General features: G+C 38.2%; 6 protein-coding genes across 9 annotated transcripts in view; 3 read left to right on the forward strand and 3 right to left on the reverse strand.

The window, feature by feature from the left end:
- The window catches only part of eng (endoglin), a 46,214-nt gene extending 23,796 nt beyond the window's left edge, over nt 1-22,418 (reverse strand). The window contains exons 1-3 of the mRNA XM_088435873.1: nt 22,327-22,418; nt 21,210-21,347; nt 2,323-2,465 (exon numbers count right to left, since the gene is read on the reverse strand). Coding sequence (XP_088291999.1) covers nt 2,323-2,465; nt 21,210-21,255 — 189 coding nt within the window. The 5' untranslated portion in view covers nt 21,256-21,347; nt 22,327-22,418. The remainder of the gene's footprint in view (nt 1-2,322; nt 2,466-21,209; nt 21,348-22,326) is intronic.
- Nucleotides 22,419-26,636: 4,218 nt separating this feature from the next.
- On the reverse strand, nt 26,637-34,251 carry ak1 (adenylate kinase 1). Its single transcript, XM_088435828.1, has 7 exons — nt 34,092-34,251; nt 29,996-30,034; nt 28,767-28,802; nt 28,530-28,693; nt 27,870-27,986; nt 27,615-27,806; nt 26,637-26,804 (listed from the first exon to the last, which is right to left on the reverse strand). Exons 2-7 carry the CDS (start codon nt 30,000-30,002, stop codon nt 26,739-26,741), a joined length of 582 nt encoding a protein of 193 aa, XP_088291954.1. The 5' UTR covers nt 30,003-30,034; nt 34,092-34,251; the 3' UTR covers nt 26,637-26,738.
- A 2,199-nt stretch (nt 34,252-36,450) lies between these two features.
- On the reverse strand, nt 36,451-52,641 carry gpsm1b (G protein signaling modulator 1b). 2 transcript variants are annotated; one of them, XM_088435432.1, is made up of 14 exons: nt 52,464-52,641; nt 48,244-48,465; nt 46,503-46,638; nt 46,292-46,434; nt 45,346-45,469; nt 45,060-45,175; nt 44,505-44,660; nt 44,312-44,420; nt 44,122-44,236; nt 42,875-42,945; nt 42,634-42,804; nt 39,120-39,255; nt 38,846-39,048; nt 36,451-38,144 (listed from the first exon to the last, which is right to left on the reverse strand). In XM_088435432.1, exons 1-14 carry the CDS (start codon nt 52,523-52,525, stop codon nt 37,938-37,940), a joined length of 1,971 nt encoding a protein of 656 aa, XP_088291558.1. In that variant the 5' UTR covers nt 52,526-52,641; the 3' UTR covers nt 36,451-37,937. The 2 variants fall into 2 exon arrangements, with proteins under 2 accessions (XP_088291558.1, XP_088291557.1); XM_088435431.1 differs by lacking the exon at nt 52,464-52,641 and adding an exon at nt 49,559-50,051.
- A 14,053-nt stretch (nt 52,642-66,694) lies between these two features.
- Nucleotides 66,695-76,793, forward strand: lhx3 (LIM homeobox 3). Its single transcript, XM_088435880.1, has 6 exons — nt 66,695-66,910; nt 71,350-71,521; nt 72,382-72,584; nt 73,899-74,050; nt 75,406-75,577; nt 75,660-76,793. Exons 1-6 carry the CDS (start codon nt 66,841-66,843, stop codon nt 76,076-76,078), a joined length of 1,188 nt encoding a protein of 395 aa, XP_088292006.1. The 5' UTR covers nt 66,695-66,840; the 3' UTR covers nt 76,079-76,793.
- Nucleotides 76,794-108,443: 31,650 nt separating this feature from the next.
- On the forward strand, nt 108,444-110,182 carry tmem250 (transmembrane protein 250). 2 transcript variants are annotated; one of them, XM_088435410.1, is made up of 2 exons: nt 108,444-108,622; nt 109,313-110,182. In XM_088435410.1, exon 2 carries the CDS (start codon nt 109,422-109,424, stop codon nt 109,839-109,841), a length of 420 nt encoding a protein of 139 aa, XP_088291536.1. In that variant the 5' UTR covers nt 108,444-108,622; nt 109,313-109,421; the 3' UTR covers nt 109,842-110,182. The 2 variants fall into 2 exon arrangements, with proteins under 2 accessions (XP_088291536.1, XP_088291537.1); XM_088435411.1 differs by having other exon boundaries at nt 109,320-110,182.
- A 6,353-nt stretch (nt 110,183-116,535) lies between these two features.
- The window catches only part of nacc2 (NACC family member 2), a 38,061-nt gene continuing 10,417 nt past the window's right edge, over nt 116,536-144,179 (forward strand). The window contains exon 1 of one of the 2 annotated variants that reach the window (XM_088435195.1): nt 116,536-117,059. The gene's annotated coding sequence lies outside the window, so the exon portion shown is untranslated. Of the gene's footprint in view, nt 117,060-141,157; nt 141,490-144,179 lie in introns of those variants that run through there. The other variant, XM_088435196.1, reaches the window with a different exon arrangement.

Raw genomic sequence — 144,179 nt, forward strand, 5'->3', positions numbered from 1 at the left:
GCAGAAGACAAAAAACTTCAGTTTGACTGGAGAGCTTAGATATAACCTAGCATCAAAAACCAAATTTCCAAACTTACACTTACTCGGATCTACAGTTTTCGAGATATTGAAGGTTGAGTTTATTTTTTTTTCAATTTTCACAAAAATGCACAGGTTTCGGATTGCCTTTTCTCAGCAACGACTGTGTCCTATTTAAAAAATAAATAAAAAAAGAGTACTTTTAAAATAAATTACCTGCCAAAAGAATAAATTCAAAAATAGGTGCCGAATTCTATTTTAAAGATCTTGACACTTTGTAAATTTGTTTTTCCAAACTCTAGCGCTCATGCAGCTGTAATACAAAGTAACTTGTTGATTTACAGAGAAGGATGACATTACAACTGAGAACCAAATAAATCAAAATTGTGCTGTCCTGATTAATGTAGTGGCACATGTTCGATATGAGCGCAACCTCAGAGAGTTTCATTAGTCCACTGTGGCGTGTTGAGAAATTTCATTTGTTAGATGAGATGAGAATATCGGAAAATGCATTAGCGGCATGAAGCTTGTAAAGTAAAAATCCACATAGCGACCACATCACATTTAGCGGAAAACTACAATAATCCAGTATTATTTGCCCATCCAAATGACAGTACGTCGCAAATTGAAAATGAATTATTTTTATTCTGGTGGGGTGAACATTTCTACTTCCACTCGAACAGCCAAAAGGCTTATCAAATGCCTCAAATAAGCAGGCCATATTCATGTCTGCCTGTCCATATGCGAGCATGCAACTGGCTCGCACCAACCTGCCTTGAAGATTAAATCTTGATACAACTTGACTGAATAACTACAAAAAGATGCCTCCGTTATCGTAATGATGAACATGTGAGAAGGATGGAAGAAACAGAGGACGATATAAGAGAGCAGAAAGAAGAGTGAGCATGAGCATGCTGATAAGGTTGTGACAAATGCCAACTGCGTCGGTGAAATATGGAGTCTGGAACAGCGATAAGAAGGTGTTAAAGATTCCCGAGTTCCTTTTCCTGCTTAACGAATCCCACTTCGTCCAAAGACAAACCGCACACTATTTGATTTTGGAGTGCAGTCTCAATGTAGCGCATCAATACAGCACGACAGCATCTCATTAACACCGCTGTTGGATTTATAAGATAGAATTGGTAACACATTACACTTTCAGCGAGCATTTCTATTGGTTATAGCGTATTTATATTTCTGCATTTTTTTTGGGACTCCACACATTTCTGTTGAGACCCATAGTTTTCAGAGGTATTGCTGAATCACACGGCCCAATGTGACATTTACGTAAAAATGTTTTGTTTTAAAGGACTGCATTCACATGCTATAATGTCAAAATACACAATTTCTCCAGTTATAAATACATTTGCTGATATTTGTGAATGGCAGATTCCATTAGAGCGGAAGATATGTTGAAAATGTAATTTGATGATGCCGCACCCTCGCTCATTTAAGGGCAGACGCCTGCCTTGACATACTGTATTGTCCTGTCAGCTGAAGATAATCATCAGGCAGTGATGTCAGACGAGTGACATAGCGCGGCGCAATGGATATAAATATCAAATAAGCAATGTATAACATTTTGACACTTGGCGGTGATGACGGGCATGATTACACAGCTTGGTGCTGCACTTTTACTTGCTAGTAAAGTTTACCTAACTACAATTGAGAATAGTAAGAATGTCAACTGCAAGTGCTAAAACAATACTGAAACCCTAACTCTAAGCAATTTAAAAATTACAATAGTGGCACATAAACCAAGGAAAAATTCTACAGATGTAACACAAACATTTTGAACAAGAGAATCATTTTTTTAAGAGATTTGAGTCCATTGAATGAATCGAATTGAATCGTTCTTCGAAATATATCAAGACACATTTCAAATTTGTCTCTATATGTCTTAGAATGAGATGGCCCATTTGCAGTTCAACATAAGTTAAAAAAACAACAACGAAATAGTCATTGGATCATAATGACTCCTCGTCCCACTGAGTTGAACTGAATCAAATCAATCCGCCTTAAAACTGAATCATTTTACAACTTACATATCACAGATCATTTCGTAACCTCAGAACAGTTAACCTAAAAAAAATCCTTACAATAATATATCCTGCAACCCCTATAGACTAAAACATAATTCTGAATAATCCTGATTTTCTGAAAAACAAATTAAGCATCAAAATCCACCTGTGTTTATCCATCTCAATGCGTGGCCATTAAACCGCTTGTTCTCAGCCAAATATGACCGATTCTACAGTATGCCCTATGCATCTATACATCTTTGCATTAAATTCACATTCTTACCGTGGGAGTAAATTTGAGCTTGAGAATGTGGACCTCGGCCTTGTCCTGGCCCACAAAGCTGGTCCAGCAGCCAAGTTGTAGCTGCCTCACGTAAATCCAGGAATTGTCGCTTACATCCATGGGATCACAAGTCGGACATGAGGCTGCAAGACACCATAAAGCATAAATGGTTGAGCCGTGGCGCGTGGAAAATGGTTGTATGAAACACTAGGCCATTATAGATCAAGAACGGTAGTTTCGTTCCTACGGCAGCAAAAAAAGTAAAATTTGTGCGAATTTCAGAATATGCCAAAGTCTTGCAGTCATTAGTACCAAAAAAAATCTGAAAGAATTCTGGGCCTGTTCATTTGAACACACAGGATTGGGGAGTACCAGAATACATGGATAGGAGTTGCAGATTTAGGATACCTAAAAAATAACTACCATATTTTTCAGACTATAAAGTACACCGGATTATAAACCACACCAAAAAAAATTTAACAGAAAAACCGTTTTTGTCACATATAGGCCGCACCAGACTATAAGACGGAAATTGTAACATCAGATGTTTACACAAAAAGATAGTACATTAATACATTTTTTGTTTTTATTAAAAACATTTTTTCAAACTGCCAGGTGACAGCAACAGCATGCCTTCAACACAGACTGAACATGCTTGCATGTTTAGAAATAAGAGCAGAACCTGCATATTTTCGACACCAGACCAACACACTCGAATAATGCAAAAAAACAACAGTAACATGCCTGTTTACAACTGGGAAGTGCACTCTATTGGCGAGTAAAATATCAGTTAACACTCAAAATCAATACTTCGAAAGAGTCTCTGTTTGTCTTCCTATGTTTACCGGGTGATTGCCCCCTGGTGAATAGTTAAAAAAAAAAAAAAGTAAAATAAGATGCTGGGCTATAAATTGCCAGGTTAAAAGCATGAAAAATGTAGCGGCTCAGAGTACCAAATTTATGGTAGATAAATAAATGTCTATTAAAGGGAAGAAAAAAAAAACGTAGTCACATTATCGTTAGAGTTAATAAAAAAATTGGGATCATTTCACAGGATTACAATTTATACATAAAAGGGAAACTCTCTCTTTTTTTTTTTTTTTTTTTTTTTTTTACACACACCCACACAGGGTTACACCGCCATACTCGATAACTGCATGCTAGCTAACCACGAAACATAATCAAGGCCATCCTAAAACAACAATGCCTGGTAATCATGTTAGTTTTCTTTAAAGGTTCCACTGCATCCACCACTATTTAATTGTTTGGCCTTGGTAGAGGTTTCGACTGAAGGTGCATTCTCCTGTAACTGATAAATTGAGTCCAGGTATGTGCTTCAGAGTCACGGTCCAAAAACATTTGAACTTGTTCCAGATACTGTGGGACCAGCTCTCTAAGTGCAGCTCGTATGACTGTGTTTAAAAACGAATTGTCTGGGATGCGTTTATCGAACGTGTCAGGATAAGCAGTCGTAGTCATCCATCACTCCACTTGTATGGGCCGCTGTTTAACCCCAGGCGGACCCGTGTCTCTGGAGAAGGAATCAATTTGGATCGGCCTGTCTGGTCACGGATGAGGCATGAGGGGGTTAAATAAATGCTGTGACCTGGGCAACATGTGTCCATGCTATTATGTCACACAGGCGGTTACACTGTCAACACGTAGTATGCTCTACTCTGACCAGCAGCAGGAGCGATAAAATATCCCAACTTCCTTGTTTCCATGAATAGCATTGAGAGAAAGCAGTGAGGAGGTCACATGACTTTCCAAGCCAATCAGGATCAGTAATTCTTTTCTGACCCAGGTCAGGTTCTCCAGCTTTCGTCACTTTTCAACATAAAGACTTTTACTTCTCTAATTTCTTGTCATTTCTGCTTCTGGGTTCAGGTAATGCTCCTTGTTCAGTAAAGCTGAATTCTTACCATTGACAAACGAACAGTACAGCACTTGTATTATGAAAGATGCTTTTCATGTTTTTGTAAAATAATTGCCAAAACAAGGTTCTTGGATTTAAAACGTTGCCTTCGTATTGCAAGGTTGTAACCTGTATTTGTATGCAAGCCGAAAATGTGCCGTAGCATAATCTCTTCACCCATTTTTGGGTGGCTCGACACAAGGGCAGCTACGATGGAACTTGTATTGCTATAAAAAATGTGACTCAATGATTGTTGCATTCTGTTGACTGCTTTATGTTGACTACAATGAGATCCTGGTACTTGTGTAGATGCTTACAAGTTTTAAGCTAGGCTCCGCATAAATTACAATAGCCAAGTCTAGATAAAACCGCTATTTACGCAATTTGATTGGAACTGAAAGAGGCATGAAGGGCAGTAGTGTCATTCGTGAAACAACTTCACGCTTTCCCGATCTGTACTGCAGCTTGTCTTTGTACATCCACATCATGTCGGAGGTCAAGGCCGACTTCCTGTTATTCTGCTTCTGTGCGTTCATGTCTCTAGCTCAATAGCCACCACGAACATAAAAGCATTTTTCTCTTGTTCTGCTGTGACGGAATCAACTTTCCATGACAGTCACCCCCAAGAGGTCTCACTCATAAATCGTGTTGATTGCAGATTGCATCCGTAAGTCTGTGTGTGTGTGTGTGTGCGGGCATGTGTCACATTTTTACAAGGCACCATAGGATATGAACAACATTGATTTTGCCCTTGTGACCCAGGAAATGCCAATGGCCTCGCTAAGCGGTTTGCTGGTAAATGAGGTATGGAGGACTCTTCCATTCCATGTCCTCTTTATCCACTTATATCAGCCGCTTCCATTTCCCATTTCATGAGAGGGGGAAATGTTTACGGCAGCTTGCTGATTTCCATTTTGATGTTTGGCGGGGAGCAAAGATGTGGTAAGAAAAGACGGTAGATTAACCAAACGACACCAATTGATGCCTGTGCGCATCAGCGATACGGACAAGTGGCCCAACGCATTGAGGAGTGATTGCTGTGTTTTTAAAAATAGGTCCACAAAACCGTGATTAAGTAACCCTATGGGACATCTGTCTATATCAGAACTATCAAGATAAAAGGAATGTCAAGATCCAGAGATAAACCTTTTTGTTCATGCCGTACTTCTTTAATAAACAAGTCTATGTAAATGACTAGGAGAGCGGTTGTTTGATAAGGACATGATAACCTTTAACTAATGACGTTGGCTCAGCTCTCCTAACTCCTCAAGAAATAATCGTTTTCAAAAAGATTCGATCCAAAAAGTACCATGTTTTGTTGCCACAAGCAAACAAGTATTTGCAAATGAACTTTTTAACAAAAATTGAACACAATACTGTACTTTTATTAACTATTAACCCCGCTAGCAATATACTGATTATTGGCACAGATTTTTGGCATTTTCACTTGAACAAACCCTAGCGAGATCAAATAAATGACTAACTTCACAGCCACTCCCCAATGCTGGCTCCTCAGTGGGATAGGAACCTTTTGGAAACTCCATTAGCTAACCACAACGCTTTTGTGGAGATAAAAATTTGTGCTCTTGGCACACTTGGCAAACTGACTCCATAATCCAAGAGAGGAAAAACGGTTTTATGCAGATCTCCAGACATGAAACTTCATTTTCATGTCATACTTTTCTCAGCTTTGCTGCTTTTATGACAACAACATATACCTTCGGCTAACCACATTATCTTCACTCAAAAACCCCTCTCAGAATATATATATATATATATATATATATATATATATATATATATGCATATATTCATATATATAAAATGTTTATTCTGCACCTCGCTCAAGCTCACACTCATTTTCTACACTTCCTGCAACATCTCACCTCCCACCAGATTTCACAGTGCAACTTCTCCTTGAGCGAGGCTTTCCATTTGACAGATTTATTCGGGAAAGAATCCCTGCGGAGACAGGCTTGCATCTGACAAGATAAAACATCAGTGTGTGTCGGCGGGGAAAAAAAAAAAAAAAAAACAACCGCTGTTCCCGATTGCAGACAAATGCCCCCGTTGCAGCGCTTGCCAGTATTTTGCACACCATGTCGGACTTACGTGGCCCCACGGTGGTTTTAAAAGACAGGAATTGGTTCATTTGCTAAACTTGCTGCAAGGTATCATTGGTTAATCATTACTTATCATTGACTCTCTTTCAGCTGATTTCTCAGCTCGGTTGAACCATTTGTATGCTGTGATGGGAAGTCAAAGCTAGCAACTGAAGTGCAAAAGTGCTTAACAGCCGCAAGGTATACGACATGACTTATCACACTTTAGATTGTTGCAGTTCCACTTATGACCTGTAGGTGTCTGTCGCTTATTTAAATATCTATAAACTGCTGAGTCTCCATAGTATATAACCTGTACTTAACATCACCATCGTTCAAATGGGGGTAGGAGTATCCCTGGGGATGCATGGAATTTTTAACAAGCTTTTCACATTATATTAGCAAATATAATTGAGTCATCTTTAATGGTGTGACAGGAAAAGCAGATTTTATTTTCAAATTAAGAACAAATTAATTGGAACATGAGGAGATATATTGCTAAATTGTGTTATCATAACTATTTTGCAAAACATTGAATGTCTTTATCTTTGTAATGTTTACGTGGATGTATATTTTAATTAGTGATGCAATTTTGTAGCAAACGAGTCAAAAATAAAATAAATGAAGTTACACAACAGATCTTCAGGAGTTGCTGAATAAAACACACCTAAAGATAGCACTGCAACTTCAGCTCCAAATTTTAAGTTTTTTTTCTTCCGCCTTTAAAATTGTTCTGTACTGGTTAGGGGGTAGTTGGCTGAAAAAAAAAAAAAAAAATCACAGGAGGTAGATGGAAAATAGGTTGAGAAGCCCTGCTTCACACAGTGAATGATGCCCAACTAGAACCAAAATTGGTTGTGGTCTAAAGTGCAACAGTTCTCATCAGACTATAAATGCGCATAACCCGTTTAATCTCAAAGCCCCATTTCAACGTCTGACAGTCCAAACATTCAATCCCAGGTACTTTATTTAGTTTATTTTTTGTTTTTTAAGTAAGCATTGTAGTGAAGGAAGATCTGACAATAGATGGCAATGAGGGAACTCATTTACAAAGAGCTGACCGTTATAACCCTAGTGAATGAAAAGGAGGGAAGAAAAACATCTAAATCACAATAACACACTCAATAACATCTGAATATAATCCAGGTCCAAATTGCAAGAGTTGTAATCGGAACTGAATCCAAACATTCAATCCCTTTCTTTTTTTTTTTTTTTTTAAGCATTTGAAAATTTAGGGTAAAGTAGGGTCTGAAAATAGCTGGCATTGAAGGAGTCATTTTGCAAATGCCTTTAAAGACAAGGAAGGTGCTGAAATAGAGTCTTAAAACCACATTATCTCTTGCGATACAGCATTGATCCATAATCTTCGATTTTTTTTTCCCCTCCCTGGCAAAGCATGCACAATAACTACACCTCAAAAATGAAACGAACATTACCTGGATTCAATGAAGGAAACCTTTTATTTTTCAAAATAAAATCACTTCTAACAAAAACGTGCTCATACCCAAATGGCAACTGTGTAACACCGATGTCCAGTTCAACGAGTACATCTTTTAACAATGTAAGGACCAACAAGCCAGCATAATCATCTTCTCAGTAATGGACTGTCCATGGGAGTCTATTTCCCTCAGGTAGTATTCCTCTCATTTGTTTCCAGGATTAAATGAAAACACGCTTATTATTCCGAAGGCCGAGCCGGGCCTCTTTAAATGAAAAGCTCACCGTCCGCGTAGGACCAATATAATTATGCGGAGTGCACTCGAGCTGCACTAAGGGCGACCGGTGACTGCGTTTGGGCGTTCCTGGAGACTGTGAGGTGATTTATCTTCTTCAGGGATCAATGCAGCCCAACGCAGAGCTAGTTCTCTGGCTGCCATCCTGTATTCCAACTTCTTCCCTTTTGTTTCACAGAAGCAGCTAAATCCCTGACAGCAAGCGTCTTGACTTGTTTGCACTGGTTTAGCAAACATGCGCCTCGCACCGTGTCTAAAATGTGAATATCAGCAAGATGGAGGCAATTATGCAATGCTTTAAGGAAAAGAGATATAAAACAGCACTGTTGAAACCGGTGATGCATCACAGGGTGTACTGTATTTGTGCACTGCATTATTCTAACTGCCCATAATCCTCCCTTCAGAGGAACACATTTCTCCATGCTCTGTTAAACATCAGGGCGATAAGGAAAATTATCTGTCGAGGTTCAATGTGAATAAAGGCAACTGAAGGGAGATTTTATATTCGTGGGAGAGAAGTGAAAGTGATGGGCCCCATGTTAGAAATACTAGAGGAGTTCTTCCACTAAATTTGAATGGCACTGAAAAGTGCAATTCACCAAGAAGCTATTAACCTTTGAAACCGAAGGCACTATTTGAATTTGGTGTGTAACTGTATAGCGTTGTAAAGGAAACATTATTTGTTTTGCAAGTCACTAGTTTGCACTAGTTAGCATGTATGGATGGGAATCTCATGATTTAATTCTATTCCGATTTTGGGGTCTACAATACGATTCACGATTGATTTTCAATTCAATTAAAATGACGTTTCAGTTAAAATGTTTTCCTGCTTCAATGTATAGCTGTGCTAAGAATCATAATACTACAATCTGCTTTGCAAGACAGAACACATGAAGGAGATTTACGAAGTTTTTATTTGTGAGGAACATGCCTTTTTGCACAAAATTAGCTTGTGGCTAATTGCTACTCTGTGAAGCTAGCTATAAATTGTATAGTTTTGGTAGTAGAGTATAAAATAAAATGCAACAAAACATTGTCATTTCAAAGGAAATTGTAGTACCAAAATATGTTCTTTTTTAAACGGTTGCCCAAACAAAAAATAGTAATATTTTTCAGTACATTTATGACAAGATGTAATTAAAATAATAGTTTTCTAGTGAGCAGTATGGGCATGAAACGTGCCAATTTGTTCATCTCTGAGCATACCGGTTGCATTATCAGTGACAATTGTAACACATTATTTAGTACAGTATAAACTATTTTGATTCATTTACTTGTGAATAATATGTGTGTGTGAATTTTGAGTTTTTATCAACTGTTTTGTATTTTGTTTTGTGGACATGCAGACGTTTTGTGTTGTGTTGATTACGGACCGTTTGCTTTCTGTTCTGTATGAATATTTGTTCCAAGTTAGCTCGTTTAATTCACAGTCCCGGGCGAGAGAAAGGATAGCCGTGTTGTTGTTGATCTATTAAGTAAATCAACATTGACAGCTGCCTTCCAACTAAATAGATTGTATTAGGTAGGAACGTGGAAAACATATTTATCATGGCTTCAACGTGATTGGGACGTGTGATAGGAAAAAGACACGTTTCATGTTTACATAATAGGCCAAAGCAAAAGCAAGCTTCCTAAGGTTTTTTGTTTTTTTTTTTCATTGAGAGTTACCAAAATCAGAATATTTACCGTTAATAGAATGAGATTCTAAGAATCTGGACATTTTTAAATTAAAACACAGGTAACTTAATAATTAACCTATTAGCAAAAGTAATTGTCACATAATTTGGTATTTGATTAGCTGTGGATTCACCATTGCATCTCTATTATTAAAATCAATAATATGTATTTATGTTCTTTTCAAATAATGTGCATTAAATTGATATTTTATCCTAGGCCAGTCCAATGAGTTAATCCCAGATGTACTAAAAGATTAATTGCTCCTGTCCCATTGTAAAAGTGAGTAAAGTGTTTGTGTCTGGAGAGGAACAAGAGAGGGGAGGGGCTAGAATTTCTTTAGTATTTAACTATGGCGGGAAAAGGAGAGTGTCAAGGCCACCATACACCACAAACACACGTGGGGCATGCACACACACACATACACACACAAAACGTTTATACGGTTCTACTTGTGAGGACATCATTGACAAAACGCATTTCCTAGCCCCTAAGTTTAACCATCAGAAATGATTGCCTAACCCAATTACCATAACCCAATACCAACCTGTTCTCTAAAAGCAAGTCTTGACCCTTAAAAAGAGGTCTGAACAAGCGAGGACCGGACTAAATGTCCCTACATATCCAAAATATCCTCACTAAGTCGATAGAAAACTCAAAACGGTTCTCACAAGTATAGCGGTACAGGAACACACGAGACACACACAGCCACACACACACTCACACACCTATTGTCCCGAGGTTTCCGCAGCTGCAGATTGAGGCCTGACCATCCACAGGAAGGTAAACAAGCTCTTATCAGTCCTCTGCAGGGGCATGCACTGTCCCTTGGCCTCTCACCCCTGCGCTTGCTACACGCCACCACACAAGCTTCCTGAGCATCTTGCTTCCTCAACCACCTGAAACACTATCCATAAAACACATACGCACACACACTCACAACACGGTGATTAGCGGTGTCAAAGTTTTGACGGCTTGAAAAGGCCGCCAGCCAAACGGATGCTCCGGCCAGGCCGCGCTTGGAAAGGAAGCCAAGACGTAATCGCAGAGCCTGGAGACAGCCTGTCTTCACACTCGCGCTGTTTACACCTCAGGGAGCCATTCGTCCGTCTCCTCATCGTTGTCGGAAGCCGGCGGAACAGCAAGTACGGCAGCGGCGTATGGAAGGTCTATGGCTCACTTCCTCTGTGCTCGCTTTATGCCCGTAATGAGACGTTCCATATACACATAGGCACGTTTGCGTCTATGCTATCTTTTCTCGCGTCATAAACCATAACATATCACTTTTATGTACATTCGCTTACTATATAGTCTATTACCACAAAAAGAGGGCAGGGGCATTTCATTATTCAACTATAAATGTGTGAATGTTTATTTTGAATAATACCCAAAACATTTTGTCAGCAATACATTACTTGACAAGTCAAAGTGGAGGTTAAAATAGGCGTACTCAGATCCCAATAGAAGGGCTGGGCAATAATTCAAATGAATTTGATTAATTTGAGCTAGATTGTGAAATTGATGTTCTGAACGAGTGGTTTATAAGAAATGTTTACAATAGCTGCTAACTGCTTAACTCGTTCAGTGCGAGCCATTTTCCGACTCTCCTTTACCCTAAAATAGTTCTTCTCAAATAGTGGGGCGGGCGAATTGTCATGTTTTTTTACTCAATCACATTAATGAGTAATGTGATTTAGGGAAAAAAGCGGCACAAAGTTTTATACTTTTTTTTTCAGGTTAAAACGTTTAAGATAGGGGTGCCCAAGTCCAGTCCTCGAGAGCCCCTTCCTGCCTGTTTGCCACGCAACCCTCATCCGACACACCTGAGCATGATTGTTATCAGACTTTTGCCAAGCTTGCTTATTAGTTGAACATTTGAATCTGGTGCGTCCTGGATGAAGGTTCCATGGAAAACAAGCTGGATAGGGGCTCTCGAGGACCGGACTTGGGGACTCCTGGTTTAATATATTGGTGAAAGTGTGTTAATGTCAAAAATGTTTCTATTTATTTCTATTTCCCAGCCGTAAGAAAAATCTTTTTTGATTTTTTGATTTTTGTGATTTGGTTAAAGAAAAAAAATATGGATACAGAAAACAATAATTAAAAAAATGTGTTGAACTCAAATCCCAACTGCATGTAGCGACAAACTATTTTATTCCCCAGAAATATTAGTGAGATTTTAGACAATTCTCCCCCCGCAGATTTTGGTGTGAGACAAAATCACAGTAGCAATTTTTGCTTGCTAAAACAGAACATTTGAGGAAGCCCGGTTTATTAAAAAGTGATCAGTAGGAACTAAAACTGTCGGTTGAGTCATTCAGGTCTATTAAACTGCCTTTAAAAAGTAATCTGACTGCTCTCAGCAGTCTCTATGGGGCAGATAATAAACATTATGATAATTTAATACTCTGTAGGGAGCTCATGGGCCAGGACTCCAAACTTTAATTCTCTGGAGAGACTGTTTATGTGTAGGACTGAGCAGTTACTCTACTTTAAGTGAACAATGGAGTCTACAACTGGAGATAATTGTATTGACTACCATACTGCTACCTTTTCCTGGTGGAAAAAGAAGGCATTTGTTAAACAGAGATGTTAACTGGGAGAATTTCAGTTTCTATAGCAGAATTGTAACCTCTCATTTGTCGAAACGGGCAATAGTATATTCACTAAACCACAATAATATGGGATTAAAGTCATAACTACAGTACTTATGTGTTTCAATTTTCCTCAGGATTTTAGTCAGGAGTATGAAGTAGATGCAGACATTTTTCTTAGCAGGCCACATAGAGCACTGCAAAATGAAGTCCTTGAGGTTGACGTCTGTGTTTTAAAGCAATCGTTCTCACAGTGTGCTATGTGGGCTTTAATGGCAGGTGTAGCGTATAAAATATGATTGCTTTCAATATAGCTGGGGAGAAGAAGTGAGCTTGATGTGCTAAACCTCACACCTTTCTAACGGCATTGCAAAAAGCATTACCCAGATGCCGATATTAAGTGTGAAGGCAGAAAGTTGCCAGGGTGACGTCATCACTCGTAGAGTTTTACGGGCGGTGAAACGGGGCTTATGGTTACCATATCTCCTCGAATTAAGTCTAGAGGTATTTATTTAGTCAGCGGCATGGAGTAGCATGCTTTTTATTTCCATTATATGTTTTTTGGAGACAGGCAAACCACAAAATACTACGCATTTTATCAAGGGATGAAAATGACGTTGATTATTTGTACTTATGCAGCTGCTCAGGTTTTTACTTGTTGCATGGTTCAATGTACATGCTCATGTGTACTTTGTATCTCATATAAATTGTCCAAAGAAGAAAGCACAAGTTTTTTCAACTTTTAACTTCATGTTAAGTGGCGTGACCCAAATTTGTACACGGGTCAAACCCACACTGACGTAGAAGTAAAATCACAATTATGGTAAATAGAAATATATAAAGAAATAGTTCATCAATTAAATTACTTCACTTATATCACACATAATTGACAATGTCATATGCCAATAACGTTAAAGGAAAGAAATACAAAAAGAAAACATAAAAAGGTCATTCCAGCTACCTGGTAGCACTACCGGCAATGTGCATATGTAGAGAAGCACTTAACTTTAGTATGGCATCTATTTGAACAAAAATCCAATATTTGAGGTGGTGCGCTACGTTCTCCCTGGTATCACAAAAGATTGATCGTGTAACATAATCATCCATCTGCATGTTAGATGAACACAAAGACTAAATTAAAAAGTTCCATGCTAATTAAGCGTAGCTGAAAGCAGAGACAAATGCCACAGTGCATGTTCCCAGTCGCTGGAGATTGATGTAGCTTTGCAACAAACAATGCATCATCTACAACAAGCCAAGATTAGCTTGTTGTATTTTTGTTTTGTTTTTTTGACTGATTCTTTCCAGCAGATATGGATGACTTCCAAATATGAAGGCGCAACGAAGGCTGTGATATTTGAATAAAGACGCAAGCCAAGTGGAAACAACAAGGGGAAATGCACAGTGCTTATGAGACAGGAGAGGTTATCACTCTCAGATAGCTCGTTTAAAACTCCCGCAACACATTACGAGCTAATTAAAATGTTGCAGCAGTTAGGAGTTTGACTTCCAGTGATGAGGAAAAGTTGGAAATGTTAACGACATCAAGGTTTGGGTATCAGCAGAATCTTAAACGGATTTGTGAGGCAGCTTTTGACTCGGGGAAACTCAAACGTTACAAAGGTTATTTGAGTCTAAACCTGAGAGTTCAAAATGTCGCCATGAGGAATTACGCGAGATGTTAGCTGATGGGACTCGAGTTAGGGCAGTCATTTTAAAGTAACCTCGAGTACTTTTCAACTTCCATAAAATATTTCCATAGCTCCTCTGACGAAACATTGAATTATACCTAGTGGAATGGCACTATTGACGCGGAATCTGTGCAGGTTTTAGTAGCACTAAGCAAGGAGGGTGGCAGGAACCCAACCACACACAAAAAACTACAAAAATGGTGACTGTGATAAAACAACCAAATAAATGAAACTCAAAACACAACCGCTTTAGTCCATATAGTGCTCCAACCATGGCTTGGTAAAGTCACTTGCTAAAGTCATTTTGAATTAGAAGATCCCATTACACTAAATCCCTTATCCTACCCGAGTTGCAAACAATTGCAAGTGTTTTCAAAGGCAGAGAATGTTGCATTAGTCACGGTGAAGGTTGTAAACTTTCACCCAACCTTTTGCTGGTCGCAAAGGCATTTTGACCATGTTCAAAATTTCCTTGTGACAAGTAAAGTCACCAAAACTGTAAGCAAATGTCTAGTGATTGTTTTGCGAATATGTGCAATCATGAATGAACCTTGATAAAGTCTGAATGTGGTTTGCTAGCTTTGCCAACAGTCAAAAAAGTTGGCCCCTCAGTAGAATAAGGGCTTAAAGTATAATTGAGCAATTTGGTGAAATGAGTCCTCCACGAGTGAAAATACATTCTAATCTTTCTGAGTTCTCGCTGTCAGGAGGCCACCATTTTCTGTTTGGATAGCTCGGAGTTTCAACAAGTCTAAAATCATACCACAAAAGTTTAGCTAGATTTGCTGTTAGTCGTTTGAAAAACGGTTGCTTGAGAGGTAAGTATAGCGACAAAATATCTAATTAGGTCCAAATGTGTAGCCCTTGCTTTGTCGCAACAAACTAGAACACCCTGGTCGTCATGGTAACGAAAGATGTACTTTGCATTTGAATTAGACAAAACAACAGAGATTTAAACTTTAGTGTCACAAGTGTATATTGAGAATGATGTAATTCTTTATCCTTTGCGCATTTTGACTGAACAAGATCCAAGACATTTAATTAAGACACCTGGGAACCCGCTTTTTTTTTTTCGTACTGCTTTACAAGCATGATTTAGTCTGATTATAAAAATCCCATCAATGGCTTCCTGGGACGTCAGTAAAGCACCATTTGTTTTAATCCACTCAGGATTTTCTTATTGCGTCAACACATACACACACACATTGTCAAACACAGCTATGAAGATGCGATAGAGATCTCAGGTCTATTAATACATATTGAGTGGCGTGGCACCTGAATCAACAGGAAATCTACCCGCCCAGTGCTCGAATCAAGAGGCCTGCAAACACCTCGTTGGGAATGAGCCTGTTCCAAATATCTCACGAGGACATTTCTTGTTGTTTTCCTCTAGGGTTGTAAACAAAAAGTCACCAAACTAGATTTCGGTACATATTTGACGATGGTTACTACTGGTTTGTGAAGGTATCATAGGCTGTAGGTATCATACGCTATTGGTGATTTCAAAACCACTTATTGAAGGTCTTGGTCTGGTCTCATACTTGACTCTCAGAAATCTTAGTCCTAGATCAATTTTTGACTAGATAGATTCAGGATTTTCCACTGAAGCCGTTGAAGACCAGCACTGATCTGCTAAATCTTATGGGACCCAAACACATCAGCCACATCCCCACTTCCCACCATCAAATTCTAAACTATCAACTTTCCAAAGACATCAATTTATTCAATCAGGATACCACTAGAGCTGTCAAAAATGATTTGAGTAATGGAAATCGATTTTCTAGTTAACATCTGCTTTAATAATCAAGTAATCAATTAGTGTGACTGTTTAGTGTTTATTTAAACTGGTCCAAATCTTCTGATTTGAGAATCTCAGCAGTATTTCCTCTGCTTTCTGTAGTTTTTCATGAAAGCAGATTGTCTTTTGTGTTTTGTTCAAAATAAGACATTTTCAAACATCCGCTTTTGCTTTGGAATATAATGACCAAACCAGTACCACAATCAGTTTCCAAAACCTAAACAGCGCCTCTGCTGGTTTCAGCTGTGTAGTGCATTTCATTTTGTCTTAGTTGCTTTAAGTCACAATCAAAAATCAGTGTTCCTAAAGAACAATCAAAGGGATTATTAATGTGCTTGTGTCTATCATAAAAGGAATTTCTTTGGCAGTTTGCATCACTGGTGATCTGGAGGTTGATTCTAATTTAATGCGTTTTGATGCCATGAATAGTACAGTGCAGTTCTCTTTTCAAATTTAGAACAAATTAATTGCAACGTGGAGGAACTTATTGTGTTTTTTTTTTTACACCAGCTGTAAAATTTCGGGGTATGAGTACACCTAGGGAGTATGTGAAAGCACTTCAGTAAGTGTGTGACTTTTTCAGTGAATCTAATTTACTGCCACTTAATGCCATGACAGGAAAAGTAGATTGTTTTCAAATTAAGAGTAAATTCATTGAAATGTGAAAAAATGCACTGCTAAACTGTGTTGTGATGACTTTGCACGCTTTTCTTTTTGTTAAATTTGTACTTTAAGAAGATTAAGTGATTTAAGAGCAGATACAAACATGCTAATTCGTCTAATATTTATTTGGAGAAGTCTGCAATGCTAAAAGGTTTAGAGGATGCATATCAAAACAGTACAGTGCATTTTTTTTGTGACTAATCTGTCGGGCACAATTAAAGGGCTTACGTTGCCTCGCATATCGTTATCCTCATTAATTCATGTCTCGAGTGAATGACTGAGTGAAATTAAGATAAGACTGATGGCAAATGAACTCGTCTGGAATACGTTAGGTCATCGGTCGGTCAAGACGTCCATGCACTTTGCACCGTCACAGATCCATCCAAAATGTAGATGCTTCCTGCGAGAGCCTTTGGGTCCGCCCGTGGGCACAAACGGTCAAGAGATAACGCCGCACATAATGCCAGGTCTTATCAGCGCAGACAGCAGGCATGTTGACATGGGCACAAGTGGTCGCCATGCTGACGAGGCATTTATCTCGACCACTGCTAATGAGCCGTTCAGGGCAAACTGCGGAATAAGAGCACTGGGCCAGACATCGCAATGAAAGCCAACGTTAGTATTATTTGCAATAGTCCTTGTCGTGCGCATGTGTGTGTGGTGGAATGCGGTTGTTTTATGTTTACATTAAAAAAAAAAAAAAGGCTTCATTCGCACAAAGTCTTGTTCTTGTGAGTGTTTTGCATGGGGCCCGACACATATGGATTTTTTGGGGCCAGTGCCGATTTCTGGCCTGAAAAATACTGATTACCGATTAAAAAATATATAATAAATAACATTGTATACATTTCGATAGGTGTCAATGATATGGAGATTTTCACTATTCATAAGTTGGCCTGGTGCCTATTGCCTGCAAAGAGCAGGGGTAAACATTATTTAATATTGTTTGAGGAGGGGGAGACTAAACAAAACAAACAAACAAACAAAAAGTCCGCCCGTGGGCACAAACGGAATTAATGAAGCTGTAAGGACATTAATTCTCCTCATATATTATTTTGTTACTAGTAGGGCTGGTTCTACCAAAACTTTGTTGAATATATTCTTCTACCGATTATTTAATCAAATCAGATTATATTTCTATGAGTGTTTTTAAACACATTTTTCTCAATTACCATTTATTTATTAAGTATTGTTGTTAATTTGGCATTGTTTAGTCATCGAAAACACCCAAGCAACTAAACGATATCACAGAGAGACAGATTTTGTACTAAACACCCTTTTTGAAAGCGATTCTGTTACTCATGCTATCATTTTTCTTTCCAAAATCGAGAGGATGTTTGCAAATGTCTTATTCTGATTACACATGAAAGATAATTAGTACGGTTTGATGAAGAGCTACAAAAACTATTATAAATGATCAAATTACAGTTGAGATGCTGAAATCATAGGATTGGGACAATTTTAATTTTCAATTTTTTTCAATTTTCTCACTCAGGTCACTCAAGTCAGACGAGGGAGTAAAATGTTCAAATTTTGTTTATAAATAATTTGACAATGGCTAAATAAGATATGTAAGTATCATTTTAAATGTAATTCACAATGTCAAATCGTGTGTGGATGAAACTACGATCAGGCAACCCATCAAGTCTTTTTGGTATGAAATAGAACATCATTCAACTTGGAGGCAACTGAAAATGTTCTTGATGGTGCTGGAAACAAACAGAGGAGCAACTATTGTGTTGACTGATAGAACAAGTGATTCCCTACAATAAAAATGACAAGGTCACTAAACTTCTCATCTTCTTTGTTTAAATAACAAGGTGAAGCGCCTGCAATCACACTGCAGTTACCATATGGGAAAAGTTTGCCTGGTTTCTTCTTTGTATTTCCAGTATTCTTGCATCCATGCCCTGCGGCACTATGCTGCTACACAGAGGTCAGTTCTGGTACTACAACAGAAATGAACTAAAGTTTGAATCTTTTGTATCATCCGGTATCTGTTTCATTTAATAATTCAGTGGGAATACAAAAATAATGCAGTTTGTGCAAAGCTACAAATAATTTTGCCCATGGATCCAGTCAAGAGTTAGCAATTATACGTGAGTAATAAAGGCGATTGGCACTGGAGCCTTCTTTGCAGTGCATGGGGAGTTGAAAGAGAGGAAAAGCAAGGCAGGCAGAAATGGATTGTTATTTGGGAGGGGCATAACAGCGAAGGAGATTGAAATCGGTCTGGGCCAGCGACAAGTGGTCGCGTCTGTCTCCCTGCCACCCAGTCTGACGGCCGCCCGGGGCTGGCTCACGCCGCATTAAAACACAGGAAGTGGTCTGTTTTGACTCGCCACGCCACTTTTTCGCATGACATCGGCCTCCCTTTTGTCTGAGAAAACCCCTCTTGCGTCCCATCGTGGCTTTTTATATTTCCACTTAGTAATAACAGCTTCACATCCAACCGAGTTACATTATACGCTGGAAAAAGGGAACCCTCTACTTCCTGTATGTCTTTTGATTAGCGCTATCTCTCTTTTTGTATGATCTATTTCCCGTTAGAACACCCCTCCCTTTTTCTCCAGGCTCTGGCTAAGCCGCCTTTGTACTTTTTCTCCAGTCCGTGGAGGGACACTCCAGGGTGGGCACAAGCACAGCAGGAGGTCCGCGAGCTCCAAATGGGATGTTAGCTGCAGTACAATAGAATATTCAGCACCATTTCCCTTCTGAAAAAATGCAACTCGGTACTGAATAAATCATATGTTTTTTAATCAATACCTCAGTTAGGAAAATAGACAAGTATGTAAATTTACATTGAAAGTGTCAGTCAGAGCCGCGCGTCATTAGAAAGTAGAAAATGCAGTCAATTGGGAGAGATTGATTGTTGAATCACGTACTGAAGCAATCGATGCAAAATGGAGTGCTGTTTTTGCAAAACCAAGACAATGTTAGTAATGTAGTTTATGTCAAGTTGAAATAAAATAGCGCTGTTTGGAAAGAAGTAGTGAGTGCAAACGAAAAACAGTCCTAATTACACCAATTTTAAACTACTGCATAATTTAAAAAGTCATTACATTGATCAAATCTTTAAAAAATTCTTCGTCATATATACTACTGTCAGCTGTGATTATGACGACTGACAAATTTGGACTGTACTACTTTACAATAATTATCAGAAGTACAGTTGAATCACTTGCTTAATATTTTTTCCAAACAAAAGCTTTGAGAGAAAAACAATCATAAAATTACGTATGAAACCCCAATATTTTAAGAAGGAGCAAAATTGTAACATGAGAATAAAGTTGTATTTTGTTGAGGAAAAACAATACGGATAAGTCTGTTTGTACATTCGAAAAACAGTTTGATTAAAATTATGAGACACAAAATGGAGCAACCCAATATTTGGGTCAATTTGACCTAAGTTTGACCCCAAACATGTCAATTTGTGCAAGACAACTCCAAAAATTGGGTCATTTTAAATCAAAGAAATTGACCCAAAAATTGGCTTGGTCCATTTTTTTAATCCATAATTGGGTTATTTTCAACCCAACTGTTTTTAGAGTATCTTAACAGACTTACCCTCAAAAAAACAAAACTTTACTCTTTATTTATTCTGAGTCACGTCTTGATTCATTAGTGGATGAGTCCAAGTTGAGTTGCAAGTCTCAAAAAATAGGGACTTAAGTCTCTACTTCTCTTATATCTACAGCCGCAGTTATGATGAAAATTTGACCCCAGAATTAAATTTCTATTGCTGTTAGACTTCCAGTCAAAAGTTTGAAAACATGTTCAAATTCAAATCAGGAAAAACACAAACTCTTTACTGCCATTAACAGTTTAGACGGCAAAGATTCATTTTAATGGGCTAGCAGTAAATAAAAAACAAATCTGCTAAATTTGTGAGAGAGCATTTAACTCATTCACTGCCAGTGACGGCAATAGACACCCAAGATCCATTTTTGCTGGGCTGGCAGTAAATGTGTTAAGAAGTCAAGATACTCAAGAATTCCCTCTTGAAATGCACATCTTGCTGATAGTCATTCCTGCTCATAATGCACCATTCACATCATGAAGTTGACTGAGAAATAACAAGAAGTGCAAAACTGTGGCTAAAATATGTAAATTTAGAAAATATATTCTGTTTGGATTAACATATTTTATTGACCAAATATTAAGATCAATGTTTTTTTTAGAATGACTGAAGTATGAATATGATTATTTTTAATAATAAATGACACAAATCCAATGTCTTGTTCATATATTTAAAGGTAAACTCACTATAGAACATCTATGGGTAGATACAGTAAGTGGGACTGATGGAAATCTGAAGTCTTGTTTAAATATTATCTAGTATTCATAATTCAGTGCATTAAATGACAGTACAGTATTAACTCCGGCATAACACTGTTTTTGCATATTTAAATCCACAATAACTCATTACTCCAAAGGGTGAAGGTGAGATTTAAGTTTCAGTTTAAAAATGATGCAGTAGCGAAATTGAAAATCCTTTGCTCTGGGTTGATGGGATTTCGCAAGGTGGTCGTTAAGTATAAAGCAGAATAACACCACATTTTAAAGGTAGTAAAGTATTTAGTCTTTGTTTTTGTTTTTTTTAAGATACAGTCACTCACTGACTGTTATGGGTTAATGGATGGGATAGTGCAGGTTTGTGGTTTAAGTATGTTGGGTAAATTCTGACGAAGGTAGGGTATTGAATCAAGTGACTCACCCGAGACAACCACAACGAGGCAAAGAAGACAACAGAGCAACTCCATGATGTACCCCAGCTGATTTTTAGAGGGATTTGAATGCAGAATTTTTGGGGTTGCTTGGAGCTTGATGCGTCAGCTAATTCAACTCTCAGGGCCTGGAAAAGATGAGGTAGGATGGGAATTTTGATGGGCATTATAAAAACAAGTGGATGTACTTCACAATGCACTAGCAATTCAAGGACAAGGAACTTCATAATTATATTACTAAGTGAGTTGATTACATAAGACAGCTGCACAAAAAAGTAGATAGCAGTATTTTGCACCTGACATCTTCTCTGGCTTCCTTGATGCACAATTGGAAGATTGCCGGAGGCTTATCCTACTGGGAATGTTTCAGAAAGCGCTTATATAGCAAAGATTTTTGCCTTACAATGTTCTCTTGTTTATCACGGAGGTTACATTCCCAAAAATACCTGCAGTAACTGAAATATGCAAAGTAGAAACTGAACTTTGTCTTTTTGTTTATTTCTTTTGTAAAATAAATAAAATCGAGGGGGGTTTTGTCAGGTCCAAATTAGAATGGAAAAAAATCAAGAAAAATCATGAACTTTATCTACTTATTTAAAAATAAATATCATTCTATTATTTGACTGCTCAGACTAAAAAGGAAGAAAGAATACAAGAAAAACAGCTACATAAAACTGCAAGAGGAAAAGTTATGGCCAGAAATAAAAATCCACGATAGCGTGAAGCCGTAATAACCGAGCAGCGGATGTAACGAGGGAACACAGTAAATAAAATCACAATGCGGGATCAGATAAGGAGCAGGAGGCTGACTCCTGTTATGTGATTCACATTGGAGGGGAAAGGAAGAGTCTATGTAAACTGTTTGCTCAACCAAAACTCATGGAAATACTTTAAAACAATGGCATTCGGGGATATTGTGAACGTATCGTTGGAGGAAACTCAAAATTTTAAGTTCGCAAAGGGAGTAATATTGGAATTAATGAAATGAGGCGAAAGTGCCGTTAGAGTTCGTCTGTTTACAAAAACGACACCCAAAATTGGCGAATATGAAAAACACTCGAATTCGATAAACGTTAATAAAGGTAAAATGGCGCTTTACAAACGTACCTTATCAAATCCGCGGACGGTGAGTTCAAGGCAAGAAAGAAGGGTTTTAGTCCACGCGTGAAGGATGCGGCTTCACTTTGCGGTTGTGAGCGAGACTTGTCAAAAAAGTTTGGCCACACTGCTGGGCGGTGCACTTGGAAGTTCCTACGCCCGCCCCCCGCGGAGCCTCCCCTGCTCGCCTAATTATAAGCTCAAACGTTGCCGTTGTCTGCATGCAATTCCACACCAACCTGACTTATAAAAATGTGACTATTACGTGAATAATGTTTCCTCAAATTTGAATTAAATCTCACGCTCATTCACTCGCTGATAAAAATATCAACATTTGCTTATGACGAATGTATTTTTCCCTAAAGTAACAAAGCTCACATATTAGTTTGTCAAACTTTGACAAATTTTTAGAGATAGCTACTTAGGTTACAATTTTCGTCAGTAAATGCTTAATACATAAGTCTGTAATGAGTATTATAACAAAATTATTTTTCACCCACAATTGAGGTAATGAAAAACACGTTCTGGGTGAGGTCATGTGACATTCGCAAACTGAGTCGTGATTGGCTGTTACCTGAGTCTAATGACAAGTGCTGTGATTTTAAGTCGTTAGCCAGTGGCAAAATTTGTTCGTGTACATCAGAAAATAATTTAGCCAAATTATAGACGAAATACTAAAATTAGGTATCAAATTATCGCGAAAATAACAAAATAATAAATAACAAAATAAGCATCCATTTAACTAACTTCCAGTGACTATAAAAAATGGAAATCAAATTAAAAACTTACTTCACAGTACAGTATTATGTTCTATGCGCCCCATGATTTTTATTCATTTTAGGCAGCAGGCTATTTTGCTGTTTGCTATCAACTGAAAATGACATGACAGGTGTCAAATGGCCAAGTAATAAAAACACTTGATAGCTCAGGTAATCAGTCACGGATCACCTGCTGGTCACGTGACATTTACAAGCCGAGTCCTGATTGGTTGTTGTTATCGTAGTGAATGAGATGCAAGTTGCCGAATGTTTTTTTTAAAGGTTCTCATTGGACATAAAAATAGTTTAGCTATCAAATAAACAATCGACAAAATGCCATTTCAATGTACTCCTTAAAATAGATAAATAATAAATACTAATTTAACAAGATTATATTGATAATTTCAAGAAAAAAATAACAAACTTGTCTCAATATTATGTTCTGCAGTTTAAAGAATGGAACTCTGCTAATTGCTAGTATTGTGATTTTTAGCCATCTCAGGCAACAGCCATTTTGCCACTGTCACTTGAAAATGACATTTAGCAAGTTATCATGACTCAGCTTCAAAATGTCACATGGTCAATACCAGAAAACAGGCAATATCAACAGCAGTTTATTGCAAAGAGAAATTGGCATTGTGTTGTTGAATGTATGTATTTATTTTTATTAGCTTGCAATATTTGCTTCAGCCCCAGTATTCACTTCAGCTGGTTTAAAATTAAAACCAAAAAAAAGTATTGTTTTTTTTCTTTTTGTCAATGGATGTCATGTGCAGTAGGATTACTTGTCTCTTGAAGGAGACCTTATGGTTCTCTGAGGGAACATCTGACGCATGCTGGGCTTGACTGCACATTCTAACGACAGCCAATACAAATGTCTGCCTTGAACAATAAAATATAGCATTTAATAATAGCATTTAATAGCATAGCAAATAAAATTGATGCGGTAGGATTACTAGTCTCCTTCTGTTCAGTCCAGAAAGGATGTTGTGTCTACTTCCATTCTATTTTTTTCCCCTCACCAGTGTGTATTTGTTAAATGGGTAAATGCCATTGTAATGGAAATGTAGCAGAGTGTGCTGCCAAACCTGATCAGATAATAATGTCTTGGTGAAGCAGCATGTTGTTCATTGTTCAGTTATTCCCGTACGCTACGTTCGAAACAATTGTACGTTTGTTATCGTAACATGGCTCCAGAAAAGTGTGTATACTGTATTAATGTGGTACCCGCCTTAATTAAGGTGGAAATCAGCAAGGACTGACTTGGAGACTTTTGTTTGTACGCACATGCGTAGACTTGAGACTGTTTCCAGTCTACCCCCCCAACGCCAATATTTCAATAACAGGAAACGATCGGCCGACATCTTTCATCGCGACTTGACGTCGGTTCCCGCAAGGTGCCAGCGGGTCTCTGCGGTGCCAGCCGGCCCGCCATCACGACACGGGGTGAGTATGAGGCAGCTGACTTGTTTCCTTATGGTCCTCTGAGGGAACATCTGACGCATGCTGGGCTTGACTGCACATTCTAACGACAGCCAATACAAATGTCTGACTTGAACAATAAAATAGAAATAGTATTTACTCCCCATGGCAGGTTTTCAGAAAGCCATGACTTGGACTGGGTGACAGGATATCACTTTTTTTTTTTTTCCAAAAGGATGTAACTTGAGAATTGTGATTTTTCAAAAGCTTTGACGAGCTTGAGATATAAGTTGATTAAACTAAAAGACATGCAGACACACAAACGCCTAGGGAAATGACACGACAAAAAATAGTGTCAAATAAGGGACCGCAAAATATCATACTGTGGCCCACAAATGTCCCTCGAGCCAAGACTTTTAGACCGCTGCCAGAAAAAGTTAGTCACTAAAAATGTCACATATATATATATATATATATATATATATATATATATATATATATATATATATATATATATATATATATATATATATATATATATATATATATATTTTTTTTTTTTTTTAATAGGTGAAAAATGAATATTGTAAACAGATGAAAACAAATTTTAACTTTGCATAATTTATAATAATTCTGTAATAATTACAGGAAGGTGTAAAATATTTTAAAAAATGTTCATAAGTATGTTTTAATTATTGCTTGTATGCGTTTATGCATCTCCCTGAAAACCAAACACAATAAAGCAAATTAGCCTTTTATTCAATAGTATATTGAGAGCAATTTATGTCTTGATCTTGAGAGCAATTTATGTCAATTGATGTCTATGGTTGAAAAAAGGTTTGGAAAGAAAACACTAAGTATGAGCTGCATGGTTGTTTTTATGGCTGGCATTAGTTTAAATGATGTTCTACATCAAGGAGAAAAAATAAGTCAAACTCAATATTTTATAATAAATAAATAAATGTGTCAAGTTTTGCTTCAGATTGTGTATTAATATTAAATTTAAAATTATTCTTTTTAAGTCAAATTGTTTTTTCATCATTTGTTAAATCTGAAAATTAACTTATTTCAATGTAGAAAAATTCATTGTTAGAAATGTCCTTAACTTTCAAAAGTATTGAAAATTATATGGCAAATACAATGTATTCATGTTTTTAATTTGAAAACTAAAACGTATAAGCAGGATGTGCCTATAAATTATCAATTTTACCTTTAATTTTCAAACTTGTATTCTCTCAAATTGTCGTTTTCTCTAGTGCCACAAGGGGGCATTAAACCATTTTAAAGCCTTCTGTATTTCAACATTAACGTTGGATTTAATTTGCATGTGTTTTGAATGCGCCGTGTCATCCACGTGCTACATTTCCTGCCCCATTGTGCTTTTTGGAGGCGTACGTGATATATTGCATGTCCTTCTTGCTTTTAATCTTTTTTTTTATTATTTATTAGCGCATTCCATGCATGCCGTTTGTTGTGGAAGTGCTTACGGACGCCGTTTCTTCAGGACTTTCCGACACGAATGCATCCTGTGCAACGCACACTTCTTCCTCCTCGTCATCCCAACAATCTCCTTGGAGGATAGTCCGGATACCTGCTGGAAGTGTGTGTGTATATGTGTTATGAACTGTCGGCAAAGTTATGGCAACAAATGCCAACTGTGATGTCCGACATCCTGTTGTGTCTGATTTTTCTGAAGAGGAGCACATCCGGTTCCCTTGAGTCACATAAAGCTTCGAGGAATCACAATTGGAATCAAGCGAGAGAAAAAAAAAAAAAAGGTCTATACTTTGGCCTAACACTTTCGTGATTTTTTTTAAATATATGGGATTGATATTCTGTAGCCTTCAAAAACGTAAAAAATAAAAAGTGGGGGTTGAATGAGTTCAATTTTTTTAACTTCTACAGCTATCAATGATTTAATGAGTTAACTTAATCACCGCCGTATTAAATAAATTAAGGGTGAACAAGTCATATTTTTTGTATGTGCCCTTGAAAGAAAATGTTTGACACCCCTGATTTAGTCTTCAATAAACACAACATGTTTTTGGAATGAGGAAGGAAGACTAAAAAACACACACACATAAATAAAACTAAACAAGAAGGCAAGAGCGAAGATTTGAAGCAAAAATTTCTGAATTTGACATCTGTATGGTTTCCTTACACACTGCTGGGTAACAAGAAACAGAAATCAAACAAGAGCCATCTTTTTTTTTTTTTTTAGTTTTTTGTTTGTTTTGTTTACTACAATGCATCAACAGCTTTGACGACTTGAGCGAAGACCTCCTCCACCGGAAGTTCAGAGTCGACCTAAACAGGGCGAGATGATGATGTCATAGACGGAATCATATCATCCCTCTTGGTGTGCGCATGTTAGCCACTAGAGGGTAGTATTATTTACACGCAGTGCTGTACATTACTAATACGTACACATAATTTTGTAATGAAACTCACAAACAAAATGAAATATTACAAATAGTGAGTATTGTATTGTTTGAAAACACCCTCTGATTCAAGTTTTTTTCCATTCACAAAATGCTTAATTGTAGATTAACATCTGCATAATGAAGAAAATATTGATGTTAAAACTGACATGATCATGTTTTTTAAATTAAATATCCTATTGATTATACCGTAATGTATCTTTTGCTGCATTGTTTAAGTTGCATTATTTGTTGTTATAAGGGGAAGTCAATTCATTTTCCTATTTTATTTTACAAAACTATATGCCATTTGTCGAAACACAATTATGTTTGATATTGTATTTATAGAATATGAATTAAGTACCAAAATTCCCCTGTTTTTAACAATTTTAGGGGAGTGCCCATTTTACCACTTATAGTCAAATGAAAATGACATCACAGTTGCTCAACATGTGAATGTCACATGACCAAATTCAGAAAACAGGTAAGCCACGATTGGGTGTTATCTGAACAACTGTGATGTCATTTCTAGTAAGAGACAGAGAGAAAATAGATTAAAAAGTAAAATTAATATGGATCTTGGATCTTTCCTTTTGTTTTTTTTAAAGAACTAATCTTCAGCTGCTTGACATCATCTGCTACATAATTTAAAAAAAAAAGTTGTGTGGTTAGTTGCAGTAACAATGATGTCGCTCACCTTCTTGACGATGCCACGCTTCTCGTAAAAGGCGATGACGGGCTCGGTGGCCTTGTAGTAGAGGTCCAGCCGCTTCTTGATGGTCTCCTCGTTGTCGTCAGAGCGGCCGCTGGTCTCGCCGCGCTTCAGGAGTCTCTTGACCATGGTGTCCGACTTGGCGTCCACGTACAGCAGCAGGCACGGTTTGCCGATCTGAGTGCGCGGAGGGGTTTGCGTGTTGCTGTTTTGAACCGCCAAAGCGTCTGGAGGCTTTACCTTCTTTTCAAACTCCTCGCCCTGCTTCAGCTCGCGGGGGTAGCCGTCGATGAGGAAGCCATTGGACACGTCGGCTTTAGCGATCATGGCTTCCCTGATCATGTCCAGCACTGTGTCCTGAACACGGAAAAGCAGGCTAACATTCTTTGACCCATTCAAGTCATTCTAATTGTATTAATCATGCTATTAATCATGCTATCCCTATAACACAAAATATTCACGTACCAAATATCCAACATCTTAAACATCAATACATGTACAAAAAAAATCTAAATTTGATTTTTTTCCTTGTACAGTATTTTCCATATTTTTTGATTAATTCCTAAAATTACAAAAAAATAGTTTCTCCCCTGTAATCTTTATCATTTTCATCTGATTCAAGCCAATACAACACTATGTTATCTTATTACTACCAATGCCAATTTTCAGTCACCCAAATAGGCAATAAAAAAGTTCTGCTTTTTTCAAAGCAATGCCTAACCACCTCCAAGTGAGATTGCAGTTCTTTAGTATTTAAGAAATAATTATTCAGAATAGGGTGATATCAATACAGTATCAAGCAGTTACTGCATAGCCAGGTATCTGAATTGGTATCTAAATAGTATCGGAGCGACACTAAAAATAAAAAAATAAGTTTGAGTGAGTGTCCGCTCCCCTCACCAATGGAACCAGCTCTCCCCTCTGCATAATGGCGCTAAGCTGCTTGCCCCTCTCGGAGCCCGAGGCCACCTCGGCCCGGAGCAGATCCCCAGACGACAAGTGGGTGAAGCCGTACTTTTTCACCATCATGGCGCACTGGGTGCCCTTGCCGGACCCGGGCCCACCTAGAAATGACGGCGTGTTAAAATGAGCACCTTGGCAGGTCAGCCAAAAATCACACTTGTGCCTTGTACTCACCAACCACAAAGATGATTTTAGAGTTTTTGATCTTGTCTGGAAAAAGAAAAAAAGTTTAATAAAAAAGGCTAATTATAATTTTTTCATTTTCTTTTTCTAATTACTTTAAATCTATTTTTAATTCTACGAGTATCCTCTCAAGATCAAGCTTATTAATTTATGCCCACTGTTGTGTCCATTTTGTCTTAGCAAGACAGCAAAGTTTCACCCACATCCCACCCAAACACACGAGACATCAAGAAGCCAGGATGTCCTCTCCTAAGGACACTAGGAATCAGTAGGGTAGCTTGAATAAGTCAAAAGACAAACAAAAAACAAATTGCAGTGGACACAAATAAATAGACTTGAGTCTAAGGTGGATATTATGTTTTCTATATGTACAAAAAATAATGAAAAGGAAAAACAATGCATTGACTATTACATGAATGCAATCGGTAGGGCTGCTACAATGACAAGGTTGTAAAAAAAACCAAACAGTCGATTTCAACGATTTCAAAAATAAAAATAGAACTAAAAACAACTCTTCATTGCTCAATTATCATTCTAAAAGCAAAAGAAAAATAACAAATCCAGTATTGGCAATTTATGGGTGCACATTAAAAAAATGTTACAACCAATGTCAACAACACACAATTGCAACATAAAAAATATATATAAATCTAAAGACGATTAGTGGATCTTTTATCACATGTAGCTATGTACCAAAACTATAATGGAAGGATGCTACAATAAATTATGCAAAAACTACAACTTTTTTTTAAAACAAAAAATATAAATATAAGACGATTTATTGGTGCTTAAAAAATGTAATAGAGGAATTTCACAAACCATTTCGGAAGGAGTCCTTCCAGGTGCATATATTCCCCATGTCTGCAACACTTGTAGACTCTTATGACTGTTTTGGCTTGGTTACCATGTCAACGACTTGTCAGCATGCGGAATTGAACAATAGTTGTTTTTTTTTTTGCAACCCTTATAAATTGCGGTATGTTTTTACCTATATTTGTAACAAAAAATTATTTATTACAAAAAATGTGAGCTTCTTACGATACTCGCTCGCAGTAGTCTCCTAATTGGCCACAAGATGGCGGCAAATAACCAGAAAACAAGCAAGGGAGCTTGTACGAGGGAGCCTAATCCATTTAAGTACAATCAACACGACCACGAGTAAAAACTATGACGGCAGCAAAACGTTCTCATCGAAGTGTCATGATTAAGACGTCATTTACCTGCCATTACGTTGCGTTCGTTGTCAGCTCCCTTTCAAACTAAAACAAAGAACAAGAGCACCATGGTGACATCAACAACGGGAATAACAACAAAAATTGCCTATTGTGCACTTGAGAACTTTGGAAGAGTTCAGGGCATGCCCCAGAATGCAGATTATAAAAGACAGCCAATGGCAGTTCATAAACTCCAATGACTCAAATCTAAAGAGCCGGCAAGCCCATTGTTTTCCTTCTTCTGCTTTTTTGTTTTCCTCCAGAAGTCTTTAAAAAGAATGAGGAAGGAGGCGGGGCAACTTTGATTGACAAGTCCAATCTTGCCCAATGAGCCTGTTTCTTTTTTTTTAGTGCTGTACAGCGTGTATTAATCATGCAAGCTTTAGACACCAAAAGTTTAAAAATATACCAGTAGTGACTATTACTGTTATGTAAAATCATTTTTTTTAAACTAGGAGAAAAGATATTATTTGTCCATTATCACAGTCATTTTTTTTCTAAAATATGAAATGAAATAATTACATTTTATCACTGGTGGTGACTTTTTTTTAATTACAAAGCAAATAGTACAATTTTTCAGCAGCCATGGCTTTAAATATGAAAAAATAAGCTCAAGTGAAAGGAAACAAAATTCAAAACTTGAGTTTACTTTCAACAAGTTCGATCACATATTTTCTTACCCTCATAACAAAATATTTTTTAATAATAACTTTAATTTTTAAACTTGACCTCCCTCCAAAACACAACATCAATTCAATTACTTCAGCTTTTCACGTGATGGACATCATCCAAACATTGTTACAGTATAAGTTAGTCTTTTTTGTTTGTTTTAACCAAAACTCTTTTTAAATTAAGTTGAACTATTACTCTTTGAGGTCTGACCTTAAAATGGCTCATCATATACACATATATATACACATATATATATATATATATATATATATATATACACATATATATATATATATATATATATATATATATATATATATATATATATATATATATATATATATATATATATATATATATATAAAATTCATGATATTTATGTAATTTATATTTTATGTTATAAATATTAATATGTATAACATATTACACATATGTTATTATTGAAAACTAATGTGTTATTTTCATAATGGCACTCGAAGGAAAACCATAACTACAATAAGGCCCGGGAGGAAAATAAGTTTGACACCCCTCAGATTAAAACGGTGAGCACTGAAAAGTCCAGGGAAAAATTGCAAAGGGTTAGCTTGTCACTAGCTATACTCGTCAACCGTGTATGGTGTCCGTTTTTATGCTCATTGACCCCGCCGCACTGTAAAGGTCACTCCTCGGCGGCCTGCGTGTGAGTCAGCACCGAGCCCATTTGGGAACGGAACATTTTACGACGCCTCGGACATGCACGTCTGCTGCTGAACGCCAAAAAAAAAGATCATTCAATTCAAATCAAAATTGTATGTTAGACTAAATGTAGTCGCAGTTTGAAACAAATCAAGCACCTAATCATATCGTTTTGATTACGTCCAAATACTATTTTTTAACGCGCTAAAAAAAGAGCACGTCGCAGCTGTTTGTGAAAGGATAGTGTGTCGGGCGTTCATTGACTCCCAAGGCGCGTAAAAGGCAAGTGGCGCATTCCACCTTGGGGTTGCTGTGGAGAGGCGCAAGAGTGATTCAACGGGACCAGGCGTTTGCTTGCTGGCCCTTTAAGGCAGGCAGGCAGGCAGGCAGACGAACGGGCGGTGGAGAAGAGCCTTTGACGTCAGCGTAGTGGGCGATGTTCTCTGCTGGAGATCATCAGCCGAGCTTCTACAAAACCTACTCGCGTGGATCAATAGGCCGCCGTTGTCCAATTGCCATTATGGATATGTTTCAATTATACAACAGGTTGCTGCAAAATGGACGCTAATGGACGCAAATGAAAACGTTAATGGTGCATAGCCGATGACATTAGGCTATTCCAACAATACGCTTTGTTATGAAACACGAAGTCAACCTTGCCTTCAATCAGGCGTTTTTATTGTTTGACAGTCAGCCTTGCCTTGACTTTCCTTCTTGCCTTCTTTCTCATGTCTCTACCTCCTAAACAGAAGTTGAAGTCCTATCTGCCTGGTCCTTCCTTGCACCTGCCAATGATAAAAACGTGAAGCTACCACTGACTTCACTTTCATCCTTCCTGGACCTCATTTGAATGACACAAATCCAGGTTCTTACTAGCCAACTTCAATCTCCTGTGAGTAAATCATGAGGCAGAAGTTGAAGTCCTATCGCGCTCCTTCTTGCCTGCACCTCCCGTTGCACAAAATCGGAAATCAAGCCTGCCTTTACTTTTTTGCTGTACTTTGTTTTAAACTAGAGGTTCAGGTGTTTACTAGCCATCTTTTTCATGATCATAACTTCTGAGCAGAAGTCCCATCTGCCTTCTAGCCTGCACCACTCTATGAAAAAGCTCATTGTTGAGTTTACATCCGTCCTTTCTGGAGCTCATTTTGAATGACACATGTGCAGGTTATTAGTAGCCATCTTTCTTACGCCCGTACCTCATGGGCAGAAGGTGAGGTCCCATCTGGCTCCTTCTTGCCTACACCTACAGATGACACAAAATTGAAGACAACCCAGACCTTACTTTTGTCCTTTCTGGACCTTGTTTTAAATAATAGCGTCAAGGTCCAAGCTTCAACCTTTTACGTATACAGTAGATAACTCCAGAGACACCTCCCTATGACACTAAATTAAAATTGAAAAAATGCCTTCACATTTGTCCTCCCTGCACCTCATTTAGAATTTGAGATGTCCAGTTATTTACCAGCCTTCTTTTTCATCTCTCAACTTCATGAGCAAAACTTTAAGTCCGCCCTTCTTGCCTGCTCCTGCCAAAAACACAAAATTTAGATCAAACCTGCCTTGACTTGTGTCCTTCTGGGACATAATTTCAAACAACTGAAGATTAGTCTTTTATTCCTTTTGAATGATAGATGTCCAGTTACTCCTTAATCTTATTTCTCATGTCGCTACCTCATGAGCAAAACGTAAAGTCCAGCCTGCTCACTGCTGTCCTGCACCTCCCAAATACACAAAACTGAAGTCACCCAAGCCTTCTCTTTTGTTAAAACAAACCCTGTTTTCATTTATATTCTTCTGGGATTAATTTTTGAACGACAAGACAAGTTTTCTTTCCCTTTAAAACACTTGATTTATTTGACAGCGTTAAAGTCAACCATGCCTTCAGTATTGTTCTTTCTACACCTCATTTTCAATGACAAATGTCAACATGGTCCCAAAACGTTTTTCTCCTGAGTAGTTGAAGTCACCACTGACTTCATCACCAAAACTGAAGTTGAAATATGTATTTGCTGCCTCCACTTTACATATTTCTTCCTGGAGCTCATCACTAATGATAAGCAATTGAAGCTTATACTTATTTTTTCAAATGGCATGTGATCAAAGTAGAAGTAATCGCTGCCTTTGTATTGCCTGTATTTCTTATCTATAACATAGTTAAAGTCATTCAATGACAAGTAGAAGCATTTTCTAGGGCCTCTTTCTTCAAACTATGCCAATTTTCTGTGACAAGTGTTGGACCATACTGACTGTACCATCATGAAGTAAAGTTGAAGTCAACTAGGACTTTACTTTCTTGGCGAGACATCAAGCAATATAAGTCAAGCCGGATTTCTTCCTCACCGTGCGACTGAGTTCAACTCAATTTTGCCTTCATTTCTTCCTTGTTTCTCATTTAGAGTAACAGACATTGAAGACCACATTTCCTTCTTCACCTCCTCTCTGCGACAAGATGCAGTGAACCTTGCAGTCGTTGACCTGCTTTTATCTTTTCTGACATTAAGATGTGTCAACACTGCCTTCATGTGTTCCACCTGCACCTTAATTCCAGCTTGTCATTTCATGTTTCTTGCTTGCACCATCAGTGCGACCCAAGTGAAAGTCAACTCTGCCTTCGTTTGTCATGCATGCATCTTTTCCCTGTCAAAGATGTCAACCCGGTTACACCTCCTCAGTCATTCTCTCCTTTTTGTTTGATGATGTCACTCCCACTGCCCTCTTATGCAACTTGATTGTACGCATCTTCCGTACTAACCTGTCCTGCGTCTCCTGTCTCTAGATGTCCCAATGCGAGGGGCTAGCCACCGACCCTGTGGATCTCCCCACCGGCGAGCGAGCGGGCGTTTGTGTGCACGGTTCCTACTGAACGGCAGCCCTCCCTCCCCCAAGCAACGCCTTTTTATAGCACGGCTGAGCCTGCGCCGTCTGCCTGCGCTGCATTCTGGGTAAGAGGGTGAGCAGAGCAGATAAGGAGGGGAGGGGGAGTTTGAGGGAATGGTCGGGAGGAGGCAGGGGTGAAATTACAGAGGGGAAGGCTGGCAATTTTGCGCTGCCTGGACAAGATGGCACTGAAGGATTTTGATTATTCATCTACAACAGTAAGGATCAATCTTTATGTAATATATACATGTATAAACATCCTCACTTTTATCTCAGAATGCTAACTTGATTCTTAGAATTCTCACCTTAAAAGTGAGAATTCTCAAATTGCATGCACAGGAGAGAATTTTTCATCTATTGGACATCAGAATTCTGAAAATAGTCAGAATTCTCGCTTACAGAATTCTCCTGTTTGGATCAAAATTCAGAGAAAAGTCACAATTCTCACAAAATTCTCCTTTTATAGTGAGAATTTTGAGAAGTCAGAATCCTCACAATTCCCATTTTAAAGTCAAAATTCTAAAGGATCAGAATTCTCAAGACAGATTTCTGAAAACAGTTCTCACTTTAAAGTGAATTCTGATAATTCTATACTTACTATACAGAACAGTTACTTTAAAGCAGTGCTTCTCAAATAGTGCAAAATACATTGTAATTGAGAAGCACTGCTTTAAAGTAAGAATAATCTCAGAATTCAGTTAGAATTCTGAGACTACGCTTACTTTACACTATAAAATTAAAATACTGAGGTTGTCATACTTCTGAAAGCATTGTGTGTCAACCTGTAAACCTTTTTGTTTTTCACAAGCCCTAATCCTCGTCCATACTGTGCACGAAAACAAGTAAATAAAGAATAATGGTTTGTAGTTTGTGCATCATAATTTGTGCTGCTCTTGAAGTGGACACCTTGGCCACTAGGGAGCAATAAACAGCTCTGCTACTCCTTGTAAATTGGAATGAGGAAGTAACACATATCACTCTGTAACCTGCTAAGCAGCAAATTGCCTCATTACGAGGGTTCCTTTTCGCGCCCCCCCCTCCCCCGTCGATGCACTGAATATAAATAAGATTATTATTGATGAAAATTGTTTAAGTATACCTACACATGTATCCTTTTTAACATTAACGGAAAAACGCAATATAAATCAACTTTCAACTGTTAATTATTTTTATCGTGTTTATACGGGTTATAGCTTAGTCTAAAACGGAAAAAAAAGAAGCAAGTGCACCAAAGTGTCTGAAACTAAGAGAAAATGATGAAAATTATTCATTAATTGCAATTACCGGTACATTCCACATGACAAAAACAAAGCCTTTTTCCTGGGATCACCTCGCGCCCCCCCAGGGGGGCCCGCCCCACTATTTGAGAAGCACTACCTTAAGATGTGTGATACTCACCCATACTTTTGTCATTCCTTCACCATTCACTCAATTTGAATGTCAAGACCCACGACTGAAATCCAGAAGCCAGCGGTTAAATTATAACATTTTTGCTTCGGTCCAAATCCATTTGTGGTGTTAAGAGGCGAAACAGTGAGAATTGTGTCCAAACTTTATGGATCTGACAGGAAAGAGATGAATGATAGTAATAACGGTCTTATTAGTTTTCAATGCAGGTGTGTGAAGATTGACGCACACTGTAAAGGATGAAAGTCACTTTCATGCCCCGGTTGTCACTTTTTATGTATTTTATGTTACTCCAGACACCCATCAACTTTTCGGATCGTGGGATGCTGTGTCACGTGTACACAGTTGTGAAATTGTCCCACTTTGTCAGCCTGAATCTGTGTAAAAGGCAAAGGCAGGTAAATGCTGAGCAATTTTGCAGATCCTCTGCACCAAAGTACCCTTATTGTACTATAGTGGTTTGAATTCTACTAATTGGCTAGAAAACTAGACCATTAGATATTTTTGTAAAGTGAATGGCTACAACTTAATACACCACAATGGATGGTGCCAAGTTATTTGAGAATTTTTGTCTAATTGAAGGGGTGGGTGAGAAGTAACACTGAGTGCCTGTAAACAAAACAATGGGGGTGAATTCAAATCTTTGTTTGCTCGAACGGTTCACATTCCAGCAAAAGGAAGGTTTTGCTCAGAGGCCTTTTGTGCTTCGTTGTTGCAAACATTGTGAAATGGCATCTGTTCAATGCAATGTGATGTTTCTTCTCATTTTGCAATCATATTAGCTGTCGACAGTCACAGTATGTGTACTACAAGCACAGACCCAAAAAAACCTTGGGAACATTTTTATTAAAAGCATAGCGGGCTTATTTGCATCCCCCAAATGGAACATAAATATAAAATATATTTATATACTGTATATATACAAATTATGGCAGTGACAAATGGAAGCGTACCTTGTAAGTTAAATCACAGAAACTGCAGCTCCCAGTTTTTTTTCTCTCTTCAGAGTCTTATTTTGAGGTACAAAAATGAGGTATGCTCCACCTTTTACGTATATATCAAAAAAAAAAAAAAAAAAGAAACCCCTAACAGGTCATATTGAACACGTTCGTACCAATAAACTTATCACATTACTCACCACTTTTAATCGTCTTTAGCTGACTTGTCTGCACATCAAGTAGTTTCCACTGCAAACTTCTCACAGCCCTTCTTTGTGTTTTTATCTACCAAAAACGAAGACTTTCAGCATGGGTTAAGTGCAATATCACGACAGGATTACTTTTACTGTGGACAGGGGGAAACTACCGTTAATTCTGCCAATACACTGAATTGCAGATGTAATACTGGTCTTTGACCACACGGGTGCAGTATATCCTCTGCATTCAATACGGCAGCTTGAATAACACCTTTAAGAATACTGCAGTATTTTTTGCTCAGTTAACTCACTTACTGTATGATGCATTATATGACGATCAAGCATCACATGCTTTCAATTTTTTTCCACTGCATACTACTAACTACAGTAATTCCATCACTGAACATCAGTGATTCCAGTCTTGTATGAATGCTAAAAGCAGCAATAATTCAAGCTTTTTTTTTGCCCGACAAATCATCAACGCAAGATTTGGCATGTAAATTAGCACATGTAGCTGTTTTTTTTCACAAAACAAAATGTCAGTGGCGGGGCTCATGTAGAAAAACTAGCCTTCACATTTACATCCACACAATTTAGAGTCATCAAATGAACCTAATATGCATGTTTTTGGAAGGTGGGAGGAAGCCCACGCAAGAATAGGAGAACATGCAAACCCTACATGGTAACTCCACAAGTGAGATTCAAAAACCGAAACCTCAGAACTGTGAGGCAGATGTGCGAACCCCTCATTCACCACGTTGCCCACAAAATTTAAAAAAAGAAAAAAAACCCTTCATGTAAATAAATTGATCAAAAGTGTTACTAATGTCCAGAAATCAGCTACTAGATTTCAGTGCAAAACCATTGAGCACTAAAGAATTTAAATGAGTCCTAAACAGTTGGTGTGCTTCTACAAGTACAATCTTGAGTCTGGGAAAAGAAAATGCTGATTAAGGCATTAAATCTGAGTTCACACGTTATTAAGAATGATTGCGGTCAAATATTGAGAAATTTCATGATCGTGCAAAAATGCGAATGTTTCCCCAATATATGTACACATATGAATGAAATGGCACCACCTGTTGCACGTGGACATTTTTGCTAGCGGGCGGCCTGTCTTGACGTGCAGTTGCTATCGTTTCGGAGGGGGTGGAGGGAGGCTCCTCTTCGCCCTCATCCCTAGCTGGGGAACCCGCCGGGCGGCTCGGGATCGGGCGACTCGTCTCCCGGGCTGTCCTGCTCGTCGTTGGACAGATGGACGCGCTGCTCGTCCATGCGTTTGGCCTGCACCCGCTGGATTAAACTGAAGAAGTCCTCGTCGGGCACCGTGGGGGCGTGCGGACCCGCCTCGGGCGGGGAACAACGCTGGTCGTCGATCCGAGAGGACTGCAGTCACATACAGAATATTGAATTCATATTGTATATAGAATTCTTTTTGTGACGTAGATCAAAATTATTTTCAGACCTTTTTTTATCATCTCAAATCTAATACAGTCCAGGAACCAAAGGAAGAACTTTGTCAACCAGCAAAAAAGCTCTTCTGCTCAAGATATGGGACTAGACAACAAAAAAATAGACTAGAATTTAAAATTATGATTATTGAATAATGCCATTAGAGAAGCTCATGAAGATGTTATAAGATCTTATAATGTCAGTCAGTCTTAGTTGATCAGATCAATAGAAAGCCTACTAGCTACCCCATGTGAGGAGCAAGAGGCAAACCCTGCCAAGGTGGATGAGATATTTATTCTTTTAACGACAATGGTTTTTTTTCCAGCTGACAATGATTTGGTAATTATGTGTAATCATGGAAATTATTATGCATTAAATATTGGTAGTAAAAAAGGCTGATAAGCAATATTTGAAGCAAATATTTATTTTCAGTAAAAGGGAAAAAAAATATTGGCAAAAGTTTGTGTAAAAAGATCCTAACACTGACTGGAGCATCAACCTTTCGAACTAAAATGTAGATGTAAGTTGATGCTACAGTAGTGAATGAGTGAAAGATTTACTCTCAAGTCCCAGAATCATAGCAGCCAATTCTAAAATATGTATCTAGCATTCTAAAATATGTATCCAGCATTTACCTGGCACTTGATGAGCATGTTGAAGAAGTCGTCGCCGGGCTCCTGCTCTCCCTCCCCCACCAGGTGTCCCAGGTTGTTCTGCGTGATCCTGAGACCTGGAAGGTTTCCCACGTTGACGCGTTGGTCATCCAGGCGGCGACTCTGAGAGCTGGCGATCAAATCAAACAGCTCCTCTGTCTGGGGGGAGGTGGTTACTGTGGGATCTTAGGAGAAGGTAAGGAGGGAGGAGGGTCAGTTTCCTAGTGACTCTTTGAGGGAATACCTAGCAACCAACCGATCATGTCACTCAGGGCGGCGCCGGCCAGGTGTGGTTCATCGAGGCGGCAGCGCTGATCGTCCATGCGGCTGCTTTGGAACTTGCTGAGCAGGTCGAAAAAGCAGTCCTCATCGGAAGGGTCACGGCCAAGTTTCTAACACACACACACAGATGCAAAGTCAGCTATTTTCGGAAGCACCTAAGCTGCCCATGAGACAACACAACAGGATGTCCATTATAATTACGCATAATGAGGATTTTCCCATCAAGTAATATGAGCAAGTAATTTGATGGAATCACAAGAGACCTCCATTAGTGCAATGTGACTGTTTCCCTGATAATGTGTCCAAACGGCTGCATTTCTACTTGACTTTTTCAAACTAAGGATGTTATAATCAGATAGACAAGAGTCTTCTTGTGGCGTTGATAAAATATACTGGAACAAAACAGACTAAAGTTCTTATGGCCCTCCAAAAATTCCAAGCTTGAGGCTAAAATTCCTGCGGTGGAAGTACGCCGTAAGACAGTGATATGCTCACAATAATTTATGCTTTGAAGCATTTTTTTTAACCCAACACATGGAAAATAAATAGTGTGTGAACAAAATAGCAGCATGTGTGGATGTGATCTTTACTAAACCTAACCTCGATTGCTGCATTCCTACTAAATGTCCAAGTCAATGGCAGTGATACTGCTGAAATTAACACATTCAAGTGATGATTTTTTTAAGACAGTAAATAGAAGGACTTCAGTCACAGCTGTTACACATCTGATGCTATCTACGAAGGTAGAAACTTGCCAGGTTGACACTGTCTCCCAATTTCACATTAGTGCTGTTTTTAAAGTGCAGTGTGGTAGAACTTTTTTGAATATGGAAAAGTTCCTGTAGTTTTTGTTTTCAGGAATAGTATTGCAAAAGAGTTTCATATGGATTTGGAAACACAAAAATGACTGCAGGTGGTTGAATTCACACTAACTGAGCCTAATTAAAAGTCTAATCGGGGTGATTTGCCTGCCATCTAGTGGTGAATGCTATTATTACATTCTATGACTGCTCAGCTGTAGTAAATATTTTTATTTTTAAAATTAATTGAGAGCCACGTGCAGAACAAACAATGACCCATCTGTTACCTATTTCAATACTAAATTGTGATTTTTTTGTTTCCACTATATTTGCATTAAAAACATGTTGCCATTCACATCTCATAGGTAGAACATATTTGACCTAGGAAAGTGTGGGACTGTTTCTCCTTGATGGCACATTTCTGAGTGCCATTCTTGACAGTTAAGATTCTCTCCAAGCACAAACACTACTACAAATAGTTTCAAATGATCAAAGCAGATGGAGGTATCTTCTCGTGAAATAATGCAGTATTCAGACTTAGGACTTGAAATAAGTCTTGGTCTCTACACCTCAGGGTATAATGTGAAGTAGGTCAACAGAAGCCTGCTTTGGCATTCAAAGCGACAGACAAAACTACACATTGTTTCATTTTTATTTTAACTTTGAGCCGATGCAGCTAGTTAGAACTATTCCTGAAGATATAGGCGCGAGCGTATGAAGCCGAACTGTGTTCACGAAAACATGAATCAAACTCACCGGCTGCTGTGCTTCCTCTTCTCAACTCGTCATTCCTCTCCCCTTACGTCCCCCCCCAAGCACCTTACATCCCTCAAAGCCCCTCTCCTCTCCAATTGTGTCCTTCTATTGCAGCCAACTCTGCTTTCATGCACACTCCCTCCCTCTCTCTCTCTCTCTCTCTCTCTCTCTCTCTCTTTCTCTCTCTCTCTCTCTCTCTCTCTCTCGCTTCTGCAGCCCGTTTTTGTGCCATTCAGCCACTGTGGGAAAACAAGTCATTATGGGAAGGGTTGGCGGTGGGGAGGGGGTGGGAAGCGCTTCTGTGATCAAGGTCACATTATCAGAGTGCTAGTGGGGGGAGGAAAGGCGGCGGGTGCGAGGGCGCAGTTATGAGTAGATTGCATGCCAACGTTGGCAACACTTTTTCCGACTCGAAACAAATAATGTCAAGCTAGCATTGTTTCAATGCAGACAATAATAGAATGAATTAATTGCGATCAATATTGACATACTTGTTTAGAATTTCATTGCCATTAACTCGGACCTAACTCATCTGTCACCTTAATGGGCTGCCACAGGGGTCTAATCAGAAAACAGACAAAAGTTAGTTATTAACTTGGTGGTATTGTTTTGTCTGCTAAAATAGACGGCATTAAATGAAATTAGTTATTTTTTGTGGCTCTTTTGTGCCTAGAAACACGTTTTTGGTTGTTGTTTTTTTAACTGGACATTTGCAAGGAATTGGAGGTCAATGTCAAGCAGGCAAAATTGCACCTTGCTCTTAAAAGATTTCCATTTTTGAGTTCCATCAAGCCCACACGTGCGACTACTGCACATTTACGAGTATCATTCTCTAATATGAGCAACTTGATTCAGTTTTTGGTCATTTTCCAATTTTATTTCCAGGAATGTTCTTCCACATTTTGGTGTAAGCATTTCATTTTGTGTTACTGTTTGAAGATGCATGAGATGATTTTAAAAAATGACAATTATTAATATAAATATCAAAATGATGACTCTCAAAATAATGCTAAATTGAAAAACACATATGAAATTTAAACTCTGTTAAATATTTATTTAATTATCATCTCAACAAGATACAAATATGTCCATAACTAGGTTGAACTCTCACAGTCCTTGTGTGAAGAATCATCAAGTAAATAATTAATAATATTTAAAGATAAAGGGCAGGAAAAAAGAACATTAAACTAAAAATACCAACACTGTTGGAGAATACTTGCAAGTACTTCTTTGTTGTTGGCAACCGGTTTTTGAACCAGCAAAATGTGATGCCTGTCATGAAGAATTTTGCATATCAAGACCGATGGAAACCTGCAGCATTGCTTTGAGATGGCTATCAAAGGTGCTATGTTGTCACTAAAAGCATCTCACAATACGTTTTGCTTCTTGATAATATTTGTCTGCCAATGAGTCCATTGCACGTTTTTGTAGTTTCATTCGTTTTATGTTTGTGTCACACGATCGCTGCAATTACAGTGCTTCTTATCGGTCAAGACAGATTATTGTAACAACAGCGTCTCGCTCGGGCAGTCATTTTGTAAAACGAAATACAATATTGTACAATAATCTGCAAATTTCCAGAATATAAAAAGCAACGAATTGTTTTCATTTTTCCACTTATTTTTATCATTGGGTCATCAAAGTAAGACAATCGCCTACGAACTATTGCCGAATGCAGAGTATATTCCAGTTTAGTAAGGTAAGTGTGGGCCATCTATGACATCATGTCGGGCAAGCTCACGGGAAATTAAAGGAATCCTCAATTTAATCCGACTAATTGTGTGTTCCATATAATGAAAGAAGACCAGAGGACAACCTGGACAGGGAGTAAAAGTGAAAGCATAATTGAAAGACAACTATAAGATCTTAAGATTAAGCCGCCACCTGAGAAAAGAGATTTTGAGTCATCTACTCGTAATCTTGTCTACTCACTGGCACCGGAGGTGATACTTGCAGATTGATGTCATCGGGATCCACGGGAGAGTCCAACCAGGGTCTTTCATCTGACGACCGGCTGTCAGGATAGCCTTTCCTTTTTCCCGTCTGTGGCGTCTCACTCTTAGACCTTCTGGGCATGTTTTCGGCCTCGTGGCCATCATCGTCCTACGAAAAACAAGTCATTACGCGGCAGCCGAGAGGGACGACTTGACACGTCACGTACAAGCGGTTTCACCTTATATGAGGACAACTTCCACAGCTCCACACTGTCCATGCTGTTCCTCTTAGTGAATTTGGGCCTCGCTCCTGAAGGAACCGATAAGACGACATAATGAGATAACGCGGAGCACGTTACTAGCAGTCACATTGTGGTCAAAGCTTTTATGATATGAATGAATAAGAGTCTGTTTGATTGCTTAAATGCCGTGCAGAAAATGGACAATGTAAATGAGTTTTCAGCAGACAGGAGCGTCACTTCGTAAAACGGCTGTCTATGCATGTGACGATTCCTCTTTTTATCAGTTGGATATGAGTCATGAGAATTTAAGGATATTGGCTACAAGTTAAGGAGTCAGGATTAATATGAAAAGATCACAGGCTATCTGGGTGGAAAAACAATATTATAAAGACCATTCAAGTCAGTGCCATAGATTTAAATGTCAACAATGGGCAAAGGGTCTCAGCAGTTAAATATCAACGTGTAAATTACTGCCACCTTTGTGTAATTTCCTGACAACATAAAATGAGCAGTTCAAACATTTCTCAAACACAAATGTTAACACGAAATTTTGACCTTCCTCAGAGAATCGCTGAATATTTTTTGTTGAATGGAGGATAACATTGAGAATTCATTGCAGTTTACTCATTATTAAGGTGATTTTTCACCAGATTTTCAATCAGCAATCATAAAAGCATTCCCCCAAAATGCCATTTTCCCCCCATATACACGTCTCAATTTCTCCAGGATGCTTTGAAAAAATTGTTTTTGAAAATTTGAAAAATTCTGAGAAATGCAACAAGGTGATTTTAAGTCTCAGCAACTTTTATGCTCTATTTAGTGATTTTACCAGGCCCTTAAATGACTTTTTTTTAAAAAAAGAATGAAACTTAATATGGCTTTTATGTACAGTGTGAATCCATCAATAATAGATCCTCCCTTTGCTTGTGCAAATTAATCATAATTCCACAGATCCAAGTATTTGCATACAAAAAAAAACACTTCCACATAATGTGCCCACTTTAATATCTGTGTGTGAATTATCAGGCCTGAACTAAGGAATTTATAACAATTAATTTATAGGTGTATTTTGAGGGAACCATTTATGTATTCAAGAGTTCAATGTACTAAACAATTGCGACATGGCAATGAGTAGAACCACCATTTGAGAATATGCTATAATTAGAACAGTTTTATACGTAAATCAGGCCTCAAAATCAGACAGGAATTAACAAACGTGAACCCAAGTAAAGTTTATGCGTCACCTTGCATCTCAAACTCTGAACTTGAAGGTGAAAGGTCACTATCACTAACACCCAATGCTTCCATCAGCTGCTCCACATTCATTCTGGCTGTCAGCTCGCCATTGCGATCCCCAATCTGTCAGACAGAAACACAGAGGCACAGATTTTAAAAAATGAATAAAAGTGTTTGTTTTCATGGGAAAAGCCTCACTTCTTTGGAAATCTCCAGATGTTTCCGGACGTAGTGGAGAGCTTGTTTGTGATTGGCTAAAGACACGTAGGCGTTTCCCAGACTCCAGCAGGCTCGGCCTTCGCCAACCCTGATGGAGCATGGACAGTTATTACAATACTTTTTAACTTCCGCACTCGGCTTTGTGTAAATGTGACATCAACCATTGCTTTACCTGTCCGTGAGATCCTGAGCAATATACAGGTGCTTAAGGTGATATTCTATTGCTCTGTCATATTGCTGCAGAAGTGTGTAGGTGTTTCCAAGGCTATAACAGGCCTGGGCTTCCATCACCTGGTCTCTTAACTGACGTGACAGCTGCAGAGTTTTACTACAAGACCAGGATATTGGTTATACTTCTTATCAAATATTGTAACAATGTAACAAATACAACTTCATAAGTCTAAAAGTTGTTTTATTTAAAATTTAAAATTTAGAGACCAAACCAATTGAATACAGTATTGAATATATATATATATATATATATATATATATATATATATATATATATATATATATATATACACATATGTATATATATATATATATATATATATATATATACACATATGTATATATATATATATATATATATGTATATATACACACACACATGCTTTTTTAAAATATCTTGTTTTCTTTACACAATTAGTGAAACCCTTTCATTGCACAACAATCATGTTTCACTTCCTCCAACCACCACTAGATGTCAGCCTGCCTTTTCCATCACCTGTAATAGTCCGTAGCTGTGTTGAACTGGCCCAGGAATATCAGAGCGTTTCCCAAATTACTGTAGGCTCGTCGCTCTGCGGCTTTGTCACCAAACTCCTTCGCAATGGATAATCGCTGTGGACGGCAAGACCCAAAATTGAGCGATTATTATAAAATAATAGAAAACTGCTTACTTGGGCCACGTTTACTTTCAAAGTTTTGTTTTATATTAAAGTCCAATAACCAATCATTCATACATGTGTAAGAGTAGCAAGCAGATGATGAAAATGCTGAGGATGTCTGACCTGCCTGTGGAACTTGATGGCTTCAACAAAGTTTCCCAAAAGGTAGTGTGTGTTGCCCAGGTTGCCGTAGGCTCTGCCCTGGGCAGCGCGATCGCCCAGTTCTTTCACCAAACACAAATTCATCCTGAAGAGATATGAACTGTAATTATGAACTGCAGATAATGTAGCAGAAACAATCAAGCGTTTATGGGTGTTCTTCAAAGTCCCAATACTACCACTTTTATCTTGACAAGGATTGAACAGCAGTCCTTTTTTTTTTTTTTTAATCATTTTTGTTTTTACCTGTTACATGAAAATGTTCAAACACTTTGCAACTATGCTATTGGGCTACTAACATGCAAGTGTACATAATGAATAGAAGTGCACCCATTACATTAGTATATTGTGGGAGATTTAGTCAGGTAATTAATTTTTTTTAATTTATTTCATTTTTAAGTTTTGGGTACTGAAGTAAACGATTAAGTGTTGTAACTGATTTCATTTTATTACTTCAGCACTTGCTTGACTAAAGAAATGGATTACTTCAGAACTTAAGTGATCAATTCCTTAGTTAGCAACTTAAATACTAAAGTAAGCCATTGGCGTTTTTAGATCTGCCTTTAGCCAAATGGTGGGAGAAAATATATAAAGACTTGGGATTTAATTTCTGGAATTAAAATACTAAATATTTGGTTTTCATTGTTTTTTTTTACAGTCTAAAAAAACAGAATTCCCCATTTTGGGGGATACTTCAGTTTTCTAGTCAATTTCCGAGCTAAAAGTTCAGTTACCAACCAATCACGCTTCAGCTCGTGAATGTCACATGATCAACAGATGAGCTGCGATTGGTAATTGAGCCTTGAGCACAAGTGACATAATTTTCAGTTGACTATAAGTAGCATATAAATTAGTTTAATTCTACCATAAAGCAATTTACTGTCATTCAATATGTAGAAGAATAACGGACTCGTAAAAGCTCGTCGCCCGTTGCAGCGTGTCCCTGACGTCAGGGGGGAGGTCTCCAGGCTCCTGCGTGCAGCCCCACAACTGTTGCTTGCCTTTGGCATGGAACACGTTGCCCATGTTGTAAAGCGCCCGGGCCTCGCCCACCTAAGCACAATCAAGTTCAAACAGGATGCACATCTACGATTGCGACATCCAGCGAAGCTTATTGGGACCTTGTCGCCTTGCTCTTGAGAGATGTCCAGATGTCTCTGGCAGCAGACAGCGGCTTCGTCAAAGCGGCATAGCACTTTCAGCGTGTTGCCAAGGTTACCGCTGGCTTTTCCCTCTCCGATTCGATCTCCGATTGTCCTGGGAGAGCAAAATGCGTGCATGTTAGCGCTTGTGCTGATATGTACAGCAATACTTGAGAAAATGAAATACCCCTGGTTTAAATAGCAAAGTGCAGCACTTAGATTTGATTTAATTGAAGTGGCAGTAAAGTGCCTTTTAATGAGGAGCTTCACTGGGACCAGCTCCCGCGGCCATGCCAGGTTTGCAATGTAATGAGGTAAATCCTACCCCCGGGGGTCTTTAAGTCACTCCCCTGCTACCGAAATACCACCTGCATTCACAGTGGGGTGCCAGATTTCACATCAAGCTCCTTAATCATAGTCACTGACAAACAAAAGTCCACTCACTTTTTTTCCATTACATGGTATGTGTAAAAGATGGATAGTATATATCATATTAATTTGATACATTTGTCCTTTTAAAACGTGAGGATCTTAAAGTTAAATCAATTGCGCAATTGAGGTTTTGCTTAAATGAGAGAACGCTGAATGAGTGGGTTAAAATATTTGTTCAGAATAGTTAGAATACACTTTTTTGTCACATTTGACAAGTTAACAGTGGATAGCTTTAAACTTTATTTCATTTTTCAACTAGGAATGTTATTTACTTTACATTAAAACTTTTAAAATGAAGGTACTTGAATAACAATGAACAAATGAATGTTATTGTTGTCAAAATATTTTGCACAATTAATTTTTTTTACTAAATCAATGATTAAAATAAGGGTTTTTGGGGGTTTTTGTTTGATTAAAACTGACTAAAATTGTGTTTGTCAGTGAAGAAAAAAAAAAATCAAGATTTAATTTTGGGCTACATCACTCAGTTTGCTCTACATGCATGTAAAATATTTGCCAATATGTTAAACAATACTCCGAAGAAAAAAATAAAACAACATACATACAAATTTGTGTACACATTAAGCTTTTTTTTTTTTTAAAAAAGGAAAATCTAGGGGAAAAAAACTAAGCAAAAAAAAAAAAAACAACCACACAAGGAAAAAAGATATTTTGCATTGTTTGAATAGCTACTTAATGTTCAATAAATTTTGAAAATAACTATTGTTGAAAGGCACAATCTTTATTTAAAATAATACTTTTTAAATTACAAAGAAAAAAAATAATATTAATACAAAATGAAACAATAATTATGCAAATAAACAACCACACTAGGAGAACATGCATTTTGCATGACTTGAATGCATGAATCACTTAGAGGAACACTGTGTATTAAACAGGAATAAATTAAATGATTATAAATTTTAAAAACTTGCATATAAATGTATTCTAAACGACCAACAGTATGTTTTAATTATAATCATAGGTCTGGTTATCATTAAATTATATTAAATGGTGGGTGGCACTTCTCAGGAGGCTGCCATGTTTGTTATAGCTACGAACAAATGGTAAATGCGGCACCTTCTGCTGTCCATAATGAAAAACTGTCAAATCTTACAGTGTCCCTTTATTGCTAAATCATTTTGAAAAGAACTGATGCTGAAAAGGGAGGCTAATTTAATTAATTACCAGAACTCAGGAAAAAAAGATAATGTGATTTGATTTGGGGGACACAATAAATTCTACAACACAGTTCGAAGCATCACATTGGGTTCAAAAATGTTCTTACCTGGCCAGAGTGAGGTCATGCTTGTGGTACTCGAGGGCTTTCCCATACTCCTTCAGGTAGAAGTATGCGTTGCCCAGCTGGCTGTAGATGGCGCTGAGTGTCTTTAGGTCCTCAGTACCCACCTGCACTGCCGCCTCAAAGAACGCCGTCCCACCTTTGAAGTCGCCCGCCTTGCACAGGCGCTCCCCTTCCAAGGCCAACTCCAAGCAGGACGCCTCCATCCTGGATGATAATAATTCGTTAACACTTTCTGCAACTATTAAAAGAAATCATCTCCATGACAACAAGGGCTGTCTTGTTGCCTTAGCAATCACACCTTTTCATTGCATGACCCCGTGTGCACAAAGACGTACAGTATAAAATGCTTTTCAACAGGAGGCTCTCAAACTCAATACTCTGGTTACCACGGCAACCACCGGATCACATGCACTGTTTGAGGCAATGCACAAGGCATCTTTGTGTTCGTTGACAAGTGCTTAATTGTAAATGAAGTACAGCCTTCCATGAAAAGAGTTTGAATGGAAGCGTCGTAGAGACGTACCAAAGCGGTATCAGCAAAAAGTGGGAGGAGATTCATGGTATAATCCAGAATGGACTAAAGGGCATCATTTTTGGTGGCAAAACCAAATCCAGGATAGAATGTAGAGTTAATCAAGGATTAGCCCTCAATTTAATCTCATCTACTGTACATATGCTGTCCATATAGGAAAGCGTGAAAAGTCTGATGTTACAAAAATCCCATCCTTATATTCATCAGATACATTTATAATACTTCAGACAGACAGTTTGGAATGACAACTTGGAATGAAAATTTGAACAAATTTTCAGGAGCACAGTTTTGCGCAATGATCTTAAATTGCCAAAAACAAAACTGAAAAATCTGGCATAAAAAAATGATGATAATGCAAGTATTTATTGACAAAATTTACTTAAAAATGCGCAAAATGCTCAGAATTTCAGCCTTTCGACTAAAATATTCCCAAACTTCTTAAATCCTTAACGCAGACTGATTAATATTGTGTTTAGTGAGAATAATACATTTGAAAATGTATGCTTTTACTTTGGAAAACAAAGATTTTGGTTTTTTACAGTTTTGCACCCCCTTGGTAAAGAGAAAAACAATTTGCCAAATGGAATGAGTGACTTATTAATCCATTGTATAAATAATTATTAGTAAGAGCTCTACTTCCCATTTTCCAATATCTGCAATCTTAATCAATCTGGACACAATGGAGGAAGTGGATATCAGTAGAGTAAAATATAAAATTCTCTGCTGATTTTCATTAACTCAGGAATCTGCATCTATTTTCAGTACCTGTGCTTTTGCTTGCCTAGTGTCTTGTCTACAAACACCTGTAACTCCAAGTGCAAGGGCTTGAGCATGGCCTGAGGCCGAGGGCCGCGGTGCACCACCCTGCACACGGCCTGCTCGGCCCCTGTGAGGGGACAAGACTCGTATGCCATCAGGGTAGGGCGATATGTGAGACGGACACTCCCATCGTGTCTATCAGGGTTATTCCAGAGGAATCCAAAATGTTCAAATGAAAACAAGGACTGAATTCCAAGGCCCAAGACTCACATCTGCTTCTCAGTTTCTAAAAATGGACAGTCTAGGTCTTCCCAAGAAGAAGCTCCTCCAGCATTAGCTCTTGGCAAAAAGGAAAAAGAAAAGCACATATGAACTTAAAAGTCAGCAGAAGAGGTGTTGACCTAATCCAGGCCGGTAGATTTTTTTCATGTTATTCTCCTCATATCTGGACAATAGTTGCAACAGTTCCAATTCCACAATTCGCCAGAAGAATGGGAGATGGGACAGCTAATACTTAATACTTGTTTTGTCCAACGAGCGCAGTAAGTGGCCCAGGCTAATCCAACTATTTGCTTAGTCCAGCAGGAACCCTATTAGATGATCAGACAACCCAAAGACTTGAAGCACAGAGATGTCAAACGACTCTTATGTCCAGTGTCTAGTTCATTTCTTTAAAAACCAAGCACACAGGTGACAAGCCTTATTGACTGATAAATTCTAAGTCAAGTAAAAATGGGGTAGCGGGGGAAGATATGCCAGGTTTTAAATTCAAGATCCTGTAGTGTCAAATTGGCTTTAGCAACTAACGCCACAGAACTGCTTTTCAAGGCGTCACAGTCAACTGACTAACATTTTATATTTAAAACATCATGAGAAAATGGAAGTGAAAGTGTAAAAAAAAAAAAAAAATCTTACGTTGCCCCACTTGCCAAACGTAACAGTCGCAGGGCATGTCACAAATTCAACGTTTTATGAGGACATTTTGACAATCTCAAATCATCAGTATTTGTTAAGTGACGATTAATTGCAGGGATAGGAATATCATGTGAATAAATTCAACTTCGAAAAGCCCTAGGAATTGTAAAGCAGCCTCAATAGGAATACCAGAGAATTACCTAAATAACAAATGGTTGTCTTTAAGGAGTCAAACCTATGGAAAGAATGTTAAGGAAACAAGAGAAGAAGTAAAAAGGAAGTAACCACACAAGAAAAACAATGATTTGATTTCCATTTCACACAGCGACTTTCATTCTTGAAATCCTTGTGGTTTACTGTGTAATACAGCCCACTATTATCTTTCAAATTGGGGGAAACTGTCATTCCTCCATTAGCCCGCCTGCGGTCTAAAACAGGGCACTGCAGAATTCTGACCTTATTGAAATACTAAAGAACCAAGATGAACGTCAAGACATATTCAAAAAAATACTTCCTGGAACAAAAAGCCACATGAAGCTTAGAAAAGCTTCATCGATAACGCAAAAGACACATGCAGAATTAATCCTCTGATGTGGGCTAAAATGCGGTTGCACTGACAGCTCACATTAAATGAATATGTCAAGTATTATGATAATTTGTTGAACCAAAATTGTGGGGGAATTTCAGGCAAAGTGGATTCTCAGAAAGTGACAGTCAAACAATTTTGTTTGACTTTTAAAGTCACAGTTGCTTAAGTAAGAATCAAGCACATCTCAACTCTGAGCTTGGCCATGGTGAAAGACTACTGTCCAATAATTGGATGTATTTTAAATGTAATTGTGTGCCCCCCCTCCGCCAATTAGCCTTATTCAGAGTGTTTAGTTCACTTATAGCAGTAACGCAAACATCATTGCAAACTGCAGCAGCTAGTTGTTTGACAAATCGGAGGGAAACTCTCTAGGAATGTCCTCCTCCCCTTCCCTCCTGAGTTACGCACTTCCAAGTTTTCATGACTCTTTTGTCTCTTGGAAAATTCTGTTTTTTCACGAGTGAGCTAGCTTTAGCGACAACCTTAGGACAAACAAAAGGAACAGAACAAGTAACCTGCAAGCAGAAAGCATTGTTTGGGAAATAAGTCCAAATGTCAGAACAGTGAGTCATTCGACATATTTACCTCATGTGTGTGTGTCAAATAATCAGACAGACCTTGAAAATGTCACTTCACAACACAGCAGCTAGACATTTATTTTAGCCTCCGATGACTGTGCCACATTGGGTGTCACACTGCAATAACAAACGTTGCAATAACTTTGTTTGAAAGCATTTTCCACTAATGGAAGCAGAAATAGACTGTTCCACAGTGAAACCTTCATAAAACTACTATCCAGCATGCGGGCAATGTTTTCAAGTTGCATTTTTGCACTCGAGAAAATAAATTAACCACTTTAGGACTAAAATAAAACATCTCACGCTGAGTAGCCCAAAATCAGATCCTGATATTACTAATTTGTTGTATAACAATGTGTAGAGTAGGATACAGGCTCACTGGCTGATTTCAGCAAGACAACAATCGGATGTGTTATGTGGCGCAATTCCTCCCGATTCTTTTGTTGTTTGACAAATGCATGACATCCATTTAAGACACCAGCAAACTGTTTGGATGTGTGAAAAGGATGCATAATAATACCCAATTAAAACACAATTGATGTACAGATCCGTAAATTTGATGCATGCAGCGGACACATCACCAAACAGCACAAGTCATGTTCTGCACCTCAAAAGATGACGTGTTTTTTTTTGTTTGTTTTTTTGTTCTTAAAAACTACACTTCTCAAAAGTGTACGTGGAATGCTTTCTGTCTGCACCCAAGTGGAGCCTGGGTTCTTGAGGCTTGGAACTCGGCTCTGGCTGCCAACTGTCCTCGAGAGTCACAAACCTCCGCCTGTCCGGGTTTCTATATAAAGGCATGCCAAACGCAATGTGAAAAACATTTTACCTTGAATGTAGCCGCTTGCTAGCCAGCTCCTGCTCCACACCGTTAGCTAGCGACTGATCCATCTCGCCCCCTCGTACCTGCTCCGCCCGACACCCTCAAAAAAAAGGGGGCCCCGTCACTGAGAATTGGATCTTTGGAAGCCCCCCTCCCCTTTTTCAGCGCTCGCCTTGTTACTCACTCCTCTTTCACCCCCTTTCCCCCCGACTCTTTTTGACCACAGTTATGCCAGAGGGCAGCGGCTATGGAAGGAAGCTACAGCAGTTTGTAGCTCCGCCTACAAGCATACGTCACGTACCAGGAAGTCGAGCGAGAGGGGAAATGACACTTCCTGATGTTTTTTTCACTCGGTCCTTAGAAAGTGTCGATATCGTATTTCTGTATAACCGGTTGATATTATTTACAATAAGAGCCAGTCCAGTAAATCTGTACTTGGGTTGCAAAAGTGACACGAACGCAAAAACACGAACGTCTTTGTGTTGTTTGGATTTACTAATAGGCCTTGCTGTTACTTTGACACCTGTTGTGTATAAATTCAATGAGCAACCGAGACGAAACCAGCGTTTGGGAAGCATACCAATTTAAAAATTCCAACAGCACTCGAACAAAACTGAGTGTAATTCAATTTATTGTGTGGCAAACAAAACTGCAATGTGAATGTTTAAAGTCACGTCGTTATTGTGTTATTGGAAAAAGTGGTGTTACATTATTATTGAAAAGCAATCAACAATAATGTTGTGAGAAATAAAATAGTTAAAGGCGTAAATGTAACGACCATATATTGAAACTGACTCTAAGGGTGAGGGTTAGTTACGTTCTTGCGACCTTAATGTTGAAGCTATGGTTTCCCCCTAGGGATGAAAAATAAAAATAAGAAATAAATAACTTCTTAATATTAGAAGCTGAATGTATCTCAATTTGAAACAAGCGATTTTTTTTGGTCGCTCAAATTTGCAATACTTCCAAAACTCCCCTAGAGGTCAGCAGTGTACAAGATAAACAGTCAATTTCTTGTCAGAACCAAATAGATGTACATGGTACAATAAATCTACCCAATCTGAAGTAAAATAAAAATAACGGGATCGCTACATACTTTATAAGCACATCGTTCGTCCTGATTAAAAAAAAACACCTCATAGTGTAAAGCACTAAATTCTGCATATAAGAGCTGCCTTACACATTTATGTTGCACTGTTTTATATTATTAGTATTGTACAGCATTATGCATTATGAACACTTGTGAAATGTGATCCACCCATCTTCTATCTTTCTTATTCTCATTCAGGTGACGAGTGAGTTGGAGCTTATTCCAGTTGACTTTGAGCAACAAGCGAATTAAACAGGTCACCAACAACTAAACTGGTCACCAGCCAATAGCAGGGCACATATACACAGTAGGTTGTATGTATTCCAAACTCCAGTCCTCAAAAGCTAATATCCTGCAAGTTTTCCGGTTTTCTCTCACCAACACACCTGATACAAATAATTAGCTTATTAAAAAGCTCAGCAGGAGCTTGAAAATGAGCCTAATCATTTGAATCAGGTGTGTTTGAGAGAGAGGGTTTGAAAAAATGCAGGATACGGCCCCGAGAACTGGAGTTCAGCACCTGTGCTGTAATCAAAGTTGTAGGTTGCGGCCTGCAAACGCAGAATGATGTAACAACTTCCGGCCGTGTGCTCTGTCTGTTTGAAAAATGGGATGATTTCAAATCGAATAGATAAAACAAATAATATTTGAATGTTTGATTGACTTACGTGTATTCTTCACATTTAAATTAAAATATTTCCAAGCAGTCTTTGCATCCTTCAATTTTTCTGCACGTGGCTCTGAAATGGACACCTCCGATTTAAAGAATATACTGACCACAATATGAATGTTTCCGGGTTATGGTAGAAACTAGCATTCCTGCACAAATCACATGCAAGCCAGGATTTCAATCCTTGAGCTCTTGGCTGTGAGGCCATGATGCTAACCACTGTGCTGTGTAAGCTTTTATTTATTTATTTATTTATTTATTTATTTAACCGATGCATTGCAGGTAGGAAAACATTTCATATCATATATCATATATCATATCATATCATATCATATCATATCATGAGGTAAAAGTACCCTGGTTAAGATACAGCAACTAAATAATCCCGGGTCACAAACATCTTTGCAATGTTATGGTGTATTATTTTCAGTGAAGCCTCTTAATTTAATGAATTGCCCCCGTGAGTAATACATTTCTTCAAGTCTCCTGCCTTACATTTTTATATTTTTGTCATAATAATAATGATAAGTCCGGTGGGAGGGGGGGGGGGGCACATATCAGCGGCACCAGCTCATTACTGAGAAGTAAGGAGCAGCAAAAGCAAAATGAGATTGGAGGTATAAGCTGATTTCAGATTTAAACTGAGCAACTTAAATTTGCCTCTCGCTGTTTGACAAAAACAAAACCATCTGTTTCCTTGTGTGTGTGTGTGTGTGTGTGTGTGTGTGGGGGGGGGGGGGGGGGGGTTCTATTAAAAAAATGACACTTTTCATTATTATCAAAACCATAAAGGTAACACATGCATGGAAATAAAGTCAAAAGATGAAGGTTTTTTTCCACCACCTTGATAATGTGGCATTTGATTGCAAGATATGAATGTAGAATAACAAAGATTTACGAGTTGTATACTTGCAGGTATATCAGCAGGTTAGAGAGCTTTTAACAAGGTTTCTGCAAGTATCAGCAAATCTAATGTAATACTTTTGATAGACGCCACAGAAACATTACATGTTCTTTTCAAATTAAGAGCACATTAATTGGAATATGAAGTAAATTATTGCTATATTCTCATAAACAATCATTTGCATAAAGCATAGAGATGCATAAAGAATAGTTTCTAATCCCTAAAAAAAAAAATGTCAAATTCAACAAGTACTGCTTATAGTCATTGGGATATGTGCAGGAAACAAGGACAGTTTATTAGTGTGAAGTGCATGATCAAAAGCAGACTATTTGCTTTTGGGCTTTCATTCTTTAAAGGCTAAAGCTGGCGCTCAATAAAACTAATTGATCACAAGGGAGTGAGTGGGGTGGGCAGCAGGGACAAAATAATTTGCATAATGTCAAAGTCAAATGTAATCTTTTGCATAACTCTCCAGCCTGTTTTCCGCAATGACTGGGCTCAGGGGGTGGTGGAAGGAGGGTTATTTTGATGCACATATTTTTACTGTTATCTTTCCATATAAGTACAGAACATTTTCTTGTTAATATTAATGCACATAACAAAGCTAGGAAGAACTATATGGGCTACAGTGAAAAGGAAATAATGTGAAATTGGGTTAAAAAAATCGATAAAGACATGGCAACCTCCAGAGGAGTGCCACACCCCATGTATTATAAATTAATGATAACTAGACCTATGATTATATATAAAACATACTTTTGGTTGTTAAGAACACATTTATTTGAAAGTTTTTTTTTAATTTTATGATAATCGTATTTGTTAATTTTTATGAAAAAATGCCAAAATCGTAAATATTGTCACTTTTTTTTAATCTATAAAATACGCACAAATCTTGGACTAGAACATTTTATTTTAAGTACATGTATTTTTTCAAATTGTATTTAAATGATTAAAATATATTTTGATGTGCAAGTAAAACCCCAAATATTTTACCGGTATTTTATTGCATATCATGATGTATGAAACCCCGCTAGCCTAAATACAGTATTACGATTTAATTATTGTGTTTGTGGATTATGAAAAAAAAAAACATTGTCTTCTGCCCTTGTTATTCGGTCTTGCAAAGATGACCCGCATAGTAGGATGATTGTTTGCACTTCTGTGATTGAAGCAGAAATCACTTTTAAAAAAATAAATCAAATCATTTTTAATCGAAAATCGCTGAAAAACAATAAATTCCTAATCGAATCGGAGACCCCAAAATCGGAATCGAATTGAATCATGAGCCATCCAAAGATCCCCACCCCTACTCAGCACCTAGTCCAACCTGTTGAATCTAGAAGGGGGCTACTTCCACTTGCAGTCCCTTCTGAAGGTTTCATATTTTCCACAGATGGGGTTTTTGAATTTTTTCTTCCCCTTATGAGAGCTTTATTCAGGGGATGCTCTTCTGCATTTAAGATGTACTGTATAATATCTTCTTTATCCGTGAAGCCCTTTGAGACTGTGGTGATTCAGGGCTATACAAATAAACCTGACTTGACTAAGCTCACCACTGTAATGGATAAGCTCATGTTTTAAAATTGAAAGGCTCAGGGATTGGCACTAAAGACTGCCCATCTCATTTTTTACCATCACTAAAATAGAAAATACCACTAAGTTCTACCACAACAATAATAATAATAATAATAATAATAATAATAGTTATTATTGTTATTATTATTATAATACATACATACATACAGAATAGAAAATTACAATCTATATAAGTGGTACACGCGCGCGAAAATGATTTGAACAATTTGTATGTATGGGAGCTTGTTCGCTAGCATCTGGCTGTGCCTATATTTTACTGTATATCAGCTTATACTATATTATCTGTCCGTGTGTGAGTGTGTGTATGTTGTGGCTCCTTGTTCTTGGCCTACTTTGGCAGAGGTGAATTGGGGGCAAGTGGAGTCTATGAGTAAGGGGATTAGGTCTCCAAAACATGCTCCTCTCCAGTTTGGGATTTTGCCCCGATGCCAGACACTTAAAGTCTGCCAGGGATTAAGACACGCAGAGAAGTAAGAGCGTCATGTATTGTGATTGATGTGTGCGAGTGGTTTTGGACAACAAGAAGGAGGGGTCTGTGGTTAATGAAAGAAAAAAAAGTATACATCAGTAATAAGATGATGATATGACCTATTTGCGGCCGGCTCGTGCCATGAAGTCGGTCAGTATGGTTTCAAGGGATGAGGAACAATAATAGAGAAGCTGTTCTTTTGATTTTGTTTGTATTAGTGGATCATCTCATCTTAATTTGTTGCTTTAATTAGGAAATGGCTCAGGTCATCGCTGTCCTCGCAGCTTTCTTATTTAGCAAACAAAGGTGGCCTCATTGTATGAATAACAGGCGCGTGGCAATAACGATAATTGTGTCACCATTGAGCGATTGCACATAGAAGAAAGCTGCAAAATCTAGGATACATCTCATTCTCATTGTTTAAAGTGGAATTTTTGTGAACGTTTGAACAGTATCACTCAACAAAGTATCAAATGCAACTCAAAAAAGGCAAAAAAAACCCAAAAAACCGACAGACAGTCTCATATGTTGAGGTGCTATTGTACTTGTGTGATATCCAGTTGTTTTAGTCAGAATTATACAAAAGTATATTTTCACCAACTTATGACACGTGCATTCATCAGTATACAATTTAACAAAATAAAGGCATACATTTTGCAGAGGAGTCACTATAACACAATTCAGAAATGTGTTGCCACATGTTCCAATTCATTCATTCTTAATTTGAAACGAAAACTTTATTGTTTCTGTCACAGTATTAAATAGCATTTGTTTAGATTTGCTGGGACTTACAGAAACCCTATTAAAATCTCACATACCCCCTGAAGTGTGTACCCTTTGTGTACCCTTTATGTACCCCCGTATGTACATATAGGGACGGGGGTGGGGCTAATAATACTCACCAGTTGATAAAAATCTATATATTTTTTGATATTATTGCACAATATGTTGTAAGAATAAAACTTTCCATTTCTACAATAAAAAATGTGATCTTTTTGCATAAACAGCTCTGTTATATGAACATTGAAAACTATTTTTAATTTTCAATATTTATGTGGAGAACCTTAATGTTTTCAAATAGTGACATTGTGATGATAAAGTCGTCAGACAATATTTGATGGAACGCGACCAAAAAAATAATACATGATGATATCTAGTACCACAAACCAGCAATCTAAATGTTGACAAAAGAACTTTATAAAAAAAAACATATTTTCTCCAAGAATAGTACCATAATATATAAGATGTCGTCTATAAAAACCGGTACTTTGATGTCAGTAGGTACTACTGTTTTAGTCAGCAACATAATTACAATAAAAACATACTTGGGCCACAAAAGCGGTGAAGTAAGGAAATGTCATGATGGCATTGTTCATTTGAGAACATCAGCTGGATGCATTAAGTGCCACCTGACCTCTTATATGCCTTTATGTTGTCTTTTCTTTTGTCTTGTTTGAGTAAGAGGGGGCTGCAAGTGAGTAGCAATGGTGGGGGGGGGGGGGGCCTTCCTACGCCCCACCACGCTGCGTCTGGAGGCTCCTCCTGGGTTAGAGGCTGCGGCTCCTCCATGCCGCTCCTCCGAGAAAAGTGGGTCATGAGTCTGAGAGCAAAGGATTAGGATGGCAGGCGTGTGCCAGGGCACCTCTTACTTAGCCATTCTGTTCAGACGCACCCTCCCCTTCATGGTCAAGAAAAAAAGGAGTGGGGCGGGGGGGTGACTTCCACTCAAACTACTCATGTCCTCAAAGTGTATCATAAAAAGTAAGAACTACTAGCCATTATAGTGACACCTAATAGCTACAAAGCGATGACAAATGCTTTTGACTGGCGATGATAGTGAGGAGAAGCGGCTATAGGAAATGGATGGATGGATAAAGTTTTCCTGACCCCCCAAAAAGTTTAATATTTAAATAAAGTACAAATAATACATTCATTCTTGCAATGAGTTTAGTAAAGTCATAACAATTGAAGTCATATTTTCATGCATCATCTGGTCATCAACGGGTTCTTGTACGTATGAACGTATGACGCTAATGTTCTAAATACAATTTGTTTGGAAAAATTATTGTCAAAAAACACAATCATCTAAAAATGCTGCTGCATGTTACATAATACTTCGGGATAGGGGAGTACCAATGCCAAGTATCGGTATCGCGTCAATACCTGTCCCTTTTATGATATGGGAACTTGTGACAGAAGTCAATACTAATATAAGCCCATATTTTGAAGCAATTTTACACATAGTAGGAATTGCAATTCAGAAAAATAGAAAACGACTATTAAATTTATGAAATTTGCAGCCCCTCGCCAACTGAGGGACGAATGTTAGCAAGTGTTTGCAAATGTTAATCTTGTTAGGTTTCCTTCAAGGTCATAATTGTTCTCAAGATGCTTAAGACATTATGAAACAGTCTTAATTGTTAAAAAAAAACGTTCTAAATGTTTTTTTGTGTTGCAAGGAAGTCTTGAAAGTTCCTTTGTGATATGAAAACTAATGAAAACTTAAAAAAAAAAACCCTAATGAATTGCTGATGCAAATTTGCATTTGTTGCTTTTGCCAAAGTTTTTACGAAAAATGATATATTTGAATATATACTGTTAGTGTTTCTTTAATAATATGTCATCGTTTTTGGAGGGAGATTTCATGTATCAAAAGTATCAGTGCTATTATTACTTGGTATTAGTATTATGGCAGTGGAACAAGATTTTGTTTTATATTATTTATTATATAGATTCCTTTTAACTGCACATTGCCAGTTTTTATCCAAAATTAATTTCAATAAAATACATTACAAAAAAGAGATGACTATATACAGTACTACTTTGCCAGAAGAAATGTAGCTAGGTAACTGTCATTTTCCCACAATTTTGCGGTACTTTTTAGTAAAAAAAATCCTAAAAAAAAAAAAATGCTGCTCCATGTTCCAATGAATTTGGTCTCAATTTGAAAAGAAAATTGTCAAAGTATTAAACAAGATTTACTGATACCTGAAGAAACCCCGATTAAAAAAAAAAAAAAAAACATGTACTCCCTGAAATGCCTTCATGCACCCCCAGGGGTACCCACATTTGAGGACCACCGGTTAAGACCACCACTAAGGTCTCCCCGCACGCACGTCATGGACCTCACAGCAGGCCAGCAACATCTGTAATGACAAACGAGGTCAAGCCTCAGCACTGCCTGAAAGCTTTGAACTTTGACCTCAGTGGCTTTACGCCGGGCCTCTGTGGGCGGCTCACCATCGCCGTCTGAAGCGGATATTTCCCACCCGCCGACAAAGACAACACAAGCAGCCGGGGTCCCCAGACGGGAGCGTTGGACCATCCTGGCACTAAATGGACCGACGCAGTTGTTTGGCCTTTCATTGTGCGAGCGTGAAAGCAGGGACACATGTTGCCTAGTAAAAGTGTCAGCGTCCAACTGAAGAGCCTTTGTATCACTTTCCAGGAGTCACCGTGCGCCTTTTGTCCCCCATGTTGTCTGCCATTAGCATCTCAATATTCAAAGGGGGAAGACGGCGTGCAGAGGTGGCAGCCTTTTTAGCCTGGAGTACACCCTCGTGCTACGACTCTCTGAGGACCAGCTGGTGAGTCAAGATGGCAGCCGATACGATTTGACATAACAGACTTAAAAGTAGCACAGCACATAGGTGGTAATTGCTGATAATTGCCTTAAATTTTGTCTATTTTATGCACCTGCACATGCAACAGAAAAACTGTCAATCACAGAGCTCATCCATAAAGACAATCACAAAGTTTTTGATAGTTTTAGTATTAGTTTGTTGTATATTCAGTGCATGATTTTTCAAAAGTCATTAGGTAGTGTGTAATAATAGTAAAAATTCTCAAACAACTTTTGAGCTTCCCTTTCTCTCAAGGTCCTTCTCAAATAGTGGGGCGGGTCGATGAAATGCCGGGGGGAGGGTGTTTTCCTTTTTTTTTTTTTAGATATCCATCCATTTTCTGTAGCTAGGGTCTCAGGGCACATAAAAGCGAACAACCATTTACGCATCCAATAACAACTTAGGACAATTTAGAGTGTCCACTACACTTATACAGCCCGGAGAGAATCTATGCAGGCACGGGGAGAACATGCAAACTCCACACAGGAGGCCCGAGCAAGCTGGATTTGAACTTGGGTCTCTTAAATGCGAGGTGGACGTGCTAACCACTCTTCCATCGTGCTGTCTTTTTTTTTTTTATAGACATGGCTGGCGACTAGTTCCCTGCCTATTGCCCGGAGCCAGCTGGGATAGGCACCAGCAAGCCTGTGACCCTTGTGAGGATAAGCGGCTCTAGAAAATGGACTGATGAAATTTTGTCCCTTAGTTTTTTTCTTTTAGACACTTCATTAGAATAAATTTGCATGTATAAGCTTGCCTGGTTATAAACTGTCGAAGCATCATGAACACATCAGAGTCAAGGATGGTCGCGTGGACATGGTTCAGTGTGAGGTCCCCCTGTTGGGGGCAAAGGTCAAGCAGAAACACATCAACATCAAGGTGGAAGATTCGGACATTGTGAGACGGTCTCATCAACATTACTCAGAATAGCATATTTAGACATATCATTGTCAAGACTTTTTTTTTTTCTTTTAACTTCCCCTTCTACGTTTGCAATATTTGTGTACTCGTCTGCAGGTCACTGAACTGAAGCCTCATAAAAGCCCTCCGAACGACTCACGTTCTACTTGTCGTCCTGAACGACTGTTTGTCCAAATGACAACCGCAAAGGATCATTAAAACAACAAAGCTTGTGCCCGCTACTGTACTTCTGACCTATTTAATCTCCTCTAGTGAAAAACAAAAGACCCGAGATCCCGACATCACCCCGCCGGGCGCCTTTGCTTGACTCACACCAGATGACCATCCCGGACGTGCCGGGCCGGGCTGAGTCAGGCGGCAGTTAACGCTGCGTATATATGCGCGTGCGTGTGTGTGTGTGTGTGTGTGTTGTTGCAGGAGTGTCGGTTGCTGCGAGGGCCAAGCGGGAAAGCAGTTGGGCAGTTTAGCCAGCTGCCGGGGGAGCGCAGTAGCGCCGCCTGGGCCGGTCAGTGAAACCTCGCCAGATGGAGCCGTTTTCCAAACAATAAGAGCAGGGAGGAACTTCATCTACCGTAGATGACTGCGCGCAATTGATTGCCTGTTTGTTTGGATCGAAACATGTGAGGATTTCCTGGAATCGTCCAGCATCTCTGAAAAAATGCTGTCATTTATGTGGCAAGGTTCCCCCTGCTTTGCAGACAGTAGCTGTTAGCTGGATGTGCAACAGGCCAGGGTGTCTTGGGACCACTTTGCTTGGGAGTAACCAAGCCTGGCTAATGAGGCGTGTGATTGGTCCCCTCCCTCATGGACAAGACCCGTCTTTTTTTTTTCTAGGGTGGGGGACATGATGGATCATGACAGCAGCACAATAGTGGCCTGGTGTCAGGAGGGTGGCATGGGTGCGCTCGGCACCCCCGGGGCAACACTCGCTCACCCCCTCCCGTTTTGCTCTCCGCTCAGCTGTGCTGAAGCTTTTTTTTTTTTTTCATCGTTGTACACACACAAACATTCTTGAGCAGCTTATTGATACATTGGTCACACAAGAAACACTGTGCGTTTCACTCAATATAGATTATATGTACTGTTTAGTACATGATAGCATTAATTTTTTATATTTATATCATCTTACTTTTATTGTTTTTTTTCTCTCTTGCTCACTCAAACTATATGTTTGACTAAAATGATCATTTATATGTATTAGTTCATTTTTATGTTGTATATAAAATGTAGTACTGTAGAACTGGAGAAATGCAACGAAGGAAACAAAAGGATCATATTTAATATAATGTTTTATCAACTTTCATTTGATTGTTTTATTTTGTTTTTCTCTATGAGCAAAATGTATTTCCATTACCTACCTGATTTATTACACATTGGAACTATATTTGGAGTGATGTCTGTAGGCGTATTATACCCTGCAATTGCAAAAGATAGATCATGTAACATCACCTATTTTTTTTTGGCTCATTTGCTGTTTTGTAAAAAATGATAATGTGCATCATATAAAACTTATAAAAATAAACAAATGGTTTTTTTTTGCCCTTTTCTTCACTCCAAAACAATTCTGCAATTAGTAGCTTCATTTTCCAATGAATTTGCTCTTAATTTGACAAGAAAAATGTTCTGTTCCTGTCCGGCATTCAAGCGTTAAATTAAATTTGTTGATATTTGCTGATATTTGTGGAACCCCTGCTAAAATCTCATGTATCCCCTGTATATCCCTGTATGTATTTTCAAATGTGCATTAAATCGCCACCCATCAAATTCAATTTGTTATTCTTAATTCAATAAAAAATGGTTGGATGAATAATGTTATATCTATGTTTTTAATCAATGATTTGCATAAAATCTACAATTAACCTCAAATAATTTTAGCTGTAATGTGTTAATTGGTTTTACCTTAAAATATATTTTTTATATTTATCAGTTATGTTTAGTTATTTGACCCTTGTGCAGTATTTTATCCAATCCTTTGATCTTTACAATAAAGTCATTTCACATCAAAAGAAAAAACATAAAAGAATACACCTGGGAGCTGAAATTTCACCCAGGCGGTGGCAACATGTCAAAGATCAACGTGTCATGACCATTTAATTATCTCACAACCAGGAGTACGTGAGAATGATGTGAAAGAAAATAACCCAAAAATGGTCAATACAAGGGTAAGTCTTAAATGATTAGCTTATAGAGGAAAAATCACTTATGCAGTATAGGGTTATGAAAATAGCTTAAGGCACACTGGGCATTTTTTGGATGACTTTCTTTCACCGTCCCATTAGCTCCTGCTACGCTTACTACAATTCACCACAAACGCAAGCAACAAGTATGAATAAACACCTCAGCGACGTCATCATTTTCAATGCAGACATTTCAATATGAAACCAGAGCGTGGATTTGTGTTGCACCCCAGAGGGGTTCCAATAGTGCCGTTTTTGTTGTTCTTTTGAAGCAGCCCTTGAGGAAAGAGGCTCCATGGTCAAAACACAAGTTGGGGAGTGCTGTGAAGTGCGTCAGAGGACGAGAGCCTCATTGGAGGCAGCTTGAAGCTGCTTTCTTGAGTGGAACCTCAGCTGTGCGGGCATCTTTATCAATTATGCGCGATGATGCTTCAGGTTTGGGCAGAGGGGGAAAAAAGCATCATAATATTCATGAAAAGGCTTGTTTGTAAACAGGAAAGCAGCAGCGGTGGTTGAGTCCACAGAATGCCAAAGGTCAGAAAGAACACAAAATATAGCGTACCTTTAGCCACATGCTATGCAGGGTCCAGCTAATGAACATGTCAATTGTGAAATGTGTCAATATATGGACCAACTACGAAATAGAAATGAAAAGATGTGAATCAATGACTGTGCTCAAAAAGGTTTTTTTTTAAATATATTATTCATAATATAAAAAAAAATAAGATCTCATATAAAAGTTTGGGATGTGTATATTTCGTATACAGTATACACTGTATATGATTGTATATGTATATTTATAATTGTATAAATGGATTATGTGCATGTTTTTGGAGTATAGGAAGAAACCAGTGTGCCTGGAGAGAACCCACGCAGGCTTGGGGAGCACATGCAAACCCCACATAGGAAGGTCGAAAGCGAGCTGAATTTGAACTCGGGACTCTGAAAATTGCTATTCGTTTTGTGAACATTTTGAGGAAATGCTATATTCAAATAGTTTTTTTTAATCATCATTGCCATTGTGGGTTTTTTTGTTTTTTTTTTAGTGGGAGGGGCAAATTTTGTGTATCAAAAGTTTTGGTGGTTGTGGGGGTTCAAAATGCCAGGTTGCAGACCTAACTACATTTAGAAAAGCTCCATTAAAATAAGCCAATATGTGATTTAGTAAAACTGCAAAATATAAAAGTTAAACCGGCTGAGCACATATTTGTGAAGATTTTTTTTTTCATGCACAAAATGTTTTTTTGACCTGCATGTTGGCGCAAGCTTAGAAGATGCTGCCCCCCCCCCCCTCTCTGTTGTTGTGCTATGCTTGTGTTGTGCCTTCTAAGCTCCTTTGACACTGCAGCAGGCTTTAGCCTGCCTGTTACTGTGTGTGCCTCCTTGCAGATTTACAAACCTTAATCTGTGCAGAGATGCACACTGACTTGTTGACTGGAGATTAGCAACAATTCCCCCCAAAATGAAAACACACACAAAAAAAAATCTACCTGCTCTGATTTAAATGAGTGTTGCTAGGAACCAGATTATTTCTTTTAATGATGCAGGCTAATTGGCTCTGAAGGCCATAGGTCTAATTGGGAGTCAAATTGAATCAAAGCTGTATATATTGGCTGGTACGGTGATAATTGGCACATTGTCAATGGGGGACGGTGAAATGGCACCCAGCCAAAAAAGAGGGATCCCGAGTCACGCATGTAGATGACTCAACTAGCTTTGTGCTGCTAAAGGATTACAAATGCATGATATCATTGCCAGTACAAAAAGTAAACAAATAAAATCCAAGACTTAAAACAATGAATGTACACTCACTTAAAATAGGTTTAGGTCCACTTCAAAAGTATATACAAGAACCACTGCCCAGGTACATTTCAGTTGTATTTAACTTTTTGGTACTTTTCTTAAATATTTGTTTGTGTGTTACTGTTCAAAATGTTCATAAGTGACTTCTGATCTTATATTTTTATTACCTCCTATGCTTAATGTTAGTCAAGGGGGTACGAGAATTCGTTTTTTTTTTTTAACACTTATTGGAAAAGGGTTGAATGTCTGGTGTAGAGGCTTCAAAAGCCACAGCCAGAGTTCAAATTCAGAGCTGTGATAAACGCTTGAATACTGAGGCTCAATATTGGAGACAAAAAATCTTACTCTTTGATGGTGTGGACGAAAGAACGGCTTGTAAAACGCAGTCGCCCTCATTGCAATTCATTTTTGGATGAAAAAAAATTAAAACAGAGTGATGAGCCATTTATGTTTAATTTATTGAACTTTGGGATTGCATTTTGTTTTAGGTTTCTCATATTTTATTCTGCAACTCCATATTTCTTGTGTGCCTAGTCTGCCAAAAAATTGCATCATCACCAATGACAATATAAAACACTTAACAAAATAAAAGGAATCATACAATGTGCTGAAAATGAGTCACTAGAATTTGGCAATAAATGACCTCATGTTCCAATCAATTTGCTCTCAATTTGAAGACAACAATACAATTTTCAGGTAAGGACATGAAAAGCACTCCATTAGATTTGTAGAGAAACCCTGTTGAAATCTCACGTGCCCATTTTAATTGGCCTCTACTGTGGGGCCTGAAGAAACAGACACGTGCACCATAGCAAATGTGCGTTTATGTGTGTGTGTGTGTGTGGGGGGGGGGGGGGGTAATATTCAGGACCGTGGACAGTTACCTCCCACTCTGGTTTGTCTGATCAGCTGACCACGAGTAACGCCCCCCCCTACTTCTTCCTTCTGAGCATCATCTACAGCCACACGGAAGCAACACATCCACATTTGCCGACTTCTTCTTTGGATGACAACACGCGGGAGAAATCACCAATTTTGTTTTGTTTATTTTTGTTTTGTCTTGTTCTTTTTGATTTTTTTTCAAGTAATCTAATTTTGGTGGTAGGAGGATACAGCAACAATACTGCAAAATGTTGCTCGAACATCCGGGCTCGAGTTGTCAGAATAACGCCAATTTTTCCCGCTACAGCGCAGGACAAGGTAAGACTGTTAGAATGAATTATGATTGCTAAAATACAATGTTGTTTTTTTTTAAACCTGCACTTACAAAGATGAAAATTCTTTATTCTAATGTCTTCATTGCGCGGATTGACAGTTGATGTAAGTTGTTTCTAAATCTCCCAATTACAGTGCAATAAAAATAATCGAACAATATTATATTTCGTTTTTTTACCGCCATTTGTTTGTTAGTGAGGATGTTTCACGAGACCTTGCGCACAATTTCACGACTCCTTTTAAAAGTGTGAGAGGAACTCTAAAGCAACAACGTGTTGCTTTTCATTTGGGATGCGGATTTGCTTGTACAAACAAATATTTGAGAAATAAATGCTGCTTTAATATTAAATGACTGGTTAAATACAAAGTTCTGTTTTAATTACATTTAATTGCATGCTAGGCCTTTTAGGTCTTCTGCAACATTCAGTTTCACTATGTTTCATGAAAGTATTTCAAGAAGCATACAATGCCTTTTTTTTTTCCTTTTCAAACGAAAATTACACAAACTCTCTTTAGATATATTCTCCACTGCACATGCGCACTTTAGTGCAGTTAGGGTGCGTGCGGGAGACGTTATGAATGCGTAATGAGCACCCATTGTTGCACAAATGGCCCGAACAGATGTTGTGCGCGTTTTGTCATTCCACACCGCCGCCGCCGCCATGTTGTCGTCAAGATAACGGATATGGTGCATGTACCCCTCCATACGCACACACACACACACACACACACACACACACACACACTATGATTCCACCCCCCCCTCCTAGACACACACACACACGTTGCAAACACACACAGAACTGCACTAGAACAACAACAAAAAAAAGTGCTAGGCTCACTGGGGGCAAGGGGACTGCAACAGGTGTCACGTTCCCGCTATCATGCACGACAGGTGGGACACCTGAAGAGTGTTCAATATATATATATATATATATATTATATATATATATATATATATATATATATATATATATATATATATATATATATATATATATATATATATATATATATATATATATATATATATATATATATATTACCACCCATTTTAAACACATCAGTAACCAAAGAATGAAATCGTAAATTGAAAAAAAAGTGTGATAAAAATAAGTAGAACACACACAAGCAACAGGTAGAGCATATATACTTAGCGCATCGTTGGTAATTGAACACAAAATAAAAATAAAACTTTCGAAACAAACAAAAAGTGAGCAACATACAGATAAGTATAACACATTGATATACTCCAAAAATATGAATGAAATGATAGAAGTAATAAAAATATAGCATCCACAAGACAAAATGATGGCCCTAAACCTGACGAAATAATCTCAGATTATATTTTAACATTTTTGGTTTACCACTTGTGAACATTAATTTGTGATAAGATTTTCGCACGCCTGCAGGTTAGGTGCACAAATGCAGTATGAGTCCAATTTTTTTTTTTTTTTTCACAAAATTATCATGAATTTCAAGTTCAAATTTACAGACCATTACAGACCAATCCTAGATACTAATCAATTAACATTAAGTATTTAGTATTTTAATCCATATTCATTTCATAATTGAGGAGTTGCTTTAAGTACAGTAAATGATTAAAAGTAACACACGTGCACGCACACACAGACGAAACAATAGAAAAACATTTCAAACATAAAAAAAATTGTCAAAAATATAAACAGTTTTTTTTACATGTGTTTTGCGGCTATTTTTTCGATATAGTCACAGAGCAAACCAATGATGTTTTACTACGATATTGAAACTTTAATATTAATAATAATATTAGCCAGACGCATAACATCTAAACATTACTTCAAGTACCATTCTTTTATTTAAATAATTTCGTGTTTATTTAGACGTTTTTTCTTCAGTTTTTTTAAGTGTGACATTTTAAGTTAGACATTTTTAGTAAAACTTACATTTAAAATGAAAAAATATGTATCATTAATATTTCAAATTATTAAAATACATTGGTCACGTTGAGTTTCTAAAATAGGACTTAATAACTTTTTCATATCAGTGTGCTTTTTTTTAATAAAAGCCCCATAAAAAATGAATGAAAAGGATCAGATTTAGTAAATTATTATTATTATTATGAACAAATATGGTTTACGTTTGTGGAACTTTAAAGAGCAGCTCTTCCGATATTTTGATGTGATATTCAGAAGCTCCCCAAGATGCAAAAATCATAACAATGATAATCATGATTAATTAATAAATAAAAGTGAACCATTTGTACGCAATTAAATAAAAACTGTACAGAGGTGCAAAATAAGAAAAGAACCATATTTGCCCTCATAGTATATACACTTGCTGAAATGTGGACAAATGGCGCAATTGATTTTCGATTCATCAGCGTGCTTGCACTCGGCCTGATTTCCCCAGGCGCCATTTTGTGCCAAAGATCAGCGTCAATAAAATTCATTGGGGTGCTTGCCGGATCAACACTTGCTATTGAATAGCACGCATCGGCCCTAAATAAACAGCGGTCTCCGAGGAGCACATAGCAAATCGTGGAAAATGACTCTAGTGTGTTAAAACGTGTATTCTGATTCATTTTTTTAAAACTGGAATTGATTGAAAAAATATTTGGGAACATTTTGTACTCTAATCGACAAAGATTATCTTATAAATATGATGCGGTATCAAGCTTGATAATACTCGTTTGGGGGAACAAATTATATATATATATATATATATATATATATATATATATATATATATATATATATATATACACACACACACACACACACACACACACACACACACACACACACACACACACAGTACGTATCGCTTTTAAACTGCGACCAACCAAAGAAAAAAATATTCTAAAATGGTCTGATATTTGTCAAATACCGGCCTCTTGTGAGAACTGCGTAGAAAATCGAACAAGTCCCCAAATTCGCATAGACCATGACAAAGTCGTTTAAATACATTTTTAAAAATTTGTATAAGAATTTAGTGAGCATGAAAAGTATGTCGCATTCTACATCTACAAATTTTACTTCCTCGTAATTCTTCTATATTTGTAGCCTAATTGTTCTACGTTTTAATTCCCACGAATAGGTGTCATTTAAATTGGGTGTGTTGGAGAAAGAAACACCGAAAACATGCAAGATATAAGGCCTTCGAGGACAGGGTTTTTTGATTTGAATAAAGGGGGGAAAAAACGTTAATTTAGGTATACGCATTTTAGACCAAGTGTTTACTTATCGAGTAAGTTAAACCACAAACACACAGGTGACGTTTTTATTTTTTGTTTCCCGACTTCGAGTGGTGCCTCTTTTGTTGTTTTAATATTCAAAGTGGAACTCGAAGCGAGCAAATTACTTAGTTGGGACGTCTTATTGCTTTGCATGGCTGAATGAGCAGCACCTGTCTCGTGACGTCACCGAAACTACAGAAAAGCTTCATGCATGTTGCATGGCCTCGAGAACCATCCACAATGGCCATGATCAGATTCATTGCAGCGTTGTTTTAATAAATAATAAGCCGGTGCTTGATGTCTTTGTGACCTTTCTACGTTCTCCCTTCAAATTGGCCAGATATTACTCAACTAAGCCATTCTAATTTATTGGCAGTTTTGTTAGACCACAAATCAATATTGTATTATTTATTATGTTTACAAGGTTTTTGAAACTATCAAATTACTGTGTGCTTTTTAATTCGTAGATTTGTTAGCCCAATGTGCATTTGAATGTACGTTTGTGTGTGTGTATATATATATATATATATATATATATATATATATATATATATATATATATATATATATATATATATATACACACAAGTGTGTCTGTGTGTGTGTGTGTGTGTATGTCAGCAATAAATAGATTAATCCTGGTCCATTCAAGTCAGGTTATCAATGGATTTCATCTACACCGTAAACACATATGACAACAATTACTTCTGTTGTAATATTTGTCAGAATAATTTCTTATACCAGTGGTTCTCAAATGGGTGTATGTGTACCTCTGGCGTATATAAAGGCACTTGGGGGGATTGTGAGATCTTAAAAGTCTTTTTCTAGGTGTTATTACGTCTAATTTAATGACTTTAAATTCATGATAAGCAGAGCATCTGTCTTTTCAAATTAAGAGCAAATTAAATGCAACAACAATTATGGATAAATTGTGTTATAATGGCTTGTCGACAAAATGCTGTTTTACTTTATTTATGTTAACCACTAGCAGGGAGGACAAGGGTTCGAATGGAAATATCAGCATCTTGAATTTAATACTGTACATTGCGATTTAAGAATCCTGAAAAAAAAAAATTCTAATCCCTATCAATCCTATACAATTTCGCATATTATTTAACAGATAACCATGCATTTCATTTATAGCTGTTTACTATATTTCGATAAATTTGAGACTGATTAGTTTTCGTTCTCCCGTCTCTCTGGGCAGACATCCCAGTGTGCGCAGGCTGCAACCAGCACATTGTGGATCGCTTCATCCTCAAAGTGTTGGAGCGACACTGGCACAGCAAGTGTCTTAAATGCGCTGACTGCCACACTCAGCTGGCTGACAAATGTTTCAGCCGGGGGGACAGTGTCTACTGCAAGGACGACTTCTTCAAGTGAGCACACACACACGCATACACTGCAGGTGCTACACCTGAACAATCCAGTAGTAAAGTAATAGTGCTTAGTTTTGATTGGCCTCATCAGAGATGAGAATTGCAAAAGAAATGTCAATATCAAAATGTCTGATATCAGTGTTGTAAAATTTTAAGACCATTTTCTAATTTATGACAGGTGTAAAGGTTTGCTTAAATCAAACAAAACTGTCCTGAATTATTCAAATAAATGGAAATCATTGCTGAAATTTTACATTATATTAGGACCAATTTCTTAAACCCAGGCATAAATGAGTAAAAATAGGTTAATTTAAGCTACATATTGAAAAAAATATGAAGAATATTTTTAAAATAAGAATAATCTTCTCTAATTTGATTTTATATTGAGAAAATTTTGCTTCAATTTTGATTTGCATCTTGTTTAAATGAACACTTTCTGACTTCTTTTTGCTCTCAGATTGTTCACAAAACCATTGGACAAAAAAGTATTATATTAGATTTTATAGGCCAGGAAAATATTCTTACCTTTTTGGCAGATTTTTTGTGCTTAAAACAAGAAAATGTGGCAAGTTTTATTACATGTTTTCTCTTGTTTTTGGTTTGGCACATTATGCAGTGTATGAGGCAGTTTTTACTTGATGAAATGAATATGCCGTATTTGGGTGGTCAACCTCTGGCTCATAGACCAGATAGTGCCATTTTGAAAGACAAAAATAATTCAAAGAAACACCGCTGTTCACTATTATTTTTGATTTGACTGTCATACTGGCATTGATTGAAATGCAAGCAATAGTTTTAATATCGTGTCTGCACAAGACATTGACTGACGATCCACCTTGTCCACACCCGTGTCCCGAAAGGAGATTTGGCACCAAATGCGCAGCATGTCAGCAGGGCATCCCGCCCACGCAGGTGGTGAGGCGAGCCCAAGATTTCGTTTACCACCTGCACTGCTTCGCCTGCATCGTGTGCAAACGGCAGCTGGCCACGGGCGATGAATACTACCTGATGGAAGACAGCCGGCTGGTGTGCAAGGCCGACTACGAGACGGCCAAGCAGAGAGGTGTGTGTGTGGGTGTGTGTGTGCCGGTGTGGTATTGTTTACTACTGCTTCAATACAATTAAGCTACAAGATGCACACAGCTATAAAAGGCCCGGAAAACCCACATTAATTTGTGGTGCACTCAATTTCAAGTCCTCCTTTCTTTTTTTTTTATCTCCCCTTCTGTTTGACATACATTCAAGTGCTCAGCTCAACTTTTTGCCCCCAAAAACAAACACGCTTATTTTATTGATGAGAGGTTGCGATTAATTAAGGGAAGGGTGGCAGCCATTTGGAGGATGTTTGCCAACAGTGATGCAATACACCAGGTTTTACTTAATGGGCATTTCTGCTGTTAAATTTATTTTAGCCTCATAGTTTGTGTCGACGTTTTGATATCTAAATGTACTGCATTTTTCACTGCATGTTTAGAAATAAGTGCAGCACCAACATAGTTCAATGCAACACCAACACACTCAAATTGTTAGAATACTGCAGCAACACAACAGTAACATGCCAGCTGGGCTAGGAGGTGGTATTTTTCTTATTCCAAAAATTCACAGTATGTCCACTGTTATAAATGTTTCGCCCCAAATTCACCGATTTATTCATCTCAAAAGACCTAATTTCTCTTATTTGTCATTTACCATTCAAAGGAATCTTCATTGCTACATATTTACATTGCTTCAATTCCAAATTCAAATCATTCAGCTCGATCAAACCACTTTGGGAGTGTTTTTCAAATTGCAAAAAAATTACCAAATTTTCACTTTGAAAACTTTCCTTATTATGTCACATTCTACATAATTTAGTCAACATGACTTGAACTCAAATTATTCCAACTTCACAATGTTCAGATCAAGTCATCAAGTCATCTTATTCATTATACAGATACACAAAAATTATAAAAATATCTAACGCCCCCCCAATAAAAAAACAGTCGCCCATATGCAAAGCATTCCATCTTCAACATTCATTCATCCATCCATCCATTTTTTTAAAATGCTCATTCAAATTCATTTTATGAATTCTATATCATTGCATATCGTTCCAGATGCGTCCATGTTTTTTTTTTTTTTCCATTCAGTTTTGAAGTCTTCATATTCCACCACCAGAAATTGCATTGGCTAGTTTTTGATGAATTACAACTTGCTCAATGACATAAATAAATAATAGTAATTTATAAATTTAGCGGTTAATGTTAGGTGTTGGTTGTTGTTGGATTATAGGATCTTCATGTCAGTTTGATTGGTGAATTTTTTTTTAAATGTCCTTTGTCTCATTGTCCTTTGTGCCAGGTATTGAGTCACACGCGTTTCCTTCTTTGCCCTTCAGAAGCTGACTCGACCGCAAAAAGGCCTCGAACGACCATCACGGCCAAGCAGCTAGAGACCCTGAAGAACGCCTACAATAATTCTCCCAAGCCGGCCCGCCATGTTCGAGAGCAGCTCTCCTCGGAAACGGGCCTGGACATGCGGGTGGTGCAGGTAAGCTTTATTATGATCCATTAGGAAGCTGATCCATTAGTGTCCCGAGTTCATTACGGCGGGACAATGGGCGGCTGAACTGGCACCGCAGCACTCCGTACACCCGAACGCGAGGGTGAATTTACGGCCAGATGGAGTAAAATGAAGTCAACATCAAAGTCAGCGTGGTTTAAGTGCAAGCTCGTTAACAATGGCGAGAGCCTGCCCCTCTCCTGTATTGTCGTCCGGGCCCAGGAGCCCCCACGCCGGGGGCCGTATATATTGTTTTATTTGCAAGGACAAACGTGGGGGACGGAAGCCACTAAAATGCTCCTCATTATTCCGTTGAAAGGAAAGGAGGTGAGGAAGGTTCACCCGGGGCGGAATCTCATTAAGGCACATGTAAAAATGCCTTTTTGTGTTTTACGTGTGTGTAGGAGATTAAATGGCCGAAAAATGGAGATATTTAACCCTCATTTTTTACTTTTAAAAGTACTTCCAATTTAGATAGAAATGAGCAATTTTGCTTGTGTACTGAAATGAGGAGAAAAAGTAACAACAGGGAGAAATGTCATCAAGATTTGTCTGCAACAGCAGTCCACAAAAATTTCCCAAGGAGCCTCTAGAGGCGTCTTTATTACATTTTGTCTCTGTGATGTGCGCTAACTCAATGGCTAACTCAATGCAGACAATGAGGCGCTCTAAAATACCTGTCAACAGACTATATATAGGGCTTTAGGTCAGCTGCATCGATGAGGATTGACGGTACAGAAAGTGGATGAATGGCGTCGTTTAATTTGGGGCACCTACAAAATTGTGACATCAGTTTTGCTAACTGCGACACATCGAGCGTCTAATTAAAGGATTAGAGGTGAAAGGTGACACTTTAACACGGGTCCAGACAGACCTCTGTGAAAAAAGTACTCTATCTCCCAATATTTTATTCCAACCTCAGACCTGCTAGTCAATCTTTGGTTAGCTTAGCATTTAACATGGCTTCCCCATTATTTGTCATTTCTTTGCGACAATGATACCTGTCACAAATGTAGCCAATTTACCATCATGGGGTCGATAATTACTGACAGAGTGACTCCACTTTGTGTTCAATTACTAAACAAACCGTTAATTGCTAACTAACTGCTGGGGCTAACTAGCATAGCGGTACTCCCGACCTACGACTACATTATTCAAACACAGATACGTGGAAAAAAATGGTCTGTTTTGAGTTATGCGGGTATAAGTCAACAGCCCCAATATCAAGGTTGAAAATTAGGTAAAAAAAAAAAAGACTTGTACTAGAACTTCAACTCTATTGTAGACCATGGCTTCCCTGTGAAATGAAATGTTATGACAAAAGTCATCTTTTTCCTCTCCAGGTTTGGTTCCAGAACCGTCGGGCCAAAGAAAAGAGGCTAAAGAAGGACGCTGGGCGCCAGAGGTGGGGCCAGTACTTCCGTAACATGAAGAGATCACGCGGAAGCTCCAAATCAGACAAAGACAGCATCCAGGAGGAGGGGATGGACAGCGACGCCGAGGTGTCCTTTACAGGTACAACTCATAAATTCAATAACAATCCGAGAAAGACGGTAGAAGAACCAAACCTTATCTGTCTCTTCGTAACCCGAAACAGACGAACCTCCAATGTCTGAGCTGGGCCACAGCAACGGCATTTACAGCAACAGCTCCCCAGCCATGGGGGCCCGCCAAGGGGGTAACAACCATGCCACCTTCCCTTTGGAGCACGGCGCCCTTCCTTCGCAAGAGCAATTCCACGACATGCGCTCCAACAGCCCTTACGGCCTACCCCAGTCGCCGGGGTCGCACCCGGCGCTACCTCGGCACCAGCCGATCATCACCGGCCTGGTCTACCCAGAGTCGGGGCTGTCCATCATGACCCAAGGTGGCGGGATGAACCCCGCCGTGAGGGTTTCCATCGGTGCCGCCAACGGCCCAAGCTCGGACCTCTCGACCGGCAGCAGTGGCGGATACCCGGACTTTCCCGCGAGTCCCGCCTCCTGGTTGGACGAGGTGGACCACGGACAGTTCTGATCGCATGATTCTAAGGAATTGGACTTACTACGACCATTTTTTCGTTGCTTTGGTCTACTGTTTGGACTATGGACTAAATGAGGCCATGATTGTATGGAAGATTGGTGGAAACTTGGGACCCATCAGTATCTTGTCAGTGGTTTCATTTGGATGAAGGACAAACTCCTTCGCAAAAAGCACTTGATATTGATATTGTGTGTAGTGTTCATTTTCAGGTATTGATGTCTTAAGGACAATATAAAGACCGAGAATCAAGCATCCTCGACTCCTCTTACTGCTTTCTTTGTCGTCTACAGTGTGTTCAGGTGCAGATGTCTTTAAATGTCTGGTTGTTGCCAAATGTCAAAATATATAAATATATACATAATGTTTTATCATTGTGGAGACTTTATTTTTATACTAGGACCATAAAAGGAATATCTAGTGAGGAAAGACTTTGTCAATTCTTCAAACATATGGCTAGATGTCATCATAACGATGGCTCCAAGGTGTCCAGTTACATCTATGCATTTGTGTGTCTTGTTCTACTCGAAAACAAAAAAACCCGAAGAGGTGCTGGCAGGAGCAACCTGGGGCTATGATGTATATGTTTGTTTATGTGGAAAAATGTTTTATGTCTAATTTATTCCTTTACGGTGATGACCACGTCGATTATGATGATGACGATTCCTGATGAATGATGCAGGACTTTAATAAATTAATAAATTTGTCACTCGCTTGGCTCTCTTTGCTTGGATCAAATTAATTTGCGCAACGCGAGATACATTGCCTTCCGAGGGCAGGCTTTTATTTGGACTGCCTTGAAAATTTGTGTGGTTATACAGTTAATATATTGCTGACATCTCAACACGGGGAAACAATTTCAAACGGCAATCCAAAAGATTTGCTAAATAACCATGTATGAGTAATGATGGGACATTCACATATGAACCGCACAGTTCATCCCCATATGTCAAAATATGCCAAAATACATGTCAAAATATGTCACAATTACCAACATACCAAACATTACATTAATTCCATCCAACCGGAGTATCCGAAGACAAACCATGCAGGCACGGGGATAACATGCAAACTCCACACAGGAAGGCCAGAACTGCAACCCACGACTTCCCTATGTGAGTTGGATGTGCTAACCACTCTTCCGCCATGTCGCCTATGTACTACCAATGACATGAATTAAGCCAATTAAAACATAATTAAAAACTTATATTTTAGAAGAAAACAATTTTTAATGTCCCACTATTTCAACACTCAAAGTATGACATGAAGTGTGTTTATTTCATCAGTGAAACATTGATGTTTTAAAATATGCCCCAAAAATCTTTGGAATGGTTCTTTTTATTGAATGGCCTTAAAAGTTCCATCACTATGTCCAATAGTGACAAATCGATGTTCAGGATCTTTTTCTTATAAAACTTGTAATATATTGTGAAAAGTCCCCAATTTCTTCTTATTATACATATTTATTCTTTGCTGAGTTTTTTTCCTCACAAAACATTTTAATTTAGTCTCATAAATGTATTTTAAAATCATTTGACCAAGTATGGTTGTGATACAGCTCCGTAATATTAAGACACATTTTGATATGAATTTTTGCCCCCTCGCCTACATTTTGCTACACTAAACCACACCCTACCCCGAAACGTTCTCATCATATAAGGAACACCGCTTGAGATTAACTCTTCCAAACTACCTTCAATCCTGTCAATCGAGTAACTGTCTTAACAATCGGCACCGGATGGAGCGATTTTCACAGCCCCCTTTTGGAGGGGAAATGTGATGCAGGCAGCGAGTCCGCTCATCCATTGGGAGATTACTCCGACTTGTTTTCGCTCAACTTCCCTTATGGGAAAGGAATCTGCAATCCATTAGCCTGGGAGGGATCAGATACCCCCTGTGAATTCCTTCCCTTTGTTTAGGCATTCAAAGTCAGGTTCAATTAAGTGGATTAAATCTAAAAGGCAGGTGTGTGAATGTGTGTGTGTGGGGGCATAAGGTGACGATACAATTGATATTAAGGTCACTTGCATTTTTTTTTTTTAAATATATACACCATCGTTCGCCGTGGCCCCTCGTTACCATAAATAATTAGCAAGCGTTTCCGCAGCAACCTGACCTGTTTAATTGATAATGAGCCTTTTGAAATATGGAGATCAGATAACCTCCAGAATGGTCGGTTGCCAAGCGTTGAAATGATGTTGAACCGAGCTGCATTTTAAGGGGGGGGACATCATATGTTAATGCTACAATTAAGTTAAAATACTATATGGAATGTTTGTTTATTTACTCGACTGCAAGCCTTTAAATCATAGTCGACAGTTATCCATAAGTGAAACTGGAGTATTACAAAAAAAAAAAAGAGTTGTTATGAAGAAACATAAAATAAGAACATGACACGTATACACAATTTTGCAGAGTGAACCAATCTACTAAAAAGATGATCATCTTTAACTTTTGTCAGATAATGAAAGCTATGTAAATTCGGTAAATACTGCAAAATCCAGTGAATAGCACTTTTGTTTATAAATAAATCAAGGAAACTTCCAAATTATAATCATGTGCCCATTTCACTTTCGTTTTTTGAACCGTGGTGAGCAATGACACTACGTTTTAAATTTATTCACTGCATTGAATCATACGTTTCAGGTATATACATTCCGGACCCTTTTTTGCATTTTTTTGGGGGGGGTTCATTAAAAAAAATTAAAAAAAAACATAATAGTTAGTAGAGTTTAGTACAGGACAGGATTAAGTGAAAAACATGGTTGGCAAAATTCTGACTTTTATCTCAGAATTCTCACTTAAGGGTCAGAATTTTGACCTCAACGATTTCTGAGAGTATTGAAGACATTGGCTATAAAATCATATTTTTCACTTTAAAGTCAGTGCAAGTAAAGTCAAAATCCTTAAACTTTGAACTGAGATTTTTTTCTGAAAATGCTTGAGAATTGGATGCGAAATAAAGCCAGGTAAAAGTCAGAATCCTGCATTATTTTCTCTACTGGCTGTAATCTCTCCCACAGTTTATAAACTGCTGGATATGGGATTGATTTCATGTCATTATTTCACAAAGACAGCGGTTAATATTTTGATTCAACGTCTGTTAACCATGAAGAAGAGTTATAAGATTCTAAATTCAGAATTTCCCATTGCTGGCTCTAGAAATACCGCACATGAAGCAATATGTGAAAAAAAGATGGAATTTTCACTTTTCAAAGTACATGGATGTCAGTGTGCAACTCTTCTTGGCTAAATTTTAAAAGGATTAAAAGAGCAATTTGCTGTGGAGTTCTCTCCCACAACGGCGCAAAGGCCCCTTTGTAACTAAAGGTGTCTATTACAATGCCATAACATGTATTTATTATTTCAAAAACGTTTCTGCTATCTTGTCTGCTAAAGGCTTGACATTATTCACTCGTTCTGCTCAGATTTAGCAACAAAAATTGTGCAAACTTGACACGACACTCTATCTTCTACCTGGGAACATTTTAGAATGCATGAATAAACACGTTGTGGGTGGCCAGCTGCCGTTCCTCAGCCGCTAAGGACCGCCTGCTTCTCCTCTCGGGTTGCCCAGACATGAAAAGATAGGACAGGAAGGATATTGGTTCGAATCCCTTCGGCTGAGCAGGAGGTTAACGAAGCGATGGATGAAAAAGCTGACAATTTTCCGTACGACAGTTGTCAAAAAGTCATACTGGACTCATTTAAGAGGCGGAGTTAGCATGAAACTGTCAAAACAAATATTTTCTCAGCTATGGTATATTTCTGTAATCAAATTAGATAAATGTCATCCCGCTTTTTTTCCCTCACCTCCCTTAACGTCTCAGCAGGTGTGAGATTTTGGTGGCCATGATCTGAACCCTTGTTCAAATAAAGGGGATTATCCCAATCCACTCTTTCGGATTGAGCCGCAAATCCCGACACTTTTTTTCCGAGTAAAGAATTAGATTAAGTCGGGTATGCAATTTGTCGGATGACCTGCGACACAATGGAAGGAAGTCGCAACAGGTGTTGTGCAGGTACAACTTATGGGAAGTTTGAAAAGGGAGAAAATGTGAGAAAGGTTCAACGAATTAAAATGGAGGTTGGTGTTGTTTGTGTTCTACAACTAATTCATACTAATTGATTCAAATGCCTGAAACTCAAATCCAAATAAAAATGTCATTTGACAAAATCATCAACAGTCCTTATTATAACGCAGTAATGCATTCATGCTCATAATATTTTGAGGAAATTACTGAAAATTATCAATTGTTTTAAAAAAATTATCTGGTTTACAATTAAATTGCAGTGTTTTATTCCTTGTAATATACTTTATTTATTTTTGAATGAGTTCTTGCAAAACGATGTTTGTCAATTAAATTAAGGTTCGATGGTCAGAAATATTGTTCTAACAACAGTAAAATAAAATGTTTACTTTTTTAAAATAATGTTTTCACTTTATTCTTTTATTCTTTTTGTCTTAGTCGTGTTGTATGTTATTTTTTCCAGTATAAATATTGTTTCCATAAAGAAGCGTTATTTCAATATTCAACATTTTTATAATATAGACTTGTTACTTAAATTTGATATTGGTGAGAAATAGACCAATACCAATTATTAGCAGTATAGGAGGCCAATAATCAATATTAGGAGCCGATATTTTATTTTCAGTAAAAGTGAATATATTGGCGACAAAATTAAAAACAACAACAAAAATAAACTCCAGCGCTTTGTTGAAATGTCTTTGACCATATGTTACGAGAACACCTTTCAGTTTTCCAACATTTAAAAATGATAGAAATTTAAATTCAAATTCAAATTTAATTTATCATCATTTCAATTTCAGACAAAACCATAACATGCAAACTAGCATGTTCCCACAATTTTTGGTAAAAAGTTAAAGCCATACTGTAGCTTGCAAAAGTCATATGACCAATCCCAGAAAAAGGTGAGCCGTGATTGGTCGATCCTTGAGCATGTGATGTCATTTCCAGTGAACGGGTTAATATTTTGTCCACAGTATAATGAATTTGATATCTGTATTATTTTTCAGGTGCAACTTAAATGTTTTTAAAAAAAATTAATTCGCTTTTTATTGCTGAAAACTGCTATATATGTTTAGTATTCTTTTAACTGAAAATTTAAGTAATAGTTTAACACACTTTTAAAATGATCTTCATGATTTTAAGTAATATTTATCAGTCCCAGTCCATCCCGAGTAGAGGACAGCATGTCTGCCGCACATTGAGGAGATTTTGTGTTCAAAACTTGCACTGTGTTGGTGTATTTTCTCACTTTCATTTTGAAAAGATCAACAAATGCATTTTATTACATTCTTTTACTATAAAAGTTATAATGTGCAAACTTGCGGTATAATTAAGACCCGCGTGACTATAAATTGAAAGATTATGAAGCGCAACTTCATTTCCTCCCGCTGACCAATCTTCTTTATATGAGGCTGCAGTTAAGCATTTAACAACCTTTAATGGTGCTTTCTGTGAAGGACTCTAAGCTCGTTGTCTCGCTCTCTTTCCCTCTCTCTCACTCCTTTCTCTCTCGCTCGCTCTCTCACACGTGCACACACACATCATACCCAAGGCCCCGCGACCCTTGTCAGATGGTGGCGAGTAAATCAGTTGTGACAATAACACCTCCCTCGGGTCCCACACGTCACGGCTACAATTCAGACCTAATGGAGCAGTGGACGGAGGGATGCGTGCGTGTCTATGTGTGTGTGTTAAATAGGGATGTCCCAATTCCGATTACGTGATCGGGCTCGATTTCTTGTAGACGTACGCAGTGTTGCAACGGTAGCAGGGAGGAAAGACTCGACCAAAAAACAAGAGATATCTCAAGTTTGGGATCACTGGCAATTAAATGAAGAGTGACAAAAGTTATGCAAAGACCATCTTGACATAAGGCTCTATTTTTTGTCTTGGTGCATGACCTAGTGGCCTAATGGCTGATGCTATTTGTGTGCTTAACCCCTGGGCTCCGGGGATTTTTCACACATTGTTCAAATGTAATAAAAGCAAAAGTAACTACGTTGTAGATTTTTAGATTTATCAAATTTAAAAAGGAATATTTATTATGTCATAATTACAGTATAATGACTTTTGAATGAGCGTCCAGGCTAAGCCAATCATCGAAGTCGTTGAAAGGCTTGCAAATGTCATAAATTGACTGCTAGCGCAGTTTTGGGGTGTCAATACCATAACATTTGTGCCACGTTTGTGAGTTGCCATTAAAAGGATTAATGCAAATATGGGGGAAATGCACAATAAAAAATCTGGTTTTCAATATTTCTAAAATTGACTATATTTCCAATTTTGAATGGTAGTAAACGAGCCCGACATGGGCTAAATTTGACACATCTAGGGTGTACCTCTCAACCTCCTGTTTGGGATGGCGTAATAAAAGTCATCACATTTTGACAATCTACAGCCACAATGGCAACACTACTGGATTCCCAAATTCCAATTTCAAGACTCCAACTTTCCATATTCCATTTTCATTCCATTTTTTGAAATTTGGGGAGTCGTACTCGAAGTTTTGCACCTGGGGACGGTACACCTTTTCTGGGTATGGAGATTTTGAGTGACAAGAACTGATTTGGACCTACAAGTGTGAATTTATGTTCTCGTACCTGACTTTTTTTATTGTCTGGGTTCTGGCCTTGAATTTTGGAGTAAACATTTTTATATCGATGGGTTTGCTCTTGAGCAGTATTTTGACCTTTTTTGGATCATTTTCTCATAGTGTTTTAGCCAAGAAATGGCACACTCCTGGTAGTGTGATAACTGAGTACTTGTACCATGTTAAACATGGAAGGTCCACTAAAGTTCAAAGGATTGGACAAAATACTGCACAAGGGTTAAAGATAGGCTTGAATTTGGGATAGGGTTGGAGTGGTTAGGGGTTAGGCTGGCACATGGCTTCAATTTATTGTTTATTCCCGAGATTAATGTAGGCGCCATTCACGCAGTCCAACTAATCAACACGGTCATTAGCACGCGTTGTCACTGACAACCTTAATCAAATCCATCACGGCTCCCGCTAGGCCTCGCCATTACACCTCCGTCTGCATAATTATCTCTTCATTCCGCCCCCGAGACGGAAATGCAATATGCGGTAATGTGTCGGCGGCACCTGATTGAAATGCATTCTGGGACATTCATATTAGAAACAGATCAGCCATGTATCATTCTCGTCCTCCTCGACGAGGCGATGCGGTCGTCGGCGTTAAGTCATTTTTTATGCAACACTCACAGTACTTCATATGCAAGTCTGAAGTGTGTTTGTGTGAGCTCCATACTGATTTGCAAATGCTCTCAACTGCTTGATGATAAATGGGATGCTTTATTTTTGTCAAAAGCACCACATTTTGAAACTTACTTAAAATGTATTTTGTAGTAACTAACTTTTGTCCGCTGCATCATGTGGTTATTCAACTAAAAGGCATTTTTGCTGTGATATTATGGATTTGTTCTTACAAATGTGTCCTTTTTAACAACAAATTATAACAAACTATAAATAATAACAAACCTTATGTCATTATAGTACAGTGATGCTCAAACAGTGGGTCGGCCCTCTGGGGTGTGAGGTGTTGCTGGGAGGGGTATCACCCCAGGGCAAACACTTTGTTTTTGTCATGCAAAATGTAATGGTAATAAAATAAGAAGGTTTTTTTTTTTTTTTTATATAAGTTTCGGGCACTTGGTTATTTTTTTTCTGTTTTAGACGAAGCTGTAACTCGTATAAATGCTGTGAAAATAACCAAATGTTGCTGAAAAGTTTATTTATATTGCTTTTTCTTTTGTTAATGTTAAAAAGGATACAGTTTAGTTAAACGTATGCAATTTTTAATGGATAATAATCTTATTTACAGACAGCGCATCGAGTGGAGAGGGGGACGCGAAAAGTTTCCTCTTTCCTTTTTTTGTATTATGGTTCGTCTACAGCATCTGTGAGCATTCATAAGCTTCTGTGAGATCATAAGCAAATGAGGATTGCAATATGCAGTGATGTACATCCTGCTTGGACGTACTAGCATAATTATTTATTCAAATCTTTATTTGACAATTTGGACCTCTAATTTCTTTCTCCAAATCGATTTCGAGTTACAGTATTACTTACAGTAAGTCAGTTACTGTATATTACTTTTGCCAGTACTACCCAATCCTGCGATCTCATGAGTCTTTAACTTTGTTAGCTTGACAACTTGGAATTTTCCACTACATAAAAAAAAAAAAAAAAAAAAATCATGATGCATGATGAAAATGTTAAAATACCAAATTGCTCATTTCAGGCCAAGCAAGCCTTTGATGAATGACCACAACAAATAATTAGTGAATCAGGTTTCAATTAATCCTCTGTGAATAAATTAGTAGTTTTAATGGGTAATAAATCTTCGCTCCACTGTTTCACACTCTTGGAATTTTTAGCTCTGAGTCCTTGTTACTGTTGTCACGATTCATAAGAGCGCACACGCTTAAACTCACAGCGTGATAATCACCAGTTTTCTCATTAGGGCTCTTGGACGTGCAAAGGGCCATCTCGGGGGTGGGGGGCATCTATGAGGTGTTAACTGCTCCCCACGGGAGGTTGTCTGGCTCTCGCATCACCCGCCGGCCCACCCCAGTCCCCGAACACGGGGAGGGGGGGGGGGGGGGGGCCAGGACACTCAACAGAGCACTCAGAATCACAGATGGTTGCAACACAAGCAGCCGGCCTGGCGTGCTTTTCAATTACCGGCGCGAGCCAGAGGGAAGGTCATCGCTCAGCTGTCAGCGGGATGGATGGCGGACGCCGAATTCCTGCATCCGCAACCAATGTTGGAGGAAAGCCAGCAATCGGGCTTTGGTTCGAAGAGCCTCGTTACCACAGTCTGAGAAAGTCACGCTGATTTTCTTGTCGGCTTCAGGAGGTCATCTTTTACTTTCGGGATAGTTTTTGCATTAAAGGCAGGTGATTAATTTTACACAGGGGCCACATGAGAAACTGTGAAATTTGCATAATTTCTTATCTCAAAACATTGAGATTATGCACAAATATAGTCTTCATTGTCATAATTATTTTTTGTGGAAAAGTGGGAAGGATAATATTATTGACATGTGTTGTTATGGACAAATGTGTTCAGTCGTATAAATACAAATATTTGCCCTTTTCTCTTAAGGGTCTCTTTTTGTTAAAAAAAACCTTTTGTGAGGGGGATCAGAAATGTTGCTTAATATAGCGATAATGTCACTAAGTGGACAACACAGCATACCAAAGTCAAATGTACAAATGTCCAAAAATATGCGCATAAAATGCACAACTTTCAAAATAAAAACACCTGTTTGGTAATTTGGGGTTCATAGCAGGGTAATAATCATTTTTGATTTTTCATTATAGTCTTCATGTAGATTGGACTTTTGTTTTTATTCAGTTTTAATTCATTTTTAAAGTGTGTTTGTTAGTTTTTATTACAATTTTTTTTATTATTAGTGTTTTATACATATGGAGTGCAATATTTATTCAAGAAAAAGGTCACACAATATTGTGTAATAAAGCAATAAACTTGATTACAATTCCTAAACAACTGTCTAACATTTTTTCTTCTGGACAGCATGGTCGTATATTAATATAACAATAGACACATTTAAATTCAATCCTGAAAGCCCGTGTCTGTTTTTTAAAGCACACTTTAACCCCTGGGTGTCAATTTTTATACAGACCCCTAATGTAAATTTTACCATCAAATAAATAACATTTGCAAGCATTTTGAACTACTCTATCGTCAATTTTAGTCTCCTACTGTTTTTTTTTTAATGCTTTTAGTTAGATGCGTCTGGCTCAATGGACTAAATCCGATCAAAATTGACACTAAAGGGTTCACCAGTTACATTTGTGTTTTATTTTAGAAAATATAAATATTTTTTTTCGTATTACGTTGAGGTACTTTGTGAATGTACGTTAAACATAACTCATTGATTAGAAGCACAGGAAAAATTCCTTTTTGACGTTTAAATCTGTTAATAGTAGTGAATGAGATATCAACCTAATTTCATAGCAGACTCTTGGACCTGCAAACTTGTGGTTTCCGTCCAGACAGAGCCGCGACTAATCTGGACATCGCTTGGGCCGTTGTGACAACCTCTCTGAGCTATAAATTGAGCGTGTTCCCCAACCTCGCTATTTGTCTTTAGCCGCGACAAGAAGAAGCAATCCAGGCTCAACCTGGAGAGCAATTCCCACAGCCCCGGCCTTTCCTCACAAGGTCACTGTCATCAGTCGCCAAGGGCCAATCCCCTTTGGAACATTTGTTCCAGCTTTTCTTTCTTTCACCTCTATCCGGAGATTGTTGTTTTCTTTCCCTATTTTTTGTCATAATTCATTTCAAAAACATCTCTGGAGAGATGAGTGAGGGTGGCGGATATGTGGTTGGTTTGGAAGAGGAACGTAAGGGGGAGGGGGGGTGCAAGGGGCGGCGAGGGCACACACTTAATCCCTGGGTCAAGATGTATTTATTGAAGATTAATAACCTGAGCAGCAATCTCATCATGCTCTCGATGATTTTATAATTTGGTTTCTGGGGAGTAGGGAGAGGAGGGGACGGTGGCTTTGGAGGGGGGATTCGGGGACAAAAGACACAAGGCAGAACTATTGTTTACTGCGGGAGAGTCATTGTCCAGTGATCTTCCACAAAGAAGTCGCATGTCCCTGTGGGATTCTCTTTTAAACAGTCTATTTTCACCGCGTTTTAAACTTGCCGGGTGTTGGATTTCAACATCACAGATTATCTATTTCCGTTCACGAATCTCTTAAATTTCATTGCAGTTTTTTCTACTACACAGTTGAATGAGATCTGATAAAAGAACTGTGCTAAAACCTTTGCGAACATGTCAGCAATTTCAAAAAGATGTGTTAGAGTCTGAATTATTCTTAAACTGACAGTTCATCAAAGATTTTAAGAATGCCACAAAGCTGTCAAAATGTGCCGGAAAAACAATGTAAATTCATTTCATTTTGTGGAGTGTGGAAAGGGGCGGGACTTGGGTATTTTTATATTTGTAATCAATATAAAAATGTTTCACACAAAATGTCCAAAATGATAAATACACCTTAAATGTTTGTGCTATAAAATTACAGACACTAACCAATGATGAATCTTGAAATTTAATACAAGATAAGACACAAAAACCTCTTTGATTTCAGTTTATTAAGGATGGACGAATAATACTGTATTATTAAGTAATTACATACTTGATATTTATTTTATTTAAAATTATTAAAATTATTAAAATTATTTAAAATCTTTAACTCTTTTCATTTTCAATTTTAGACAAAAAGAGAAGCTGCCAGGCAATTTTGAGCGTTTTAATTGACCACGGTGTTGTTTTTCCATTTTAATGATCAAAACAGAGCTTCATTAAAAAAAAAAAAAAAAAGACATAGTTTGACATTAATTGACGTCAATGGCCCTCCTCGGTAGGAATCCGGTTGACGTCTTTATGCGTCCATGGAATTCAAAGTGTTAACATATTAGCCAAAAATGCAGGTTTCATGTAAACAAATTACCCTTTGGAATTCTACTCTTTTATGTATAAAAAGAACATAAATTAATCCCCCAGATTTTCGGGGTGCTGGGATTCAAATTGGGGTTGCTTGAGCACTCACCAAAATGAGCTCGAAATATGTTGACAATCAAGGTCAGTTGTGTTTAGTGAAATCACCTTAGCTTGTTTGCATGCTTCGAGTGTTCGGCCTTTTAGAAAAAGCCATTTCTTTGAAACACATAATCTCAACACACAGTGCAAACGTATGAGATTGATGTGATCCAAATCAATATTAGTGCACACATACATCAGTATAATTTCAATTATTTCTACCGCATTTCAGAATATTGCATATGTAGAGTGGCAGCATCCATCTCATTCATTTAATGGATGTGTTTGACGATTGGGCCACAACAACCGGCGAGACACACTTTTTTTGGCGGCGGCGTTAGAGAAAAAAAATGAAATACAAAAGATGAATTTGCTCAAAGTGTACAGGTTCAAAGTTCAAGGTGCAGTCTGCCAACCAAATGTGTTTATGTCCCTAATAAGAATGAGTGGATTGAATAGATTGTTCATCCCTGACCTTGGCGATCAGGTGAACCCGGCGCCACTATATCACAGCCGAGGGGACGGGAGGACGCCGTCCGCACCGCTGTTGACGCCTGCCACCGGAGGACCTAAGATGGAGGATGGGGGTGCAGCACAAGTGATGGAAGGTGAAGGGGCAGCGGCGACGTGCGCGCTTTGCATCTTGTTTGGAATGAAGAGCGGTGTTAGAGGGTGTCTGAAGGACGTATGCAAAAGAATCACCTTAGCATGACACTTAGCTTTGCATGTGTGCATTAATGTATGTCTGTATCTTCATATACTTAAATGTTCAGTGGCGCAAATAGCGGCAAGGGTTGTTTATTCACTCAACTGAAGGTGAAGGTGTCTTTTGGAGTCGAGGCCTTGATTTGCAGAAATGGAATTATACTTCACAATGTAAGCCTTATATTATAAATCAATAGTGCTTAAACGCTGGTACGTGCACTCCCTTGGGGGGGCGTGAATGCATTTCAAGTGGGATGTGAAATTTTAACAGCATTTCTGAAGGTATCTGAATGCCAAACAAGACATGTTTATTTTCAAAGTAAGAGCAAATTAAATGGAGCATGAATCTTTTATTTTTTTTCATCAAAAAATCTTTGGATGGTTATGGGGTTACTTGGCTGGAAAAAAAAAAAAAATCATTCATAGGGGGTGCATCCATGATAAGAGTTTGAAAACCAAAGCCACAAGTAATGCAAGGGGTTTTCAAATCTGGCCTGGGGGCCATTTGTGGATCGCTGCTCTTTTGCCATTGGCCGGCTGCATATTCAAATTATAACAAAATTAAAAATATCGAAAGGTCACGAAAATAGACAACAGTATTTTAGTAACATCCAAGAACATTTTTAAAACATATCTTATTAAGAAAAATGTCAAAATTATTCCAATATAAAATTAAGAAATGGTCACAATGTTGTTTTATTTAGAATTGCAGATAAATGTGAACATTACAAGATATTAATATCTTCTCATTAGGATTGTGATGGTGCTGGATCTTATCCCAGCTGACTTCAGGTGAGGATTAGATTCTGGACTAGTCAATTCGCTGCATTACAAGGGGTATACTACCTGCAGTTTTCTCATCAACTTCAATCTGTCCACAAATGGATGACCACATTCCAAAAGACACAAAACTACATGCAGCATACAAGAAATTACATTTGCCATTAATTTCATCAAAACTAAGGAAAATGCTACACTGGAATAGGTAGGTCTTTCTTTAAGATCATCTTTCATTGTTGTGGTCAATTTTGAGTTTCAAAAGTACCAGTGATGTCAGTAGTCGGTATCCGTATCGGTGACTAGTCAATGGTTAAGGTACTGGTACCAGGCCGAAGAGAAGTGCTATTGAACATCTTAAATCTGTGCAGTACTTTGATCAATTTTTGGTCATTTTCTTCCACATAATTGTCGCAGTATTTTAGCCAGTGGTTGGGACACTCCTGGTAGCGTGATAACTTAGTGATAGTCTCATTTTGAACTTGGCATGTTGTCACCATCTGGGTGAAATTTCAGCTCTCCAATGCTTTCTTTCAAAGCTTTCACTTGCTTTTTTCAAATGCTTTTGACGTAAAGATCAAAGGAATGTACAAAATAGTGCAGTATTATGGAGGGATTCTATCATAGGGACTCTGATCTGAGGCTAGTGGTTCCATGTTTTGTTTTTTTGTCTTAAAGGGACAGTGTGTAAGATTTAGACCATTTTTCATTATGGACAGCAGGATGTGCTGCAGGTGCTGCATTTACCATTGTCAGTAGCTATGACAAACATGGCCGCCGCCGGAGAAGCACCACTCCCCATGTAATATCCTTTAACGATAACTAGAGCTATGATTATAGTTAAAACATACTGTTGGTCATTAGGAAACACATTAATTTGCAAGTTTTTGAAATGAACAATCATTTAATTGATTCCTTTTTAATGAAAAACGGTCTTCATCTGACACACTGTCCCTTTAATGTGCCATGAACAAAAAAAGACAATCCGAATCGTGTCAATCGAATCATGCAGAGTAAATATACACCTAAGCGAGCTCAGGACACAATGAGCAAGGAAAACCTCTAAACTTTGAGGATTGGCCATCAAACTGCAATATTCCAAGCCCTTGTCTAATATCTAACAAAGTGCTCCCCTCTTGACTCCATCCCTTCTTTTAAACGACTCAAGAATCAAAACAAGGACGATTAGGAGGGAGGGTGGCTGGGGTGCAGTGGGTGGGGGCTCAAGGGATTTACGGTGACAAAATGCCAGGGTCAGGGAGGGCGAGCCGCGGCGGTATTGATCAGCGAGGCATGCGGCTCGCGCACCGGCCCGAACCCCTGACCCTTAAATAGCGAATGAATCTCAATCCAATAGACTGGAGTGTCTGCCACAGCGCTCGCACAAGAACCGCACAAATGTATGTACTTGGATGCTCTCCCGCACGCTTACAAGAGAGTGCCGACCCGGCGTTTCGCGATCAATAATGGCAGCGCATGATTTCCACATTATAGATTGGCAGGGCCTTAATAAAAGAAAAGGAGCACCTGGGGTGATGCACAGTGAATGAACGCCTGACTATTCCTTCCTAGCGTTTCAGAAATGACCTTTCGCATATTTATCATATATATATATATATATATATATATATATATATATATATATATATATATATATATATATATATATATATATATATATATATATATATATCTATCTATATATATATATATATATATATATATATATATATATAGATAGATAGATAGATAGATAGATAGATAGATAGATAGATAGATAGATAGATAGATAGATAGATAGATAGATAGATAGATAGATAGATAGATAGATAGATAGATAGATATAAACTTGTTTACAGTTTTTGTGCTCTTTCTACAGTAGAATAGTCTTTGACAAATAGAGGTACGTACTTGGACCCCTGGGGGTACATGAAGTCGCTTGAGGGCACAGGTGTCAAACTCAAGTCCCGTGGGCCAGATCCGGCCGGCATCATCATTTTATGTGGCCGGCGAAATGCTGATTTGACTTCAAGTTTCTGGCTAAAATACCATAAATGCAATTTTTTGCCTTTGATTTCAAAACTATTTAAGTGTATGACGAACACGCTTAAAAAAATTTACAGCCCTCTCATAGAAGCTATAACTACAATGTGGCCCATGATAAAAATGTGTTTGATACCCCTACATTAGGGGGTACATGTGATTTTGAAGTTTTCTGAAGGTATCAGTAAAACCTATTTGATGCTTTATCACTAAATCGGATTTGATGCTTTTTTTTAATTCCATGATAGAAACAGCATGGTTTTATTTTCTAATTAAGCGCAAATTAATTGGAACATGAAACAACCTTTTTGACAACTCAATCTTAAGTATTAAAAAAAAGGAAGCTTTTTTTCTTTGTTTACATTCAAAAACTGTGCAGTCAGAGATTGAAAAGACTATGCTAATTACAGTGATTGCACAGAGGGACAGAAGAATTATGGCACAAGCGTGGCCAAAACATATGATAATCACAGAAGAGATTCCTTTATACAAACATTTGTGATATTTATATGAGGGTCAGCGTTGAGGTATCAGCGTGCCAGCAATTTTATTACAACAAATGTTTTAGCCTTTCACTTCTTTTTAAAAGGCACAAAACACAGTTAATTAACGTTAATGGAAAGGGAATTGGCTTATTAATTAGAAACATTTACATATTGTAGGGAGTAACAAAGACAATGCTGAGGAAAAAAAAAAAAAAAAGCAGTACCATGTAAATAATTATCCCAAATAAGGTCATATAGGATATGGGCAAATTGACAAAAATCCAAACACTTAATATTTATCAAAAAGTTTTTGAAAGTTAGTGGCGAGTTATGATTAATATTAGAAACTTCTAATATTCCAGGATACTATAAATAACATGACATATATATATATATATATATATGACAATGATACAATAAATAACAATGACTAACAAATTAGACCATAGAAAGAAACTTGTTAGAACAAATTAGAATATAGAATAATATAAATACATACAATAAAAAACAATGTCTAACATCTGTAAAGAGAGTAATAATAAAAATTAATAATCAACATTTGTAATATTTAATGTCTAAGTTTCATAGATTTCCGAGTGTCTGTTTACATCTACATTCCTGTAACTATGTCTAACATTTGTGAATATCTACATTTTTTTAATATTCTAATATTCTACATTGAATATCAGAAACAATGGCTAATATTTTAGAATATATATGACAAACACAATATTTTATTATTCAATTGACTATACTATTATTTTTTTAGAATATGTTAAACAGAAACAATTTCTAATATTTATTTTTTTAAATACTCAAAATATCTAATGTTTTAGAAAAATGTCTATTATTCTACAACTGTAAGAATATCTAATAGAAAAAATACTTGAAAATACATATAAAAAATGCTAAATGTTTTATATTTCAGAATGCCTATTAGAAACATTTCAGTTTTTTCTTTGTTTGCTTTCATTTCTTTGAGCCAATCCCCAACATGATGCAGTGCAGTTCCAGACCACAGTGAACTCCCATACATGCAATAATAAGCATATTTCTAAACAATAGCACATCATGACAATGTCAATAAAAAAAAAGACATTGTTATCAAAAGAACAAACACAAACATGTTGACAAGTTTTTTATGGCAAATAAAAAAAACTACTTAAAATAATCGGGGCGTTTTCTATTCTTCATTTTGGGGTTTTATCATAAGAGTTGAGATCAGACTGTGTTTTACATCACTTAGGGCTTTACCGATAATCACATCTTCTATCTTCTTAACACACACGTGCACACAAACACACACGCGCACGTCGCTGCTGCTCTCCAACAAACACAAAACCCTTTTACATAATGAAATTACACAGAGTCATATGTTACGTCGTCAACTTGAGTTATGGGGGGTTTTACATAAAATTCGCATCGGGGGTAGGACGGGGCTGGGCTGGGGTGGGAGGGGGCTGCATGTGTGCATACGGATTTACATTTTATTAAAGAAATGAGCGAGATGCGGTAAAATAGGGTAGTGGATGAGGGGTGCGGGGGGAGAAAAAGAAGGGAGGAAAAAAGCGACCCAATTTCCTGTTCTATCAGCTCAAATCCTGGCAGCCATAAATAAAACACACACACACTCTCGCGTGCACGCACACTTATTTCCTTGATAGGCCTTTTTACTTACACACACTGAAATAAATGTAATTTTGGTCAATTCAAAGTCAAGCACCTTAACGCGTACATTTTTTGGATGGAGAATTATAGTGCACTTCACACACTGTTTCGTGTCTCGCTGAAATCGGTCCTGTTCAACCGCAGAAATTCCACACATCCAGTTATTGTCGTATTTATTGTCATTTAGGGCCACTGAAGGTAATAAAAAGGTTGGCACAATTTTAAATTGAGAATTCTGATTTTTCAAGCTTCTTGCCCAAATAACATAAAATAGCCGTTATTACCTACAAGACAGTACAAGGCAACAAAATTTGGCTTAATGTGCTCGAACCATTATGACCGATATAGGACAAAAAGTTGACAGAATTCAATGTATTACCATATACATATATTACAATTTAGGTGAGATTTCTGAATTTTTTGTGACTTTAAAGTGAGGATTCTGATTTCACTCTCTTCTGACAATACTCATAATGCTGATGTCAAAGTGAGAATTCAAACTTCATTCTCAGATTTGTAACAAAAGAAAGAATTCGGACTATTCTGAGAATTCTGACTTCTTAGAATTCTGAATGAAGTCAATTCTGACAAGTCAAAATCCTGACTTTATTCTCAGAATCCTGATTTTGAAATGAGAAATCATGTTTTATTCCCAGCTTTGTGACCAAAATTAGAGTTCTGACTCCTCAGAATTCTGCCATTAAGTCAGATTTCTGAGAGTTATGTCCTGATTCTCATTTTAAAGTCATAGTTTAAAATGAATATTGTCTCAAAAGTGAGGATTCTGACTTTATTCTCAGACTTCGGACTAAAAATAAACTCCTAAAGTGTGAATTCTTAGAATAACTTCAGATTTGTCAGAATAAAATTGGAATTCTCCATTTAAAGCAGTGCTTCTCATTTATATTTTGCAAAGCCCCCCAGGAAAAAGAAAACATTTGGCCCACTTGCCACGCCGAACATAAATAAGATTATCTTCAAAAACTGTATACGTACACCTAAAACTGTATCCTTTTTAACCTTAACAAAAGGAAAAAGCAAAACAAACTTCAAAAAACTGTTCACTACTTTTTTTGCAGCACTCATTCGGGTTAATGATTTGTCTAAGTAGAAAAAAACCCAAGTGCATCAAAGTGCCTGAAGAAAAAAAGACGCCAATCATTATTTTATCACAATTACTCTTCACATAACATAACATAACATAACCCAACTACTTGAGTAGCACGTTTATTCTGAGAACTTTATTCCTAACTCATTCCTAAATCAAGTAGGAATTCATAAACTTTTTTATTTCAACTAGAAACCCAACCCAACTTTGAATTCCAAACGTCTTGTCCAGAACCACAGCTGCACCCAACACTCTTAATCCAGGTCCGACTGGGAAAATCTCATATAATATATGACCATATATTTTTACAACACTGGATTACAGTATTCTTTTATTACTAGAGATGGAGGAAAGTCATGGAGAGGTTAGAGGGGTGAGGCCCGAATGACAGGATTACCAGAAAAATCTCCAGGATTAAAAAATTGAACAAAGAATAATAATGATTTTTTTTTTTTAAATATATACATATCTTCATGTAGAGGATGGCAGAATGGCGAAAACAGGTAAATGTAGGTCTGACAAGATTGATAATCCCAGGATGAGCCGGAAAGCATTCAGAAACATGACACACTTGATTACATGTACTGTACGTAAAATGAACGACAAAGAAATGTGCATGCAGGCTAAGCCAAACAAAAGAAGACAAACAATAAAAAATAGGACACAACATTACATACTTCGATATTCAGAGCTGCAATGATCATTCCTATGACGATAATGCTCAAATTTGATTAAATCTGTCAGAGAGGTAATACTGTATTTTCTCAAATTGTGGCCTCCATTCAAAATGCCTCAACTTAAATTGGGTCATTTTTTTACCATATCATATTTCAGAAGATGCAATAAATTAATAATGGGACTTAAGTGCAAAATTATGATGATTGATGTTCTTGTCATCATGCGACATTATGCCTATGTCGTGTGTTGTGAAGCGTAGGATTTTATGCATATTGATATTATTTCGAATAAGTATCATCATTTATTTGTAGATACTATAGTAAAAAATCTATGATGTTAGTATAAAATGTGCAGTGCTGTATAAGATATATTACAATAAATGTCTGACATTGGAAAAGATAGCTTTTGTTTGTAGGAAATAATAAAAACATATTTACACTAAGTAACACTCAGTGCACTCAGTAATTAGTGAAATTATAAAACTGGAGTCTACAATGTTATCGTCATTAATTTTTTGCAATTCATTATTTACCAGTGAAACCATATTTATGAAAATACTACATACAGTATATAGTTTTTATCTATACAATATTCTATATTATTTTTAGTTTTCTTGTCACATTATTTAATTGAAGAACTTAAATAAATAATACAAGGTAATATAGTCCAGCTTATTGTACAATTATGAAAATATCATTTACACAATCATCTATTATCTTCAAGAAATATTTAAAATGACTATTCATGAAAATTGTATGTTTTTAAAGATGTTCATATTCTATATATATATATATATATATATATATATATATATATATATATATATATATATATATATATATATAATCATAGAATGCACACTAAGTAATGTTAAATTGTCATGTTTTTTGTGAACAAAATGTGAGATATTGGCATAAAAATAAAATGGCACAAAGAAAGGCCTACTGTACCTTGAGACTCAACTTTGTTTCACAATAAACACCTCTCCGTCATGGTTCCCTGCAAATGACAATAATAAATGAACATAATAAATGACAATTTATTTCCAAGCACATTAAAAATCCAGCCAAGCACATTAAAAATCCAGCCCTGTGCCTTTTCTCTACATGTGGATTTAAAAACAACGTAATGCATCAGCGTGACAATGGAAAAAGTGGGTAACGGCGTGGTGGCTGCAAGCGAACGACCTTGTACGGAAATAACAACAGCAAGCTTTAATGTGTTGCATTACAAGATATGTGATAAAACACTTTTATAGGAAGGGCTGTAAATGCCGCAGTGTCACAACACACATCCATGTGCCCACTCAGAGACCCATTTTCTGGGAGTGTCCAGAATCACAGCTCCATACGCGCCTGGGTTCATGGGAGGAGTGGACATCTTAATCGTCTTTGTTGTCACCTTGATCCAGGTTAGTAAATGTCAAACAAACACAGCTGTGATAGCTACAGGAATGATGCAATGCTCATTCCAGTGCAGTATAACTTGTTTATCGACTCAAAATAACAGTAATGGCAAAGGCAGACAAGAAATAGTGCTGTATCTGCAAATTGGATCCATATGAAGAGAAATGTTGAATTTTCAACAAAAAAAAGCAGCGTGAAGTACCAGAAATTCCAAGGCAATTGCAGACAACTATCTACTACATGTAGTTACAGACCACAAATATTGAAACAGGTATCCAAATGATACAAAATGTCAACAATCCTGCACAACTAAATGTATGTATTCAAGATTAACCAAGGCAGCTAAACTAGCATCTTTTTTATAACATTTAACCCTCAAAACAATTGTGCATTGTGAACCTGTGGTTTTAAAGGCATCCAACTGACACATCACTAATATATGATTGAATATTTGCTTACCTGTTAAGACACAAAAAAAAAGGGCAGGAAGCTGCATTACATCAGCTGCATTGACAGGCTGGTTTCTTCTGTGGTTTGGACAACCATGTTTTCAATTGGTTGAACAGTGCGCCCTCTGGTGGGTGGCTGAATTGACAGGAATAAAGTGTTCCCTTGCCACTTCCAGCTTCACTTTTTGCCTACAGTGTTTACAACACTGGCATGGCTTGGTGGTAGAGTGGTCCTCTCCCAGCCGAAAGGCCGTGGGTTTGATCCCCCGACCATCAAGACCATGTCTAAGTGTCCTTGAGCAAGACACTGAACCCCAAGTTGCTCCTGATGCTGCGTCATGAATAGGTAAATGACTAGTTAGTGTAAAGCGCTTTGAGTACCTAAGGTAGAAAAGCGCTATATAAGTGAAAGTCCATTTACCATTTACCATTTACAACACTTGACGTCACTCCTTTACAGCAGCACCCACCCAATGTACTACGTTAACATGTGCAGCATGCTTAGTCTGAACCAGTCTAACACCCTGTTCAGCAGCAAATAAAGGCACTTTTGCTTAAAACTAAACCACTGTTTGCGCTTCTTCATTGGTGGAGTCATGGCATTATATAAGGGTAACAGCAGCAACTCCTCATCACAATTCTTTACAGACAGTGCGCGTATGGCGACAGAGAGTGAGAGAAAGCTGACATGCATGTAGGCGGGGGGTGAACGTGAATAAGGCGAGCGTGCCAAAGGACTGTTCATCGTCAATCTAGCTGGCTATCAGCTAGTGGCCACCGCTCACTGGTTTATATGTAAACCACCAAAGTTGTACGGTATGTTGAATTATCCTGTTACATTGCAATTAAAAATTAATAAAAACTCAAGCAGCTAAACTAGGCAGGTTCAAGAAAAAAAAAACTAAAATTCAAATGATATCCTGTTTAGGCCCCACTGTGAACAAGATACATACATATCATAACCATTTGTGTTTATTCCATGCGTCCTCCAAAAGGTGAAAGCAGTCTTCACACATGTGCATGTGTGCCTTTTATCCTCGCTGTCACTCTTTTAATTCCCTCTTGTTCGCTTTCCCTCCTTGTTTACGGACCCCGACAGCAGTCCCAGCCCTGACATCCTGGCGTTGTGCATGTTAGGCCAGGACTTATTGATCAGCCTATAAATTACCAATGCATCACCCTCGTCGCCTTCCGGGACCTTATAGAGACGAGAAGGGGTAGTCAAGAAGGAGGGAGTGAGAGTCTGCTGCAAATTGTTAATTAAATAGGAATCAATCGCCCGCCATTTATCAGGTCGGGCCTCCAGCTCACCTTCGAGGAAAGGTGGAAGGAGGAGGGGAGAAGGGATAGATGAAGAAATCGATAAAGTAGACTAAGGGGAGGGATAAGTGTTTAATCCACCAATCAAACTATATCACCACTATTATGGACAGACAACTAGACATTACAAGATAATCGTTGCGAGGTTACATCGGATTTTATAACAGCATTGACGCCCTCAGCCACAAAAATCATGGCAGATGCCAGCTAAGACAACTGAACCGTACCTTTTTTTTTAGTCCTGATTGGGGAACTGTTCTCACGTCATCAAAATAGAGAGAAAGAAGACATTAAAACAAATTTACACTTATTAATAAATGTAGATGTTTCCTTTTGGAAACATTAGTGAGATTTCAGGTAAACATCTTCTCATTTGGTTAATGAAATTAAGAGATTTTTGCCTGCTAAAACAGCACATTTGGATAAGCCTGTCTTTGAAAAGTCATCTCGCTTGTCTACATGAGGCAGTTGAGTTTGACTTTGAGTGCTGCTTGCTGCTAACACTGCTAGCGTTTAGTACTGCCTGCTGCTGCTAGCACTGCAAATCACTAACATTGGAGCTCTATAATACAAAGTCAGTGTACCAAGGTGTTGTTTTATTCAAGTGTAGAGAAAGCTTAAAACAACTTGAGGAAATTATTTGTAGAGACAACATGTGTATGGCCATACTGGCCAGGGAAGCAGCCGAAACATGGCCTCGTTGACAGCCATCTTTCCTTCTATTCATCTCCCATACCGTGCATGACAGTTCCTTGGTTTATCAATGTCTGTGTAGCTCCCAATTGTTTGGTTGCATTGTAGCCCAAAAAAAAAAAAAAAATATTTTGCTCCCGATTCTTAACAGCTATAAATAATATGATCAGGCCAGATTTCCCATGACGAAATCAGCGACATCCCTAATATTTACGATTTAGAAACTGAAATTCTGAGCATTTGGACAACTTGCCCAAGTGACACACACTCTTGTCATCTTATGCTTGGGACCCTGGCAGCTTAAGCCCCAGGCAGCATCTGTCTGCATTCCCGGAGAAAGGCAACGGCGCAGATGTCGGGGAGATTGGTCTTATGGGTAGTCGGCTTCTTGGCCCCTTCACTTGTCCAGTTAGCAGATTAAGAGTTACGACATATCCAGGAGCCAAACACAGTACCCCCGCCCTTGTTCAGCACCATCTTTGCTATAAAAAGCTATCGACGAGCGCTTAAATCCAACGAGTGGCCGCGCTGACGGATTGCGGCGATGTCACGGGCATAAAAGACAAATTAACAAGGTGTCCCAGGTAGAAAAACGTCAGGCCGTGGAATAATGAGGCTGATTTATGAAGTGGGCACAGATTAATATTTATTGCTTGTATTTATCATCATCCAAATATTGCTTTTGGCACGTTGCCTCATCCCGGGCATGCTAAATGAGTACGCAGTGTTACGCGTCAGCTGGATTGTCCTTTGTCAGGGTTTGCTTCTCTTTCTCCCGCCTTAATCCCCTTCCACTGGAGCTTTCCTTTTGCCTTCTAATCGCAGGCGCAATCCTCGCTGCAGCTGGCTCGCTCCCTTTAAGCACCGCCAAAGAAGTGAGCTCATCCCCATCTCATCCTTTTCCCGTTATCCCGACGTTATCCGTCAAGTTGACTGCACCCCTTACCCCCAACATTATTCCCTCATTTCTCATCCGGACGATTCAGGTTTTTTATTCCCTTCTTTGCCGGTTTTCTATAATGACACCTATTTCTTTGAATTAAAAATGTCAAATCAAACCGAGTACAACTGGAAGGTATGGAGAGTGATTCATACCAAGAAAAGACAGAGAAGGGCCCCAACTAAACTCCGATATTGGTTGTTCCTCCAGAGCAGCATATTATCGTATGACATATCCGTGTTTCAAAGTAGCACTTGATTGATGTTAGATCATTTTCTATTACATATCATACAGGACATTTTTAAAAACATTTTAAAGAACATCAAATAAATGTGCTGCAAGTAAATCTCTGCTAATTTATAATGAATATAAACAGAATTTGTACTTGTACTGCACAACCTCTTCTAACCGTTCAGTATATTATTGTGATTAGTACAAAAACACAACCATATTTTTACATGTATTTTGAAATTGTTTTTCATACATTTTTAATCATGTCATGTTTTCATACTTTTTTAAATCATTTCACATCAAGTCAAGGGGGTTGTTTAAGATTTCAACAAGGTTTCCGAAGTCTAATTTCATGTTATTGTTTTTTTAAATGCCGTGACAGGAACAGTATAGTATTCTTTTCAAATTAAGAGCAAAGTAATTGGAACATGAAGCAACTTATTGCTAAATTGTGTTATTGTGACTCCTTTGCAAATCATTCTATGCCTTCATTTTGTTTTGCACCGATGTGCATTGTCATCAGTGACACAGCAGAGGAGTCAGAAAAAAAAATCAAGATATTACACAATTTAGCACCTGGAGTTAATCATCAAAATATATCCAAAGGTACCACTACAAATGTAATGACAAAGATTAAATCAAAAACGGATTGCATATTGTGTTTTACAGAATTAAATTTTCACCCAGGTTGGGTGTATAGTACTTGGTTGGAAAGCAATATTTCACATGGTGTACACCATTTGAAAAAACGGTTGAGAACCACTGCTATAGTCAAAAATCAATAGTCCAGTAATGGGTAGTTTTCGCAAAGCAAACACTTAAAAATGAAGAACAAGGGGGTGCAATGAGCAACGGCGGATTTCTATGAAAACAAGGGCACGAGAGGCGGGGTTACAACAAGAGGCCAGGAAGTGATCGAGGTCTGTCGCGAAGGGGAGGTGGTAGGAAAAAGCCAGAGGAGAGATGATGAGGAAGGGAGGTGGGGTGGGAGGTGGAACGGGGAGATGAGAGTCGCAGCACCATTTTTCACAGCAGACAAAAACATTTGCTGGGATATCAATTTGGAACTGCGGCGGCAGTCTCCCCTTCCTGGCCCGCCATCCATCATCTTTTCGGGCACCCAGATGAGCGGGTGACCCATAGGTACCGTGCGTGGGAAGCAAACGCCAAAGCGCTACGGGGCGGCGTGGGTTGCCAGGGTGCCCCCCCGACCACCCGCTTACCCTCCACCCCCAAGTCTTCTCCCATTAGCGCCAGCGGCAGAGACCCCGCCCTCCGCCTGCCCTCTTATTGGCACCTTTGCTTGCACCCCATCACTCATCTCCTGGCCATCATCCATCACCCATCGCGATCAATAGGGGGCCACGCATTCATCAAGCAAGGGAAGGGGGGGGTGCACGGCGGCCGAAAAAAATAAGCAAAAGCGAGTGAAAAAGGAGAAGGACACCAAACGGGCAGCCGTGTTTCGGCAGAGAGGGTGAAAATGGATGCGGCGAACCTTGGCTATTCGCGGCGTTTAGGAACCACGCCCAAGCTCGAATTTGTCAATGTCGCTAACACCCGCTTGGTGATTTTTAAGTTGCCTTTTTTACAGGTTTTAAAATACACAGCATGATCAAGCCCATTTTCATTTGTTTAGGTTCACCTGTTTTCTGGGAGAAATGTCATTTTTAGCAACAAAAAGCTGATATTTTGTTTAGAATAAATTTGATAACTAAATTGTTTATCATTTAATAATCAAATGTATTCTAAAAAAATACACACTTTTTACAGCTGCAAATGACAAAATACTGTTAGTATCCCATTAGGGCAGGAGTGTCAAAGTCATTTTTGCAGCAGCTTTAGTTATAATTTCCCTTAAAGGGCCGTGAAGATGAGAAAACCAAGTAAATGTTTAATCATCTCATAGTATTGTTACTTTACACAACAAACTGGCTTAGTAGTTTTGAAATCAGAAGGAACTCAAGGAAATTCGAGGAGGTTGTCGAGTTATTGTTGAAGTTACACTAACAAAGTTGAAAACAAAATCTTGCAAACATTCATTTAAAACATTGCAATTTAGTTTAACAAGGGTCATGAAAGTTGCCAATTTACTTTCATGCGCCACATGTATGATGTGGTGAGCGACATCTGTTCCCCTGCCTTAATTTGTACTTTAGGAGCATTACTTGTGCATGACATATAATTGTTATCAAATTCAAGACATAAATTTTACTGCTAAAAACGGCAAAAGAAAAGTCCCACCTTGTCAACAGAGCACAAAAATAGGTGTAAATCGGTGAGTTTTGTGCAAAAGACTAGACTGAACACACCATATAGTGAATAGTGAATTGGTGGGTGTTCACTCTACATTGAAATGTAAAAAAAAAAGGGATGAGGCACATTAGGCTGTAATTCGGAGCAGTCACATTTGGCGTTGACAGCGATGGTGCCATCACGCTGACAAGTGACTGTGCCATGCGCATCCTTCCTTTGAGGGGAAGGGAGAAATATTACTGAGTGCAGCTTTAATCAGACACAAGCACACACACACAAGTTGAGAGCGTAATGGCGCAATGTCACTGTCAGTCATTCTGTGCTTGTCAGTTTCCGGCAAGGCTGCGCACTTTGTGTTGACAGCCCATAAGTTGTATGTGACGCAAATACACACGCGCGCGCACACACAAGAGGATTCGGCGTACACACTCTTCCAAGCGGAGCCAGAGCGAAATAGATGGTGTTTTAAGATGATGGATGCCTACTCTGCCCAGAAAGATTAAGCCCAACCGCCGGCGATAAGTTAGCTGCCGATGCGTTCGGGGTACACGGTAATTGTGATTGCTCGACAGGCGAGTGTGCAGTTGTGTGGTGTGTTTGGGTGGTAAATGTGCAGAAAATAAATACATAAAAAGTGCAAGATTGCATAATGTGTGACCTCGTTTGTCAACACGGCACTACTGCAAATGCAAACATTGCTACACTATAGTTCTGCGGGCGTAAGAGGATTGAAACGGGAATTATGCATTATAAATATATACAGTACATAGTGTGATTATATGGATATGCATCATATATATATATATATATATATATATATATATATATATATATATATATATATATATATATATATATATATATATATATATATATATATATATATATATATATATATATATATATATATGTATATATATATATATATATATATGTATATATATATATATATATATATATATATATATATATATATATATATATATATATATATATATATTTTTTTTTTTTTTTTTTTTTTTTCAAAAACAAGGTATAAGATTGTTAGAAAATAAATTCAGCACTGAAGCAACTTATTCATCTATTACTTTAGTTTTTTTTTTGAGTGATTACTTTGAGAAATCAAGTACTACGTATATTCTTTGATACTAGTTTTAAGCATCTGAGGGGGTGGTCATTTTACCACTTTCTGTAGATTGAAAATAACATTGCTGTTGCACAGGTAATGACCAATCGCGTCTCAGTTTATGAGCAACACATAAACAAAAAAATAAGCTGTGATTGGTCGTTAGCTTAGCGATGAGCAACTGCAATGTCATTTTCAGTAGACAAGTGAGAAATTGGGCACTCCTTGAGGTGGATTTTGCCAATCAAACAATATTCCACAAAAAATATATTCCATATTTAGACTAGTAAAACTGCAGAGAACATCATTGTAAAGAAAGTTTTTTGATGTTTATTAAAGCGGTTAATTCAATTACATACTTTCAAATTATTCAACTCTTACAGAAAACATCACACATACTAATTTGTGATGAGGACTTATCAAGAAGAAAGAAAGTGCTATTCCCGGAGGCCGCCGGCCAAAAGTCACCCGGGTCGTGTCTGCACCGGTGTCAGGTGTCCCTCTTGGATTTCAAACTCCAAGGCTCCTCCATCTGCCCGCATCATTAGATTATTCATGAATAGCTTAAATGGTCGACATGCCGAAAAACAGGCTTGTCATCAAAAAAATAAAAAATATGACTTATAACACAGTGTCACCTTGCACACCATGAATATTTCCTCATGATTAGCTCACAAATTAATGTGTTTAGTTTACACACATCGACAAAAAGAGTGTATGGTGAACACCTGCCGGTGTGTTTCCTCAAGGCAAGTGTACACCGCTACTTATTTACAACTGTCAATTATTGCGTAAATATGATGATTGTATTTTCTATTTCAAATAGAAACAAAATATCAGGCCCATGAACGTGGCATTGTGGCTTCCGTCACACCAAAACGCCTTCAATCCTTAGAAATGATATGTTCTTAGCAATGATGTCATGGGATTAACCTGTCTCCATGACCCCTCATTAGCCTTGTCACCCCTGACATCATTTTCTTTGTTTCATCTTCAAGGAGGAGTTTATGGTTAAGAAGGCAGATCTCAGGCTTTGTTGATTTTGTTGAGGACATTATAATAATGGATGGATGGATGGATGGATGGATGGATGGATGGATGGACGGATGGACGGATGGACGGATGGACATTTTTCTCAAATAATGTTATGCTATTGCGGGATTGAAATGTTAGTGAGTTACGATCTGTGGCACTAAGCCAGTGTTTCTCAAATAAAGGGGCGGGCCCCCCTGGGGGGTGCGAGGTGATGGCAGGGGGGGGCGCGGATGATCCCAGGAAAAAGGCTTTGTTTTTGTCATGTGGAATGTAATTGCAATAAAATAATAATTTTCATCATTTTTATTTAGTTTCTGGCACTTTGGTGCACTTGCTTCTTTTTTTTCGTCTTAGACTAAGCTATAACCCGTATAAACACGATAAAAATAATTAACAGTTGTTGAAAGTTGATTAATATAGCGTTTTTCTGTTGTTAATATTAAAAAGATTACATGCGTAGGTATACTTAAACAATTTTCATCAATAATAATGTTATTTATATTCAGTGCATCGACTGGGGGGGGCACGAAAGGTTTTGTCTTTTCTAGGGGGGGGCCTGGCAAAATATAGTTGAGAAACACTGCACTAAGCTAACGAGGATAGTTTCTGGTTGTTGGTTTAGGCCTTTCCTTTTTAGTAATCAATAAAGTAAACCAGCTTTACAGGAAGAGCATCACTTCATAATGCCCTTGTTTTATTATTAATTGACCGGAGAGGCCAAAAAACGCGTTAGGATTTAAAAAGCCATGCGACACAAACATCTCGTGAGGTCTTATTTTTTAACTACCGTGAGGTAATTTGCTGCATAAATCACGCCGCGTTTAAAACATTCCGTCGGAAGCCGGTCAAGAGGGTCACAGCGTAAATCAGCATAAGTGATCAGATAGATTTTTTTTTAACCTCTTTCTGGTAATGCACGCGAGCATTGGAACACTTGCAATCATTCAGGTGAGGGAGAAGGCGAGGCCGGCGGTCCGAGCGTCCGGCCCTGCCAGGTCACGCAATCGACAAGGTGATTGACCCTCCAATTGACCGCCGCTGACTGCTCAGGCCAATCTGGCTAATGTGGCAAGCTGTACGAGCATACAAAAAAAAAATCCAAATTTTTCCACCGCCGGGTTTCTAACCTTGGTTTTAACGACTTGTATTGGCACGTTCCTTCGTGGGACAGTTCCCATTAGTGCTGACTTCTCTCATAGTACTTGAGAGAATAAAAACATAAAACAAAGCCGCTAAATGACACATAGAAATGTTGTAGAAAAACATTAAAATGTGGTGGTTCTTTTCGAGCATGTAAGACTGATTTTAATGCCAATGCATTTTGGTGTAAAACGTTTGGTAACCTTATGTTTTTATGGATTGTATTAGATTTCTTAATATGGATTTAAATATCTTGTTCTGGTTCTAGTTTGTTAAGAATACAAAAAAAAGGCAGCAAACAATCAAAACACTTGTTTCAAATGTATTTCAATTTTTTTTATTCCACTGTGCTGAGTGAAATAAACTTTTGGATAAAGTGAAGACATCATCTGGCGTTTCCCATATGCTTCAGAACACACCAATCAGACTTTTTGATTAAAACTTTCCGTCATTAAAGACTCCCTCATCTTATTAGCCTGAATAATTGATTTAATTTGTCACACAGCAACTCCCAGCTCTCTCCTCCACTTAGTTAATGAATTAATTGATTGAGTGTGTGTGTGTGTGTGTGTGTGTGCGTGTGTGTTTGTTTGCTACATGGTGGGCCTCATTCTGGCTTTTTATTCTTTTTGGGGACCTCTTGTCCTTGTGGTACCATTTTAGTGGGTTCCACCAATCAAGTCCAACCCTTTTTTGGAGGGTTAAGACTTGGTTTTAGAGTTTAGATTTGAATTGGATTTTGGTTGAGGTTAGGGTAAGGGTTGGCTTTAGGCAATCAGTTGTGATGATGAGGGTTAAGGTTAGTGCTAGGAAATGCATTAGGTCAATAGGATGGCCACAGCAAGGTAGTAAGACAAACCTGTGAGTGTGCACATGTGAAAGAGACACACAGAGAAATTTGTAAAGAAAATCAAATCTACTTTCTGTCCCCAAATTGTCAGGTGCACCAGGGACGTGCAATAGAAAACGCTATTGGTTCGCCAGAATAAGAAGCCCACGCCACTGTCTCCAAAAAATATTTATTAAACTTTGGAACTATATTTTTGTTCAATCATTTTTATTCAGCAAGTCCAGAAGAAACATCATGTCACATCAGCTATTATACTTCTGGCTCATCTGCTGGAAAACTGTGTCACTGATGATACAATTTAGCAATAAGTTGATTCATGTTCCAATTAATTTTCTCTTAATTTGAAAAGTAGGATGAACTAATCTTGTGTCAGCATTAAAGTTGATTTCGTGATACCGCGAGAAACCTTACCAAAATATCGCATACACCATTAAGTGCCTAGTGCCTTCATGTACCCCCAAGGGAGAACGAGTACCACCATTTGAGAACCCCCGAAATAGCGCTCAATCAACAGAATCACTTCTAATAGCTGCACATGCCCACAGATGAGGAAGATTAGTCACGTGTTTTTTGTCAAAAACAACAGCAACAACAAAAATCTTTCAAAATCCATCTGGCTCAAAAAGGAGACATTTTCGGATGAATCTCCTACAATGTAAGTTAATAGGCAACATTCATCATTCACAGTACTAGTAAGAAATAAACCATGTTTGCTGCACAGTTAAGTGGTGCTGTGCCAAGAAATTATCAATTCATTTTCCTGAAAACCACAAAGATCGTTTTCAGCGGCACGGTGTACCCAATCTATCTTTCTATCGTTACATCCCTAAAAGCTGGATTCATTTCTTCATCATCAAAGACATAATGCTGTCAAGATTTCTCCAACAAACTTTAAGGTTAGAGCGTCCTCTTTAGGATACACTGCGCACTTCACATTTTCCTCTTCCTGCGAATTTGGCTGCCATTCAAATTGACCCTGAAGTGAATTCCATTACTAAATCCAATCATCATCCAAGTGCAAACGACTTCATATATTCAGCCAAACCGAGACAGCTTTATGTGCTTTTGATTAAACATCACAGTAATGTTTGTTTTTCTAATTTTGTACTCACCCTTAAATCCTCAACACCAAAATGATCCCTTTATTCATTTAATAAGATTCTTATTTATGAGAGTTGCGTGCACTTGTGGCCCCTGGCTCGCTGACAGATAACTGACACGAATGCACGTAAATCCATTATTTGATATTGCGCTATTTTATCACCCAATAACATACGAGTATAATCCCTGCTCGTGAGTTTGCTTTAATTCATTTAAAAACAATGTTCAAGCATGAATTTACTTTCAAATGTAGTTATTTTGGGTGAATTTAAGATAAGCGTAATGAAATCGTCATATCTTGCCAGGTAATGAGAAATGACGTTGTTTTGTTTTGTTATCAAAGGTAAAATATGAATGATTTATACTGCTAATGGATAAATTGTACTGTAAATTCGAAATTGTAGAACTTTAGTCATGTAAAGTTAAGAATATCATATCGAATATAGCTACAACATTTCTAATGTACTATTAGACTTTTATATAACTATAATCTGAAAACATTACAATTTGTTATCTTGACTTTATGGGATGGGCAATTAAAATATTCATAGTTTCAAAGCCATCAACAAGTTGAATATTTATTTAAATAATTTTAAACGGCCTTATTTGTTATTACCATTTAGATTTTAGAATATTGGAGGAGGTGTTTTCTCTCTTCAGAAGTGTGTGCTGGGCCTTTAAATATATACTGCCGTCAACATGTTCGTGTCGTGCAATATTTTGCGACACCGCATGATTTCCGGCATTCTCATCCCCGCTAGAAAATATCGGCATCTGTCTCAATCAAGAACAAAAACGCGTTCACTTGTGAAAAAAAGGACAGTTAAACACGTGAAACGGAGTTTGTATGTCGCAAACATCATTTTCAAGGTGGAAAAGGGCACCGGAGTGTCGCATGTAAGTATGCCCTATAGCTCTATTGAAAAATAAAATGACAGAACGACTAAGCGTTTTAACCTGAAAGATTTATAAATGAACATTGAGCCAACGTTTTGTACTGCAATCATGATGTATTTGAGGAACCTGACTAGCATTTTGCTAACCAAACTGCAGTGTAGTTTGCACGTAGCCGTAATCTAAGGCCACTCTAACGCAGTAGTAAAGTCGTAATTACAATAAACGTTTGAAAGGAATAGAATGATTGTGCGCACATTCAGTAATGAAACAATTAGTGGTATCTTCTTGAGTGGTAAGCCGAGCATCATTGAGTTATGCGAACGATATTAGCAGATAAATGGCACATTAATGCTCAGTATAGTTGTTTTAGCTCATAGCATAGTGTCGTGGTTACAAATAACAAATCATCAGTTGTTTATTTTTGGGTGCCCAAAAATTATGTATTCATTACAAATATTGTAACGTTGCTTTAAAGTGACTGAAGTTGTCATTCTGTCCATCCAGTGCTGTTGCCTACGTCATTAGTGTTAATGTCACTTTCAATCGACAACAAGTGGCAAAATGACCACGCCCCGAGATGGCTAGAAACAGTCCACAGGGCTATTAAACTTGACTATATTTTTGGAAATGCGTAGAACATTTTGTAAAGACTTCCTATTTAAGTAAAAAGTTGTTGTTTTTTTTTTACAGTCTTCAGATTCCGTGAACAACTAGAAATTCAACCACCTCATGATGCAAACAACAGCAACCGCCACGACAGTCAAGACATCGTCCGACCGGGGGCTCCTGTAGCCCACCCATGCCTGTGATCCCCATCCCTCGGCGGGTGCGCAGCTTTCATGGCCCCCACACCACCTGCATGCACTCGGCATGCGGCGCAGCGCACGCCACCAAGCTGGTGCGCAGCAAGTACAACAACTTTGAGCTTTACGTGCGCTCACGCTGCATCTACAGCTTCCTGCGCTTCCTGCTGTACTTCGGCTGCAGCTTGCTCACCTCCCTCCTGTGGGTGGCGCTGTCAGCGCTCTTTCTTGTGCAGTACATAGGTGTGCGTGCTCTACTGCGTTTGCAGTACAAGCTGTCTGTCATCCTCTTTCTGCTCGGCCATCGGCACCTCGACTTCAGCGCAGTCAATGCCCTGATTATCTACAGCATGCAGATCACCTTGTTCATGGTGGGCGGCCTCGGATGGTGCTTCATGGTATTTGTGGACATGTAACCGAGAAAAGGGTGAGGCAGCAAGAACTCGCAGAGGACTTGAACTGATCCTATCCCAGTTTCTGCAACTGGGAATTTTCAGAATAACAAAGCTAGGTGTTTTTCGTCCATGTGTTGTTTGAGTGTTAAAGCGTACCAGTTTTGTCACTTTACCGTGTTTTGTCAGTTAAAAATTTTTTATAACTCCTCTTAAGATTTTTTTAATTGCATGGTGGACCTCTCAAATGCTCTCAAGGGCCCACATGTAGCCCACAACCCTTAGGTTGTCCATTAATGCTACCACCGAATGTGAAGGAATAAGTAAAAGATTTTATGTGCATTAAAGATGATTCTTAACTGGAATGAACTCTTCCAGGTGTCTTGTCTTTTGTGTCTTACAGTGGACGTGAGAATGAGCACCAAACAAATTTGGTGGATGATGACTCTTAACAGGAAGCTGAGCCTTTTGCATCAAGCTGTGTATTATGAAGTGAGCAAGTTTTTTTTTTTTTTGTAGGGGGGTTGAAGTAACATGATATTGCAAATCCTACATATCTTCAACTCATTTTTTTTCTGTCACAATGTAATGCTAATGGTTCAACAGTCTCAGTTTTCAGGTCTTCGAAAATAGATATTTTTTGTGATACGAAGATTCCGCGCGACGTTGATATGCAAATTAGTTCGACCAGCCTCCCGCTAACTAACCAAAAATAAATTTGTTAATTGCAGCAATACTTGCAACACGCCACATGGTGGCAGCATCGCTCTGCTTAGAAAGAAGGCGAGTCGTTTCCTTAAAATCGCTGTTGAGCCTGTTGATGCTTATTAACTTATTTAAATGTGACTAAAACAATCAGGTGTTAGAACCCGCCTATCAAACTTTGACGAGCGAGTTTGACAAATAAAATAAATGCATGAAACGCCGCAACAGTGTGTCATTAATTAAATAAATGTTTCATTAATGAATTAAAAGTGTCATTTATTAAATAATTGCTTCATTAATTAATTAAATGTGGCATTAAATAAATGTTTAATTAATTAAACATTTCTTCAAAGATTAAATATAATTATATTTAATATTTACCTTTTAATTATAATTGAATATTCAATGTTTCATTAGTTGGTTAATTGTGGCATTAAATTTTCATTCGTTAACGAAACATTCAATTAATGAAACATTTATTTAATGAATTACACTTTTAATCAACGAAACATTTAATTATTTAATAACACTTTTATTTAATTATTGAACTTGAATTTTGGCACTTTCGATCCTCCATAAACCTCCCGTATAACGTTTAAAATTTTGAATAATTCGACCATTCTGTCAATATTTCCCTTATTTTGAACAGATTTTATTGGACATCACCTGATTCCATGCATATTTTGCTAAATACAGCATAATGTATTGTCCACTTCGTAGAAATATATTTGTACGTGTTTTACATGCTTTGCAGTCCAAAGGCCGTCTTTGTGCGGACGACCGTGTGAAACATGTGATTGATGCGTGTCATCGTGTGAAGCCATGTGATCAATTAGCCCAAAGCAATAAATACAAAATAAAGACGAGACTTTAAAACCCTCTTAGTCCTGAAGCATCAAACTCCACTCCATGATGGCCTGTGCCCTGCATGTTTTTTTTTTTAAGTCTTTCCTTCTGACAACATGATTCAAATGATCAGGCCCAGTATGAATCTCCAGCAGAGCTCACTGGTGAGCTAATCATTTTAATCTGGTATGTTACAAAGAAAGACTTGGAAAACATGCAGGACACAGGCCATTGTGAACTGAGACATGATGGTTCCGGAATAAGAGGGTTACACTGATCATATACAGACAGGCGTAAGTCTACAATGAGAAATGATGTTGAAGCTGTTGCACGTAACGTGTTGATGGATGGATGAATAATTATATAATATTATTTGTTCTTTTTGTGGTCAGCCAATGCAGAATATGGGGTTGTTGGGAACTTGACCTGACACTTTGACTCTTTTGGAGGTAATATCAGAGGTGACAAGGCGCGGGTGTGCACGACCTTTTATTCTCCCTATAAATGCAGAAATGTTCCCAATGAAGTGCAAAGCTGAACTGGCTAGAGTTTCCACCTTTGGATGTAGTTTCGGAGCCGTAGCTAAAACTGGATGTGCGTGTTTGTAAAAGTACACTGCCCCTAAAAAGACAACATGTTTCTGTGCTTTAGGTCTGCACAAATGGCAGTCACATAGTGGGAGGCCTGTAATGTCAACACATTAATCTTTCACCATCAAAATAGTATTTTGACGCGGCAAAACCTGCGTGTAAAGTCCCTTTTTACACTTTGTTGCAAAAACGACTTTGTAATTCTGTTCAGTCTGAGTGCCCTTTTGAAAAGTTGTATCAAACAAGGAGCTGAGATGCTCTTCCTCCGCATATTTTGTGGCCATTTATCTAATTATGTTTTGATACTATTGAGCTGCTCCACGCACAGCAGTGATATTTGATGAAGCATTAATCAAGATTAGTGGCACACCTTTTGTTGCATTCCAGGAAACTGGGAAGTTGGAATTTACCTACCCAGAAAAGTACACTCGAACTCCTCTTTGAACTGGGGTGTCCCGAGTTGCGAATACGGGGGAGGAGGGCCATAATGACCCCCTCCCTTACTTCCATGGAAACACATATTTTAAATGGCAAAACACAAGTGTATAAAACTATGTATCTTTTTCATTTACTATGAAATTAAATATTCGAACTAATGTCACATGATTATTTGTGCTGAGTGCATGGCGCTGATTGAAATCATTCTGTGAAATGCTTTTATTCGATTTATCGTGAGGGGAAAAAAAGGACTATAGTACATATATATTTTTATTTTTATTTTTTTTTTAAACTGTCACTATCAGCAATTTCATTGTTTACGGATTCCCTCGAGATAGGAACTAGGATAAACCGAGTGGCATATTTCCGATTTCCTACATTCCACCAATGCAGCATTAGAGATCAATCATCATGGCTGAAAATTTGTTTAGCATTTCATCAACAGTATTGTTTACTTGGATAAGCTGTTAGTTTGCGAATCACTGTATTATTTTGAATTATACTATGAGATAGTACACAAAATCAGATCAAAGGAAAATTATGTTAACTAAAACGTTATTTTTTTATTTTATTTTTTTTACATAGTTTTTCTCCTCTTTAGATTGTCAGGGGTTTGTTAATGTAATAATTTTCTGGCTTCTTTTGCATTATGATTCTCACTTGGTGTTTTATTCATTCTCACTTAATTTCACTTTCATGGTGCCTGTCCTCTAATTCATTGTATTACTGTGTTGAAACAACAAAACTACTGTTGACCCATGGTGTTTGCACAGTTGTTTACATATAACATTCCGCTTCTTTCTTTTGTATTTATTAAATGTTCTACTGATGGATGGAAAAAGGCCGTTGGGTCTGGTGAATGAGCCCACTGTGCAGCTATGTCATAAGAGACTCCAAATGGAGACGCACTTGAGTGTGAACCCTTCCATCCACTGTTCTTCGCATGTCATCGCTATGTCTGAGGCAAAAATTTGCCATGAAGGCGGTGTGAAAGAGGCTTCTGACTGACTTTTCTAACAAACTCACAAACGCAAGGACATGCACACACACGCTTACCACTAGAATTCTTGCCAAGCATAACAGTGGCAATGGCTGCATTTCAATCACCTTATATAGCCTCCAGGTCCTTCAGGAGTTGTATGGTATTTTTTTTTTAAAAGTGGTTATTATGGTATGCAGTTGAGAGAGAGTAGTGGTTCCAAATCTTTCAAAATGTATCCCTTTGAAGTTCGTGTTTTGTGTAATGTTAAATCTATTTAAAATCAGAAAGAGGTGACCAGCTTTTGTCTCATTTCTGTTTCTCATCTTATTTCCAGTTGTCGGGAAGTGAGGGGTCATAGGCCCTCATAGTTTCAGAAACACTCCTGAAGCTCAATGTAACAAATAATCACAAAATTATACTTTTTGCCTCTGATTGGGTGTTTTTCCTCAGATGCCTTGTTTCCTTAAAAATCAAATTAGAAATACAAGACACCCTCTTCTTCCTTTTTGACTTTAAATAAATAGTGACATTTAGGGGCAAAAAAAGCTAAAAGGGAAGTCAACCCAAACATTTTCTTTTTAATAATATTTTATATGTAGCCCCACAAATCAAAACAACATTCTTTTGCCACTTGCAGGCGCCGGAAAATGACTTCACAGTTGCCCAGGGTAATGACCAATCAGGGTTCAATGTGGAAAACAGGTGAGCCGGGATTGGTCATTATCCCTGAGCAACTGTGAAGTAAAAGTTAGTCAACACAATGTGGCAAAATGGCCACACCCTAAGATAGACAAAAACTGGTGGCTTTTGTCCTTTATTTAATAATTCCACAAATATTAATCAGAGTGCCGTGTTTGGACGAGTGGGGCCACATGTAATATTAAAAAGAACATTTTTGGTTTGACTATCCCTTTAAATTGAGATTCAATTAAAATGTATTGCTATAGGACCACTCGAATGTGAGTCGGTGATCATTTGCTCATAAATGTTGGCCTACTACTTTTAAGCAACCCCTCGTCACCACACACACACACACACTCGTTTCTCAAACAATGACCCTTGTCAGATGGTAGCTGGCTAATCATATTGTTTGTGATAATGAGCTTTGTGCCACCTGTACTCGCTGTACTTTGTGCATGAACTGAATAACAACAACAGCACTGGTGATCGTGAAGTCATGCCAGTTCATTGTCATTTCTTCTTCCCCTGAAAAAAAACAGAAGTTGACCTCTCAGAATAACTTTGACTTGTCATGTCAGAACAATTTCTTTTCCTGCTCCAATAGAAAAATGCTGCGTAAAGGTTGATGAAAACGGCCGACTGGTTTTGAATGACCAAATATGATTATAAAGCAAAAATATTTATGCCATAGTTAATGTTAATGTTATGTATTTTCATCTACAGTAAAAGTTCAAATAGTCCTGAATATAAATATAATTAAATTAAAATGAAAAGAACAGTTACATTAACGCAAATACAAGTCAAGTTTATTTGTATGACCCTGAATCACAGCAGTCTCAAAGGGATTCATAGGTGAAAAAGAAGTTATACAGAACATCATAAATGCACAACAGCATTCCTTGAACAAAGCTCTATGAAGAGAAAAGAAAAACTTAAAAAAAAAAAAAACATCTTGGGAAAAATAAGAAACCTTCAGGAGGGACCACAGGTGGGAGGAGCCCCCTTCCAGGCTCATCATTGCACTAGATGCCGAGTGCTAAAAATAGCACACTGTGCCATATTAGGCAAGCTAAAATACAATATAGTTGCAAGTAAACAGTTCAATCATGGTGTTAAGTAGACTACAACTAAATGAAAAGGTCAAATGTTGTAAAAGGTATTTGTAAAATGGTCAATGTTCCAATGTGTACAATAATGAAGTACAAAAAAATAAATCAACATAAAGTAAAATGTAATTTAATTTACAAGTTCATATGGCGTAAACTTTTTTTTATTGGTAAAGTCATTTGAATGTACTTGCTTGTAGGCTAAATGCTTAATACAGAGTTTTCGCATAATGCCACAATGTATTGACTTGCACATGGACATATCTCGTGGCATTACGGGAAAATGCAGATCACAAATCATGCGCTGGCGATATATAATAATAAAACTACACTGTATACAATCATGATTTTCAGGCCGACCAGTGAGTTTCAAAATAACCAAGATGGGTCAGTATGTCGACAAAACAAAGTCAACAAAGTATTCTTATGTATACAATAAAGCAGTTTTGTTTTGCCATGCCCAGCACTGATAGAGAACTGACAGAGATGCACATCAATGACCTCTAGAAGGCGTTTTAAAACTGGCCAGAGATCAAGTGAAAGTTCAGTCAGGTAAACAAAAACAAAAAACAAACGTGTACTGTAATTAAATTACCATGGTGTGATGAAATTACTTTACAGCACTTGGTAAATACTGCTAGAAAAAAATACGATCGAGCAAATATTTCTATAACTATTAAATAAACACTAGACCACATAAAAAGAATAATGTCGCGCCTCAAAATATTCATACAACATGTAATTTGCAGAGCGGATCAATGACATCATCGATCAATCAAAAAATTACAATATTACAGCAGAATACAAATTTGCATAAAATGGCAAATATCAGCCGATCACGATTAAATTAAACGTGAAGGCTGAATAAAATTATAAACGAAAGCAAGAGTTTGCAGGCGTAACTTACAAACGTACGGTATAATGTGAGCTAAAAAAAAAAACGGTTACGTTTTACTTATGTACTTGCGTACGTCATCAGGCAGTGGCATGAGGGGATAATTTTATTTTTAGCATTTATTCTCAAAGTACGTTCAATTAAAAAATTCCGAATAATAGCTCATTAATATTTGTGCACTGTCAGTTTGAAATAATGTCCTGTTTTTAATAATGGGACTGTCAACTGAAACGTATCGAAATAAACGACATCCTACCACTTTTTTTTTTTTTACCCCCTGCTGCAGTAAGCCAAAACGCCAGCAGTAGGCACTGTCGGTATTGCCGAGGAAAAAAAAAGATGCATGCGCAGAGAGAGAGACTCGCCCGCCGCTGTCATCTGAGGACACGTGAGGTGACTACACATGTCCACGTTTTTCTCGCACACAAGGAACCCCTGTGCCGTGTCATTTATTGGCCTTTTCACGAAAGCACAACGACACACTTGGCCCAACGAAACGGTCGCTTTTGCGGGTAACTCGCTCGAGAAGTGGAGTGGAGTGAAAGTGAAGCATAAGGGGGAGGGGGGTGGTTCACCGGCTTCTTTAAAGCTCCGGAGTGCACCGAGTTCATGTGTCCGTAAAAGGCGGACCGACGAAGACCGCTCTCCCGATGCGTTAGCCAGCTTCCGTATAAACCGAGCTCCGTAGCCCACTTTCGCAACCCTCCAAACAAGATGTCTGCGTCTTTAAAGCGAAGCGCCGTTAGTCAAACGGGCTATGATGTCAGGCTGCCCCGTCAAGTGCTCGCGTGAGCCGACTTCCACTTCCTGCGCAGGCAGCGGGCACTCGGAAGACGTGCGTGGCCGAAGGAGGTGCGCGACGTGCGGCTGCGGAGGAGCCACAAGAGCCGACAGCGAGGGCGGAAGGGAGGAAGAACCGGTGGGAGCTCCATTTCTGAACCTAACTTCATTGGTCGTCGTCGCGGGTTGACAGCCCATGGAGTAGCCACAGACATTCGGGTAAATATTAAATCTTTAAAGTATATACATTTCGGCTGCTTTATGTCTGTGGCGCATTGGCTGTGCGACTTGTTTCGATGTGCTGACATGACACCGCTGTGCTGCGTTCGGGTTTCAAAAGTCATTTCAAAATGGTTGCTCCCAGTTATATTAAAGTGCAAAGCTGTTTTCATACTTTTAATCGTAGCTGAACACCTTTGGGAAAAATAACATTTTTACACACAAAGTTGCGTCACGACAAAGTCAAAACAGACCCCAAATCTCCACCCACACTGTCGCTGTTTGTGGCGTGGTAGTCCTGCAATGCACTGGATAGCTGTTTTCCTCTTTTCTCCTACTGCAGTGAACACAGCATCTCTTAGAATGGCTGCTTTTTAGTGTGCCACTGTAACTGTACGTGTGCATTCTGGGAAAAGGGGAAGCGGCTCGGTTCACCTTCCTTGAACCCCGAGGTCATTAAGATTGATTGCCTCAAAACCATTGACATTCTACCTTAACCGGAACGTTTTATCAAGAAATTGTCAGAATATTACACGGTGTTTGGCTTCCATGTTTCTCTATCAGTTTGACTTTTCGTTTGAATTACCTCATTCTTAACAGTCAGACCAATGTCAAGGGTTGCATTTTGTTGATATTTTTCCAAGTACAGTAGTCACATGATTTTCTATACATTTTGTTGTGGCTGTTATAACTGACAGAAAGTAAACAAGTGCCAAAAAATAAGAGTGCAGACTTCTGCCAAGGCCAAACAATCGTAATATGTATCAGCAGCGTTTTGTTGTAATGTTGTTTTGAGTGAATTGTGGATTTAATGTAGACCGGAACAATCAGCTCTCTACAAATGTATGAAATTATTAGAGGGAAGAAAATTCACCTGTCATTGGAAACTGTTGGCACCAGAGAAACTTCCAAAAACTTGCAAGATTTTTTTCTCCCCTTTTAATGGCGAACAATGCATAATTGAACCTTTGATTCTTGCTTAGGACTTTTATCAAAAAAGTATGAAAAAGGCATTTACAAAGCAATAATAAATCTTTTGATGTTCATGGGCAGTTGAAAAACTGAAGGGTTCTGCAAATTTAGCAGCAAATATCTGATGCATTGTCAGATTTGGTTAAGCAAACATCTAGTGCCCTTCTAATCTGCGTTAAGTGACTGCAAAATCTAAAAAGAAGGCCCCCCCCCCCCACCAAAAAAAAAAAAAAAATCTCTTCCCAAAAAAAATGCTTTTGTTTGTGACATCACAGATGACAACAAATTTTGATGTACATTTTTTTCCCAAATTATGATTTAAAATGTGTTGGTAAACACTTGACAATTAAACAAAAAAATGTTACAATTTAGTAATGATTATCTTTTAAAATGCATATCGTAATAGTCCTGGTGCAGTACTTGTATTCCCTGCACTAATGTTTTCAAGTTTTTGAACAACAAAAACAACAACTTTGCCAGAGTTGAAAAAATGCTGAAATGTAGTCATGATAAAATTAAAACATTTTTTTCCTGCACATTGCACAATGTAAGGAGTATTGACGTGTAATATTTATGAAACACTTTGCCCCATAGGTGCTGCGGGAATCCTGAGTTTTAATGTAACTTTTTTTGTGTGTGGGATGACATGAAACGTTATATAATGCAGACACAGACATTTTTGATGTTTATGATTAACACACGCACACAAACACACACGTGAAATAAGTTCATGTGCTTTCTTCTCTACTTTCTCACTAAACCTTTCATTGCCTTGGCGCTCCTCCAGAGGGTCGTGATGGCTCTCGGCAGCTGTATTTGTGTGTGCGTGCATGTGTGCTAGCTGTGTCCCGGGATGCCCTTCCTCCATAGGCCTTGCACTATACAGCATTCCACGAGGAGGCCCAGGGAGAGGAGGAGGAGGGTGCAAAGGGGGGAGTGTCAAGGAGGGAGAACGGCAGCACTTTTCAATCCCATTTGAGGCTAGAAAGCGCTTGTGAGAAGCGCCGCAGAAAAAAAAAAACGGTTGAAAACAATTCCGGTGGTACTAGACTGCCCAGCAACACAAAATAGTATTTCCTGAGTTTTCAAACTAGTTTTAAACATTTTTTCCAGGGGTATGTAACCTGCGGCCCGTGCACCATGCACAGGTTTTTTTTTCATGACAAGACTAAACAAAAATGTTATTAGGTGTTCAGTCTGAAGTACAAAAGGGACAGTCACCTTATCCACTTGTCATCTAATAAGGCTTGAATGATTAATCGGCTGGCCGATTTAATGGTGCGATTTCTTCTTCTTGTGCCAGTAAAAACCAACTGCATATTTGCTAATGTTAGTTGGTAATTTTTCCAAACCTGAGCCCTAATGGTTTATGATGTGTTCATGTTCCTTTATGATTAAATTTAATTTGGTTAAAATAGATTAAAACTGATTTAAATCGATTAGTAAGACATTGCAAATCTTTCTTTAATTATGCATGATATGCAACAGTTAACTATCGTACTTCAATCATAATTTATGAATTTTGCTCTCACAAGCAATGCTCTGCTGAGCATTTCCACTCATGCGGAGGTACTGACTTCAATGTCATTATATTACACACAACTAAAACCATACTATTTTCTGGCATTGCATTTCTAGTTGTATGGCTAGCAACATGTTTGACCACTTTTACTTTGAGGTGCCCTTCAAAACAGCCAAGAAATAGCAACATAGTACTCACATAGAGAAAACCCCCTTTCTCGCAGTGGCTTATGTTCCAGACCACCCCCACATTAAGTGAAATCTACAATATACAGTACAGATACCCAAGTGAAATACTGTAGTCCTTATGGATGATCTTATAGAACTTCTGGCACTTAACATTCAAAATCAGCCCTGTAGAAATGGATCTTTGACATCTAGAGCCATCAATGGCAGTGAATGAGTTATTTTTTTTAAACTTTAAACACATAAGCAATATATATTCATGTATGTACATCATTTACTAAGAGATAGCAAGAGCAATGAACAGTAAAAATACTGTACAGTGTAACAGCGTACCTATCCTCTGTATACAGAGGTTTACAGTACTGTAAACAATTCAGTTCTTTTTCCCAAGCTAAGAATGATTAAAAACAGGACTTTATATATTAATACATATTATATATTATATTATTTTCAACAAACATGAGGCTGTATTGGTGGGCTTTTGTTGTAGTTTTTCTCATTTAAAACTTACACTTAAGAGCAAGTTGCAGGCCAACAGCTAGTGGTCAAGAATGGAAGTACATCCAGAATAAGTGACATTTAGAGTAATTTAAGCGGTATTAACGATACAAAAAAAAAAGCAAACTAGAGGGCGAGATCTAGGTACTTGGAAACCACGATGAAGGGGGAGTTGCTGTAAATCAATTGCAGCAGAACATTTTCTTCATCAACTTAATGTGGCTCTCCTTGATTTATGATTATGTTTACGCGTCAGCCATTTTCCCTTCCTGAGATGCAGCGCTGACTCACTGTAGATGGCAGGCGATACGCGGCAGTAGGTGTACGTCACATTCTCATACAATGGTCTTGTATTTCCTTTCCATGTGTGTTGGTGCCAGTATAAGGTGTGTTCATGCATGCGTTTGTTAGGGCTTGTCGCTGGCTGCCAGTTAAATGCAAAGTCTTCCCACTCGTTTTTGTTTTCAGGCAGCGTCATGGCATACAGTATAGCTATGAATCTACTGTGTAGGTGTCAGATGAAATGTGTGTTTCCACTGCATACATCTATTTTTCCAGGTGCCCAAGGGGTTTTGTAACAATGCCATTTCATTGTACAAGTGCACCCAATGAAGCCACCTGTTTAATTAAAATGATGTTGCTTTCTCAGTGGAAAGATGATAATTGTTGAAGAAGGACATTAATCTTAAAGTACTTAAAATATGGACTTAGCATCGTCAAGTTCCCTTTTCTGTCAATTTAAAACTTAAAATATGGACTTCAGCCAGTCGCAGCGCACATATAGACAAATGATAGTTCCCACTCAAACTGGATGATCCAGAGAAATCCCATCACAATGAGATAACATGCAAACAATCAACAGGAAGGCTGACACGAAATCTTGAACCCTGACTCTCACAACTGTGAGACATGTTATGCAGAATGCATCTCCACATCTATTTTTTTCCCTGCCCATGACTTCTCAGCTAGACTGAGTGAAGATTAGCCATTTTCAAGTGACAGCTGGGCTACGCAGATCCCATGGTTTGAGCCAAAAACTATTAAGATGTCATGGTAACCAAAGCTTAGTCGAAGTTGCCCCCTCACTTGAATGCTGCCTGTTGAGACCTGGCTCAGTTGCTTGAGAGAAGACAACCACCTCACCACTATGATTCTTGAGTTGAGGTGTGTTTTGGCAACAGCATGTCATAGTCATGTTGGTAAGATTGCTATTAACGGTTTTAAACCGTAGGGCTCCTTTGTCCTTTAAAAAAAAATTGTGACCAATGGACGCATTTCCCGTGATTGCCTTAACCTCACTGTAACCCAAGCATGGAGTGCTCAGAGCGTGAAGAAGCAACCATTGCCAAAACCACAGCAATTCCCCTTTTCTTTGAATTTCTACTCAAGGTGGCGTAGTTTGTATTCGTGGAACTTTACTGCAAAAAATAATAGAAGAAAGATCATAGATGCATGCTTTTGGCGGTGATTTTTACGCCTTGCTGTGTTTTTTTTTTTTTCAAGATCATTAAGCAGTTCTGCGTATACGCCAGGATAATAAGGTTGCTATTGATTTGGCTTCCTGAAAGAAGGAATCCTCATTTTGAATCTTTGGACACTCTGGTCTCCAATTAGTTTTGGATTTTTGTTTCATTTAAATCAGAAAAAAAAAGCTCATGGGAAAAAAAAGGCTATTCCACACATTGACTGTTTACCATTTCTTGCTACTGTACCTTGGGCTCTTTTCAGGAAGCAGTCAAGATGGCAGACAATGAACAGTAAACACCATTTTCAATGCAAACAAAACTTTTTGGGAAAGTGGGGGGGCTGTTAGGTGAACCTCGTAGTTACATGTCACGTGGCGATAAACTCAACAAATGCATCCACTCAATGTGTGTGTGTGTTGTGGCGTGTGTGTGTCAGCTCTCTGCTAAGTGACATGTTTGGCCATTGGCGTGATGCCAAGCTAGCGCGATCACATGGCATGAAATGTCGTGCCTGCGTTTGTGTTGTGCGTTCGTGTGATGCCACATGTCCGTGCGTTTGCGCCTGGCTTGGGGAATGAAAGGATTGGGGGGGGGGACGACAGCAAAATCTAGGAGGGGAGGGGGAGTGTGTGGTGGGGTGTGTTTGTGCGCATCGGGTTGATTGTTACGATTATTTTCAGCATGAATGGGCAGCATGTAGCATGCATTTAGCCCAAAACAAGTCATGAGATTGTGTCCTCAAACAGGATGGAAAATTAGATTTTACCACTTAATGAAACTTGAAAGTCTAAGAAATGTGCCTTTTAATTTGAAGCACATAAAAACAAATGATCAATCTTATATAGCCTAATTTTGTTGTCTTGTGATCCCTATTAAAGCCTCATGAATTTGTTATGCCATGCATGCTGTAACATAAATTCTAAATGTTTATACAATCTTCTGTTAGAAACAGCAACAATCAGCGAGTAATTGCTACCCCCAATAAGGTTTAAATGGCGTATTTATACCACAAATTGCCAACAAAGCGCTACTTGTTATGATTGTATGCTATTCTTCAAATTGTATAACCTGATCAAATATCTTCTAACATTTCACTAAAAAAAATATAAAAGCATGTACTTTAGCATAGTTTCTGATAATCATATTGGATCAATGTCGGAAAGTATTCTAGTCATGCAATATCAGTATCCGAAATGAAAAAGTTGTACTGTATTTATAAATAATGTGAGGTTGATTTTAAGAACTTTGTTTCTGATCTTATCCCATCATAGTTCCAACTTTGAATATGAGATTGCATCCAATTTAGTCATCAAAGGTATATATCATACATGTAACTAAAGTTCTGTCTGTCTATCTTGTCTGTGTACTGTCTTGCCAGTCCAAGAAGCAGACGGTGACTCGTCTGACTCGGCACATTGCTTTGCATCTTTTCATCTGCAGCGAAAGTATAACCTATAATTTGGAGTAGGATGCCCGCAGACACATGCAAAGGCAAGAAAAGAAAAACCCTGGCCTTAGTCACCAAGACATTAAGTAGGCAGCAAATATTAGTGTGCGTGAATGGCATCTTTTTTTTTTTTTTTTTATTCTTGCAGCCCACCTCAATTTTCCGGGCTCTTGTATTGCGCGCCGTGCATAATTAAATTGCTGCAAACTTCAAGCCTCACTCAAGGCTTGTGCTGGTAAACAGAGCCTGCAAATTAGCGTGTAAAGTAATAAGCGCGGGAGGCTAATTGACAGAGATGCTTCCTATAGACAGTATGTGCTCCTTCTTGGAACAGTCCCGTGGAGAGTCAGGAAATCTATAGCCAAATTTTCTAATTTCCACAGCCTACATTGTTAGTTGTGATGGAGTCAAGATACCAGAAAGATTGATGACTCATTTCTGTCTTATCATTTATCTTAGCATGACCTTTGTTTATATACACAGGCTGGTAATTCTGATGCTCTAAAAGTAAATGCAATTTAATAAATAAATAAATAAAAGAACTCAATGCATTAAAATTATGTTTATCTGAAATGCATTTTTGGGGGGATAACTATCAGGACAAATTCATATCCTGGTGCAACTCCCTAAAGCTATGAGAGGTTTTGATGTCCAGACATAGGTAGGATATGTAAGAACTTTAGTACAGTGATAATCGAATCAGGGTACATGACAGCAGTTCAGAAGGTACATGAGGTTTTTGTAATGCTCTGACCGGAATAGGGCAGGTTTCCTTTAAAATTAGGAGCAAATTGATTGGAACATAAAGGGTCTTATTGTTAAATTGTGTTCCTGAACTTTTGCAGAACTTTGTATGACTTTGTTTTCTTAACATTAATACTAATGTGTCTTTTCATGAGTAACACAATTCTTTGTCAGATAGGTCACATAGAAAACAGAGATGGTCCCCTTGTCACTCCTTGGCCTCCCTTTTAGCCACTCCTAGGGTAAAATCTTGATGAACTACATATTTAAATTCATATAGTACACATAATTTTATTTCATGCAAAACCCTGATTACTTGGTATTCCAAAGAATGATGCACACATGCATGCACGGTCACCCCGGGCCACCCCTCACTGACTTGTTATATCACCCTGGCCACCCCACAGAAACGTTTGTTTCTACGCCTCTGAAAACAGAGAACACAAACTCCCCTCTAGACTTCCTGAATAAAATACAGCTAGAGACGCCACAACAAATGTAGTTCCAGCGTTGAAAATAATCTGACACGAATGGCACATCACTCTTTTGCAACTCATTTGTTTTTGTTGAAATATGTGCTGGTTCGGGAGTGCTTGGCTGGAAAAACATATTTCACAGGCAATTATGTTCATTTTTTTATTCCTCTCCGATGACAATGGCTTTTTCAGAGTAACTTTGTAGGCAAAAACACAAAACTCACAATTTCATGTTTAATCTGGTTTTCCAAAGGGTTCATACGGTCCTAATTCGCAGCAGTTCTTTGAGTTAATGGAAGCCTCAGGACACTTGAACATACACTGTGGGTGATCCACCCACCCCATTTTTCCTGTTTCAAAATAACATTTTGTATTGTATCAACTTAAACACTCAACAGACCATGTCTGAAGATATCCTTTTCCCAATGTCCTCCTGTGATGCTAATCTAATTTCCATCTGTCTTTTTGATCTATGAAGACGATCTATGCCTGTTACTTTCATTTTTCTGCTGAAAATGGGATCACAGTCAGTCATTTCTATTCCTATTTTTCAAAAACACTCAAGCAAGGCCTTTGTAAATGCCCCTCCTCCCTAAAAAGACCCACTGTAGTTGCATACCTGATTTGATAAAAAAAATAAATAATAATTGAGTATGAAAGGCCCAGTTTATTGGCCAAAACTTTGTTTTAATTTTTTTGCTAAAGCTCCTAACCACAACAACTGACATAATTTCAGGAGTTCTTAGGAGAAAAAAAGTACAAAATATGAGGCGCTGTTTGATAATAATAGTGGTACTTTATAATATAAGACATTGATTACTTGTTTACTCGATTACCTGTTCGATACCTCTTTTTTTTTAGACTGATACCAATATGTGTTCTCTTGAGTAGGCTGGGCGTTCATAGCTTGTGCATAGCTTAAATGTCACGCATTTGGATATCAATGTTAGCTAGTGGTTCTAGGCAATTCAGCCATCCAGTATGTATGTATAGTATGGTATGTATGTTTATTTTAGTACATGTATGTTTATTTTAGAAAAGTTTAGTTGTAAGCCAATCGTCTATCATTCTGCCACCTGTGCAAAACCTTGATTTAGCTAATTTTCAAATTTCATTTTTAAAATGAGGAAATTATTTGATTTATTGCCAAACCTTACTCTTAAGTACTTTTGATACACCCCCTCCTTTTTTATTCTAATTTGTAATTGTTATTTCATGATTGTAAAACTCATCTAAGACAGCGGCCAAATCTAGTATCGGCTGCCACGCCTGGTATCAGAAATTGAACTTTAAGGACCTAAATTTGTTTAAACCCTCAGAATTTCAGCCTCCCACCACTACATGTTTACAGATTTCTTTAATGTTTGAGACAGGATTGTCTTGAGGTAAAAATTTGAGGTACAAAAGGGTATAGAAAAATGTCTGCTGCTTTGAAGTTTGCAATGACCACAGCGCCCGCCATCACCCTTAATTAGAAGACGTTTTTGCACCAAAAGGCCTCTCTATAAGAAAATAATAACACATACGTTTGTCCAGATCCTCACCAAAGATTGGAGTTTCTTCCTAGACCCAAGCACACAATACTGCTAATTGCTCCCAAAATATGCGCGTAAATTACCAGTGCTTGTTCAAAATCACTCTCAGAAAAGCTTTCCAGAACCAGACGCAGTACTGTATTGCTTTGTATTAGTGTATTCTGACTCGGCTCTTTGGCAAGACAGTAAACAACTTCTTTTAAGTTTGCACGAGCTTTAGGCTCTAAGAACTGTGAGCAAAAGTCGGCTGTAGGTATGTTATCGGAGAACAACAATGCACAGGGTGGTGAGGGGACCTAGCGGGATTAGTCATGTTAAGAAAGTGGCCTATTTTGACTGCTTGATTAAGTCTGGCTAGGACAAACAAGCAGTGTTTACCCAGGTCATTTGGGGCTCTTTGCCGTGCACTGAGGTTATCCAAGGTGACATGTCATTTGAGCACACGTACACTGGGCAATGTGTGCAAGAGAGTGCAAGTGGGCGGACGCTTAAGTAGGGTGTGCTCTGAAAATACGTGTGTATGTATAGTCTCCAACAGCGATGGCCTCTTGTGATGTCTCAACACTCAAGCCCACTGTGTTTGTGGCATCATGAGACTTTTATTAATTCACTTACTGTGGCACACCGTGATTTTGTTTTATTTCTCACACCCTATCAAAGATGAGCACTGTACTTGTGTACGTGGCTGCGTGTACTGTATGTGTGGGTGTTTGGCCTGACACACTAGACAGTAGGGCACTGATGCTGAAAGAGGTGTCCTCATTTGGTACACTCCTCTGGTGGCCGTGTTGAGCCGCTGACATGTCACGCATATGTGTCAGCTCTGAAACGGCACCGTGATGTCAGTATTACCTCTGCCAAAAGAGACTACATTTTTATTTTTTAATGGCTGTCTGGTGGAATCAGCAAAAGTTAACAATCAATGAATCGATGATTTAGATTTTTCAAAAGAAAGCAAAAAAAGTTAAGATTCTGTCATACTGAGTAGAACAAACTACAAGAGCCTGCTTTTTATACATATAAATATGCATTTGGAATAGAATGAGTTAGTTGTGACATTTAAGCAAGTTAAATTCCATAAATGATTTACGCTAAAACTGATTTAAAATCAGTATACATTATCATTGTCTAAATATTATCCACAGTATTTATTTTTATTTTTAATAAAGCAAACCTTCAAATAAATGTTTGTTGAGTTTATTACCTCAATTAAAATGAATTAAAATTGTAGTTGTCCAGAATGTCTGGTGAAAATCAAGATTTTATTTTCAATTCAAGGTTAAAAATGTGATTGTCCATATGCCATGGTCCGAGAAGTACGTCTTGCAGAACTCCCCACCTTTTTCCCAATCGCAAGTTGAGTTGACAACTTAAAAAAAAAAAAACTTTAAAAATACATCAATGTGAAGTACAGTACACATAATGTACAGCACATGTTTAGCATGTGATACCACAGCAACAGTCACGCAATAAATCTGTTTCACTGGCATCTGCGCATTGCCACCATGTGACATCGCCTGTGTCCAAAACATAACACAGGGCTGTACATTTTTTCCACCGGCCTAAGGGTCTTAATTTCACGCTGGCATGAGCCAGCAGATCATCGATTTGATGGGCTGAACTCACAAAAAAAAAAAAACTTTTTCAACATTTTCCTGCCTGTGAAAAGATGGAAGAATTAATCGGTCGTTTGAGGACAAGGCAATGATTCCGTGTTAGTTACACTAGTGAGGAAGAATTGGCTAGCAAAATTTCCAACCTCCTTCACCTTAGAGTGATCGTCGTGAAAAGGCTGTTACATGTGATTGCATATATTTTGGTGCCAAATTTATATTATATAAGGCACAATGGAAAAACGTTTATATTGCTATTTGAGCCTCTTGCTTCTCCTAATTGTTGGCTCAGTAAGTTTGATAAGATAACCATCCATCCATTATATACCGAGGTCATGATGCAGGGTCAGCAGCTTGAGTAGGAAAGCTCAGATTTCCTTGCCCAGTTTGTCCAGCTCCTCCGAAAGCATCCTCAGGCTTGCTGAGCGACATAATATCGCCAGCGTGTCCTGGGTCTCCTGGTGGGACACACCTAGGACACCTAACGAGAGTTGTCCGCGAGGCACCTTGATCAGCTGGCTCCTCTTGATGTGGAGAAGCAACTGCCCGAGCTTCACATACTATCTCTAATATCCATGCATTTTCTATGCCTCTTATCTTGACAAGGGTCGCAGGCTTTCTGGTGCCTATCCCAGCAGATTACAGGCAGTAGTGTGGGGGACACCCTGAATTAGTTGCCAGACAATCTCAGAGCACGCCGGAATGAACAACCTCTCACGCACCCATTCGCACCTGCCATGCAAGTTTGGACAGGAAGGTCGGACCCAGCTGGAATTGAACTTGGGTCCCTTAACTGTGAGGCGGATGTGCTAACCACTCAGCACCCCGATCTCTAATAGTTCTACATTGTTTCACTTTTTATTATGTAGTGTTAAAATCGTTAGTGTTAAACATGATTGAAGGGAACTCTCCTTGAAGCAAGTGTCAGTTTCTTGGGGTGGCATCAATCAGGGTTGTTTTGCTGCTGCGTGACTCCACTTTTGACAAGGACATCACTTTGCTGCCTCTAGAAGATGCTCTTGATAGTTATCTCAAATGTGCTGTGGCACAATTTGTACCATCTACTACCAGCTACTTGGCAGCGCCCGTATGCTTAGATAATTAATTCTTGCAGGTCATTACATTGAAAGAGTCCAAAAGCAATCATGGCCCTCGTCCACTGTGAGTCCTGACCTTGAATTTTAGGACAAAGGCAGCCTGCGGAGTGTTACTGGCTGTCACACACTTCGCGACAATTCAATTAGATTTCACAGGACGTCTCCATCTTTGACACGTGCCATGTATTTGCTCCAAACAAGATTCGATTTTTGCAGTGCATGAGATGCTGAGAGAATCTGTGTGAAATGGGAAGCTGACCAGCACAGATGTGATTGATAGAAGAGACGGGTTATATTTTAGAGCTTTTTTTTTTTTTTTTTTTTTTTTTTTTTAGTGAAACAGTTTTCAGTTTCTGATGATACTCACATATGACATTTTGAGGTTGTGAATGACATGCATTGAAGTAGAACGCAAGCTGTATTTTTTATGATAAATGAGAAGAAATTCAAAAAATAACATCATCTACTGTATGTATGTAGCCTTAACTGCATGCCACATTTGTATACTCCAGTCTTTTGCTTTGGCCTGTTGATGTTATAGATTTGTTTTTTATTTATTAACATTTAAAGGGACAATATGTAAGATTTAGATCGTTTTTCATTGCAGAGAGCAAGTAGCACTGCATTTACCATTGTCCGGAGCTATAACAGACATGGCAGCCTCCGTAGGAGTGCCTCCCCATGTCTAGACTAACAAATATATTTAAAATATGTTGTTGGTTATTAAGAAGTCATTTATTTGCACGTTTTTTAAATGTAGAACCATTTAATTTATTCCCAAACTGTCAAAAGTTCACTTTGCGCTAAGCAGTTACAATATAAACAAAAAGCCGGCTAAACCTGTAAACAACATGTTTGTTCTGCTGCTGTCACATTATTTGATATGAATCCACAACGTATGATTTGATTAATTATTTGAACAGTGCCCAAAAGTTACATAGATATATTACATAGAACATAAGTACATAACAGAATAAGAATTTCATTGTGTGGTATAATACATATGACAATAAAACTCTTGTATCTTGAACATAACGTGTACACAGTGTGTGTGCGTGCAATTGTGTGTGTTATGGACTTTTCTCATCTTACTACTTCCTCCAAACAAATGGTGACTTTTTCTTTTCCTTTTTTACAACTCCTTGTTCTTCACGCCACAAACTGGCTGAGCGTGAGTCAACACCGCTTTTGGTTTCTTCGCCCTCTTCTTCGCTTCCATTGTTTCAATACATGATTAATTGACAATTCCACTCAGTCGACACAATAATTCAAAGGTCAATCAATCAATTTTTGCTGTCTCTCATTAAGACCATAGCTGGTTTTAATGAATTGCCTTAGTTGTTGATGTTTTATTCATTAACTTGTGTTTATCGTAGTTTTAAGCAAGTCATTATGATCTGGCTTACTGTGGTTGCAGTTGCAAGGAACTTCAGTATGTGCTGAATATACGTTTCTTACTCGTTTCTTAAATTGTAGCCACTACTGATTTGTTTCTTCATCTGTTAGCCTGCTGATTTTTGTCACTTTCTGTGGGTGTGTGTGGTGTATACGTGGGTGGGCGGGTGAGTGGGTAACTGTTTTTGTGTGTCAGAGCTGGATATGACCCAACAAAAACTGCCTGGCGTTTTTTTTTTTTTTTTGGGTGATGATAATCCATATTGTCATGCAGAAACTTATTATGTTAGGCTGCCTGCAAGTTTGTTGCTCCCGATAATGAATGTTGTTTTTTGCTGATGCAGTGGCATGTCAGCACATTTCATGTGTTGTTGTCAGTTACCCCGTCAGCTTCCCCCCAAAAAAGTCACCATTTTCTTATACCATGTCAAAGCGATCCCCCAAAAGACATCAAAGTTCCATCATCCGAGGTCTGATTTTTTTATTTTTATTTTTTTTTTTTTTTGAGACCTCAGCCAGTCTCTAATGATTGATGATCATCTTTCATTATGTACTTTTCTTTTGCTAAAAGTAATCAGTCTCGGCAACCGGCAGCAAGGTAAATAAATAATGCTTGGTTCAGTTCAACTACATGGATGTTGTAAACCAGAGGTCCCCAACGACCGGTCCGCGCCCTGGCACCGGTCCGTGGATCAACTGGTACTGGGCCGCGTGGGTCGCACCCGAAATATTGTTGATAAAAAATGTTAATAAATCCCAAGCGTTGACCGGTCCGTGGTGGTAAAAAGGTTGGGGACCGCTGGCGTAAACAAACGACGCATTTGAATTGATGTCAATTAAGTTTACGCGACTGGGTTATAGGGCGACATCTATTGGAGCAAGGAGACACGAAACGCGACATGAGACAGCCTATCTATTTTAGCAACGTGACAACAGGAAACGGAAATATATTGTGGCCTTCCAGATGAAAAGTACACATTTCTAAATAAGATAAGTGAAAATGAAAAACTAAAGCGCTTGAAGAATTCTTAACACAGAAGAAATATCATCTTAATGCTCCTGCGTGTGAACAAGGATGGACTCAAGATGTTGCGTCAGTCTGCTAGCTCTTTTTTTGAAAACAAGAAGGTAACAGCCTTGGTTACCACAAACACTGCTAAGAGCTAAGTGACAAACTGTAAATGTAAACAGGAAATGGAAATATAGCGCGGCTCATGCCCTTAACACATCCGTTTAAAAAATTTTTGGACTCAGACTTTGGTTTAGTCTGCTTGCTTCTTTTATTGAAAATAATGCAGTACAACCTTGGTTAACAAAGTGGCCAACTTCAGCCGATATTGTAAACCGGCTTGAATTGTAACTTACCCCTAAATTTCTCTAAAAAGGAAAATTCTTGTCTGTTAAGAAAAATGTGTACCTAATACAGGCTTTTTTTTGCCTGTTTAGACTATCCGCCGAAAGCGACCGCTGTGCCCAGTAAATGGTTAAGAGCCAAAAGTTCAAATCCAGCTGGCACCGGCGTTCCTGTGTGGAGTTTGCATAGTACTTTGATAATTGCTCACCTGTTTAGATACCCTGTTTAATTTGAAATTGTCTAAATCTAAGGAATGTTAACTGCTCAACAGCAAATATTTTTCTGTAGTCCTCCATGAAAGCAGACAGATTATCGTTGTGGCGGATCACAAAAAGCATTGTCAAACATCTGCTTTTACTTTGGAAAACAATGATCAACATTTTGGCCAATTTTCTGACATGTTACAGACCAAAGCAATGACTGAGTCATAATTAATTTGTGTTTGTGTGTTTTCCGCACTGTCAATTTGAAATAATGTCCTGTTTTGGAATAAAGGGAATGAAAATAAAAACATGTTTTTGTTTTAATCCAAATTCATCCACTAATCACCAAAATAATCGGCAGGATAATTGATTGTTAAAACAACCATTAGTCGCGGACTAATTTTCTTAATACTAAACCTGAAGAATAGGAAGCAAGCCTTGCGAAGGACTAACACCCTGCCCTGCAAAATGGTTATGAATTTCCCTGTTAAAGGGCCCGTATCATAGACTTTTCATAGGACTATACATATCATATGGGGCTTTTTTAAGATTGTCAAGATTTTTAAGATGATTCAATGTTGATTTCAAAGTGTAATCTCCATCCATTGATGCGTCTTGAAGAATTTGTTGCTTAGTCTGCTTCCTCAGCACTGGCCCTGCCCGAGCAGATAAACATGACAACTTGGGTGTCAACCCTGCGTCACGGAATTTACAGTATTTTATTTCTTTATTATTAAATTATGACGTTAGCCAGGTGGTTTCCCTTACTGAAAAGCTTTCCTGTTTGTGGAATAAATGCTTTTCATCAGCGTGAATGGAGTGCATTTTCAAAGTATATCCATGTATCTTCCCTGCAGGCTCCTCTTTGGCAGCTTCACCTTTCTTTGTCACCCTCCCTCCTCATCTTCCTCTTCCTCTTGTGTCTAATTGTCTTCTCCCCTCCACTGTGATTTTGCAACTTCATACTTCTTCTGTTTGTGTTTTTCACACACACATACGCACACACACAATCGCTCCTCGCTCCTTTTGTTCATGTATTTGCTTTCACGGCTGTTCTGTTATTTTTTTTTCTTCTCTTAAGCTTGGGACTACGATTGTCGTATGTAGATGTATAATGGAGGCCGCTGCAGGTGTTGATATGCTTCTTGAGGCATTAGCAGCCACCGCTGTTTGTTTGTTTACCTCCCACAGCCACTTGGAGTCCATTTGCCTTTGCCTCAAGGGATCCCAAGAACACACACAAAGATGCACGCGCAAAGACAACATGCATCGGTCTGTCTCGGGTTTCATTATGGCAGCCACACTGTTGATCAGTATCAGGGCTGTGAATATGAGGCCCATTGTAGTTTTTATAGTTTTTACAAGTACTCTGAGGGCCATCTTAAATTTGTGAAAAAGTATAATTTAACGAAGCAGCAAGGGTGGCCTTTGTGATAAGCACATCTGCCTCAAAGTTGAGGTCCAAGGTCCAAGTGTATCTTTGGTCTCAAAGTGTGGAAATCAAATGTCCTCCTTGTGCTTGTGTGGGTTTTCTCCACAATTGATTGTGTACATACAGTATATGAGCCCTGCGATTGACTCGTGACAATTTCTGGGTGTGGCAAGGCTCCCAGCTACAGCTTGCCCATCATCCTTGTAAAGCCAAATGCTATAGAAAGTCGTCAGTGCCCCACCCCCTTCCGTAATCTCCATAGTTTGTCGTTAATGGTAAATTCATACTTTTTGGCATTTGTGCCCCCCTAATTGTCAACCATCAAATTGCGTTGATTACATCCTCCCCTTTTCAGTCACCCCCTTGCCGTGGAAACACATCCCAGAATGCGCAGCAACCAGCAAGCAATTTCTTTGTGTAAATCATATTTAAAAAGTTTAAAAAGCAAAATAGCACAGCAAAATCTCTGCACTTAATTCTAAACAATACTAAACTTTTAACTTTCAATCGGTATTATAATCACGCTGAGCAAGATTGTGTTCAGTATGCGTTTTGGTTCATGAAACCATGACTTAAAAAGGCAGCACAAACAAGAACGCTCCCATTAAAGTTGACTGTGCATGACAAGTAGTGAATTGAACCAAGACATCTTATTTACTCAACTGGACATAATTCTCCACTGCTTGGCGGAAAAGTAAAGTGATTATAGTCACATTGACTTTGCAGAGTACAGGTGTTAAGCAGGATACCAACGTTTGAGGACTGGAGTTCGACACCTATGATGTTGAGGATGCGGTTTATAGTCAAGAGATGCACCAACACTGCCGACAACTGTGCAAGCCAATTTATATTTTATATTTGTCAGAAAAAGGGGCGTGATGGACTGACGGAATGTCCATCTGGACAATTACTACGACGGATGAAAAATACATTTCCGACTTTCTTAATCTATCGTTTTTTTTTCAGTATTCCCGTCATTTGTCGGTCTGTCAGCAGAACGGGGGCCCGTCGATGACGGACTGACGCACAATCCGTCACTGCTGACAGACCACACACTGCTAATGTATATGTATATGCATACATGCTTATATATAAAAATTATAAGATATATAAAATTGCCTGCCATTACCTTTTACAGACTGGTGAGGAAATATCACTAACACCCCTAACTTCAAGGTAATTTTTCAGAGATAACGCAGAACAACCTTAATCGCAATACAGGAAAAATGTTCAAATTAAGCCTGATTATTGTTATGGATGAACCTTGCTTTAGCATGCACCAACTGTCTTAAAACTGACCAAAAGACAGCATCGTGTTCCCAGATGAGCCCAACTTTTTTGTTTCTTTGGTCCTGTGTGGCTCTAAAAGCCACAGCCTGAAAACTGTGTTGATGCAGAGAAGGGACCAAAACCCAAACTCTTTGTTTACAGCCACTTTGATATTTATTGGTGCATTTAACGGATGATAAAAGTTTAAGATTACGCATCATCTAAGTCAACTGCTATATAAACTTTACACTCCATTTTTAACCTGGAATTTAACTTTTTCCTCCGACTTTCCTCGTTACATTAGCATTGCGTTTTGAGTGGAAAGATACCAGACACAAATGGGCCCACAACACATCATTTCATTGCTGTCTGTTTCTTACATAACCGCGTGAATCATGGTGGGATTTTTTTTTTTTTTTTGTATAAATAAAATGATGATTTTTGATCCTTTGTGGATGCAGACAACTTCTTCCAGTTAGGTCTATGGTCACCGTGAATGATGTTAAATTATAAGTGATAGGCACTGAGCAGTTTCTCTCTCTGTCTCTCTGTCTCTCTTTCTCGCTCACTCTTGCTTTTTGTTTTTTTTTTTCCACTTTCATTTTCTTTCTCTATTTTCTGTCTTGCTTTTTAGTTCTCTCTCTCTCTCATGCTCTCGACATCCCATAATGATACTCAGACAGGCAGGCAGCCGCTCAGTCCCTATTGGTAGAATTGTTGCCAGGGAGCGTTGCCGTCTCAACGTGGATAGAATCTGTTGTCTGGTACACTTTAGACATGAGAACAACTGCAGGATCTGAATATTTATAACATAGCCATTGTTCACATCAACATTGTATAGATGGGGAAATAAACAGCTGTCATTTGGACTTTTATACAGTGTTTGACGACCAAACATTTCAACTTTGGCCATGTCAGCACTTTTTTACAACTGCGTTGCATTCTAGCCTAAGCTGTTTATGATATTTTGGTTAGCTTATTAAGATGCGAACTGCAACCACAATAACAAACTGAGTCTTCCAGTCATATCCTTGTCAGTCAAAACTGAGCTTTTTTTTTTTTTCGGTCGTCTTTTTTCGAGCGTCCATGGAAGTAGGTTCGTTGAAAATCACTTGTTTTGTTGATGGTTTGTAATTGATGAGTGTGCGTATTGTAACAGACAAAATACAAATCAAGGAAGTTGACAGAATTCAAATTTTATGAGCTTCTCCTCTTTTGGCCAACATTCTCAAAACTCACTGAACTGCTCGTGCCAACAATGAGCTGGGTCGGGGTCATGTCATGCCACTCTCCACATTGCCTGAAGGACCTGCACTTTCTTTGACAACTCATAAAAACAGCTCATACTGCAGCACCGGTAAGATGGAAATTGGAAAATTTTAGTGGTTTTTCATACATGACTGTTTCAAACCATGGTCTGGTGCATTTTGGGTTGCAAGCATGCTCAGAGCACGCTCTGTTACTGCTGTACTTTTTCAGTTGACTGTTTTGTGTTTTTCATACAAATAATATCTAATTTTGACTGAAATACAAAATATGAACTCCTGTTTTTCTGTTTCCATCATCACCACAATAATAGGACTCTCATCATCATACAAGGTCCCCTTTACTGATAACAGTTTAAAATGCCATCCTACCATCCACAAAATCCATCTTTGTTTTAACCCCCTTGGACCTAAGTGACATGCTGGAGAGCATGATACACTTAACATATTTTTGCTCCAGATTATTATACCGTCAGAATCTAGTATCTGCTTATGCCTTGTTGCAGCCCTAATTCTGACTGTACTTTTGCACTAGCATACAGTAGGTCAGTGTTAGATTACGAGCATGCAACTTTTGTTCAGGTCTTGTAGGACTAGGAATAGATCTCCATCCTAAACCAAAATACGCCTCCATCTTGAACAGCTATAACTGCTGTTTTATGTTACAATGCTGTCTTTTTGTTATTAAAAATCAGCATGCACAGTATATGTGTGTGCGTGTGCATGTGTGAATGCCATCTGGCCCATTGTCTCCCCGTCTTGATTTTATTCAAATATGCCTGGACCTGCTGCTAGAGCGAATAACGCCATGCGTAGGTATGAAGTCTTTGATTAAAATCCGCCAAACGACGGGAGGACATTGCCGCGACTCGAGATAACAGAGGGGAGGAGAAAAAAAAAAAAAACTCCGGGAAAAGTTTGAGGTGCAAACGCAGGGCGGGAAAATGAGGACACGAAAGGTGGGGGCTTTTTTATTTTTTATCAGGCATGTGCAGAATTTATATTTAATGCAGCTGGGAGGGTAGTTTATGTTGGCGCATGCATACGTGCCTCGCGATTCACTCCCTGCATATATTACAGTGAATATGCGGCTGTGTGCACACTCTCGGCCCGTCCTGTCTGCCTGACTCAACATATTCTCCGCCCCTCCCCTCCATTAACCCCCCCTTTCCATTCTCTTCTCCCTCACTTGGCTGGCACGAACATGCATGTCTGTAGACTCCGTACAGAGCGCCAACTTCACTGCAATGCAGCCCTCTGTGCATTAATTGGCAGCGAGACAGCGGCGACGTGCTATGCAGGCGAGGAGGGAGAGTGGAGGGAGGGGTGGAGGGGGGTAACATGAGGACAATCGTCACGGTAACTGATGGATGGACGAGCAGGTTCATGGCGACACACGGCAACAAACAAGAGTGTGCATTCCTGAGTGTGTACAGGGAGATGACGTGACTGTCTATAAAAGAACACAGCGAGGGAGGAGAGTGTGTATGTGTTCGTGTGCGTGTGTTGTATATGTCTGATTGTATTAGCGGATTTGCGTCTCCTGCCTTTTGTGCCTGCTCGCTCATGTGAGCCTATATGTGCAGTGCAGATATCACAGTGCCGGGCCCGAGCTCTTAAAACCCGCAGTCGGTGCTGCTGCTTTTTTGTGTGTGAGAAACGATTTTCTTTTCGTTCCTACCACAGCTGAGGGGGTAAAGTTGAGCACAAGTTCCCCTCAACATCCTCTCCTTTTCAGGTAAACACAATGCAGTTAACGTTATAAGCATTTTATTCCATCAAGTCTACTTCTCCTCCAGTAGTAAATGCAGGGTCAAGCTATGCCCACCATTCACCTTTTATTGACTGGTTTAAGTAACATTTCCACATTCTTATCCGGTGTACACAAAAATGTAAAAGCAATCAAAACCCCCGATATATCAGTCTAATTAGCATTGTCCTATTCATATGTCAAACTATGACCACCATCATCAACATTTAATCGATTCCTCTTTGGCTCACACACAAAGGTTAAAAGTAAAAAGCTAACCATTGTTAAAAAGTAAATGTAAAAATAATAAGACACCCGGGTAAGTTACAGGATCAAGCAGGTGCAATCATAATACCTTTAACTCATTCAATCCCAACAACATTTTTTCTTTAAAGAGTCCAGACATTAAATTCCAGACGTTAAGTGTTTTGCTGAAGGATGATCTAAATCAAATCGATGTATTCATTACTTAAGGTACTAAAACTACTAAAGTAATTGATTCATTTAGGTATTAAAAGTACTTAAGTAATCAGTTACTGTGGTTAATTCATTGCTAAAGTAATCCATTACCTTAGGTCAGTGCTTCTCAATTATATTTTGCCAACCCCCTCAGGAAAGAAAAAATTCTCACGCCCCCCACTCAACTCACTGATAAAAATAAGATTATTATCTATAAAAATTGTATCAGTATCCCTAAACATGTACCCTGTTTAACAATAACAAAAGAATAAAGTAAGTCAACTTTGAACAACTGTTATTTTTTACTGTGTTTATACATGTGACAGCTTAGTCTGAAACAGAAAAAAATAACCAAGTGCATCAAAGTGCCTGAAACTTAAAAAAAAAAAGAAAAAATAAGATGAACATTCTTATTTTATTACAATTGCACTTTTAGTCATTCTTTTGGCCACCATTTAAAAACAGTATTAAAAAGTACTTCTGATTGAATGTCTTGATGCTTAAAAAAATGGGATTGAATGGATGTTTTTTTTTTTTTTTAATAATATTCAAATCTAGTCTGGTACACAAATTTAAAACTCAGAAAAAAATCCACAATTAATGCCAAACTGTAAAAACAGCCAAATACAAGGATCATTTTAATATTATTTTCTTGTGCACACAAAGGTTTAAAAAAAATTAAAGTGACACTGTAGCTCCCATTCATTTGTGTCTACTGCAGTGCACATTTGTTTTTGGTCTATATCGTTTGACTCATTGGAGCTCCCTGACTAAGTCCTAGTGTGCTCAGCAGAGGACATCCTCTGGCCTCTTATGATGTCTGATTTGTTTGGGTGGGATGCAATTAATTTTGCTGTCTTGCGGAGGCAAAATAGACCCAAACAAGTTGAGGACACGAATAAATAACATTGATCTCTGGCGGATAAAAAGTCAATGTCAGAGTGCTGACGTCAAACTTTGGCCATCCTGAACCCTTTAAAGAACATTTTAAAGGTATCTGGCATACATTAAAAAAAGTAAATTTAAAAAATGTGAAAACAAATCACAAGGTTCTCTCCAGCTTCCTCCCACACTCCCCCGTGTGCCCCGCAATTGGCTAGCAATCAGTTCCCCTGCCTACTGCCCAAAGTCAGCTGGGGTAAGCACCAGCAAGCCTGCAACCCTTCTGAGGATAAGAAATTAGATTTCATTGTAGGTGATCTAAAATAATCTATTCCATAGTTAAACCTTAAAGTACCTCGACATCTCAAACAACATCCGATGAGGCCTAAGCATAATTTTTGCATGGTTTGTTGACTGTGTTTTCTCTGCGTATGCATGTAGGTGTTTGCTTGAAAGGTCTGCATGATTCACTGTAAAACACACAACACTTACTCAAGCCAGCTTAAAAAAAAAACAAAAAAACTATTGTCCTCCAAAGACTAGCTACTCCAAACCACTTTGCCAACCACCCATGACCTATTTTACCAATGAAATTTAAAACTATTATTGATATTGGAAAGCAAGTAAGAAGAAGTGTCATGTTTTCTCCTGATGTGCATGTGTCAAGCAGGGATTTCAGAAGTTACATCACTGGATGTCCAGATGATTAGCATTGCCTCATAAGTCATTTCTCTTTTAGTCTTAGTCATCCTTCCTTTTGACTCCCTGTCTGTGGTATTCGTCCACTGGTAAACAACTACTGTTGTCAGCATCCTGAAACTGGTAGTAAGTGTAATTACAATCATAAGGACCAAGGCAAAGTGTTTAGGACTCACTTTCTAAATCCCATGATAGCTATGACAGACTATCGTAGTTTATATTATACCATGATACTTTGCTAAAACTGTTCTTGTTGACTATTGTTTGTTCTTGTTGACTATAAATTCCTAACTAAATGCTTTCACATTCACATTTACGGTATTCTGGAACTAAAACTACTTCCTTTTTCCTTGTCAAAAAAAATCACAGGAAATGTAGTCACACCAAACAGAAGTGTTATGCCTACTAATTTTCAGTTTTATTAACATTTAGCAAGGTGCTTTTAAAAGAAAAAAAATGGATAGCTGCATGCATAAGCAAAATAAAGCATGTACTGTACTCATTCTTGTACAATATTTGACCAAAGGAGGGTTCAATGACCATTCACACAGTAGAATATCTCAAACATCAACAGAAATGCTCATGCAATGCACCAAACAGCAATGACGCCAGTGAGCATATTCCAGGGGGTATGTGGAAATCTAATTTATTATAATTTCACAAACCAAACTCATGATACCCTTAAGCCAACTCAAATTGTAAGGTTTTTATGTAAAGATTTTCCTGAATTGGCAATACATTGAGACAGCAGAAAAAGATTGCACAGTAGTGAGTGTGTTGACTTTTTTAAGTGTTATTGAACTGTCAACCAAGATAACATTTAGCATTAGTTACACAACTACCAATCATTGCAAACATTATAAATATTTAGTGGTTAGAGTTTATTGCATATATGTTTTCAGCAAAATTGTAGTGTCCCTATTTTCAGTTAGAAAAATCTTGCCACCTTACGCGAAAATCTTTGTCAAGGAAGGAAACAAGCATCAGAGTATGGATTTTATTTTCGTCCACATTGTATTGTATTAGTCCTGCCAGTAACTTACTCTGTAGTGGTTACAAGAAAAAAAAATACCATCAATTTGAGCACAAGCTTTAATAACCGTCAAGACAATAGACAATTATTGCAGCTTAGTTGCAGTCTTCCGTGTCAATGAAGAATGTCTGTGCATCACACTACCCCCTAGTGGCCAAGGCATGAACACTAAAAAAGAGCAACACAATGCCTATCGAATTCTCACAATGCACGAACACTTTTATTCTTAAATTCTTTTGAAGTGATTGATTGACTTGAGACACGAGTGGATTCAGCAACGAACGGTGTCAGTGAATGATTAAAACTGTGTAGTGGAAAGAACTGTGGCTATAGCTCTGCCACGGTAACTTATAGCCCTGTTGCGTGAGCAGTCATGTGAACGATCCCATGCCTCATGCGGATTGACGCCGCCTCGTCCAGGGGGCAAGCCGCACAACTTGCGTCAACCTAATTGTCTTTCTCTGCTCGTACTGTCCTCAAATGACTTTCTCCGTCTGTCTCAGCGACCCCCCCCCTGCACCTCACCCCTCCCCATCCTTCCCACCCCCTCCATCTCGACTCTCTCTCCAGCTCTGCCCACTTTCTGACTCCGTCTGTAACTGTAGCCTGTTTTTTTTTTCCCCTCTCCCTCCCACTCCCTGCGACGTATAGATACTGCATTGATCCGACACACACACACACACAAGCGAGCCTCCCACTCCTTTCATCATTGATTCACACTGCTCTCTCTCCCTCTCTCTCACTCTATCACACATTTTTGCCGCCTCTCTTTCTCCACTGGCACTTGTTGAATCTGAGCCTGGGGAGGAGGACGGTGAGATGGGAGAGCGGCGGAGAGATCATGACGGGCAGGCAAGGGGGAATCTTTACAGCGCAGAACGGAATACCCACATTGAAGACGAATAAGGGACAGAAAAGTCAGTCATGGCACAGAGCAAAAGAGAATGCTGTCTTTTTGAGGGGGATTTAGTGAGGATGACACTTTAAGAGTGCGCGTCAAACTCTGCTTTCGGGACCTCGCCGCCGCCAAGCAGCCAGCCAACCCGCCGCTTTGTCTGCACGTCGACTACAAAGACTGTCTGAGCACGTTTCTCTGCGTTAGCGCATGACACTGTTATGTGCTGCTTTCTCCAGGTGAGTAGGCGCTTACGTGCCAGAATACACACTCATTTCCCTATGCAGCCTGCACTGTGAGAAGAGGGTGTGTGCATGTGTGTGTTTAGGCGTGCATACTTTTATGTAAGTAAGGCAGAGTGCATGTGAGTGTGTGCATGAAGTGGGAAAAAGAGGGAGTACGTGAGAGAGGCGGTGACTTTTTTTTCAGTTTGTATTCCTGGAAACTGCTCTGCAGCATTGCTCAATAATGAAACTGGTACATATATGCATGTCTGTCTGCGTGTGTGTGTGTGTGTGTGTGTGTGTGTGTGTGTGTGTGTGTCGGGGGGGTTCAAAGTTCATGTGGGGAAAAACTGTTGAGAATGTACCAGACAAGGAGGCATGAATTAATTATGAAAGTAGATACACAGAGGAACAACACCCTGTACTTTACATTGTAGAATTCCGCTTCAATATTTTGAGAAAGAAATGTTAATTCAAAATCTCAACAACAAAAAAATACCTAAGCACAGTGGTTCTGAACCCCTTTTTTCCCCTATGATATACCCCATGTGAAATAATATTTACTACCATTAGTGCAAAGAGGTTTTGGATGGAAAAAAAAGACAAAGTAGAATGTTGTGCCACACATGTTTGATTTAATAAACTTTTGCACAGCATTCAGAGTGCAATCTCTTATCTTATTTTTCACAGGCTTGAGTAGATCGTGTAACATCTATTTAATGGCAGAAAACAAATGACAATGCACATCCGTATAAAACGTAACAAAATCAAACCCTTCACCATTTTGCAAAATTCACAAAAACACAAGCAGTAGCATGTTTCTTGTTCAATATAATTTGCTCTTAATTTGAAAAGAACAATGTGCTGTTTCTGCCATGGCATTAAAAAAAACATTCAAGTAAATCTGTCAATACCTGCAAAACTCTTTTAAAATGTCACATACCTCATGAAGTGCACTCACGGGTATACACAAACCCAATGCAAGAAAATCTGCCTCAGCCTATTTTGCAAGATGGAATTTCCATTACTCAATGGAAATGTGTCAATTTTTGAAAAAATGTACATTAAATCGAGTAAAGCTTTCAAGTTGAAACTGAATATTTTGCATCAGACAATGTCTGGTGAAACATTATTGTGGCAATAAAGTTCTTTTTTTTTTAAATTTACCCTATGTCACGCAAGAGGTCACAGTTCAAAGTGAGTGTTGTATGGAGCAACAAAGATCTTATGAAATGCAATAAATACAGTGGTCTGATATGTGGTCATCTTTTAAAAATATCTACAAAACTGGAGTTCATTAAGAGGTCATGCATGATGATAAGGATCTTAGCATCTCAAAAGATGTGATAAATGACTTGTTAACATGGTAGTTTTTGGAAAATTAAGCCACAATTTACGCAAGTCTTCCCAGTTCAAATCATGTTCATACAAGACAATGAAGCCCTTAGCGTTTCTCGCAAGACATGATAGAGCGGAAATGTCAGTTTTAGGAAAAACTTGCCTCAAGTTGCTTAAAACCACCACATTCAAACTGGAGTTATACGTGTCAATGAAGTTCCTATAAATACAGTGAAAAGCTGGTCAACTCATGGAAAAATTTAACTTGAAGTCACACCAATTTTCTCGGTTAAAACCATGGTCTTGCATTACAACGAAGACCTTAGTACAGCTTACAAGACACAATAAATAAACTATAGAAAGTTGGTCAAATTGAGGAAATATTTGCCTCAAGTTACGCAAACCTACTGAATGCAATTTCAATCCGCAGTAATATGTGACAATATAGACCTGAGCATGTCTCACAGGACAAAATAAAAGATTGATTTTTGGAAGAAGAAAAAAAGCCTTGAGTCACCTAAGTTTAATTAGTGATCATGCATGACAACCAAGTTATGACTGTCACATGTTGCATTATGTTTAAATACGTACTAAAAAAATGTTCCTGGACTAGTCTGTTTGCCTCAATGTGCAGTAATAGGCCTTATGACCTAGTGGGCCTTCAAGCCCGATGCACCTTATAACCCAGTACGCCCTAAAGGAAATTTCCCAAAATAGAGCTCATCATTGAGACTGCGCCATATAAACATATTTAAAAAATAAAAACAAAGCTGTGCATCAGATTGTACATCTGGTAAATGAACAACAAAATGGAAGAAAAATAGCAGGCAATAAAAAAAATAAATAAAAAATGGGTCGGTCTTTCCCCCGAGCTTAAAGTTCAACAGATGTGGTTTAAAACATCAATTATACCACAAACTACAATCTCAGAACAGTTTATAATTTCAAACATGTTTTACAAATTCAATAGCTTAGAGACTATTTGTTTTGGGGAAAAAATGTATTGGAAGTGCACGAGAGAAAATTCATAACCATTTACACATACAGTACAACCTAGGCTATTTAAACTTAGCTTCTGACTGAGACTGAAATATTTTAGTCTCTGTGGAGAAGTTTCACTTATACATACATCCTGCAGCGTTTGGGTATTTTTGATACTCTGATATTCTACAGCTAATTCAAATGGGATATTGTTTTGATACTCTGATATTCCCCAACTAATTCAAATGGAATATCCAGGTTTTTTTTTTTTTTTTGCTCAGTGAAAAACAAATATGAACACAAAAGACCAAAAAACACACTTCTACTTAATTAGATGTGACCAGCTTGTATACATTTTTGATGATAAACATTTCGCCCTTCATATA

Source organism: Hippichthys cyanospilos, chromosome 15 (genome assembly GCF_059441005.1).
Source record: "Hippichthys cyanospilos isolate Australia breed blue-spotted pipefish chromosome 15, RoL_Hcya_1.0, whole genome shotgun sequence".
Classification (NCBI taxonomy): Eukaryota; Metazoa; Chordata; class Actinopteri; order Syngnathiformes; family Syngnathidae; genus Hippichthys; species Hippichthys cyanospilos.

Excerpts from the sequence above, each read along its gene's own strand:
- lhx3 (XM_088435880.1), top strand. The coding sequence starts at position 66,841 with ATGTTGCTCGAACATCCGGGCTCGAGTTGTCAGAATAACGCCAATTTT. Across the intron at positions 71,522-72,381 it reads TGCAAGGACGACTTCTTCAA|GAGATTTGGCACCAAATGCG; the intron begins GTGAGCACACAC and ends GTGTCCCGAAAG. Across the intron at positions 72,585-73,898 it reads CGAGACGGCCAAGCAGAGAG|AAGCTGACTCGACCGCAAAA; the intron begins GTGTGTGTGTGG and ends TTTGCCCTTCAG.
- gpsm1b (XM_088435431.1), bottom strand. The coding sequence starts at position 49,707 with ATGGCATACGAGTCTTGTCCCCTCACAGGGGCCGAGCAGGCCGTGTGC. Across the intron at positions 42,946-44,121 it reads TTCAGAGTTTGAGATGCAAG|GAGCGAGGCCCAAATTCACT; the intron begins GTGACGCATAAA and ends CGGTTCCTTCAG. Across the intron at positions 42,805-42,874 it reads GGAAGTTGTCCTCATATAAG|GACGATGATGGCCACGAGGC; the intron begins GTGAAACCGCTT and ends TGTTTTTCGTAG.
- tmem250 (XM_088435410.1), top strand. The coding sequence starts at position 109,422 with ATGCCTGTGATCCCCATCCCTCGGCGGGTGCGCAGCTTTCATGGCCCC.
- ak1 (XM_088435828.1), bottom strand. Across the intron at positions 28,694-28,766 it reads TAAAATCATCTTTGTGGTTG|GTGGGCCCGGGTCCGGCAAG; the intron begins GTGAGTACAAGG and ends CGTCATTTCTAG. Across the intron at positions 27,807-27,869 it reads GCGAGGAGTTTGAAAAGAAG|ATCGGCAAACCGTGCCTGCT; the intron begins GTAAAGCCTCCA and ends CCGCGCACTCAG.